This window comes from Arvicola amphibius, chromosome 4 (genome assembly GCF_903992535.2).
Source record: "Arvicola amphibius chromosome 4, mArvAmp1.2, whole genome shotgun sequence".
Lineage (NCBI taxonomy): Eukaryota > Metazoa > Chordata > Mammalia > Rodentia > Cricetidae > Arvicola > Arvicola amphibius.
In genome coordinates, this window is record NC_052050.1 from 55,419,398 (window position 1) to 55,563,576 (window position 144,179).

Genomic DNA, 144,179 nt, shown 5'->3' on the forward strand with positions numbered 1-144,179 from the left:
ATCTGGGTTCCCTGGTCATGTACACTCAAATTTGGCTTCAGGGTAAATAAACTCTCTCATATCCCCTTTGGGTAGAGAGCTTTGTTTTTGTGTTGGCATCTGTACGGAGCACTCCTGGAGGAGGGCTGCGTTATTCCTTTAGCTTTTCTTTCTCATTTACTTACTGGATGAGAGGATGGTTCACATCATTGATCTGTGACGTCACTGTGATAGCTCTGCACTGCTCCTTAGAAAGCGCTCCACTGCTGATAACGTTTTTGTTCTGTACAGAGCAGGCGGGACTGGGACAGGGTGGCCACGGCACGTGTCCTCATCATCCTCTGATACACTCTGATACACTTGTCCAGGTTCATTTCTCTGCTAGTGACAGAATTAGAAGGCATGGAAATCACTAGGGTGATAGGTAACATCAGAGAAATTTCAGACACAGCCAATAGCAGCCGACAGAAGGAACAGTTGAAGGAAGGATTTGGTTAGGGGTGGGAAACAGGCTCAGGAAGCAGACACGCAGAGAAAAAACTCCACAAAGCAGAGGAGGGGACACTGGAAATCAAAAACTTCCGTCTCTTTTCCATGGCTGGGGTTTTCAAGTCTTTGAAGGGTCTTCCTCCTCACATTTAGGGTTGGTCAATCTTATGAAAGACAGGATGTCTGATCGGTCTGCAGGTGCTGTGTAAACATGTCCTGATATGAGCTTGGTGAGCCAGTCCATCAGTCCTGCTGGTGGGAGAAAAAAACCTACAAGGCCTTTGATTTTAAGCTACCAGAGCTTTTGTCTCAGGTCAAAGGGTGAAGAAGAAGCTGGCCATCCTGGAAGTTTGCCGCTTCTATTACCTAGTCATGACACTTCTCCCTATCCTTCTGCCTACCAGGGAGTGGGTCTAACTCCTTTCCTCTCACCTCTCTGGTGCTGGGCACAGGATAGCATTCTTTCCCAGTTACTGGTACCAGTCACTTCATCCTTCACTCTCTACATGCACGCTGGGCTCTCTAGTAAGCTGTTAGAGATTTCTAACTCTTAAATCCTCTCTATGGGGAAAAGAGACTGGCCATACAATTCTCCCAAATTGGGTGTTGAGGAATAACCTCCATAGAGACGGTTAAGTACCCCCATTCCAGTATGCAGCTTGTTGGAGGTAAAGTAAGAAAAAGACCCCAAATCTTTTCAGTAGATGACATAGATTTCTAGAGGGCCAGGGGATGTTAACCATAGTACAGGAATTATTTACATTCATAATTTTTCCTCCTATAGCGGTATTTAAACTCATTCCTTAAAAATGTCAAAACATGTCTGTTTGAAAGAAAATGCTGCCAGCCAGGGCAGAGTGATACACACCTATAATGCCAACATTCCCAGGATCATGAAGTTTGAGACCATTCTGGTCTACACAATGAGGTCCATCCAGGGTTATACAGTGCCTCTGTCTCAAAACAAAACCACAAGGTCGGAAATGCTAATTCAATATAATTAAGTAGACATCAGTCTCATTTGCCCTAAGTGCAGAGTCACCTCCATATAGGTGCCACAGTTATAAAACCTGCCATGAAATGCCAAGGCACAAAAGGGCAAAGGCTCATGAGGAACCCAGAGTCAGTGTGTCCAAAGCCACGGGAAGTGGAGACCAAAATGAACTGAGCTTGTATTGTGACACACCTGGTGTGTGTTCCCAGTGTGTATCTTAGCTACAGATAGAATTTGCAGGGACCAAACTACTTTACTGAGTCAACATGACAAAGTTCCACTGGCCACTGACCCTGTCTGTGTCTCAGAGCCACCTCCAGATCAAAATGGCACCGTGAGTCTGGGTCACAGTAGCCTGGGCTCTAGAGAAATCCTCCCTATTAAACCGGAGTAAGCGACTTTAGAGTTTGACTTTAGAGACAAAGCAAGGAACAGATTTGACCAACTGATCAAGAAGAGCATGAAGAAGGGGACACACACAAAGCCAACCTTTAATGGGTTTCTAGGAATGCGATACATATGGCATGAACCGAGCACCCAAGCTGACAGGCTGGCAAGACCGCAGTGGGGAATCTGGTCTATGTCACATTTTCAGGGGGAGATGTCAGGACACTTATGTGGCTCTTCTTAAATTTTTTTAATTAATTGACATCAGATCACAAAGCAAATGAACTCCAGATTGATGCAAGAGTCTAATGTAAAACGAAATCACAAGAGATACATCGCTGTGTGAAAGAATCTGCAAAGATGTGTTCCAGGCACGTGGGGGGGGGGCTTGCTCTCACTTACAGGGAGCCAGTGCAGGGAGTCTGTAACCAAGCAGTCCCAAGGACCTCCATTCGGCTTCATGTAGCCTCTTAAGACTGACACCTTGATCACCTTACAATGGTTTGCATGTGTCTTGTTTTGGAAACTTAATATTTTGACTCAGGACTGGAAGTATTTTGAGGTAGGTAGGTTAAGATGAGATAAGTTGATATGGCGTCTTCACCACAGCTTCAGGGGCTTGTGTCCCACGTGACGTCCTTCTGCAGGCTGTAGTGCAGCTGGAGGGCTCTCGCGGGATGCCAAGGAGGCACTGGCACCGTGTCTTCCTCAGCCCTCGGAACCAAGAGCCCGATAAACTTTCGTTATTTTTTCCAAATAATTTTTATCTATTCTTCGGCAGCTTCACGTATGTATGTAACATATTTTGATGACACTCACCTTCTATTCCCCTCCTTATCCCTCCCTTCCCCCCAACAGCCGGTACTCACTATGGGACCCTTCAGTTTATTCTTCTTAAACCACCCAGTCTTTGGGTTGCTATAGCAACATCACGTGGACTAAGACAGCCACGCACTTTTATTTTGCCACTGGAGGCTGAAACTGTACAGCAGGCCCTGCCTCCTTACAAAGAAGGAGGCTGTAATCCAAAACCGTCATTCAAATTAAGTACTTTCGGGCTGGGAGATGGCTCAGTGGGTAAAGGTTCTAGGCAGGCCAGCCTGATAACCAGAGTTCAATTTCCAGAAATCACATGAAAAGAGGGCTGACAGATGTGAGAAGGAACTTCTCGTGTTGCACACAACTGACCCTTGCCCTCTGCGGTTATCACCTCCCCACTCCCTCGCCCTGGTCCCGCCCCGCCCCGCCCCGCCCCGCCCTTTAATCCTCCAGTTCACTATCCTTCCCCCTGATTTGCTTCTGACCAGAGATGCTATAAAAGGGAAACTTTATGTTGGAACTTGAGACGGAGATATCTGAGACCTAGGCGTCTTTAAGGCTCAGCGCCCTCTGAGCTGGAGCGAGGGTGTGCTCCACGACTGTTAGCTTCTCGTGGGTTAGCTTCTCATTCCTTGCTGGGTGAATGAATGCCCATCTCCACTCTTCCTCCTCATCCCTGCATCTTTTCTCTTCAGCTTTCCTCAGTCTGACATGTCCAAATTTCCCCCCATTTTTTTTTTATAATGTCTCTAGTTAACTAGATTAGTACCACCCTGGCCACTTCATTGTTACTTCATTACCTTGTTAAAGACCTTATCTTCAAGTAAGATCATATTCTTCTGTACTTGGGGTGAAGGCTGCAATATATCATTTGAGGGGGCACCATTCAACCCCAAACAAGGCCCAACTTGGGTTTCCTTGCCTGTGGCTAATGTCCTTGCAGTGAAGTTTCCTGACACGAGAGCTGTTTCCTACTCATCCAGAGGCAGGAGCAAAGGCCATATGTTTTATAGAGAGGGCTCTCCTGTTGATTTCGGACACTGCTTGAATGCCCCATCCGGTTCACCATCCCCTCAAGGAGTCCTCTTTGGCTGTCTGGAATCTGACTTGTTCTTCCAGGAGCTTCCAGGCAGCCTCTTGATCACCATAGTTCAGATCATGATAGCTTGGAATCTCTGAAAGTCCTTCTGAGAAGCTGAAAGTCTGCAGAATCTTTTAACTCAGAAACAGGGACTAGGGTGATAGGAAGCCTCGGAGCCTGGAACAGGGTTCAACCATCTGCTCTCAACCCAGAACCTCCAATATTGCTAATACTCCTTTCCCGTCTGAATAGCATGTCCTACAGCTGTGGTCCTGACCTTTATACGACTGAGGGAACCGTGCAAAAAAAAAAAAAGTAAAAAAAAAAATGGGTAAATGTAGGATGTGTGTGGCACCAAAAACCAAAACAAAACACTCCCTCTCAGGGCTCATGTGAATTCTAATTGCAGGAGATTGCAGGTGTCATCCAGGGGGCCATGGTCAGGGTGGAGGGAGTAGGGTGGGGAATATACCATGGTGAATCAAGGGGTACACATATTTCACGTGAATCAAAGCAGAGGGGAGGTGGGGCTAGGGGTGTGTACGCCAGGGGATGCAGTCAGGGTGGAGCGAAATACACCGTGGCTGAAGCTAGGAGAGTACACATTTGATGTGAATCAAAGCAGAAAGGATGTGAGGGATGCTTGAAAGAAGAAAGATCACATGACTCAGCAGTCTCTTCCCCCGTCTCTCTGCTCATGTGCAGTCATGGCTGGGCCTCCTCATCACCCACCCCTTTCTTTCTTCCTTGTGGAAAGGAGTCAGATCTCTTTCTCTCTAGTTCACTATCACCAATGACAAGATGACGCCCCACATTGGTATAGTGTCTTTTATTTGCACAGTCTTGTTCTACAAGTAGATGAGGTGATTGGTTTTACAAGTGGATCTTTAAGGATAAACTGGGGCTTGAGGAAGAGACACCTGAAATTACCCAAACCATAAACTGGGGTTGGGAGGTGGAGCTCAGGGGTGGAGCACTCACCTAGCATGTGCAAAGTGCAGGGTCCATCCCAACACTACACACACACACACACACACACACTCCTATGCACACACTCCTATGCACACACACACGCACACACGCATGCATGCACACATGCACACGCATGCACACATGCACTCCCATGCACACACACACACTCACACACACACATGCACACGCAAGCACGCACATCCTCACAGCAGAAGAAACAACAGCTTTCTTCTGTGGGACAAGACGTCTTCACCACAGAGAAACTGAGAGGCACTAGTGTCAGCTGCTGTGTGAGTCCTTCCAAGTCCTCCCCCTATTAACTCACTTAGGCTCTTTTGGAGGCCAGTGGCTGGAAGGAAGTCACCTAGACAGCTCTCAAGTGTTGGTAATGGTGTTACAGTCTAAGAAATATGCCGCTAGATGGTTTTGTCACTGGGAGACCATCACAGAACAATACACACACACACACACACACACACACACACACACACACTGAGCTCGCTGAGATGTGGGGCCACCTTTTGGGGGCACGGGAGAACAGACTATAGTGGCGAGCCACAAAAAGAAGCAAGATGCAGATTCTTCAGGGACTAGGAAGGAATGGAGAAGATCTACCCTCCCAACAACTACCACAATCAAGGTGTCTCTGGGACTTGGGAAAAAGATGTGGTCCCAAGACAGACATGGCCACTGGACACTTGTGGTTTGATGCCCAACCAAATGGCAAGGCAGGAAGCAGCTGACCTGGAAAAACAATTATTTGAATTTACTTTCGTTATTTATAACTGTATGTGTGGCTAAGACCCTCAGTCTATTTTTAGGTCCTTTCTTCTATTCTTGGGCAGAGGGGCCATCTTTTCCTCTGTATTATTTGGGTTTCCAAGTCAACTGGCTTCAGGTCAGGATCTGGGTTGAGAGTCTTTAACTGGAGAATAAGGGTTCAGGAAGAAGGGAAAGTGTGGGGGAGCTGCAGTGTCTAGTTCGTTTGCATCACTACCATGAAGGATTTGAGACAGGACACTTTGGAAAGAAGAGAGTTTCTAACCCAAGGTGAAATGGCTATATATGGTATTATGGCTAAAATGAGCTGTTTGCTGACTGAATTTCAAAGTGGCCCCAGATCCCATGTTGAGAGATAAAGAACACATGTCTGTCATCTGTCTGTCTGCTTTCTCTCTTTTTTTTATAGAGCTATCTGTATCCAATTATGGTATCCACCCTGATGACCCTGTTTAATTCTAGTTACCTCTCGAGGGTCTGACGCCTAAATATTAAATATCAGATTTGTGTCAGGGTCCCGTCCTCTGAGCACTTTACAGTGGGACTTTAAATGTCTGCTCATGAGAGACCTTGGGGAACTTACTCGAATGTTATTTACACCTCAGTCCCTGCTTGGGCCTTTCTTCCTTGCTTCTGGATGCTTCCTCACAGCTCCGGCCACTTTCAAGGCTCCAGCTGCCCTCAGATCAGCCATCCTTTCTGAGGTATTGTGGGGGGCCTGGGCCTGGGGCTCTGACTCTGCCTCTTCTGTGGGCACACACATGAATTAGCCATCACAAAGTGTAGTAGTGTGAGAATTCCTTTAGCTCTGAACCCTTCCTGTGCTGCAGCTTCCCTTCCAACACTGCCCAGTCTGTGGTCTACAGCTACACCCAACCCCAGCTCCCTTGGCTCCCCATGCAATGCCGTCTGTTCATTCACCTTCATCTTCCTTCTTCCTCCAGCCCTAGGGCTCCCCTGTCTCTGTTCTGCTGTGTCCTGAGGAAACATATTAGGGATTTTTAAACTCTTTTTATTCTTCAAATAATGAACCCCTTCCAAAAAAATATCTAGGAGAATTGAGAAATGGCTCTCTTTTGCTAATCTTTGGGTTACTTCTTTGTTCTCTTTGGCCTCTCCCTTATCTGTCTCTTGGGGAGACATGTCTCTGTCTGATGCTATAGCCTCTCTAAAGGGTCAAATGCTTCTGCTTCCTGATCAGATGCTAATAGATAAACCCTCCCCAAGCAGGAAGAGGCAGAATTCTAGTGCACAGCTTCCAGAGGCTCTTTGGTCTGCACGTCCCTACTCAAGTGCTGCCCCCACCAGAGGACGAGGGCCCCTAGCTCATGTAAGCCTTTTCTTGGAAGGCAGGGTTAGAAAACTGGGCTCTGTGATTTGCTGGACACATGTTTACATGGAGGGCCTTGCAGTCCTACAGATTTCATGACTCCGAGACATCCACCGACTTCCAAGTTTTATGTATTTGAATGTTTAAAAAATAAATTTGGCTGAGAGATGAAAGGACTGGGAATAATTTCCACGTCCTCGTTTGTGTTGCTTCAGATACTGCTACTGACATTTTATAAATATTTTTAGCCTTTCTTCACCTTCTATATGTCAAGTTCTTTGTTTTTGTTTTGTTGTTTTAAAAGACACTGTAGATAAGACTGAGGTTGTGGTTGGAGTCTTTTCTTGATGGAGAACTGGTGACTCTCAAGGACACATGCAGCAAACCTCTCTGCAGCAAACCTCTCTGCAGCAAACCTCTATGCAGCAAACCTCTCTGCAGCAAACCTCTATGCAGCAAACCTCTATGCAGCAAACCTCTCTGCAGCAAACCTCTATGCAGCAAACCTCTATGCAGCAAACCTCTCTGCAGCAAACCTCTCTGCAGCAAACCTCTATGCAGCAAACCTCTATGCAGCAAACCTCTATGCAGCAAACCTCTATGCAGCAAACCTCTATGCAGCAAACCTCTATGCAGCAAACCTCTATGCAGCAAACCTCTATGCAGCAAACCTCTATGCAGCAAACCTCTATGCAGCAAACCTCTATGCAGCAAACCTTCATGCAGCAAACCTTCATGCAGCAGTCCTTCATTCAGGAAACCTTCATGCAGCAAACCTTCATGCAGCAACCCTTTCCAGAGCTTGTGGGGGCAGAGGGGCACACACGTTAGTTAGTTAGTGGTCACAGGATGTGATCTTGTGAGAACTCCTTTAGCTCTGAACCCTTCCTGGGTTGCATCTCTCCTTCCAACATTGCCCAGTCTGTGGTCTACAGCTACACCCAACCACAGCTCCCTTGCCTCCCCACACAATGCTGTCTCTTCATTCACCTTCACTAGCTCTAGGGCTCCTCCTCCCTTTTTGTTCTATGGTGTCCTGTGCAAACACATTAGGGATTTTTAAACTTTTTCCCTTTCAAATAATGAGCCCCTTCCAAAAATATCCAACAAAGTTGAGAGACTTCCATGGGCATCAAGACATTAGCCACAACACCAACAATTCTACTAATGGCCATCTATGGAACTCTGCCCGAGAGACCCTGCTGTAGCCTGGGGCTTTATCCCTTGGCCTTAAGTGAATTCCCTTGTCTTTGTGGTACCCACCTCTTGCTATGCAACACTCTTAGAGAAACCCTGAATTCAATTCTGATCAATTCCTTTTCATGCCTAGCTTAATTGCACCGTGGCTGAGAATACTGTAGGATTTCAATCCTTTTCTGTTTATTGATGTTAGTTTTGGGCCTTAGCATGGTAGGTCCTGCACAGAGCTCTACATGCTGCTGTTGACACTGTATACTCTGCAGCGGATGGGTGGAGGGCTCTACCAGTGCATGGTGCTAAATTCTTCGGCATCTTTGTCAATCTCTTGTCTCCTTGTCTTATTTATTCTTGAGAATGGGTCATTGAAACACTGCCTCACCCAGTGCAGCATGCAGCAAGCAGCAGGGCCAGTTCTCCTGCTCTCAAGCCCCCTGACCCACACTTTCACCACCTGAGCCAGCTCTGCTATTTCACCCAGGCCAGATACAGCTCCCACTCCCCCAGTTGCTGCAGTTGGTGAGGGGCAGCATCAGCTCTTGGATTCTCATGCCCTGAGGCCTCCTGGCAGGCTCACCTGCATTCCCACCAACAGGGTCAGCTCTACTGTGCAGGGCCTGTTCTTCTGAGTGCGCCAGCACTGAGGGGCAGTGCCCCTCAACTCTCAACTCTCCCAACCACCACAGATGGCAAGGGGAAGGTGGGGGAAGGTCAGGAGAGTGAGAAAAACGTGTAGGTGAATATCAAAAGAGTGTATGAAGGAGAATGTGCTCAACATATAGCATATATTTGTACAAAAGCTTAAAAGTAGACAAAATAAAAGAAGTGAATGTAAATCCATAATGTCTATGGTTTGGAAAAGATGCTCCCAAAGCTCCACCTGTTGAAAACTTGCTCCTTAATATGATGCGATTGGGACACAGGGGGGCGGTCTTGGTCATAGAGGATGCTTGTGTTGGAGGTTGTGGGATTCTGTTTCCTCTTTTGCTCCCCGGTCCATGGTGAAGGGAGTGCTGCGGATCCATTGCATGCCCTCTCCATGATAGAGTGAATTGTCTTAGACCCAACTGATCATGGATCAACATCTCCCAGACTGTGAACCAAAATTACCCTTCTGCTTTCTAGGTTAATTATCTTAATATTTTCATACATACATGGAAAGGTAACACAACAACCAACGAGACTATCATAATTTGGTGTCTACAGTGCTTGGTCCAGGGATGGGTACAACCAAATTAGAGATGGTGAGACACAGTAGATTTACTGGTTGAGGAAAAGACAGTGGCTTTTAGAGTGGAGGCTTCCAAGACCCCTCAGGTGAGATCAGCAGAGTCAAGAGGGGAGAAAAACATTGAGTTTGTATCATTGTTTAATATTCTTGATCAAACTATACCTGAAGATATAGGAACTTTGGTTCTTATGTACAGATAGATAGGCATGTCTGTATATAATATAAGAACAATCCGTTCACGTTTTCTCCTTTTCTTTGGTTTTGCCTTGGTTAGCTAGCTAGTTGATCTGGATATATAACTGTCACTAAGAGAATTTCAATGTTCTTACAGCAGGACATTTTGAAAGATGACAAAAGCAAAAAATCTGGATGAATTAGTACTCTTTTAATTCTCACATGAAAGACAAACCTCAAAAACCTGGTTCCTTCAGAGAAATGGACTCGGAGGTTCACAGACAGACATACAGGGCAGCACGAAGCAGCTTGTAGCACTAGTGATACAATTGCTAGAACACACGAGAAAAGTTTAGCTTCAGTGCAGAGAGAAGTGCAAATTAACTCACAAGGACGTGATCCAACAGGATAATTCTTGACATTGTTACTGGGATACCTAGATTGTTAATGATGCTACTGTCTGTTACCACAGCCTTCCTGGAGGCTTTAGATGTACACTGAAAGTCAGGGCTATCTTAGCTAGGATTTCTACTGCCGTGACAAAATACCATGACCCCAAAGCAAGTCCAGGGGGGAAGAAAAGGTTAATTTTAAACATACTTCCAGGTATAGTCCATCCATGAGGGAAGTCAGGGCAAGAACTCAAGCAGGGCTAGAACCTGAGGCAAGAGCTGACATGGAGTCCTTAGAGGACTGTTGCTTACTGGCTTGCTCAGACTGCTTTCTTATAGAACTCAGGACCACCCACAATGAGCTGGGCCCGCTCACATCAATCACTAATTAAGAAAATGCACTACAGGTTTGCCCTCAGCTTGATCTTATGGAGACATTTTCTTAAGTGTTCCCTCTTCTCAGATGATTCTAGCTTGTGTCAAGTCTAAATCTAGTCAGCACAAAGGATATTGGGCAAATCCTCCAATCTGAGTAGTTCTTTGATACGAGTAATTTGGGATGCTCACAGTAATAAAACCACACGGCTGTTCTTTGCAGCAATGACTACAAAATAATTGTTTTGGTTTTTTTTATTTCTTTTTTGAGACAGAATCTCACCATGTAATGTTTGCTGGCCTGAAACTTGCTATGTATATCAGGCTGGTCTTGAACTTTTAAAGAACAAAAATGTCCAACTTATAGAAGATTTTGCCTAGAAATTAGCATGATTTTTTGATTAAGATAGATCATCACTGAATGAAATAGAGAGTTGCCAAAGATGAAAATTTTAAAGGTTTTTTTTTATTGTTTTGTTTGTTTTTTTACTCAAACTCTTTTCTTGCCCTCTGGAAGGGGAGGGGTACTCTATCAGAAACAAAAGTTACATAGTACAATTACCGGTCTTCACAAACTTCCCATCCAGTGAAGGAAAACAGCTTCCAATGATAGACATGGAAGTGTTAAATGTCATTGTTGTTGATGAAGACTAGAAAAACCACAAGAGAGACTGAGACCCTTTTGAACAGGTGGGTCCTGGAAGGCTGTATGGAGAAAGTAACATTTGAAGCTAATTTTGTAGGTGGGGCTGGACAAGGCCCCAGGAGACCTTGGGTTGGTGGTCTGTACATGCCTGCTTGCATGTTATAGTAAAAATTCAAAGAGGACATAGGGTAGAAAGTGCCTAACCCTTGCTGAGGCCACTCTGGGTCTGGCTAGCTGCCACTACCCTGGGAGCTCCTTTCTCTCCAGAGAAGGCTGGCCTGGAAACCCTGCCTGAGGTCCTCAGGGTGGTTGGCTCTGTGCTGTCATTCCTGGGAGTTCAGCTTGTGGTCTAAGTGTGTTTTCCATCAGCTTTATCTCTGCACAGAGTCAGGGATTGGGGACTTGGGGGGCGGAATAGAAAACTAGGAAATTCTCTTGAAGTGCCTTCAGAAGAGAGCTCGGTGAGATCTCCAGGAAGATTATGTAGAAGCCATGAGTTCGGCAACAGGCCCGATGTGTGAACTGCCCTGCTCTGTGGGAAAAGCTGTGGCAGTATTAGCGAGCTTCTCCTCCCACAAGGCCGTCTCCTTTTGGATTAAGACCCACTCTCAGATCACCGCGTCGTGGAGCACGGAAGCTCAACTGGTGTCTTGCAAGGACCTGCATAAGAGCCCAGTGACTTAGCAAGACTGGCGAGGCAAGAGGTGTGAATGGAAATTCCCATCCAAAGAGGAATCCTGAGACAGGCACAGGGTTCACACTTGCTTGCAAGTGAGGCTTGGAAATATGGGATCACTGTTTTGTTATTACACTTGGTGGTCACAACCTTTGTCCCAAGTGGTGTCCTATTATGGTGGCCCTATGCTGCATGTCTGCTGTGTAAGACAATGAGTCACTGCATTATGGCCTGAAATACTTTGCATTGGTCTGGTCATCATGGGCTTTCATCGTATGCAGAACTCAGGGCAAATAATTTGTAGGTGGTGAGTTTTATGTGTGAGAGCAGTTACTTGAGGGTTTAAGGCAAAGCTCAAACAGGATGCAAATGTCTGTCTTTGTCATTATTTCCTGCTTGATTCATCAACTGAGTCCACTCTTGAGTTATGATCTGGGGACTGTGGTCACCTCTGATTTGGCAAGGTGTTTGCAGCTGCTGTACTTGTTATTGTAGTTGGTCCCTCTGACTGATGATCATGGAAACCTTGCCCAGTGTAAGTCAAGCCTAAAGTTAGCAATGAGAAGGTTCTCTGCCACCGTTGGCAACGACACTATTTATCTTCAGTGTTCTGATCTGTTATGGAAGATTGGGCAGTTATCATGACCCATATTTTATATAAAAAAAAAACTCCCCAGAAATGTGACTTGCTCAGTTCACACAAGAAACCTTTCAGGCCCCCACTTTTCACCTGTACCCTCACCCGCTTCTCTGCTGGTTCCTTAACCAGAACATAGAATTTGCTTCCGTCACTTTCCGTCTCTTTGAAATAAAGAGAAACAAACACCTTTTATTCTGCATGCTCCTTGTTTTCTGTTCTTGTCTGCTTTTTTATTTCTGAGATAAAGTTTTGCGCTGGAACTCACTATATAGCTATGCAGACCTTGAACTCGGATCCTCTCACCTCAATTTCTGGAGTGTTGGGATTACAAGTGTATGCTCTAGTCCTCTTCTTGCCTGTCCTTGTTCCTGTTTCTTAACCATGTCTCCCTTCACCTCCCATCTGCACCTCGGCTCATGACGATCGGCCTTCTACTGCCACCACTGCTGTGACCCTCTTGTCCTTCCCAGTTGCTCTGTGCTTCCCCTTGACTGTCGCTGCTCTATCCTTCCCCAGTCTTTTAGAAACACGGGGATTCTGACTAATGATTCTTGACCCCTTTCCCATAAGCCAGGTAGGAAATATATGGTGCATTGGCATACTTCTGACAGGAGTGGACTTCGTGGTAGACGAGGAGCACAGGGTTAACGATTCTCGTCTTAAAGTTTTCTACACATGGATGCTGACTGACATGTCACATAGACATTTCAAACTGTACTTCCCTCCACTACTTACTTCTGGTGTCAAGTGCGGCAGGGAAATTATGTTTCCTGATACGATCTCTGCTCATACATCTTCCTGTTAGGGTTGCAGTAGGTGGATGGCAGGCAGCTGGTAGAGTCAGAAAGCCACTCCCATGCCAGGATGGTGAGCAATAACCTCACTAGACATGGGAGTGACTGTGGACCATATGTCCGCTAAATAAAAACTATCGTATCCCTAATAGCTTTCTTTTAACCTGATCCTTAAAATGCCACCCAAAGCTAGGGGCTGACAGTAGGGAATCCAGAGTGCAGCTGATTGAGTGGGTAGGTTTGTGAATTGGACAACTGCATATACGCATTGCTAAGCCTCCTGCAGCCCCGTGCGCAGTGCCTGTCGGTGATGTTCCCACGGAGTGAGTTTGTGGAGCTACTTGGTGAATGGACTCTGGATTCTGGTTCCCACGTTACGAGGAATTAATGGAAGGAGCAGAACCGGCTCCTGACTTAACTGCACCAAGCAGAATGGGCTGAGTTGATTTAGTATCTAGCAGATTCCTTTACTAAAGTATTAAAAGCCCCAAACACAAAACAGTCTTTTGTTGCTAAGGTCTGGTGCCAGTACAGGGCCTGTCTGCCCTTGGACCCATTCCTATTTCCCACTCCTTAGCCTCCTCCACTGCCCATCAGTGGCTGGCTGCTCAGACTGTGTCTCCCCTGGCTTTCCCTTGTACCGGATAGAACTCTCGTGGCTTGGCTTGCACAGGCCCCAACTTCCAGTTCCCACGTTGCCACCTTCTCCAATGTGTCTCCCAGATAGGGTCAGCCCTAGTCTCCTGCTACCCGTCCTCTGTTGCTCCCTCTGACACCTTGCAGGTGATTCATTGTGGCAAATGTCCCCTGCTGAGCTCCTTGACTTGAAGAGATCTCATTTCCCAAGATAGCTGCAAACTATTGGCTTTGAGATGCAGGCAGACTGCTCTGAGATGAATGGTGATGGCAAAGCAACTATTAAAACTCACGAAGAATAAGAAAGAAACTTGGGTGCCCAGCCTCAGAGACTCTGCTTAGGAGGCTAGAAGATTCTGTGAAGATACAAACGTGGGTTAGTCTGGTCTCCATCACTGACAAAGAGACTTTTGGAGTTTTCCCTTCACGGCTGCTTGGTGGCATTGCCTTTAAGCCCATGCTGAGGGTGTTCACCATGGCAACGATGTTTGATGGAGGAAGGTGTTTCAGGAAGCGAAGTCTGAGGTAGCATCTCTTCTAATAGCTCTTCAATGGCGTGTTCCCCATGACTAATTTACTTCCATTAGGTTCATTTCTCAAAAGTCCTAAGACCTCCAGCAGTCTCACGGGCTGGGAACCAATCCTTTAGAACAGGGCCTTCGAGACATTCCATATCCAGAGCATGCAAAATTTTTATATTATTTGGAGAGACACTCCTGGAGAAAAATCAGTGTGGGATAATAAAATACTTATATAATATTGTTTAGTTGGTCTTATAAAAGTATATGATTATATTTTATTGTGGTCGCTTTATGTCAGTTTGCCACAAATTAAAATCACCTGAATAGGAAGGCTCAATTGAAAAACTATACTAGATGGTTTTTGCCAACTTGATACAAACTAGAGTCATCTGGGAAGACCGAATCCCCATTAAGATAACGTTTCCATCAGATGGGCCTGTAGGCAAGTCTGTTGGGCATTTTCTTGCTTACTAACTGATGGATGATGCCCTCTGGGCTGTTGGCCCTAGGTAGTCATAACTGAGTCAACCATAGGGAACAAGCCAGTAAGTAGTCTTCCTCTGTGACCTCTGCATCAGTTCCTGCCTCCAGGTTCCTGCTCTACTTGAGTTCTTGTCCCAACACCCTACGTGAGGGAATGTGATATGGACTTGAAGCTGAAAGAAGCCATTCCTTCCCAAGTTGCTTTTGGTCATGGTGTTTTATCTCAGCAATAGAAACCCTGATTAGACTAGAAATTGGTACCAGGTTCTGGAGCATTGCTGCAACAGATTTGACTGTATTGTCTGAGAGAAGATTATGGAAGGAGTCTGGAACTTGGGGCTAGAAAACCCCTGAGTGCTCCGAACTCATGAGCTGTTCTGTGGGAATATGGAAGGACTGAAGGGATCATGGAGAGATACTGAGGCTTGGCACCTTGTGGCAGGGTCAGAGTCCTTGAAGAGAGCCCAGCAGAGTCTACTGGTGAAGGTGCAGACCAATTGTCATGGAGACCCCAGCATTTTGGAGATGCCAGTACCATTGGATTACACCAAGGACAGCAGCAGCTATAGAGAGGAGCCACCAGAGCCTAGGAAATGAGTTGTGTGTGCTTTACATGGCAGAGCCAGTGAGATAAAGTGACTCAAGGAGCCCAGAAGATTGAGAGTCCCAGATGTCTGAATCTGGGCTTGACACTGTTGGACTCTGGTTTTGCTTTGATTTGGGTGTAACTGCGTCCTGGTCCTTCTCTCTTAGAAAAAGCAAGTATTTAACTCTTTTTTTTATAATTGTACAGAACACAGTTATGAGATCTTGAATATTTTGCAAACTTTGAAAGACACTTTAGATCTTTTAAAGAGACTGAACTTTCGAAGTGTTTGAATCTTTAAAGATTACAGGACTTTTAAAAGTTGAAATCTGTTTTTATATTGATATTAATATGGGATCTTGGGGCTAAAAAATAAAGGAAGGGTTATGAATAAGTATATCAAATTGACAAGGGCTCAGTAGTCCTGGGTGACTTTTTACAACTTGATAAAAGTTAGAGTCACTGGGAAGTGGGGACATCATCTGAGAAAAATGCTTCCATCTGATTGACCTGTAGGCAAATCTGCTGGGGCATTTTCCTAGTTACTGATTGATGTAAAGGGCTCAGCCCACTGTGGGTGGTCACTCCCCTGGGCAGATTGTCCTGAGTTGGATAAAAATGCAGGCTGAACAAGTCATGAGAAGCAAGCCAGTAAGCAACACTCTACCACGGTATCTGCTCCGGTTCCTGTCTCCAGGTCCCTTGAGCTCCTGTCCTGTCTTCCCTTCATGCTGGACCACAACTGAAAGCTGACACCAACCCTTTCCTCCCCAAGTCGCTTTTCGTCATGGTGTTTTCTCATAGCCATATAAAAATAACTACGGCACATGTCTTATAAATATATAGGAGAATATATTTAAAAACATATGCTGCTAATCAATGTACTTACACATATGCTTGTAGTACTGCAAGGAAAGAAAGAATAAATACTCCATTTATTCTCTTAGAAACCTGGACAGGAAGCACAGTCTTCCAATAAATGTAACTAATAATACATTTTCCTCATTATAGGTACAAAGAAACGCTGATCTGGATAAGAAGCCAGGCAAGGGCCAGGGCAGTGGAAGACAGAGAGATGAGGAAAGGCCAGCATATAGGATCATGACAGCAGAATGAACTTCAGTTTGGGAAATAGAAATACCCTGTGCTTACAAGGCAAGAGGGCCTGAAGACCTCTATTGACAGAAAGGAGTGCACCCGAGTGAACCCTGCCCGTCATCTCCTCACTCAGTAAACTCAGGCAGGCGGACTATGACTTCTAGGCTAGCCCAGGATACCCAGTGATTTTTTGGGAGGTGGGTAGAAAGAAAAAAGAGAGGGGAGGGAGAGAGAAAAGAAAAGACAGAGAGAAAAAAAACATCTGTCTAAAAGGAAGCATGTAGAAAATACTAGAAAGACATACACACAATATTTAAGCATGCACCCTGACATAAGCTTAGTGCTCCATCTCACAGTCCCCAAGCTGAAAGTGGACATACCTGACTAAGGCCCATATGCAAATTCAGGACACAGTCAAAAGGCATTGTCAAGAAGGTGCTCCTGTGTCCCAGGAGCAAAACTTCATATTAGCATCACGACTCTGAGGCTTCTCAAACAGGAATTGTTTTCAACAAAACCAAACCCCAGCAACAAAGCTGGAAACAAGTGCAGCATCTGGCACCCTTCCTAAGCATACTCCCCAGCATGGCCCCACTCCCCTAAACATAGCCCCACCCCCAGCATAGCCCCACTCCCCTAAACATAGCCCCACCCTCCCAGCATAGCCCACTCCCTAAACATAGCCCCACCCTCCCAAGCATAGTCCCACTCCCCTAAACATAGCCCCACTCCCAAGCATAGCTCCACTACCCTCTCAAGAACAGCACCCAGCATCCCCCCAAGCACAACACCCAGCACCCTCCCCAAGAACAGCATCCAGCATCCCCCAAACACAACACCCAGCACCCTCCCAAGTACAGTCTCACTCCCATCTCCAAGCACAGCACCCGAAACCCTCCTCACTTATAACTTGTTTGAAACCAGAATAAAATAAGAACAATGAAAATGTGAAAGACAAAGCAAGGGGGAGGGAAAACGATAAGAGAAGCATATTAAATATTAAAAAGGTATTAAATTGTTGTGGCTTTGCAGTTTGACCCGATTTACAGAACATTCAAGCAAATCAATGAAGAACAATTATATTAGTTAGAAGAACCCAGTAAAATAGTCAGTTAGAGAATAACCTATGAAAACCAATGGCTTTCCTGTATGTCAAACAGCCGAGGATAGGCGGCGATTCCGGTCCTAGCAGTGAAAGAAATACAACAGATCTAGGATTGAATTTAAGGAGCACGTCTTCAGGATCCATAACAAATTTTGAGCACACATTTTTAAGCAGCAGAAAGGATCTCACAGGCATGAGGGTAATGCTAGGTTGGTGTGTTCAATGTTAAGCCCAAGGACACTTCTCACAATGCTTTTTAAAGTTTGAAACAACAACCAAAAATATTTACAAATAAAATACTGCATTCGTTAGCATACATTAAAAAGACTGTAGAACTACAGGTAACATACAACAGAAAGAAAACAGCATGAGGTTAGCTGGGGGAGAATACAGCTCGGGATGCACCTGGCACCAGCTCCAAGCGTTAGCTAATAAGGGCAGTAGAGAAACTCCGAGAAACACCTTATTAAAACTTCACAGATCAGAGCACAGTGAATTTCATGAACATTACGATGTCAGCATCAAGAATTCTAAAGACCTAACTCAAGGGGAAATCAGGAATGCAGAGTAACATCTACCAGTAAGAATGGTCTGACCTTTTGTAATGTTTATTTCTGTAACTTTGTAGTTTTCGCAGTTGTGAAGAGTTGGAACCAAATGCCTTTAGGGTATATATAGATTAAGACACCATCGACAGTCAGCAGGATGAAATACAGTGCAGCCACTAACATACGTAAGTGGGGGATTTCATTTTATTTTTCTAAAGAACAAAACCAAGCAAACATAAGACTCCACCGTATGTGCACCATGTGCCATTTAGGAATACACCTGACCCAGAGGCAGAGGCACAAGGCCCTTCCTTATTCCCAGTGTTTAGGACCTCAGGAGGACTCAGGAAGACTGCATTTGATGCCAGCCTGGGCTAAGTAGTGGCTTTGAAGGCAGCTTAGGAACACAGAGGACCCTGTCTACAAAACAGAAGCCCTGTAGCACAATGCTGATACACTTCCTTTTTCCCTCCCTTGTCTGTCCCAGCTCAGCTCCCCGTCCCTTTCTTTCTCTGTGGCCCAGAGTTCCAGCTAGTTCACATACAGGGGGAAAGCCATGACTGCTGAGACATTGAATTTGTCACTCTGCATTTTTAAGTGGAATTAACTTCCACACACAGAGGCAGGACCTAAGCTATTTACAGGAAGGTTTTTTAGACTGTGAACATCTAGAACAGAGTTCAATTTCGGTAGACTCCATCCTGTGATGGAAGAGTTGGCCTTGTCTTACTGTTACCATTTGGATTAAAGGATGCGATTTGGATCGTGGTCCACCTTCTGTCTACTGAGTGTGTAGAGAAACACCTGGGATGTGAGGTCTAGGGCCTGACCTGGCAGTCTGCAATCCTCACACGCTACAGTGATGTTGGTCAGTCTGGAGCCCTGAGGATGAAGCTGATTTTAATTTCTCCATTCAGTTTGGTTCTAAATGGTGTTCATGCCCTTACCCTCCACCATCCCACAGGGAAAAAAAATCGTCTCTCTGTGCTTGTTTTTTTTTCTTTTGTGGTCTGACCTGTCTGTGTCACATTCGTAAGACTGACTGGGTTTCTACCTGGGATTTGAGTCAAATGTGGAGTTATTGCTTCATGGACACCAAGAGCAAGTAGAGAATAAAAAAATGCATGGAAAAAAAAGGGAGATTTTTTTTTATCCTCGGCAAATACTTCAGTCAGATAAAACAGAAAATATCTTTATGAAACTATTAATAAATCCCCAAGACATCTCAAATTAAACAATGGCAAGAAATGTTATGTTTGTAGAATACATAAAATTCATCTGAGGTCAGGCCGTTTCATGGTGTCAGCCAATAAAGCAGATGGGAGATTCCACTCTTTTGAATGGGCCTGGGATGAAGCTGTCAGGACTTGGAAGCAGGACACTGGGATTACTACTCTGATTCAGGTGACAGAGGGGCCATTGTGGAAGTCAGCGCAGTGGCTCTTCTAAGCGGCGAGCTCTTAGGACTGGGACTTAGGGCTGGGAGAAGCCTACTGTGATGTATTCCAGATGGCAGAAGGGCTATGTGACAGGCCTGGAGAACCGTGATTTGAGTGTTTGAGAACTGGACTTTCCAGATCCAAGGCTGAGGATGGTTTTATTCATTAGGGCGACGCGAGGGGTTTAACAAATGCATTGTTAACATTGTTCAACAGCCCAGAGACTCCAGAAGCTCAGGTTTACTCTCAAGGCAATGGCAGTGGTGGGTCCCCGTTGGCAGAAGGCATTTCTCCACGTGATGGTTCAGGGATTCAGGGTCATGGCCACGATACCCTCTCTACCCAGTTTTCACAAAAGGAAGAAGAACGAAAGAAGACAAATCTATGTCTTACATACTTTTCCTCTAGGTCCAGTCAGTCGAGTGTGACTTTGCAATAAGAGTCCAGTTACAGATTCATCAGCAACCTGAGGGGTGTCCTTAGTCAGGGGCTACACTCTACATCACAGTCTATCGCGGAAGGAAATCAGGGCAGGAACCTGGAGGCAGAAGCTAATACAGAAGCTGTGGAGGAGCTGCTTACTGACTTGCTCTTCCTGTTTTATTACAGGCCTTGGGACCACTGCCCAGGGGTGGTACCGCTCACAGTCATCTGGGCCCTTTTACAGCAATCATCGATCTAGAAAATGCATCACAGGCTTGCCCACAGGCTAATCTGGAAGGGACATTTTCTTAACTGAGGTTCCGTCTTCCCAAATAACTCTAGTTTATGTCAAGTTTATATAAAACTACCCAGCACAAGGGTCCTCTGGGTAGTGACCATATACCATGCGCCACAGAGGACAATGGCCGATGAACGTCTTAATAGAGTGGATACTTACAAGACAGACAAGGATGGCCTGGGCCCTCAACCAAAAACTCAGGACTTGAAACAGAGTAGTTTAGATACAGGGTCACAAATTGAAAGAGCCCAACAATACTCAAGTTTGTCTTGGTGGACACTGTTATATATACCAACTTGGGGAGGATGTTATTAAAATTATAAAAATATTAGGGGAAATATGGTTTTAGGTTGGCTAGGGCTAATTCATTTTCTCTTTCTTCCTTCCTTCCTTCCTTCCTTTCTTTCTTTCTTTCTTTCTTCTTTTTTTTTTTTTGGTTTTTCAAGACAGAGTTTCACTGTAGTTCTAGAGCCTGTCCTGGAACTAGCTCTTGTAGACCAGGCTGGCCTCGAACTCACAGAGATCCGCCTGCCTCTGCCTCCCTAGTGCTGGGTTTAAAGGTGTGCGCTACCATTGCCCGGCCCATTTTCTCACAGATACTTTGCCTACAGTTAAGAGAATCTGCTTAGGTGGTAATGGGGTGGCTTCTGACATCAAGATACTGTAAGTATTTCTTTAAAAAAAAAACTGACCACAGGAATTAAAGGCAAGGGAGCCACCATGTTGTACACACACACTCTCCAGACAGCGTGGTCGGTGGGTCAGTGCTGTGTCACAGCGCACTATCAGATGTCTGCAGAGAGACATTGTCAATCTTGAGGACTGGTTGGGCAGTGTGTCTGCAGATCCTAGGATGGTCGCCTGTGTCTCTGGATGATTCCTTTGATCTAGACTAGACTTTTATCATACTGCTATCCCATGCATGTCTCGACACAGAAACGGCGCTTCTATATGGAAAGATGTACAGAATTCTGAAAAACCGCATCACATTCTGGTTATGATTGGCTTAATATGACATCATTCATCCCATTCTCTGGCTTCAACTTCTCTCACTGAGATGAGATTTAGTGTGTACTTGCTGTATGCCGCAGATGGTTCTGGGCACTGCCTGCTGATTCTGAACCATCGCTGTCCTGTTGGCATGCAGCTTTTAGCACTGTTTGGATTTTATCCATATATTAGCCTGTGTATGTTTCTGAGCTATGGGTTTATTTTTCCCTTACACTGACAAGCCAAAATGGATGTTGACTGGCATTTAATTAAGCGATGCAGTTCCTGAGAATTATCAGTGGTTTTTATTTTTTCTTCTTCCTTGAGGTCTACGAATAGGATACAGAAGATGGCTTGCTGCACTGGAAAAAAAAGACAAGACAATGACACTTAGGGTTTTTTTTTTTCAATCAAAGAGAAGACTTTTCCAAAACAAAACAAAGCGAGAACTTTCATCTCTCGACAGGTAGTCCCCAAGAAAATGAAGCCACAGCTGCCAGGATTTTACATTAAACACTAGTTTTCTGTTTAATGTTTCCCTTATCAAATTCTAATACTCATCCGACACACTGGGCTTCAGTAGGAGTCGCTCAGAACTGATTTCTTAGGGCTGGCCTCCCTTCTATGAACCAGAGATGTTTAAACAACATTTAAACACAACAAAGGAAAGCACCAAAAAACTTAACAAGGATTTCTAAACAGAAGATTTATAGTGGTTTCAATCAACAAGCTTCATTTCTCCCAGCTCTCTCTGCCCTGTTGGCCAGCTGGGGTTGCCAAAGCCCAGCAGTTTGCTGTTTTAGGCCTCTCAGCTCCTCTCCGGTCTACAAGTCAGGTCATCAGAGTAGCTCCAGCAAGGGCAACACAGAGCAGTCCAGAGTCCTCTCTGCTCCTATAGCCATAAACACAGAGGCAGAATGATATTTAGAGCATGCATTTCATTGAGTAGAAGCACACTGCTGCTGTTTCTGTTATCTACCTCTCCTTCTTCCCCAGACACTTTTGGAGAAACTGGCTTTGGGGAAACTCCTCGCTGCACCTCACCTTCCAGCACCCAAGGATTCAGGAGTTACTTTTGCAAAGATGGCGAATGTTTGCTAACGAGGTGCCAAACCATTGCGTTTTAAGTAAGAGGAAGGTTTTCAGGTCCAAAACTAACTGACAGGGTATGGTTACTTGTTTTATTAGCTCAGGCTAATTATGTGGATATAATGTGCTCCATCTTGAAGTCAGCCTCGGACCAACCACTTCGCTTCCTTTAACAACTGGCCCGGGAGTGGCTGAGATCTGTCTTTCTGGACCACAAATCCACCGTCTGTTCCAGGGTCTCAACTGTCTCTTGTTGGTAGTCTAAATATTGACATAATGTTTCTCTTCCCTCTTGCCTAGCCCTTCTTTATCAAGTCTTTCTCTTTCCAGCTCTTGCTGAGGAGCTGGGCACATTTTCCTCATGTCTGCTCCATTTCCCAAGGGTTTTGCTTTTGACCTTTGAATGCTATTCTGTTTGGTGTCTGGGCGCCCTGCTGTTCTCTTTGTCTGGCATCACAGGGCCCTTTAAGGATTTACTGTCAAATTGCCTCAAATTCCTCCTCTGTGCTTTGCCCTCCGCTGGATAAGGCCTGCTGCCTCTCTATCAAATAAGCAATAAATGATATTATTTTTCATGACTCACACACCAAAACTGACTACAGTTGAGAAAATTGCAGACTACGTTAAAACAAAACAAAACAAAAAACAAAACAAAAACCTCACTGAAACCCAAAATCAATGCCATGCAAAGTAGTTAGGAAAAACCTACTTAGGAGAAGGGTTTTAGCACAGCCTACAACAATGTTGTCTTCTCTTCATTGGGTGGCTGGTTCTTTCGCAAAACGTAACTCAGTAGATTTTGAAGTGGGTTTAATAACAGATCCAGTTCCATTATTTCTTTTGCAGTAAGCAGTGTGCAAGCTTAGAAAAACTGAACAAATTAAGGCTGTTCAATACGACCCCTTTAGGGATGACCTCAAAGATGACGTTTTCAGGGCGTTTACCTGAGGATCCAGTGCCGGAAAGAATCAAAAGCCTGATCCTGGGCTCCACAGCACAGGTACCTGGAGAACGCATTTGCTGCACTGTCTGCCTTGGAGAGTTCAGAAGCTGAGCAGAAGAGAAAGGCCTGGAAGGTGTTCTACTAGCGTCTTCAAGAGATGGCAGCCCCACAGGATGCCCTTAGCTAATGTAACTGATGTGAGCAGGCACCACCGTTGACTTCCTGAGGAGGGGGTGGTACTGGAGCCGGACTACAAAGGCAGTGAGGGGAACAGCGACATTTTACCAGCGACCATCAGGTCTTAGAGGTCCAAGGAGAGCCCGAATTTGCAGGGGAGGCAGTGAGAGCCTGGCTTCGATGGAGGACAGCAGCTGGGGACTTAGGGGAGAGATGAGAACTTGGGTCTGCATAGCCACATGAAGACCTCTGCTAGCTGGCACGGTCTGTCGTTTGGGTTTCAGGCTTCCCAGATGATCCCAGTGCTCTTGTTTCAGGAAGAGCAGCTAAGAGGGAGACAGTCTCACACTCTAGCACTTCACCTCAGTGAAGCACTGCCAAGCTTTGCTCTCACCAAAACACACGTGCTAAGGCCTAATTTCTCAAAGCAGGAGGGTTTGATGGTGGGGCCTTGTGGGAGGTGTTTTCTTGATGCGGACAGAGTCCTCTTATTGCAGGACTAGGTCTTCCAAGGCCAAGCAGCTCTCACCTTCTGTGTGTGCCCACTGACCTGCTCTGGATTGGGCAGGACTTCACCAGACACAGCCCAGTGATGTTGGTCTTCCAACCTCCAGAGCCTTGGGCCAGGTCTCTTTTAGTTTTCATCTTTGCCCTTCCCTTCCCTTCCTTTCCCTTCCCTTCCCTTCCCTTCCCTTCCCTTCCCTTCCCTTCCCTTCCCTTTTCCAAAGTAAATATTTCACCTCTAGTTCAGGAACATCTCTTTAGTGCTGTCTACAGCCAAGCAAAACACTAGCCACAGCTTAGCCCCTCTTTTTGAGTATGCATGGTTAACTCATGGAAAAGGTTATCATAAGGGTAGCAGCAATAAATGCATAATTGAAGAATCAAGAGACGCTTTGAATTCCAGAATTACCCATCTGCTGGGTCATGTAGTCTACACATACGGATGATTCAGGAAATGGTCCTTGAAAATAGCCCATATCGAGACAAGGGAATGTTCTGGAACAGACATGATGCCAAGCCTGGCTCTGAGGACCACCCACAAAGATTTCTGTGGAAAGAATAGAAGACCCTGGAGAGGGATTGAAAGAGTCTAAGGAGGAAGAGGCTGGACAGATGATGGAGACCACAAGGTGACCCAACTCGGGGGAGAAGGAAGAGAAGAAAGCGCTGTAGGTCTCGGCAGCAACAAGTTTACATGAGTCGGTTTATATTGTTGAGTAATGCTGGTTTGGCTGGGGGAAAATAGTATGAATGAGATGAATATAAGCCATCTGGCTGGTATTCGATTGCACAACGGAGAAACTATATAGCTAATTAGGAGAAAGTTGAAAGGAGTAAGAAGTGTGTTTTAGCTTCTTAAGAGCCAGTGTGGGTGTGTCCATTATAACCCTTGGGAAGCAGACCGACACCGGTACTGTAGTGACCTCACACACAGGGAAGAAGCATTCTGACACATCTCCAACTCCTTTCCATCATGCAATGTTCTCTGAGGCTCCTCAAAGTAGGAGCCTTTTGACAACCACTTCCAGGACAGCCAACTGTGAGGACTGAGGATGTTCCAAGTTTTGTGTTGCCATCAATTAAAATTTTACAACAGAGTTAATCTAGCTGCATTTACCATATTTAACAATATGGATAATGTTATTGTGTTGGGAAGCTTTCACGAGTGGAATGTGACCAGATCCCACAAAGGCCCTCAATTTGTGTTTTCTTTGCACAGTTCAGCTGAGCTTTTGCAGATTTTCCTCCTCTTTGTGAGGGCTCCAATGCCTCAGAAGCGAGCCAATGTTAACAGCTTTCTGTGACACCAAATTTAACCCTCTAAACACACACACTGGCACATACATACTCACACACACAAACGCACGCAACGCACACACACAAACACGCACGCACGCACATACACACACACCTTCATAGAAAAAGGCCTTGGGTTGGTTCATCCTCAATGAGTCTCAAGTCTTGCTGTTCATCTTCCTATCTTCTCTCCTTCTGCATTATCTTTTGCTTTCATTCCTCATCCATAGGAAAGGCCCTCAAGCAACTGCACCTCGCCTTTCAATCTCATCAAGAAGTCAGAGGGCTTCTTGTAGTAGTCAGGAATGTTTCATACCCTTAGAGTTCTTGGTCCTTTTTTTGAAAGGGTACAGAGTGTGTGTGGTGGGGGGACTTATGCAGCAGGGTTGTATGTATCCTAAGCCTTTTGGGGGAAACATAAGCTTGCTCCTTTGACTTGATTGGTTCTTGAACAGTTCTTTGAAAGGAAGATATTACATCATCAATATGTGACTTTGAAGTTGTCTTGAGTCCAAAGTATGCCTGTTCTTTCATTTCACATAGTGAGAAACCGGAGTTGCCATTTTTCCTTCTGTGCAGTGGATTCTGAATTGATGACAAAGCTGTGTTACCAAAGAAGAACATAACTAGCCTCTCTGCAGAATCAATTGTAAGACCTATTGGCCAGGTCTTACTTAAGGATAGTTGAGAAAGCACAAGCTGGTCTTAGAAAGAAAAGACACATGGTGTGTAGCAGTTAGCTACTGCTGTGTAACATTCTACTTTAATGGTCAGTGTCTTGAACAAACTACTGTTCATGCTTGCCTCACATGACAGGTGGTCTATTAGGAGTTATTGCTCTAAACTATATCTAGATTGTTTCACCTGACCTGGCTTCTTGTGCAGGTTATGTTTAGGTCTTCTCACACATATTTTCAGGCCCTACACTAAGGGACAGCAGCTACTCGGAGGGAGGAGGAAACTCTCTACCGAGAAATAGCAGAGATATAAGTGCTCAAACATCGGCATATGAACATGCGCGAGACTCTATTTGGATCAGAAGTCTCAGTGCCTTAAGCAAGTTACATGGCTGATCCCAAAGACAAAAACAGAAAAGGCTTTCATACTGACAAAGCCACTTCCAGTTTCTAAGGACATTCTAGGTCTTAGGAAGTCACTGAGAGTCACTCTGAAAAACTTACCAGCTTCAAGCAAGCTTGGAGGGCTGGTACCCAGGAAAAGTGTGTCCTGACTTCAGTAGGAGAATTTTAAGGTAACAGATAGAGTCATGAGACCATGAACTGAAATTAAGGTAAAGAATTGGGATCAAAGCCGGGCGGTGGTGGCGCACGCCTTTAATCCCAGCACTCGGGAGGCAGAGGCAGGCGGATCTCTGTGAGTTCGAGGCCAGCCTGGTCTACAATAGCTAGTTCCAGGACAGGCTCTAAAAAAGCTGCAGAGAAACCCTGTCTCGAAAAACCAAAAAAAGAAAAAAGAAAAAAAAAAGAATTGGGATCAATCACTCAGTTAACCACAGGGAGCACATATCACCCCCAAACCAGGAATTCTATATTTATCTGTTGAAGATTGCTTCACATCCTACTTGGCTATGTGGTAGACCTACCTAACATTTATTTGTATAGCGCTTCATATGACCAAAGTGTCCTCTTACATCCATGTGATTCCTTGGAGGATGTGTGTGTGGGGGAAGGTATTCAGGCAAGCTCAGTTCCTATAGGAGGTAACTGCAGGTCTGGATCCTACTATCTTGCTGTGTTGGAGAAATCCTTCTAACAGCTGTCAGTAAACACTGGACACTCATGTCGCCTCAGGGGTTTCTGTCTCTGAAGCCCAAACCCAACCACATGAAGAATTTTTTTTAAATTTAATTAAGTTTTGAGACTCACTGGATGATAATAGTGACCCAAATGCCATATTCTGGCCTCCACTACCAGCTACACTTGCAGAGAAAGATGCTCATCTCTTCATGCTTGAGCAGCGGGGAAGAGAAACATGGGTTACTGGCACGGCGTCAAGAGGTACACTCTGGTCCCAGAGTGGCAGAGAACAGCAAAGTCTTTCCTTTATGTCTGAGACTCTTAAGAGAGTTCTGTGAGGAAGTAGCAGTAAAGGGTTGTATAGAAAAGGAATCTTGTTTGTAAGAAAAATCTATGAATTCTGAGTGAACCCAGGAACACAGTTGACCCTGCTTCTGTCTTTCCTACCCAGGAATACCTAAAGAATCCCTTTTTTTCCTTGTAAATGTGGTGCCCGTGCCTTGGCGTGCTCTGTGATCTTCCTGTAACTCAGGCGACAGCAAAGCATTGAGAGACTGCAGCCCTTCTACCTAGTGCATCCAGCATCTGAGTCAACATTTCGAGGAAGTCAAAGGCAGCCGTTAGTGGTTATTTATACCGACTGATGGAACTTGCTCCTTACAAATCATTTATTACTGTTTAACTGAAAGTGATGAGCTCATGCCTGAAAAAGAAGGCTTTAATGAAATGATGGCATTTGGGACTGCTTTTTCTGGGGCCAGTTTGTTCTGGACGGGGAAAGAGAGGCAGGGAGCTTCAGAGCCCCCTTCCAGCAAGTTTACCACAGCCTTCGAAAACAGGGGAATAGACCACGTTTCCAGTAAACTGGGTGACTTTATTTACGTGGCAAAGATTTATGAAACAAGTCACCATTCAGTGACTGTGACACCGAGTCTCTTTGACCTCACAATATTCTCTCTGGTGTTAAATTATTTTTTCCATGCTAGGAGTCTGGATTTTTTTTTTTTTAAGAGAACAGTTCCTATTTAAGGATGGTTTGTGTCTATGTAGTTTGAGTCTAATGCAAAGTGAGTTGCGTGCAGCTGGAAGCTTACATATTCATGATTCGTCATAAGTATCTGAGACCCAGAAATAATTTTGGCATTTGTCAATCAAGAAAATGACCTGTCAATTTCAGTGTACTTACGGATCACCTCAGCTCACATAATTAGTGTATGGGTTTCAGATGATCAAAATCTAAAGAATTTAATAGGGACTCTTTACCTTACACACACACACAGAGAGAGAGAGAGAGAGAGAGAGAGAGAGAGAGAGAGAGAGAGAGAGAGAGAGAGAGAGAGAGAGAGAGAGAAAGAGAGAGAGAGAAAGACAGAGACAGAGACAGAGAGAGACAGAGATAGAGAGACAGAGAGAGGTAGAGACAGAGAGAGACAGAGAGGGAAGTTTCCTGGAGCAAATAGGAAACAGAGGCTTTCTCTCAAAAGTTCTTATCTAGGAAACTGAGAATTTAAAAACCTGCCACAAAGCACAGACATAACTTGAACAACCGAGAGAGATGAGACAAGCGGGACAATGCTGTTAAAAAGGAGCCATCTATAGAAATGGGCAGGGTACAGTACCGGATGGACATTCATGGCAAAGCAGGTAAATTATGGTGCCAATGAGAGAGTAAAGATCTGCTTAGCTGCTGGATCCCACACAGCTGGTACCCATCAGCGTCATCTGCAGAAGACTGGAAGTCATTCCCTGGAAATCTCCAGCTAGATGTTCTTTTGAATTTTCTCAGACCAGTCTTTGCTTCTGAACACAGAACAAGGTAGGTGTTGGTCAAGGACTATGGACTTTTAGTTACAAGATAAATAAATTCTCGGGGGGCTGCTGCATACACAAGAGCTGAGATCCTGTCACTGTGCCGTTTACACGACTGTTGATGAGAGAGAGAGAGAGGTTGTTGTGTCCTTCATCCCCCTTACATAAGAATGGTAACTGCGGTAGTGACTTATGTTGAATACACAATATGCACATGTCAAATCTCAGATGGTGTGCTTCCACTACATATGATTTTCTTTGAAATTAAATATTTGAAAAGAAAGCCAAATTTTGAAATGAATGTAATTACATGTGTGCCTGTGTGTTATGTATGTATCTATGCGTGGGTATGTGTATTTGTACAAGTGCGTCATATACTTTATGTATCACTGACTGAAAACACGAAATTCAATGGTTTTAACCTAGGCCCAGAGTTATGCACCTGCTGAACCTTAGCCAATCACCTTGTTTGTGGGGTGTGTTCCCCTGAGGCTAAGATTTACTTATAAAACTTGCAGGTGTGTGGCCCACCCTCTGTTTGTTTCCTGTGCTTTGCTGGAACTCTGGCTTTGTAAATTTTCCCCTTTTCCTCCTTTTATTAAAGCTGAATATTTTATTTTAAGCTAGCCTGGTTAATTCTGTTTGTCGTTCGTTTACGGCCGCTTCAACCCGCCACTGGAACTGGTTTTAGAACAAGTTCAGTACCTCCAACACGCAGACTGACTTGATGTGTTTTTAGGAGGTTGTTGCCCTTTTTCTTATTGGCTCTGAAGTCCTCTTCTACGATGTGTTTCTCAAATTATTTTTGGAACTTTTTTTTCTACTGATACTATATTAATACGAAAAAAAATCTAAATTTAGGTCTAGAAAATATCCTGCTTACAAGTTGGAAAAACGTGGTCACTCCACTGCCCACACCATAGTCACTTTCTATAAAGGTAAAAGTTGTCCTGCGCCACGCTGCGTCTCTAGAAGACATTGCTTCCACCGTCCTCTCTGCCCTTTGCTTTTGTGTATTTTATCCTTCTGTAAAACACCTCTCTGTTTAGTTTCTTTTTTAATGCTTAGGAGTGGTTTATTCAAGCCACAGGCTTGAATACGTACGTATCTCACTCCCACCTCCAAAGGGGTCACAACTACCTCACTCTGCAGATGGCCTCATAGGGACACTCATCCTCATCCTTTCTCTGTCAACCAAAACTAGCACCTTATTGTGGCTCTTCTCTTTGAACATGGATAAATTTTATAAAGGTTATTTTTACGCTCTCTCTCTCTCTCTCTCTCTCTCTCTCTCTGTGTGTGTGTGTGTGTGTGTGTGTGTGTGTGTGCAATCTCATAAAATAGGACCTTGAATTTTATTATGAAAGTTATCTGCGTATCAGAATGTCAACTTTCTGGGGAAATTTTTGTGCCTATTTTTATGCAGTAGGTAATGTTTTACGGTCTCCAAGACATTTGCAAATACAACATTCATGTTTCTACTTTATTCCTACTTCTAGTATATTCCATCTGCTTGATTTCCAGTTTTATTAGGAAGCCATAGTTAACTTAGAAATTTGGAACATGATGAGTTTTCTAGGTTGATTCTGATGCCAGCCTAAAGGTTGAACCCCTTTTATTTATGTTTCCAATTTCAATTGCCATGAGAATTGTTTACAAAAGCTTCTCAACACGGACAAACACACAATATCAAGAAACTGGGCACAATGCAAGCCATATTTTATTTTTCTAAGCCAGTTATATTTATTTCCAAAGGGTTTAGTACTAGAAAAATCCAAGGAAACTATGTGTAATACAGCCATGGAGAGCCAAGTGGCTTTTATTTATCTAAAAATGGTCTGCCGCAGAACAACTTTGCAATATAGTTCCTATTCCTGTAAGCTGACATTTTCTGTTAATATCCTAAGGTTATCCTGACAAACCTGGTCACTTGATCCCTGGAAGGACAGTGCTCAGAGCACAGTTGAAGGTACCAGAAGCTTAGTACTCTTCCTTGGAAAGCCATGAGTACGTTATCAGAATGTGAAATGTGTTCCTTTTCTCTTTTTCTTTTGTTTATATTGAAGTATACGTTTTTCTCTACTCCCCCCTTCCTCCCCTCTCCCCCTTTACCCTCTCCTGTGATTCCCATGCTCCAAATTTTCAGGAGATCTTGTCTTTTTCTCCTTCCTATGTAGATTAGATCCATGTATGTTTCTCTTAGAGTCTTCCCTGTTGTCTAGTTTCTCTGGGGTTGTGGCCTATAGGCTGGTTTTCTTTGCTTTCTGTCTAAAAGCCATTTATGAGTGAATGCATATTATATTTGTCTTTCTGGATCTGGGTTACCTCACTCAATATGATCCTTTCTAGATCCATCTATTTGCCTTCAAATTCAAGACGCCATTATTATTATTATTATTATTATTATTATTTTTACCACTGTGTAGCACTCCATTGTATAAATGTACCACATTTTCTTTATCCATTCTTCAGTTGAGGGTCAACAAGGTTGTTTTCAGGTTCTGGCTATTACAAATACTGCTGCTATAAACATGACTGAACACATGTCTTTGTGGTATGACTGAACACATTTTGGGTATATACCAAACAGTGGTATTACTGGGTCTTGAGGTAGATTGTTTCCTAATTTTCTGAGAAATTGCCATACTGATTTCCAAAGCAACTGTACAAGTTTGCACTCCCACCAGCAATGGAGGAGTGTTCCCCTTACCCCACATCCTCTCCAGCATAAACTGTCATCAGTGTTTTTGATCTTGGCCATTCTGACAGGTGTAAAATGGAATCTCAGAGTTGGCCAGAAGATGATATCAAATCTCCCTGAACTGGAGTTACAGAGGATGGTGAGCTACCATGTAAGTGCTGGTAGCTGAACTCAAGTCCTCAAACAAAAAACAGCCAGTGTTCTTAACTACTGAGCCATCTTTCTCACTGCTTTTTAAACACAAGTTCTTGGGATTGAATTTGAGTCCTTATACTTGCATAGTAGGCACATTGTCCATTGAGCATCTCCCTGGCACCTTTATAAATATTTTGTTGACTTAAAAGCAAAAAGCTTATATGTTACATTGTTCTATAGCGTCTTTCTTCCCACAATAATGAGTTTATTCTTACAGTGTCTTGAAAAGCTTGGTTTTTTGTCCCTCTTAGCTCTGTCACGGGGGGGGGGGGGAGAAGCCTTTGGGGGCCAGCTCAATCCCTTTCCCCCTCCAGAGCTTTGTGGGGTTTCTGAAGGAAACTATAAAGCGACTTTATTTTTATTTTTTAGTTAATCTAGAAATCTCATGGCTCCATTGGAGTGTAGTGCTCACTTTGCTCTGTGCCCGCAGTCTAACTTCGAGGTCTCAGATTTTGCCTTTATCTTAATTAGATTTACCCAGAGCTTGCCTGTCATTCTTTCTCTTTATTCCAGGAAAACTTATTGATTTACTTGCCATTTTTTCATATTTACATTTTTCAACGAATCAGTTCTAACTTTTTATCCTGGATGAGAAGAATGTGTGGCATTACCAGTTTTCTGTCTACTGCTCCCTATTGGCTTCTTCCTATGCATCTTTTATCTGACATACCTGCTGCTCACACTCCTGATTTGCTCTCTCTTCCACATATCAGGTTTGGAGAGCATCTCTTGCCTTTCAAAGAACAAATGCTCTTTCTATCTTGCTTTTTATTTTTCCACTTCTAATTTTATGCTCACAGATGTAGCTCAAAATACTGCTTCCCATTTGTGGCGCTTACTTGGCGGCAAACTGTTCATCCAGTAAAGGATCCTGACCATAAAGAGAACAGATGTGTCTTTGTGCATTGTTCGACTTTTGTGTTAAAAAAATTATTTTAATATCCAGAGTTGTCTCCCTCTGAAGGAAGCATGCCAGTTTTAGAATGAAGGCATCTCTGAATGTCTAATAATTAATATCGCACACTGAGGTGCCGTGCCGCTACAGGACATGCAGGTTTATGGCCAGTGCTTCTCTGCCATAAACTGTCTTTTATTATTCCACAGTGTTCCTCTTTGTTTGGTGCCTCTAACCTTAAGTTCTAGCCCATGTGACATTAATATTGTTATTTCTGCTTTCCTTTTGTTTGGGATCTCCTGACATCTCTTTGTCCGCCCCTCTGTTTGCAATGTTTCTTTTCTATTTTTCAGAGTGTTCCTTATAAACAAGGTATATCTGGTTTTTGTTTTTATTTTTTAACTCAGAGTAACAATCTCCATTATTTAATGGGATAATCCATCCTGCTCACATTAAAGAAGAAAGGGACCAAGAAGGGTAGAAAGAGAAAAGGAGGAAGGGATAGAGGGGCAGAGGAAAAGAAGGAAGGGAAGGAAGGAGGAAAGAGGGAAGAGAAAAAAAGAGAACTTTCTATTTCCCCTAAAGAATCATGAGGAAAGTAAATTTGGGTAGAGCAAACTATAGGGACTCCATAGAACTCATAGTCAGAGGCTTACACACAGTGAAAGGTGTTTGTTCTTGTAACCACTGGCTGCAGCATGCTTGGTCTGTGGACAGCTCCCCTCAAAGCCCTCCTTCTGGCTGTCTGGCTCTTGCTCTTAGGACTTGGTCTCTCCCACTTCTTAACACACTATCCAGCTGCTGCAAAGGAGACGACAGCATGGGGATGGGATTCTGCTTCTGCTTCTTGGCTTGAGAGCGACACTTGTCATTCAACCTTAGCCAGGAGTGTTGCGAGGGAAGCTGGGATGTGTGTGTAGTTCCCAAATGGCCTTCATGGCTGAACCTAGTCTGCGGAGCAGCAGAGAATGGGGACATGGTGCAGTTAACAGCAAGCTGTCTTTGTGTCACCAGCAGACATGCAGGAAGAGACATGACAGGCGTGGCTGCATTTTGAATAAGCTTTTAAGTTCGTGTGCACCATATATTCAGAAAAGGAAATCATCAAAGTGAAGAAAATACCCCTCCCCACACACACAAACAGCACACAGATTAAGAAATAGAATATTGACAGGGCCTGAGGAACCATCTTGTCTTTCCAATAACTATTCCAAACTATTCCAGAAATTCCGTTCAAAGAGAACCACTATTCCCCTGCACTAGTTACTTTTCTGTGGCTCTGATAAGCTCCATAGCCAAGAACAATGCACAGAAGGAAAAGTTTCGCTTGGCTTGTGGTTCCAGAGGGCTAAGAGTCCATCGTGGTATGGCAGCATGGTAGCAAGCGGACGCCATGGTGACAGGTGCCCAAAGAAGGTTGATCACGTCTCATGACATGTGAAGCTGAGAAACTGACCTGGAAGTGAGGAGAGCCTATAAACCACCCACAAATAATGTGTTTCCTCCAGCAAGGCTGCACCTCCATAGGGTTCCATATCCAGCTCCCCAAAGTACCACCGACTGGGCACTGAGTGTTCAAGCTTGTGAGTTTACATGGGGTTTCTCATTTAAACCATCGCGTCTCACTTAAAACATCAGAGATTGGTTTTTGTTTGTGTTTGAAGTTCATATAAATATCATACCACTAAGATTCTTTCTGCCTGGCTTCTTTCGCTCAAAGTTTTCCAAATAAAATTGCCTTAGCGGAGCATAGAACAGGAGAAAACAAATGTCCTGGATCAAGAAGTCATCCACCAATTCAAAAATAATATTTTCCAATACTTTCTCCAGCATGCCCAGAAATAACATTCAGCCAGAAAGCCAGGGATCCTGTGGCTCAATTGAGTTACTACATAGAAGGAGTGGTCTTAGCAAAGGTATGTTGCTCTTCAAGGTCACAATGGGGTTGAGTAATCCTATGCCCAGCGAACTCTTAGCCACCATAACATTGTAATGCAATGAATTGCTTAGGTAATGATGGTGGTGCTGGGAGGAACTAGAGAACACATAATTAGGAAGAATATATGACACTTGGCAATGAAGGACCCAATCACCAGATGAAGTGACAGACTACACACAAAATGGGAAAACATTCTTTGTTGGGAGCAGTGAGACCCCAGATCCTGAATTTCTTGTAATCCCTTGCTCTGAGTGCCTACAGCTGCTCTGAGCACGAGACCTTCAGGAGTTCCTGATGACAGGAGAGTGGTTTCTGGTGGGTTTTTCTGGGGCGTGGCTATCTCTATATAATCTGCCCCTGAACACAATAAAGGGGGCATTCTTGGGGAATTCAAGGATGACCCATGTCGTCGTCTCTCTGTCTGTGTGTGTCTGTGTATTTTAACCTCCTGCCCCTTGCCCGAAGCTTGGTAACAGGGTTCAAGCGTACTGAACGCAGACACTGGGGCGTGGTGCGCAGCAATTCTTTGGTCATGTCTCTGTTTATATATGTATGTATGTATGTATGTATGTATGTATGTATATGTATGTATGTATCTGTCTGTCTCTCTCTTTATCTCTCTATAAAACAAAGGATTTAGAGTCTATTTAAAAGCTAAAATTAAATTAAACACCAAGAAAAACAAAACAGTCAATGGCAAATACATTGGGCAGTTCTCAACAGAAAAAACACAAACAGTTAATAAATACAGGAAAAAAAGGTCACTCTCCTTAGCCACCAGTGTTATGCGAATTAAAAGGGTTCGAGAATCCACCTCACTCTAGTCATGATGTCTATCACTAAGAACACAAATGACAACTGATACTGCCAAGGGATGCTGTGGGGAAAGAGGAACCCGTTCACACTGCTGGTAGGAGTGCACACTGGTAGCCACGGTAGAAATCAGTGTGGAGATTTCACAGAAAGCTAAAAGGAAAACTGCCACATGACCCAGCTAGCCCATAGGAATTGAAGTTAGCACGTTACAGAGGTATTCAAGCAGCCACGTTTATTGCTGTGTTGTTCATAATCAGATCCATGGGTAAAGGAAATGTGGTACCCATGCCCAGTGGTATTCTACTCAGCCGTAAAGAAGAGTGAGATAAAGCAAACCAAGTATTGCTTGTTTTCTCATATATAGAGAATTTATATTTAATGAAACTATAAGCAGGTTATTAATGGGGAAGAAAAGAAAGGGGGAAGACGAATTACCACATCACATTTTGTTTGCCATGCAGGGTCTCTGTTTTACACACATACACGAGAGAGAGAGAGAGAGAGAGAGAGAGAGAGAGAGAGAGAGAGAGAGAGAGAGAGAGAGAGAGAGAGAGAGAGAGAGAGAGAGAGAGAGAGAGAGAGAGAGATTATTTATGGGGCGGGGAGGAAGGAGATTGAGTAGAGGGAGATGATGCTGGAGGGGCAGATGAGGGCAGTAAATGGCAGAGCAAGATGAAATGCTTTATTTGTACAACATGTCATAACGAAGCCCATTATTTTGTGTGCTAACTAAAAAATAGAATAAGAAAAAAAGAAAAACAAAGTCCAAAAGGTTTGTTTAAGAATGAATTGAGAGATTAATATGACAAAGGATAAAATCAGAAGGCACTTTGGGCAGACTGTGCACGTCTGATTTTTATCTCTCAGGTTTTCAGTAAGCCATAAAGCAGACGCAGGGGATGTGCCAGCTGTGCTTAAGAAAATTTCTCCTGCTTTCCCTTCTTGACAATTAATTTGTTATTTGTCCTCCACATTTATCTTTTGGAAGCAAAATAATTTAAGACGAGCCTCCATGGTCAGTGCTGTGCTCTGTGCTCCTCTCGTTGGCACACACCTCATATTAATTATCAACTGGTAAATGACGGTATCACACAGATTTGTCGGCTTAACACAACAAGCATTTATCGTCTCTGACTCGGAAGTAAAGACTACCTCCAAGCTCTCTGTAGGTTCTGGAAGGCTCATCTGGGTTCCTTGTCATTTGTGAGGTTTTAAACACAGTTCCTCTGCCTTCTTAATGCTAAGGTGGGGGGAGAAATCATGGTTCACATCTGCAATCCCTGTACATGTAAGGCTGAAGCAGAAGGCTTGTCACAAGTTCCAGAGGCATAAAAAATAAAAATAAAAAAAATTAAAGTCTGATGAAATAGCAGGTGGGGTCCTTGTGGCCAAGTGTGATACCTGAGTTCAGTACCTGGAGCCCAGCTGTTGAAAGGAGAGTACTGAACCCTGAAAGTCGTCCTTTGACCTCCACATATAACATGTGGAAAGACATAAACGCATGTATGCACAATGAATAATGTTTTATAGCTTCTCATGGGTTTTAAAAAGTTTATCAATTGATATTTGATTGCTGGAATTATTTTACGCGACTGTAAACACTGCTATTTAAATTTTATTTTCTAATTATTTGGTACCAGTGTAAGGAAATACATTTAATTTTTATATATTACCCTTGTACCTATCAACTTTGAAGCATTCCGTTCTTAATTCTGGTTAGTACCTGTGAACATCTGTAGATTCTTCTGGATTTTCAAGAACAGTATCACGAGCGGTTTCTTTTTCCTAATGCTTGTGTCTTTTTCCTCTCTATCTTACTCTTGAAAGAACAGCTCAGTAGCTCGTTGACAAAGTGCTTGTCTTATTTTGGATTCCGGATGTCAGTTTTCAGTGTTTTACCTGGAGAGGGACACTTACTTTTGGGTTTGATGGACAGTCTGTTAAGTTAAGAAAATTCTTCTCTGTCAGATTTGCTGAGTGTTCTTTTTCTAAACCAAGAAGGAATGTTGGATTTTGTAAAAGAATTTCCGCATCAGTTGAGATTATCCTGTAATCTTTATTATGCTAATAATGTGATTTACACGGATCATTTTCTAATGTTAAGCCAGCTTTGCATTTCTGAAATGTACTCAACTTGGTTGTGTATCATCATTCTGTTATTTGTTTACTTATTTCCCCCCAATGTTTTTTCTAAGCTACTGTGTCTGTTCCTGGGAGTTTTGGGGTGGGGGGAAGCTCCAGTTTGAGGAATCCCTGTAAACTAGGCTGAACCACTGTCTCACTGTGACAATTAAAGAGACAGGAAGGAAAAAGCAGAGAAAGGAGATTGAGCTAATGGGACACACTGGGAAGAGGAACCCCAAAAGGAGTTCAGTGACCTGGGCTATAGATCCAAACAGAGGAAGAATTGGGGTCATTGTGTGTCTGGTTGACCACTGTCTCCATTCTGGCTCTGTCAAGCCCTTTAGAGATGTTGCCATCTTTGTCACCATCTGGCTTCCATGAGGTGGCCACTCCTCCTTCAGGGGGCAGGTGATTGCCTTCATCGACTCAGGGGTCTGTCCTGGGAGGCTTGCCATTGTGTCAGGGTGGTTTCGGTCTCTTGCCACAGAGATGTTTGCTGATCAGTGCTGTCCCTGCTGGAACCCACCGTAACTTCAGGCGAATGACGCAGGTGGAGGAAAAGCTACGCGGCAGAAAGCAACAAAAAAGCAGAATTATCGAGGCTAGTGACTGACGCCACTTCTGTGTCTGTGTTCGCAAAAGGTGCCACTCTGGAGTCTTTCTAACATTGGTTTCATTTGCAGCGTTATGGTGGCTTTACAGAATAAGCAAGGAAATCTCCATTTTCCGGAGGGACTTGTGAAGTTGGTTCAGTTTCGTTTTCTTATATCTGAAAACATTACATGCTAACCCTATCTAGGCCCGGAGGCTTCTGTGCTGGAAGATGAGAGACTTGATGTCAGCGAAAGGCCTGCAACTCTTTAGACACTGAGCATGTTTTAAGATTGGGTAGTACGGGGTCCCCTTTGTCTTGATTCTCACATGTCTTGGCTTACAGGTTTTAGAGTCTCTTTTCTATGTGTGCTTTGACACTCGTCTCAAACGCTGTCTGTATCTGAACTGCCTCCAGTCCTCGTCTTCTTTGTGGTTGGTTTGTTGTTCTAGCTCCAGATTAGGAGGTGGAGAGAGAATTAGATTCCTCCCTTCATTCTTTTCTAATGTATGTGTTCAGAGCTGATACAGTGGGCTGTGGGCAGGCTCCGCACGTTGGATGCTCCCTTTAGCGGTTTGCATCTTTCTGGGTTTTGTTCTCAATTAAGTCTGATTGGTCCTTAGTATGATCAAATCAAACAAAGAATGATGATTATAGAGTCAAGAATTTTATCGTTTCCAGATAACAGTCAAGGGCCTTAATATTTTTTCCACTTGAAGCAGCCAGATTCTGTATATTTTTGAAAGATTTCTTTATCAGCTTATGGTAATTCTGCATAATAATGGATCTCATTATGACCTCCTGTGTTCTGTAGTACAGGGATGTTTCAGTCAAGGATGGATGGCATGTTCCTTGGGGTCCCCTAGAGATTATATTGCCTAGTGATAATGCAGCCATACCCCGTGGAAACACGCTACAGTGTCTACACAATGATTAAATCACATGACACCACTCTCGGAATGCATCCCTGCTGTAAGCAGCACAGAAGTTTGGTCTCCTTTGCAGGCTAACAGATATGCTGAGCTCCAGAGGCACTACTCTTGTAAAGTGTGCTGTGTGTAACTTGGATTGCTTCTCTATGAGACAGCAGTGGCAACTGGGATAGTAACCAGGTGTTGTGGGAACTCCTTCAGCTAATAGCCTTTGAGATAGCGGCCCACTTTAGGCCTTCCTTCCTTCCTTTCTTCCTTCTTTTCTTTCTTTCTTTTTTGCTTTGGGGCGTGCCCTGGAACTTGCTCTGTAGACCAGGCTGGAAAGAAAAGGGGACCACACTTAAAGTGGGCCGGTATCTTAAAGGCTGGAGGAGTTCCCACAACAGCCAGGATTGAGGGGCATCAAATAAGGGCAGAATTGATTCGAGGACAGCTGGAAGAGATCTAAGGCCCAGTGTGGTGCCACACACTTGTCATCTCGGCACCTAGAAGTTGGGCAGAGCAATCTCAAGTGCAAGTAGTTGGACAGTGACTTCCTGAATATAAAACCGAACATCAAAACCCACTGATCAAACAAGAAGCTCAACCAAACACCTCACCACCAAAAGGGGGTTAGTAAATAGTAGCATTTTATTTAGCCCCTAAAGTTTTCTGCTAGGTGGTGATGATTTACAGCATATTGTGGCTGGTGCTGTTGGTAGCATGAACAGGAAACGGGAAGAACCACGGTCACATTTCACAGGACCCGCTTGCTTTCTCAACTCCTGTTGCTAGAAATGAGAAGCATCTTGTTGGAGATGTTCTAAAACAGCGTCATCAGCATATGGGCGTCTCCTGAGAGACTTTATTTATGTCTTCGTTTTTTGTCACTTCATGCATCGGCTATGTAAACCAAGGCACATGCCATATTTTTTAAATTCTTTGATGATTCCATAAATGTGTACTGTTTACTACCCATGACCCCTTTACACTCTCCTCCTATTCCTATTGGATCACTCCCTAGCATGCCCCTCCTCCTTTCTTATCTAGTTCTGTGTAGGACTCACTGGATTAAATTAGGGTTGCTTGTATAAACATCTCTCCTCCTCCTCCTTCTCTTCTTTCTTTTTTTTTTTTTTTTTTTTTTTTGGTTTTTCGAGACAGGGTTTCTCTGTAGCTTTGGAGCCTGTCCTGGAACTAGCTCTTGTAGACCAGGCTGGTCTCGAACTCACAGAGATCTGCCTGCCTCTGCCTCCCGAGTGCTGGGATTAAAGGCGTGCGCCACCGCCGCCTGGCCTTCTCTTCTTTCTTTTCCTCCTCCTCCTCCTCCTCCTCCTCCTCCTCCTCCTCCTCCTCCTCCTCCTCCTCTTCCTTCTCATCCTCCTCTTCTTCCTCTTCCTTTTCCCTTTCCCCTTCCCCTTCCTCTTCTCCTTCTCCTCCTGTCTTCCCCTTCTTTTAACGAAGCATGAGTAATTTGCCAGAAGCTACACCACTGAAGAAAATGACTAATCTCCCCCCTCGCGCCCCAATCATTATTACCAATTTCTCATCTGCTAGCGGTTGGGCCTCACAAACTCTTCTCCCATTCATGATAGAGTCTTATATATAGATCTCGTGCAGGTAAACATAGTTGCTCTAAGTTTTGGGGTGTGATGGCTATGTCATGCTCAGAAGACCGCCTTTCACAGCACACACAATCCATTTCCCACTCTTTTACATTCTTTTTGCCCCCGTGTTCTGCAGAGTTTCCTGAACCTTGAGCAAGGGGTGGGGAGAGTGACAAATATGTCATGGTAATGGCTAATCACTCACTAGTCATCTATACCTAATACATTAATCAGTTATGAGTCTCTCTAGAAAAACTGTTATCAACTATATACAAAGAGAAGCTGCCTCTGACCAAGGCTGAGAGCAGCATTAATACATGTCTATAAACATAAATACTTAGAAGGCAGTTTTATGTCATTAACAGTTAGCAAACCAACAGGAATAGGTCTCTTCCTAGGCTATGATCTCCCTAACTGTGAGCTTTTAATCAGGTTTACAGTAGCAAACATTAGTTCCTCCTGTGGAGCAGACCTCCAATCCAATCAGAGAGAGGTTGGTTATCTCTCTAATATCCAAGCCAGTATTTCACCAGCAGACACATCGTTCTCAGCTGGTCATTGGTACTATGGGGTTCTCAGCAAGGTAAGACTGGTGATGACTTTTCTTCTCTGGCAGCTGGATCAATGCCTTCCCAGGACGGTGAAAACTCACCGGTGGGGAGGAGGCTTCCAGCTCACTTCTTGCTTGATTTCTCTGTTCTGCAACCAGAGCTGGTGTCTTCAGTGATAGGGTCTTTTAAAAATATTTTGTTTATGTTCATGTGTATGTGTATGCTTCCGTTTGAATGTATGTCACATGTGTGCAGATGCCTACAGAGGTCAGAAGGGTCCACTGGGTCCAGTGATTGGGAGCTGCCCAGCATGGATGGTGAGAACCGAAATCAGGTCTTCTGGAAAAGCAGCAGATGCTCTTAACAATTGAGCTGTCTCTCCAGCCCCAGTAGGATTTTACTGTCTCATGTCGGTGGTCAAAGAAGAGCAATAGCAATAGCCTGCGCTGTTTGGGGGGCCTTTAGGGCTCCCCTGATCAACAACTCATATGGAGGTCTCTCACACCCAGCACTGGGATTTCTACTTAATAACCTACAATATCTGGGAGCAAGTATCTTTGTGAAAACTTATTTTTTTAATTATTTATTTTAATTCACTTATAAAACAAAAGTTTTCCACGTGACTTTTTCATACATTTTTAGTTTTAGCTTGCCCCTCTTAAACTCCTTCTCTCCTTTCCCCTTATCCTCCCATAAGTCTTTTCTGCCCCTGGTTTCTCCCTGTATCATATGTTCTACTACCCCACCCCCTGCCACCACGTCTACCATCCTGTAGGACTTCTCTCTACCCTGTGACCCTTATATAGCTTCATGGCCAACTGAGGCAAGCTATTAAAAACCTTTATTGTGTAATCTTCCTTATGTTTTGAATTACAGTTTTGGGGAAAATAAATAAATAAATAAATAAATAAATAAATGAATGAATAATCTGTGCGCCTTGTTTACCACATGACTGGCAAAGCCACATCAGATCTAGCAGTAGGTTGTGTGTGTGTGTGCGCCTTTCCCTGGCAAGCCTTTATATCTCCTCTCCATTTTCCCCAACTCCCCTTTATAACTTATTAAAACATAAAACTAGTGATTTTCTGCTAGTGTTTCAAGAAAATTCACTGAGGAGGCGCATTTTTTTTCTTTTTTAAAAAATTTTTTTATTTATTAAAAATTTCCACCTCCTCCCCTCCTGCCATTTTCTTCCCTCTCCCTCCTCCCTCTCCCTCTCCAGTCCTAAGAGAAGTCAGGGTGCCCTGCCCTGTGGGAAATCCAAGGCCCTCCCTCCTCCATCCAGGTCTAGGAAGGTGTACATCCAAACAGACTAGGCTCCCAAAAAGCCAGTACATGCAGTAGAATCAAAACCCAGTACCATTATCATTGGCTTCTCAGATAGCCCTCATTGTCAGCCACATTCAGAAAGACTGGTTTGATAATATTCTCATTCAGTCCCTGTCCAGCTGGCCTTGGTGAGCTCCCATTAGATCAGTCACACCAGCTCAATGGATAGGGGAGGCGCATTTTCTGTTCTTGATGTTTTGAGCTAACTAAAAAGAAATCCGAGGCTGGAGAGATGGCTCAGATGAGATGTGGCTGCCCTTGCAGAAGATTGGGTTCAGTTCCCAGCACCATATGGCAGCTCATAATCCTCTGTAACTTCAGGTCTAGATGCAATGTTCCCTGCTTGTCTCTGCAGGTACTAAACATATGTGATACACATAAACTCATGCAAGTGTGCGCACACACACACACACACACACACCAGAAAAAAATAAATTGAAAAATAAAATAATAAAATTTTATGGAGGAGACAAGGCGTTTGTTTCTAAACCATGATGGTATTTTTAAAAATAAATATTAAAAAGCCTTGCAAATACATAAAAACATCACACACCCAAACTAACCAGACTCAAAGTCTATACAACTTAATGAATTTATATACAGTCATAATTGGCATCTAAGATGGAAAACTATGACATTTCATATTAAATTTTACCCTTCAGTGTTGAGAACACAGTCTGTACTGCCCATCACAAACCCAAAATTCCATGATATAGAACTACACAAACAATTAGCTGTGAATCCTCTTCCAGAGTTAGTGCCCACCCCCTACACTCAGTCTTTCTGCATCCCCTGGTGTTTGTCCTTTCTTGTTCCCTTTTCTACATGTCACATTGTGCCCACATGTGCATTTATTTATACACACATGTTTTGTTATCTAGAGTCTGCACATAAGTAAGAACGTGCAGTTTATCTTTTGATAAAAGGTGTGACATCACTTAATAATGTACCTTCTGAGTCCAGACTCTTATATACAATTTACTGGTAATAAATCTGTCTATATGTTAATTTCCTCCAGAATTGGTGAAGCAGAGAACAAAATTAAAATACATTTTAAACATATGTCTCCCCAAATACTTATTGGTTATGATCTTATATGTTCATATCCAAAGATTTTCTTCTCTATAAATAAGGGTTCCAAGATAAATTTCAGATTCCTGAGGATGAAACAAAGTAATAAAAAACTTTTAAAACAGCACAGTAGATTGTAGGCATAACATCACATTTACTGAGAAGACTCAAAACTCAACTTTAAATCTACATGAAAAATGATAACAAACCCTTCACTTTATTATTCTTTGCTATTTCATAACTGCTATGAGAGGCACCAGACACAGTCTGTGATGAGACTTGGGGGGGGGGAGGGTGTCTTTTTTTCCTATCCACTTCTTTTGCATTTTAACATTTTCCCAAGAGCAGATGAAACCCTGTAAATTTGGATATCTCTTGAAGATACTGATATAGTATTAACTATCTAATAAACACTGTTAAATGACAACTTTCAAAAATGTGTTGGTTTAAATGAGAATGGCTCTCATGGGCTCAAATATGCAAATGCTTGGTCTTTGGTGGAACTGTTTGGGAAGGATTAGGAGGTGTGGCCTTGTTGGAGGAGGTGTGTCACTGGGGGTGAGCTTTGTGGTTTTAGAACCAATGTCATTCCCAGTTAGTGATTTCCTCTCTCTCTCTGCTTGTGGTTGTTATCTCAAGATATAAACCTTCATTCAGCTCCTGCTCCAGCACCTGCCTGCCTGGTATCTTGCTTCTTATCATAATGATCATGGACTAGCCCTCTGAAACTATGAACTCCCCCAAAACTCTTTTTTTCTTTTTTACAGTTGCCTTCATGATGATGTCTCTTCACAGCAATAGAAAGGTAACTTAAGATAAAGAATAATGCAGTGCTTTAGGAACCTTAATTTTCCCAGGGAGAAGAGGGTGCATTGTGATTAACAGAAGGGAAACACTGAGGAAATGTGCTATATCCTGAGGTGTCATGTCTGTCAGGCTGTGTCCTTGCTCTCCCATGCATATGGCAGATATAATTTCCATTGTATTTGTGTGCATGCATGTGTGTGCAGAGATGCACCAACACTCACACTCATTGAGCTGGAGATGATGAAAGGTCTGGTTTGGCAGGTGCGGGGAGCTGTCCTGTGGAGTCATGAGCAGCCGTGCTGAGCTCCTGCTGGAGTCTGTTCAGTCCACCAGCGTATTCAGTCAGCGGATCTCTGCGCATCACTCAACACTTCCACTAAGGAACGTCGACTGAAGAGACGAGCTTATCATCAGTCATCACGCTCTTCCCTAGCTGTCAAAGACTGCTGCAGCCATCAATCCAGAGGGCTTCGGCGAGAACGGTTGTGAGTGTGTGTGCATGTGTTTGCGTCCATCCAAATGTTTCCTCTGTGAACGGTCCAGTCAACTCTCAAAACCCAAATTCAAGCAAGGAATCCAGGAATATCCCAGTAGAACGCCAACATTAGGGGAAGAAAAACAGATTTTAAAAAATGTAATGTGGCCAGTTTGTGGTCTCCTTTTATTACCCAAAGATTTATCACATTCACTGTATAATTAAATCTCTACATCTGTGGGGCACAAATGTTTTATGTTTCCAACATTTATGGTTTGACATCGGAAACATCTGTGCAGGCCCAGTATACAACATCTGGAAGGCATTTCTGAGCTTTTATGACATGCAGAGTGATCTTTGTTTTGGAACAAGTGTGTGGTTTTCTCCAGTAGCTCTTCCTGTGGGTTGTGTCCTAATTGGCATCTCACTGGAGGACTGAAAGAAGCCTGGCTTCCTGACCTCCCCTGGGCACAAGGGCAGGCTTTGGCAGAATCTTCCCTGGTTTGAGAATTAGAGGGAGAAGATGCTGAGTCATGGGGTTAGCTGGTTTACACCAGGATTTGTTGATCTCAGGAATTAGGTTGAGAGAAAAGAAAGGCCTGGAATCCAGCCAGAGCCTTCCTGGCTGTTTTCCAGTTTAAGTCATTGGTAGCAGAGTGAACATCGTTGTCCCCATTTAACGGGGAGCAAATAGAGTCTTAGAGAAGTTAATTCCCTCCAGGTTACCCAGCTAATCAATGGAAGGTTTAAATTTTTGAATTTTAAACTGAATTATTGAATATTTTATCAAAATATAATACCTTGGTCCTAAAGTGTGCAGAAGGTTGTTTAGCTTTCAATAAATATTGGCTCAGCACCTACTCAGTGTTGTAAAGAGTTCTAGGTGCTGAGGTGGATGAAGTAAACTCTCTGTCCTTGTGAGCTTGCATTACTGTGATGGTTTATGTAATACAGCAGTGTGGCAAACACATGCAGTAGACTCACACGTTCGGCTTCTCTGGTACAATGGAATACATGTTGTATGATAGACAGGAGCTTGGCAGAAGAGCTGGGTGTGGGCTCAAGAATGCCCAGGAAGGATTTATTTTAGTTTGGGATTCCCTAAACTGAGCCTGAAAGCAGGACTTGGAATGGCCGCTTTATTTAGCAAGGGATCCAAGGATGCAGAATCTGAGGGTGGAGAGAGTGACCCACGGTGAAGAAAAGGCCCTTAAAGAGCTGTTTGGGGCTGGGTGTCTGGCTCAATGGCAGAGCACTCAGCAAATAGATCAGATACCTTCCTCATTGCTGAGACAAAATGTCTGACCACAGGCAACTTTAAGGAGGGAGGGCTTTACTTTGGTCTGTGGTTTAAGGAGAGATGCAGTTTGGCACGGAAGACGGTGGCGGAAACGTGTATGAGAGGAACGTTAGCACTCATCTCACTTCTCCCTTCCTATTCAGTCCACTGTCCCATCCCTCAGAATAAGGTCATCTGTTTTTGAGGTGGGGCTTCCTTCCTCAGCCAAACCTCATGGACACCAGAGGTGTGTTACTTAGGTGTTTCTACATCCAGCTATGTTAAGAGAAGATCAACTATCACAGTGAGCAAGCTCAAGGCCCCGAGTGCCAGCTCTCACAGCATAAATAGGCAGAATTATCCTTTGGAACAATGAGGAAGTTAGGACTTTACCTCTGGGTACATGTTCCTCCTGAGGATTCTCCACTCCTCTTGACATTCTGGTTTGATGGTGTGAACGATAGGTGTTCCATGACTCGAAGACAGATACCAAAGGGGCATGCATGGCAGGAGATGCTACCAATGTTACCAAAGCAAGCTGAACTCCATCAACCTACAGGCACTTTGTGGTATACCTCAAACTGCATCCAGTGGGCTACAGGTACCATCTGGTACACTACAAGTTTAGCATAACCTGCCAGAAGGTTAAAGGCATTGGTGTAGAGTATCCAAGAATTTGTTGAGATTTAAACTAGAAAGGTTATTGCAGGCATTACTATGTTACTGCCATTTAAACAAACATAAAAGAGATTGAGAGTGTGCCCAGCAGCTATCTGGGTTTAAAAAAAAGTCCCTTAGGGAGAGGTAGAGACACTTCAGAAGCCCCTGAATGACTACAGTAAAATGAACTGGGTGACAGATGAGGCCAAGATGTTGCAGGGGACCAGATGACATAACCATGGTGGATTTCTATAGTGCACTATGACTTCTGTCATGAGATAAAAGGGGTAATTTGAGTAGAAGAGGGATATAACTAGACTTACGTTGAAACATTGTTCTGGCTGCCATGTCGAGAATCGATGCTTATGGGGATGGTGAGGGTAGCTGAGCCCAAGGTGGCAGCAGGAGAAGCTGGGGGAAGTAGGTGGATCTAGCCCTGGCTTTGAAGGGAGAGCCAACAGGATTTCCTGTAGTCTGACTGTGATGTGTGAGATGGCTCGAAGGGGGACTTGCCCTGGCAAGTAGGATAGTAGAATAATACAGAAAATATGGAGTAAGATGGGAAACACCATAAAAGGAACAGGAGAAAACATGGGGAGATTATGGCCCATGAAGAAGGATGCTGGATCGGTCAGGGTTCTACATGAACAGAACAAAGTGGACACGAAGGCAGAATACTGGGCATTGAGAGTACAGAGTCGCAAGAGAGCCATGGAGAGATGGAAAGAATGAGATGCGCTGTTGCCGGAAAATGAGAAGGGCCCATTTGAAGTCCTAATTCTTTTCTTTTTTCCAGACAGGGTTTCTCTGTGTTATAGTCCTGGCTGTCCTGAAACTCACTTTGTAGACCAAGCTGGCCTTGAACTCACAGAGAGATCTGCCTGTCTCTGCCTCCCGAGTGCTGGGATTAAAGGTGCTCGCCACCATGCCCGGCTTGCCATTTGAAGGTCATAAGCATAGAGTCCTCCCAACAGCAAGGTAGCCCCCAACTCAGTCACTGCAGAACGGCAGAAAAGGGTAGAGTCAATGTTGCTGGTAGGGTAAGTTAGTATCCCTTATCCCCATACATGTTCTCTGGGCATCGTTCTATCTGGATACCACCCTGCCACTCACAGAGTTTATAAAACAAAAAAGGATACTTTCTTACAGTGAAAATTGATGGAGCCTTCTCAGCAGTGTTTTGATCAGGTTGAATTAAAAAAATTAAAAATCTGCTTCTTTCTATCCTTTAATGTTTATAATATAATGTTAATATTTCAATGCATAGCTCAAAATACCCGGCCCCACCTCAGGACCTGTCACCTGTGCAGACTCTCGGCTCTTAGTCTCTCCTCAGGTGGGAGCAGCCACATGTACTGATGCCACCCTGCCTCCATTTGGGGTCATTCTGAGAGGTCATAGAGTTCTAGGGCTCCCTGTGGGCCTGCAGAGGCTGCATCGGAGCTCAGGGACAACCTCTGTCAGGTTTTGCTTCCTTCTTTCTGCGACCATTTGGGGTCATTCTGAGAGGTCATAGAGTTCTAGGGCTCCCTGTGGGCCTGCAGAGGCTGCATCGGAGCTCAGGGACAACCTCTATCAGGTTTTGCTTCCTTCTTTCTGCGACGTCTTGCAGATACGCTTTCGACTGCCGACAACCTTCCAATGATCACCTGACTTTCTTCTGTTTCCCACAGAACCTGACTACAATTCTAATTCAGAAGAATTCTATGGCCAGGAATCAATCAAGAAAAAATAGAGACATAATGATTTTATCTACACATTATTGATGATAGCACAAAATTGAAAAAGCAGGATGTATTAAAAGCTATTTGTGTGTACCCACCCTCTACAGAGTTGTCAATGTTTTATGTGCACGTACTTAAAGACATGGATTTTACAGAGTGAAAAGTGCCTGTTACAGTGTACAAAGTTTCCTGGGGCTATATTAGAATGATCAATATGAATATATCTGTTTGAAAGATATGAATACTAAGGGACCTTAAGAAGGAATCACCCACCAGGCAGTGGTGGTGAGCTTGAATCCAGCCTGGTCTACAGAGAGAGTTCCATTGACTTGGAAAAAAGGAGGAGGAGGAGAAGGAGGAGGAGAAGGAGGGGGAGGAGGAAGAGGAAGGAGAAGGAGAAGGAGGAGAAGGAGAGGGAGAGGGAGAGGGAGAGGGAGAGGGAGAGGGAGAAGGAGAAGGAGAAGGAGAAGGAGAAGGAGAAGGAGAAGGAGAAGAAGAAGAAGAAGAAGAAGAAGAAGAAGAAGAAGAAGAAGAAGAAGAAGAAGAAGAAGAAATGATCAAGCATCAAGGTCTTTCGTGTGGTTAGCTGGTGTTGGAATCATGGTGGTTTGTGGTTTAACGTTTTTTTTTCTCATATTGGTTGTCTAATTTTTTATGCTAACCATAAATTACATTTGTAACATGACAATGAAAATAATTATTTTAAGTTGAAGGACAAATTCTCTTCATATTCTAAGAGGAACAGATGTTGAAAACCCCCAGCATGGGAATGGCAGCCTCAGTCACATGCACAGCTGATAACTCCTGAATTCTAGACCTCCGAGGAAACGTTTTGTGGTTTCATATGGATGAAGCTGTTCTTTCCAAACTCAGGATGCACGCTCTTCTAGAGGGTGTGCATGCTGGTTGGTGCACCCGTCTAGAGATGGTCTTAGAAGGCCAGTTTGGTTGCCGAAATGTCTAAGCTCATAAAACAGTTTACTAGTATCTGGAAACGATCAGCCGAATATTTGAAATGAAGACATTAAAAAAAAATCTGACTTGACCAATCACCATAGATATGGATATTTCCATTCTTAGATTTTTCTGTTTGTTTGTTTGTTTGGTTGGTTGGTTGGTTTTGGTGACAAGATTTCTCTGTGTAACTGCCCTGACTTGTCCTGGAACTCACTCTATAGACCAGGCTGGCCTGGAACTCAGAGATCTGCCTGCCTCTGCCCAGGTGCTGGGATTAAAGACCTCCACTAACTCTGCCCACTTAGAAATGTTCTTTTGTTGTTTTTTTTTTTTTTTTTTTGGTTAGACATTTCTGTTCTTATCATAGCTGACATGTGATCTGGAGATGCTCACACTGTGCTGGCCCTTTTGACACATGTCCCTTCAGTGATTCCCCTCGTCTGCAGGAGCCCTTTATGACTGCATGCATGCATTGCTTACACATTGCTTCTCCTCAACTAGACTCTTCATAGAGTCACAAGAAGCTCCCTAACCCAATCCTAAGTAATAACATTCAAGATAAATCTGACTTAAATTACAAATCATAACTTTTAGGTACACATTAAAATCAGTACGTATCTATCCAATATAAAATGTTTACCCACGAACTTCTGGAAAATCATCTCTCTCACATTTGTACCGAGCGCTGGGAACACACTGCGCTGGGCTGTCAGCTTCTGAAGGGACGGGCATTTTGGGGCACTTCTGCAGGCCCACTGAGCTGGATGGACAGGAGGAAAGAGCTTGAAAACATTAAGCCTGGCCTGCTCTCAGCCCAGGCAAAGGCAAAAACCCTGACCTCTGTCCAGGATTTATTTGCAAGTCAGTCTTGTGGAGCAAGAACATATAATATGTTAAATGGGTTTTTTATGAGCTGGTGGGAGAAGGTGACCAACACATAGAAAGTCCATTTTTATGGGCCTTCTCCGAGGATGCTAGGTGCCACCATGGACATGATTTGTGTATTTATTTTGGCCAAGGATGATCCACCCGTGCCTGACACCTGGGAGTTTAGGGGGAGATAGTTCTTGAATTTAAATGAGCCAAACTCATTTGGAACGTTTTCTTTCATTATCTCGGAAATTTCAGAAAAGAGGACGGTTCTCATTCAAAACTGAAAAGGAATTCAGAAGTCACATTGGGACAGAGGCCAGAAAATGAGAGAAAATTCAAGGGAGGCAAAGGAGGCTATCTCTGTTGGAGGGATCATCTCCCCTACCTTAAAACAACAACAACAACAACAACAACAACAACAACTTAACAGTATTTAACATGGATATCCACACTGTAACACGCAGCCAGAGGATCGAATTGTGTGGCTCAGTGTCTTCCTGTGGATTCTCCGCCTTTTGAACAAAACCTAACATTAAAATTGACTTAAAATGCTTCATTTGGGACATCTTCATTTTCTGAGCCGTTATTGATTGCTTTTCCTGCTTCCTGGAACTTAAAGCACACAGTGAAAAAGTTTAGTTCCTACTATTTTCGAAGAATTTTCATTGTGGTACAAAGTGCCACCCCCAACACACTTAACAGTTTACTCTGGGAAAGTACTGTACAAGAGTTCACATCAGTGTGTCATATACAAACGGTCTTAGGAGCTTTCAAAGATGAGTCAAGTCCGTGGAAAATATTTACAAATAGTTTGTCTATGCGCTGGGTATTTACGTGTGGACATAGGACGTGGGACTGGTGGGGGCTGGATCCAGTAAGACAGCACTTGTAAGTCACCGTACTTCCATAAAGATAGAAGGATTCGTGACTATTCCTGTTGAGCTCTCCAGTAGGCCCCTCCTCCTGTCTGTCAGTCACTTATTAACTAATTTTCTACTGCTACCTGTTTAAAGTTTTAAACTCTGATGGCAATGGGCTCCCAGCACCCGTGTTCCAGGGTACCCTCTCCCTGTGAATGAGGGTCATCCTGTGGCCTGCTTTAGACACTAGGCTGAGGAAGAAGTGATACTAATCTGGTCTTCATCTGTGTCTTCAGAAAGCCTGCTATCTTTCACACTGTGTCTAAATAAGGCTTCGTACCATCTAAGAAATCCTGCCTGATCATCACACTTTGAGGAGCCTACGCCAGCTGCGTAGAGGTCGTGTGGACAAAGACAGAGGCCCCCAGTCAACAGATCTGGGTATTCATAGTTGCCAGCCAGCACTAGCTCTGGCTGGGAGTGGGGTCCTCTTAAAAGTGGATCCTATCGCCTCGCTCACGCCTTCTCTTCATCAGGTGCCACTGGAAGCTGATAAAAAGTGGATGTTGGATTGTTAGTGTGCCAAACTACAGAGGCACAAAGTAAGGAGACTCGCATTTATTCTCTCATATAGAGCCTGGATGTCTGAAATCAAGGTCTTGTGTGTCGGTGCCAGGATCTCTTTGAAGGCTCTAGCCTCTTCCAATTCCTCATAGCCCCAGCTACTCCCTTGGCTTGGGGTAGCAAGCTCCAATCTCTGTCTCCATCTTTACGTGCCTCTTTTTCTTCTAGCTGTGGCCCAGTTTTCTCCCTACAAAGATGCTGGTCACTGGACAGGGGCCCACCATAATGACTTCATCAGAACATTATTACATCTACAAAGACCTTATTTCCAAATAAAGTCACACTTACCAATCCTGAGAGTTAGGATTTCAACATTCCCCTTTTGGGGGTGGGTGGGAGGGTGGAGGAGACACAATTCAATCTGTAACAAACGGGCCACATTGAGCTCTGCTGCAATTGAAGAACTGTGCAGTAATAAATAGTCTGATGTTTTTAGGAACCGAGTTTTGGGTTACTGTGTTGTACAGCAGGGAGAAGCAGGACAGTAACTCACAGCCTTCACTGCTCTCCTCTGCAGAAGTGCCTCACCCCCGAACTGCATATCCTTCTGTCCTCGTCCCCTTCCCCCTCCCCGTATAGAGCACTGTTCTTTCTAACCACCTCTACCTTCCCCAATCCCAAGAAGATGGCATAGGGCTCAGGCCATTTCTTATGTTCCCAGTATAATTATTCACTATAATTTCCAGGTCCTGATTTCTATATTCTCAGGATTTTTTGTGGGTTTGTTTTGTGTGTTTTTTTCTTCTCTCTCTCTCTCTCTCTCTCTCTCTCTCTCTCTCTCTCTCTCTCTCTCTCTCTCTCTCAAGATCTCTGCTGGATGGCTGACCCTGTAATGCAGTAGTTCTCAACCTATGGGTCATGACCCTTTCCCAGGGGTCACCTAAGACTATCAGAAAACACAGAAATTTATATTACAATTCATAAAATAGGCAAAATTACAATTATGAATTAGCAATGAAAGTAATTTTATGGTTGGCAGTCACCACAACATGAGGAACCATTTTAAAGGTAACAGCATTAGGAAGCTTGCGAGCCGCTGGTCTAGAGCTACAGACTTCTGAGAGGCTCTCCTTTCTCTCCTATTCTATGCTGTCTCTGTCTGAACAGAGGCTTCACACTGGGCACACTCCTATCCCACAGACCTAACTCTCTGGCTGCTGAAGGATTTTGTTATCTCACTCGCATTCCCTGTGGTTTGAGTGTGGTCTGGGCCCCTTCATAAGGAAAGAGGATTTCGGTCTTAACAATTGTGCAGCCAGCATCATTTTTAATGGATACTTCCTTGCCTGTGGGGGAGATGGATCAGAATGAGATCAGAGGGGGAGAAAAATCTCTATGAGGACCCTAGTAAAATCTATTTTCTGTTCCAGTCTTCATTAGTTCTGCTTTTGTGTTGTGTGACCAAAATATCTTCAAGAGTAACTTATGTGGGGGAAGATTCATCGTGACTCATGGTTTCAGAGGTGTTGATCTACTAGGGCAGAGAAGATGGGGCAGAATGGGGCAGTTTATGATGAACAGGAAGCAGTGAGCTCAGTAATAAAGGAGCGGGGATAATGTATCCCCAAGTATCTCTCCCTCAGTGGCCTACTACTTTCAGCAAGGGTAGCATGATTAATAAAAACCCAGAGAGAGAGATATTGGGGTTCAACCTAAAGGTAAGAAAAACAAAACATCCAGCCACTGGCTCTTACCTCTACCTCGGTCTGAAATGATGACCCTGCCTCCAGGAATCTCAGAATGAGACTGTGTCTGAGAGCTGTGGCTTCCCATTTTATCATCGTCTGTAGGGCTGGGATTAAAGACGTGCCCCACTACTGCCTGGTTTCTATGGCAAACTAGTGTGGCTATATGGATTAAACGTGTGTGTCACCACTGCCTGGTCTGTAAGGTTGACCAGTAGGGCTGTTTTACTCTCTGATCTTCAGGCTAGCTTTATTTATTAAAATACAAATGAAATATCACTACAAGCAAGGGCCCACCTCCCACGGTGTCTACAGTCTTGCAAAACAGCACTAGCAGCTGGGGAGGTTCCTACAGAGACCATGAGACTGTAGAGGCACTTCACATCTGTGTGAGCATTTTCTACCCAGGAGGAGGAGTGGGTGACAAGGAAATATTTACTTCCCAACCTTCTAATGAGACAAACGACAAACCCAAGCTTAATTCCATCAACGCTGACCCTAGAAACCAATGTGATTCTTAGACTTGAAAACAGCACAGCTGAGCAGGAGCGTGGGTGACCCTAAAGCAGTGGCACTTGAAAGTCAGCCAGCATGGGTGGTAGGTAGCTTTCCTGTGGCTGTTAGTGGAGCCCCCTTGCCTGCTCTCCCCCTCCTGAGGCCCTAAGGCTATGTGTTCTTGGGGTAGAATAGCATACAACTGATTGCTGAGAAGCAGAGTCTACTCGGGTGAAGGTGCAGGGACCTTCCCCATCCTTTTTTCTGTGAGGGAACATCAGCATTCAACAAGCCCAGCCGTGGCGGTCTCCTGACAGCTTCGGAAACAGCCAGTCTTATGAAGATGGCAACGGTTTTGTTCAGGGGCTACTGTGGGACGATATTCAAACCCTAACAAAACTCAACTTCTGTACATCCAAATTATGGCATAGATCTTCATTAATTCTGAATATTTTGTCCCTCCTCTCACATCCCAACTGATCTTTTCCTTCAAGACCTTTGCTAATAAGGGTCATCTTTTTAACCCTGCTCTTCAACGCTTTTAAGCTCCCTTCCCCCTGTACTGTTTATGTCCTTGCTTGATCTCCAGGCTGCACAGAAGCGCACACGGATAGGCTCTGAGGCCCCCACAGCTCATCTGACTCAGTGGGACAACAGCTTTCTTGTTTTACGACATTAAGAGTTGGTGGTAGAGAAGAGTCGTGAGATTATCAGGGACCTAGAGTGTTCACTGGAGAAGGCGTTAGAGAAGGGTCTACGTTTCAAGAGTTTCAGAGTGGATAGTTCCCTCATGGAAATAAAGAATTTTTAGACTTTGCAGCATTTGATCAATGACCTAAAAAAGAACAAACAAGGATATAAGTGTTTTTTTTAAAGTATTATTTATTTACAACTTAGAAGAAAAGCAAATCTCTTCAATTGTGTGTACATTGTTATAAACACCAATGTTTGAGGTCAGGGGACACTATTTTCAGGTGATCTGAGATAGGGATACTTGAAGTGTTTAAGTTTTAGACAGAGTCTTTAGCCTAGTATTGACCTCCTCAAGTAGATAAGAATGACCTTGAATTTCTTAGTTTGTCTCTACCTTCAGAGTCCTGGGATTACAGGCATTTGCCACCATGCCAGACTTCTGCAGTGCTGGGGATCTAAGCTAGGCCTCCCGAATGCCATGGAAGCCCTCTGCATACCACGCTGCTGCATGCTGCATGCTGCAACCTTGGCCCCTGAGATTGAGTTATAAGGAAACACGGCAGCTCGCCAATTTGGTCAGTTCTATAGTGGAAATACACTGCCCTGGAACTCTGCAGGCTCTCATTGTTGCATCAAGAGTTGATGTCCGAAGTTTGTTTCTGAGAAACATGAGTTCAGACCTCTGTGCAAATTTTTAATTCAGAAAGTTCTCTTAAGTTGTCATAGAAAAGGAGTGGAGCCTGGGATTTTCTGAGGCGCTCACTGACAGACTGCCAGTCCCCACACCCAGAAGTTTCTTTTGTGTTTTGAACAGGCGAGGGGAAGATAGACAATCAATAAGCTTCGACCAAAACTCTAATTAGCTCTCATTCTTTAAAGGCTTTGAAATAATTAAGAAATATAATACATGATTTATGCAAATGCCCAGGGAGGACCTTTTAAGGTAAGATGGCGAAATTAAAGCATAACATTGGGCATTTCTGCCTCTGGGCTATTCCCAGATGTGGAAGTCAATGCAACAGCCCCCTCTAGACAATAGAGTGCCAACCAGAGCTGAGCAAAAATGTCAATAGGGCTCATATTTAATTTAGCACTCTGCTTGTAATTATTTATGTAAGAGAAATTTGCCTGTAGTAAGAAAAAAAAAATCACTTGTCCCTGAAACAACCCATGTTCCTACCAAAATAAGGATTAATGGAACAACACAAAATTCCAGTTTAAGAGCAGGGCATCTTATTGTCCAGCGTGGGTACCAACTGGCTGACTTCTCTAATGTAACCCCGTGCTTGCCCCTGGCCGTGTGTGACAGTTTCTGCTAAGAGACATTAGCTGGAGACCCAATGCACAGTAGGGAGATGGTTCCGAGCTCAACACAACAAGACATTTGAATTGTTGGGGAAAGGAATTCTGCATCTCATCCATCATTCATCTGTTCATGCAACAATGTCTACTCGGCTTCATGTTGCTCTTGGGAGCTCTACCATGAGAAGAACAGTAATTTTCCTTCTTGGAGTACACACACACACACACACACACACACACACATGCGCGTTTACACACACACACACATATACACAGACACACACACATATATATTCATATATATATATGTCAGAGGATGGGTAAAGATGATACATAAAACAAGTGAACATAATTATGTTTCAAGTGACAATGATGTACCAGCAAGATAAGTCGGTAGGAAAAGAGGTTACATTCTTGTCTAGTCAAGTGATGTGTCAAACATATGTGGCCTTTGAGGAGAGCACTGAAGACTAATATTAAGTGTGTGTGTGTGTGTGTGTGTATGTGTGTGTGTGTGTATGTGTGTACGTGTGTGTGTTTGTATGCCACGTCTGTACAGGTACCTGGGGAGGCCAAGGATGCCAGATGATCTGGAATTGAAGTTGTAGGAGGTTGTGAGTTACCTGGTGTGAGTGCTAGGAACAAAACTCAGGTTCCCTAAAGGAGCAGGATGTCCCTTCTCCATTGGAGAAGAGCTGTATGTGCCATGGGAAAGTGTGTGGGCGCGTGCGTGAGCGTGCATGTGTGTGGTGTGCATGAACATGCTTGAAGAGTAGCTCATAGTGGCGTGCGTGAGCGTGCATGTGTGTGGTGTGCATGAGCATGCTTGAAGAGTAGCTCATAGTGGCCGGAGGGAATCCAACAAGGATGAGCGAGAAGGTGGCACGGTAGCGGGTGAAGATTTACAGAACAATCATTCTTAATCTTTGTTGAACATTAAAAACAACTGAAGCTGCAGGCTCAACTACATCATTCCAGATCAGATACTCTGTGGACCCAGGATCTGCAACTTTCAGGCCTTCTAGGTGATTCGAGTTTGGACCTTGATCCAGAGCCAGGAAGAAGGAGCCCACAGGTTAGCGGTAAGGGGTTCAATGGTTAACGATATGTACCCATGTGGCAAGGTTAACGGCATCTAGATATATACACCAACATTATTCTGGATGTTTCTAGGAAATGAACATTGATATCTATGGACTCTGAGTCTATACTGTAAGTTTCTCTAGTCAGTTATAGGCCCGAAGGGAATGAGACTAACCTCCCCCAGAGAAAGAGAATGCTGCTAGTTAATGCCTTGAACTCTTGAACCACAACATTTGCAATTCCCTGGGTCTCAAGCTGCACAGCTCACCCTATCCAGCTTTGACTCACCAGCTTCCTACATTACAGGGTCAACATTTTTAAAAGAGATTTTCTGAAAGGATTGGCAGTTTCTTTAGACACTTGCTGTATCTAGGAGGGTCTCATATGGCTGGGTTTAGGCCTTCCAGTCAATCTCTTGTTTCTGTCCTGAACTTTTGATACAGGAAAGTTAAGGGTCAACGTAGAAACTGTTTGAGGAGACACCTTAATAATTCGGGCATGGGTTAGCAGAGTCAACACCCAGCTAGCAACAGGGGGGCCATGAGGAACTGTATGCTCCTGCTGTCTTTGCAGGTCGAGCCACCTGAATCTGCGGCTGGAGACAGAGATCTGGGGCTTCATCAAATCAAATGTGAAGCTGGTGAATTATTTTCTCCGGAGCAGGAGCGGAGAAAGCGTGGCAAGTGTTAACAGGCACAGGCGCAAAATGAAAGGCCCGATCCCCGGAGAATTCTGGCCCCAACCAAAAATTCAGACACTTTCAAACATGCTGGAATAAGCAAGAAACAAAACACACTTTGATAGAAAATTTATTTTCAAACTATATGTATCTTAAGTGTAACTGAATCCAGCTGTTTCTCCTCCTTCGCTCTCCCTCCCTCCCGGGCTTTGATGAGGCCCCGACAGAGGCAGAACACGTCAAGTGCAGAGCTCCCCCAGCGGGACAAAATGTTTTGTTATGCGCAAGGACTCTGACCTCAGGAGGGCTGAGTTTTCATCTATAAGTCATCACCCAGACATCCAAGGGCTGCTGTGTTTGGCAGGGACCCGCTGCCCGACCGCATCAAGGCCAAAGTCGGGGCGTGCACAGGGAAAACTAAGACCCAAGGTGGAAGTCTTAGCCCCGTGCTGCCCCTGCGCTGTCTGTCTTTCAGCCTCAGACAAGCAGCTTTAGGAAATGCCCGCTGCTATTCACCCCAGGGCCCTACCTGGCGGCCATATCCCCCAGAGCTTAATCCACTAGGCTCAAGCCCTCAGTGTTTCCTGTGAGCTTTGCAAATGGTGAGGTGGGGGTGGTTTGTGTTTTCTTGAAACATAAAGTGAGAACCATGTCTGTCTTCCTTTCTCCTTGGTCCTTTAGAAAGTGCTGTGGTCTGGATGTTCACCCTACCCTCACTTCATCTGTTGAAATCTTCACCACCCCAAGGTGATGGTGCTAGAAAGTGGGGCCTTTGGGGTGCAGTGAAGTCATGGTGATGGATCAGGGAAGGGGTGGTGGGATCGGGTTGGCGTCCTTATAAAACAGAATTCTCAGGCATGAGTAAAACATTACCAAGAGAACTCTTAAGTTTCCTGTATGTGAGGTCAGAGAAGGAAGCCATCAAAGGGAGGCAGGTTCTTACCAGACATCCATCTGTTGGGCCCTAGATCTACCTTTATCTAGCCCCCAGAATCATGGGAGATGCATTCCTATGGTTCCTCTCTAAGGCCCCCAACCTGCAGCCGGCTCTAGGACAGCTACTGTCAAGGCCTGTTTTATTCAACAGCCAGTACCTTTGTAAGCATCTTGTAACTCCAGTTTTACCTCAAAGCTCCAAACGCTGGAATGTAAGAACAGGCCCACAGCTACCTGAATTCCTTTTGTATATCTGAATGTCAGTATAGGCCCTTACTCTGTTAATGTTTATTTTTAAATTGCTGCCTGTCAGGCTCTGAGTAGTTGATGTTCAGTAAGGACTGTGTACCGTGAGGGGTGACATTCAAAGGCATACAAATAACTTTGCCATCACGGTCATAAAAACAGATCTTATCCCCCAAACTTCTCACAGAAGCCACCATTCCATTCCTAGTTCTCCAAGTTAGCAGCTCTGCTTCTCCAGTTTATCAGTTCAGCAATCAAGTCCTGCAGGTTAGGCCTTTCAAGTAGTCCCATGTTCATCTCTTCTTCACTGCTTCCGGTACTACGAGGTATTTTTCATGTGTGAAGCAGCAACTTGGTTCTTCCTTTTTGCCCAGAGGTAAGTATTGGAAGCCCGGCGCTCAGATCCAGTCTGTGGTTGTACGCCTTCATGCTATAATTATACAGCTTGTTAACTTTCCATATGTACACACATATGATATATACATACACACACTCATACTATATATGTACACATGTAGGCATGTGTGCTGGGTAGTTTTATGCCAATTTAACACAAGCTGAAGTCATCTGAGAGGAGGGAATCTCAATTAAGTAAATGCCTCCATAAGACGGACCCTAAGCAAGCCTGTAGAGCGTTTTCTTAATTAGTGATTGATGGGAGAGAGCTCAGCTCACTGTGGGCGGGGCTACCTCTGGGCTGGTGGTCCCGGGATCTATACGAAAGCAGGTTGAGCAAGCCATGAGGAGCAATCCTGTGTACAGAACTCCATGGCCTCTGCATCTGCTCCTGCCTCCAGGTTCCTGCCATAAGTGAGTTCCTGCTTTCATTGCTTTTGATGGGGAACTGAGAGTGTAATAAACCTTTTTCTCCCCAAGTTGCTTTTTGGTTGTGGTGTCTCATCACAGCAATAGTAACCCTACCTAAGGTAGCATTGTGATTTTAAACACAAAATTACATAGTCTCTCTCTCTCTCTCTCTCTCTCACACACACACACACACACACACACACACACACACACACACACGGCATTGCTATAGCTTCCAGGCAGGTGTTCAGTCCTTTTGCCTCAGGCTTGCAAGTGTGGCTATTATAGGCAGTGCCACCATGCCTGGTTTGCTTTCATTTTCTCTTCTTTTTCCCAGGTTGTCAAAAATAACAAAAAAAGATAAAAAAAAAACCCCACATTTCTTTAGGGTAGGGAGGCAGAGACTGGGTGGGCAGAATTCAAATTTAGGGCTCATTAAGGTGGCAAAACTCACAGAAAACCTTTCACTCTAGAGTCGTATTATTATAGAGAAGGCAGTGGAAGTCGACTTACGGCTAGCCGTTACACCCCCAGACTGCAGGCCCACGGATTTACCCCACAGAGCCACATCACCCCGGTGGTGAGTTTTGTATATGATGTTGCTGGACTGGAGGTTTTCGAAATGCTTGGTAGGACTGAGGAACAAATGAGAAGCAATTATTAACTCCTGGAAAAGTGAAGTTGCATAAAATGTGTTCAGTGGAAAACAGTGTTTACCATTTAACATAATGAATACACTGAATGTGGGTTTCACAAAAAATGAGATTCTATTATCTTGGGAGAGAACAGAGGGGAAAGGACAAGAAAAGGGTATTGAATAATAGTGAGCTAATGGGTAAGAAGTTAAGTAGTTAAACAAAAAATATTCTGTGATTCAGAATCTTAAATTAACAATAATAGCTAAAGTTGAAGCCCTTTGAAGGAATTGCTTTTTTGGAACGTTAAGGGCCAACAGTAAACTTGAGGAAAGGGTTTTTTTTTCCTTTTACTAGAAGCTTTTAACACTATTAGACATTTTAAGTTATTAAAATAACATATAATCTTTTGTTTAAAATAAACTCCAAGCATTAAAGATCATAAATAATTACAAATCATCCAAATCCAAATGAAGGAGAGCATGGGATGCAACTTAAAAGTAGAGTTCAAGGCGAAACACACAAAGATGTCTACATAAGACTTACATTCCACAAGAAAAACATAAAGCCACGAACATCTGTATCACCAAATACCATTCAATAGATAAATCAAAAAACGAGTATAAAGTCGTAGGAATAGTTGCCAGAATAAAGCAAAGCTTGAAATATTACATGTCCCTCCCAGTCACTGTTAATAGGAGGAGTGAGACAGACAGAAAATATAAATAATGCAACCATTTAGAATAGATTTACTAGATGACCTGGCTATTAAGCAGAAATTATAGGATCCAGGGATTCGTACTATAAATCAGTAAAAAAATAAAGAACTGTAATATCACAATGGAACAACCCCAGCCAACTGGACATATTAGTGAATTACCCTAAATTATCTCTTGGAAAACATTGAATCATCATTCCTTTAACACAACTCTATTTCAGAAGTCACGGTAATGTGAACACTGTAGGTTGAGGCTTCTGAGAAAGCCACCATGGTCATGCTTCCAGTAAAATACACAATAGTAATCACCTTAGTTCACAGCCTGATATGAAAACAAACCAGTAGGTCAAGAGCTAAAACAAACAAGCAAACAATTCATATCCAAAAACCAAAAAGGAGGATTAGAAAATGGAACAAACAAAGAATACGACAATAGTAATTAGTAGATTAGAATTTGCAAGCAGGGACTGGAGAGGTGGCTCAGTGGTTAAGAGCACTGACTGCTCTTCCAGAGGACCCAGGTTCAATTCCCAGCACCCACATGGCAGCTCACAAACTGTCTATAACTCACATTCCAGAGAGATCTGATCCTCGTATAGACATATACGCAGGCAAAACACCAACGCATAGCTAAATAAATAAATGATAAATCAATCAATCAACCAATCATTAAAAAAAACCAGCAAGCAATAGAATAATAAAATACTAAAGAACTTAGCTTGTATGCTAAAAAAATAAAATTAAGGACTGCTCAGAAACAACCTTAGGTGCTGGAAAATATAGAGAGCGCTACAAAATGTTCATTGAAATGCAGCAAAGTAGGAAATCTGAAATAATAAACATTTGACCAAGGAGGAAGCTGAAGAAGTCAAGATACTGACAGCTATGCATGCATTCCTTCTAGACCTGCTTCTGGGAGATTCCAGATGTTTTCAATGGCCGGACAGCTACCACCACGTGAAGGTTGTTCCCTTCCCTATCAGTTTTCTAAATCTTTGAAGATCATTAAGTCTCTCTGAAACTCACGTTTCTAATCATTAAAACACAGAAATAACGAAATACTTGGCTGTAAAAATAAAAGGAACCAGAGATATATTTAACGTGCTGGGGTTGATAGGCACCTATGGTCACGGTCAGTTAAAAAAAAAAATCAGTGTATAAACATCTCAGCATTGTGACTACAAGACAATTATGGTTTGAAAACACAACAGGAAAGAGATCCCATCTCACGAGTAGGCCCAAGAAAGCACAATAAAAGTGGTACGAGATGCACCATTTCCCAAGAAACACAAAAGAACACTTATGTAAATAAAGACAGGCTTGGGACCAGGGAAAGGTCGACATAATTATGATTATGGAAAATATGATGCTGTGGGCAGTGTGGTGCTTAATTTACAATTTTTCTGTGGAGTTTACTCTTTTGCAACCTGAGTAAATTCTGCTCAAGCTTTGATCAAGATATTTTCAGTACATGGAGATAACTTATTCTCCAGTGATTCTCTAGCTTTGATGAAATTTCCTATAAAACATGAATGAAAAGATCCATTTTTTTCTATGTTCAGTTAATATTATTAGTGGTTCTGCTTCTATATTCTGGAGAGATCTCTCTCTTTTTTTGCCTAGTGGTGAGTCACATAAATTAAATACACGAGATCTTGGGGACTAATGATTAGGTCACCAAGGAGGCATGAGGGACCTCCCAAGAGGCCAGAGCAAACAAGCATCTTCACAATGAGTCTGGCACTTGGGCAGGGAGAAGAGGACATGCAATTAGACATAACATGTCTCCAAGAAAGTCGAGGGTGCATCTCCCTTCTCGGGGAGCTGGGTTTCTAAAAGCACCCATGATGTCAGCCATTGCCAGACTGCAGCTGCCTCCCAGAAGTCTCTCCCAGCTGCTGTCTATCAGCCAGCAGTGATGGGAAAGACTCCTCCCTCCTGGAATTTGGTCCAACAGCAGGGTCAACAATGTGAATTACAACAGTAAGGATCTTAGAAGTTTGGATATGCTCCTGACTGTCCAGAACAAGCCATGCTGCCAGCCAATGGCTAAAATGAATTTTGCAAATGCAAACACACACACACACACACACCCATACATATACATGTATGTATTCACCATCTGTGCATCTCTCTGAGCTTTCATCTGAATTCCTTTGCATTTTGTTTTAAAGGTAGTTATTAATTAATACCCATGCTGCTGAGTGAAATCCTATGTACTCTTCTCTAGGGCCCTCAACAGTCCTTTCCCCCTGGTCACAAAAGGACACATATTGAGAACCTTTCCTGGCTGGCAACTTGAGTTCAGAAAACTCTAAGACAGTTTCTTCTAAGGAGTGGTTGACAATTTTCATTCAATACTGATTTGGAGACAATACTTGAGTAAAATGTTGAAGGCAAGCACCTCATATGAGAGCCATGATAAAGCTAGTAGGGGGCTGCTCACTGGGGTCCATGAAATAGGGAGGGAGTAAGCAGGTACAAGGGACTTAGTGGCTGGATTGGACACCTGTGTCATACATTGCTTACCAGTGGCTGGAAAACAAACAAAACCCCCCATAAAACCTCCAGACTCTATCCACACCCCCACTCACCTATCTCTACAGATGAATACACAGCTCAACTCTGCCCAGAACTGTGCTCTTATTCTTCAATATGAGATGCTCTGATCAGACTCTTGTGACAGATCCTGGAAGGGGGAACTGGAAGGGGAAAGGAGAGTAACCTTGTTAGAGGGCACAGACACTTAAATCTCAGCAATGAACCTCCTAACCAGCAACCTGTGGCTCCAAATGTCAGAGTTCTGACCGCTTTGCTCTCTCTCTACAAAGAGACAGAGAAACATCTAGACGGTTCCCGTCTCCTCTCTGTGTTAAATAACTCAGGTTTGAAAGTAAGTTGTCTCTACCTACAAGTGGTTGGAGGACAGTCCCTCCTACATTGATACCCAAATTCTTAGATGCTTACGTCTTTTATGTTAAATAGCACAGTGTTTGCGTATGCCTGGTACCCATGCTCCTGGCGACTTTAAACGATCTCCAGATGACTTGAAATACCTAATAATATTCAAATGCTATGCACATAGTTGTTGTACTTGAGGGGTTAGGGAATAACAGGAACAAAAGTTGAACATGGTCAGTATAGACATAATTTTTGTTACTAACTACTTACAGTCCACTATTGGGGTAACCTGGGGATATAGGACCTGTAATACTGTGTATAGCATGCTCTAACCCTGAGTGTCCAGCTGCCTTAAATTTAAGAGCAGGAGGTCTATTACCCGGCAGATAATCTGCTGTGGATTTATGTTACATAAAGCACGAGGCAGTGATATTTTATGGTGAGAAGGACTTTTCCCAACCTCTAATAAAGCAATAGTCTCTGTCCAATATTCCTCAGACTGTAGAGACCTATGGGTGGTGGTACACCTTCATCTGCCCATCTCACCTTCGTTCAACGCCAGTGACTATACTAGCATCACCAAAGATGCTTCTAGCCTCTGTGGACTTTACTGCTCCCTTAGCTCTCGTGATGGTTTTACATCATTTGAGAAATATAATGCACCAATAAACTGGAGATGGATTCCTTTTGCTATTATGTGGGTCCCTTCTCTATTATCGGTGGCAGAGTGATAGGATATAGTGATTATTCAACTTCACCCAGGGTGGGCTCAGGTCACCGTATGGTTAAATTGTTTGAGGTATATCTTAATGGGTTAGGTTGAGTTCTTCCTATACTTAGAATTAGCCAAGAGGCTAGGTCTAGAAAGGGAGAGTTTTGTGAACAACTGCTTGGAGAAAGAAACGATGTGGCTTGTTAGTGTAGTGAAACAACTGGAGTCCAACCTGGGAATCAGTGAGCTTATTGGAGTTACTCATAAAGGACCATGGGTGACTCAAAGGCAGTTGCATTGCTGAAAGCTTACCCCAGCAAGGGGAAGGACTCAAGGAAGTTGAAACCCTGGAGATATCTGCAGGACTCCCAAGCAGCTAGGCAGGTGGGAGGGTCTCTTCCCATCAGTCCTTTCTGCTTATATAACCTTAGGAATAGAGGATGCTTATGTGTCTGGTCTGCTTCAGGGATTTCCTGTGACTTTTAAGTTGTTTACTTCTTGAGTCTAAAGAATTTAAATCTTTCTGATTCTTGAGGAACTTCACTCCAGGATAGATTGTTTCCATTTGGAAGAATTTTTTCCATAGCCTTAGTTCAGGAACCTCTCAGAAAAAAAGAGACCATGAAAGGGAGATTGGAAAACTAGCTTCCCTCTGAAGCTGAGGAAGCCCTGAAGGTGACTGACTATACAATAGATACATTGAACTGTCTTGATCTGTCCATTCTCTCTTGAGTCTTGCTACAGTTTAGACCTGGTAAAATACCCCATAACTAAGGTATTTGTGCAGAATCTCAGGGTTCACCCCAAATTTTCCAAAACAGAGTTTATTTTAATAAGAATCCAGGTGACTTGTGTACACATTAAAGCTTGCAAGCGTAGAGAAGAAGCTAAGGGTCCCTGTAAGTCTCAAGCGGGAAAAGATGACTTGGAATCACAGCTAACAACTGGGTTCTGGCTCATTACCCTGAACTTCATTTTGCCAGCATTGTTCCTAAAGCCAGCAGATCAGAAAGAGGGAAGGTCTCAAGCTTCAGCGAGCACAAGAGCAGCCTTGAAGGCTCAAACCCCAGTCCATGGAGAGACTCGGGCTGATTGTCCACAGTGTGGAGTGTTGGGTTTGAAGGACCACTTACTATCACCAAGAAGAGGATTCTGGACAAAATAGCAAGTTTGAAATATGAATATTTCCCACATCAAAAACATTTGGATTTGCTGTATTGGTCTCTAAAGAGCCCCAGTCCTGCTTCAACGGGACATTTATCATAGTTGAAGCAGAAATAATACCATTAGCTTTCCAAGCAGTGATAAAATTAGCAGTGTAAACAAAGTAAGCGAACGACCTTCATCAGATCCCTGTTGTTGCTGACCCAACACCCACTAAGATGATTAGTCAGGGCACATGGGAACAGGGCAAAGGGAACCCCGGGAACCAGAGTCTCCTTGTTTATTTTCTGGGAGTCTTCAGGCACAGGCTGGTTCCTAAAATGCCCGCAGACAATTAGGCTCTGCAAATTCGGTTCTGTGCCAAACTCTGTCATGGTTATTTTTCTCCAGGAGGGAAAGTTCCTTCCAACTTACAGTGTTTTTAAATTTTTTATTTATTTCTTTTTTCTGCTGTTGATCCTCTGGCTCCTGAGAAGGGAGCACTCTCCCTGGAACTCCAGGGAGGCGCCTACGGCGTGGGAGACTGGCCACCTCTGCAGCTCCTGGCCTTTCCTAGCATGGGCTCTGTGTTGGGCAGCGTGTGTGCCTGCTGGTATGAGACAGACGGTGGCATAAGCCCCACTTCTGTCATATGCCTCTGGACTGGCCACGTCCTAAGTGAGTGGCCCTTCTGCTTGTCTATGGTATGGGCTTGAACCCTTGTGCTCTGCTTTCTGTTAGACCTTTTCCTCTCTGGGATATTAATTTCTCAAGGCAGAGGTACTGAATTATATTTCTTCTTAGTAGAAAAGCAATCGTGGATGCGGAACAGACAGTATGGTGTGTGCTGTCTCGGTTTTACCACAGTGGGGCCGGTAACACTCCTTCGGTTCTCTATTCAGCATTGGGCTCCAAGAGATCACAAACTTAACCAGTGGTAACTGGCAGATGCTAGGGGTCCTGGTGACAAATGAGTACACATTAAGCTGTAGGTTTATAATGGAAGTGAGTCCTGGGTTCATGTGCACAAGTGAATGTGTGTGCCCATGTGAACATAGGTGTGTATACTTGTGCCTATGTAAGATGCATGCATGTGTGATCCTGTGTGCATAGACACTCTTATGTATGTATGAATGTATCATTTTATATATTTGTGTACATGTAAGCTTATGGATATGTAAGTGTACATGTGTGATCATATGCATGCATGCACATGTATATTTCCTGCTATTTCCTCCTCCTGTTTGCATACATATGTACATATGCATTTCCCTAGTTGGCCTTTTGACCAACATCTCGCTATTTTCTTCTTATTCCTACCTCCGGCAACCTTGTTTTAGCTGTATCTCTGTACAGTCATCCTTCAGTGTCCATGGGGCTTCATTGCAGGAACTTAGTGGATCTGACTCTCCAGGTTTGAGTAGTGAGCTCAGAGCCTGGAGCCACAGGAACCCATGTCCCTGCATTCTGATCACCCTCTGGTTAGGCCAGGGCTCCCTGGAGACTAGTCTAAGCTAGCCCTCTTTATCCACAACAGATTAAGCAGGCAGGTGCCTGGCCCTAGATCTCTGGCTCCCCTCCACCCCCTTGTGAGGTGTCCCAAGCATCATGCTCTGGTGATAAGAACTTGGACCAGGAAATAAGCTCCCAGGTCTGCTTGCCTTTGCTTTGCACTTCTTGCTTGGGGTGTCGCCCGAGGTCTTACACCATCCATCAGCCCCGGAATCTCAATTGTGCCTGGGGACCTCTGTTCTTTTCTGATGCCCATGTCCTACCAAATTGCATAAGCTCTTGGAAGCACGGCCCTTCTACTCTATAGAAATTGTTGCCATGGAGATCATGTGGCTTGATATAAGTGAAGTGACAAAGGCAAACACTTAGAAAACTTGGAAATCACATTCCAAAGGGAAACTCTCCTGACTTTCTCCTTGGGCTTGTTAGGGTATCTTCAGGAAGCAGATAATAAGTCTTTATAGAAGATTTATCGGTCTGAGCCAGCTGCCACAATTTCTTACCTATAAAGTAAGGAGAGTCAATCAATGCACCTGCTGAGAAGTGATGTTGCTTGTCTGTTCTGGGAAACGGTCTCACTCTGTCTCCCAGGCTGAACTGAAACTCATACAATCCTCCCGCCTCTGCCTCCCAAGTGCTGAAATTACAAACTAACATACATGATGGTTTAGGGTTTTTAAAAGAGGTGCAGTGGGGTGCATCTCTTCTGGTGGGGTGTATGTAGCAATCCTCAGCTGGGCCTGAGGATACGTGGTAGGTCCCCGTCATCTAAGAAGTCAGCCTGCTGACCTATGGGTTCTTTGGGTGGCTCTGTTAATTAAACCAGAATGGCTTGGCTGACTCCTCACAGTGCTCTAAACACGTGTCAGTTGACTTTCATGTTGTGCATGTTTACAGAGAACTTGACCTCAGGAACATATTCTTACTGTGGAGCAAATGGATAAACCTTAGAAGGAAAGTCAGCTTCTCTGTCTTATCTTTTGAGTCTTCTGTATGCCATGGTAGAAAACCAGACACTCACAATGAAGACAACCCCTTGATAAAAAAAAGACCTCAGGGAGCCAGCCGACCTCACTGTCTGGTGTCACTACACTGTGGAGCAGGCAGCTCATTCCAATCTCAGTGCACTCAAGTGGCTACAAAATGAGGTCGGACCAGCACATATCTTGAGACAGGTCCCTCGCACACCTTGATTCAACATTGTAAGATATAAAAACCAGTGACCTCAAGGTATGTGTCTGTGTACCTCTCTCTCTCTCTCTCTCTCTCTCTCTCTCTCTCTCTCTCTCTCTCTCTCTCTCTCTCTTTCTCTCTCTCTCTCTCTCTGTGTGTGTGTGTGTGTGTCTCGTCTGAAGACTTACTGATTCTTAGCAACAATTAATCCTCCCTTAGCCTTGCCAATGCCTAGAGACAGTACAGAACCTACCTGCCCTACAGCATCCTTTTCCTATACAAAACCCAACCACTTTATCCCTAAAGATCCCACAGTCAGGGCCAGCATCTTCCATCTTCATCGACCTGAGACTGGGAAGCAGCCAATCAGAGGCAGTGCCCCAGAGCCTATCACAATGAGTCCTACTCTATTTACTTTGCCTTGTCTTGCCTCTCTCCATGGACATCACAATGTAGGCTCTCCTCCATATCTGCATTCTCCTGATGCCTCCCAGTACATCCTGCGGCTTCCTTATCTGGTCCTGCCCAGATGTTGGTCTTTTTTTCTAGGGATTTACATGTAGAGACTATTTCTTTCTTCTGTGAGTCATTTCTGTCTCACAGGCAAGCAGTGACGGCCAGCGAGTACACAGTAATGCTTTTCCTGGGGCTTCTTTATAGCTGGGCTGCTGCTGGGAGGTGTCCTTTACTCTGGTAAAGCGTTTTCCACCCTCAATTGTTCCTTCCTGGAAATACCCTCATGAACCTGCTCAAAGACACGTCTTTTACTTGAGTCCAGACTCAATTAAGTTGGCAGCCAAGATCGATCATTGAAAACATCTTCCCTACCATTGTAATAACTTTAGTGTATGTCCTCCCTGGGCTGGAACATGGGAAGAGGAGAGAAGCACATTATTGGAGGGCTGGAAAGATAAATCCATGGTTAAAAGTGATTACTTCTCTTCCAGAAGATCCCAGTTACTTGCCCAGGACTGACACATTGGGTGGCTCACAGCCACCTGTAACTCAAAATGCCAGAGTTCTGACTCCCTCTTCCTGCCTTTGAGGGTGTCTATACCCAAGTGCCCATACCTATCTGCATACATGTGATTAAAAATAAAACAATCCATTTTAAAAAGAAAAGATTACTGAAATATCTCCCTTCACTCATGGAGCAACAAGATGGCCCAGCTCCTTCTAGTCCAGATGATGAGCAATGTTGCCTGGTGTTTTGTGGCTCTCTGTAGGCAGAGGTACTGGGACCTCTTTTCTTCTTTTTGGGGTGCTATGCTGCCAAGAGCTATTAGAATACTGGCTGTCCACTCTAAAGAATGTTCTCTGTGGGAGTCCATTGCTCTTTTAGGCAGCCCCTTTAGACAAGATTCAACACAGCTCTAGGCTGCTTTATCCTTTCTGCCATGAAACAATACAGCAGAAAGGCATTGTCTCAAGATGGGCAGACAGGGTTTCCCCAGATAGGGTACCCACCAGCACCTTAATCTCGAACCTAGAGAAAACAGTTCCTGTTGTTTACAGGTTATACAATAGCTATGCCACAGCATCCCTCACCCCCCAGAGCAACACTGTCCCTCCCACATGGAGATTACTGCCACTTCTCAGACGAAGGCTCCCAGTCTGCCAACAAAAGTGTTTTCCCTCCTCCACGTCACCAAGATTGAGGACTGCTGCAGTCCCCCACATAGGAACTTCGTTGAGTCCCTGCAGGGGTTGCGTTTCAGCCCCTCTCACCAGACTTGGAAACCCTGCTTCCCCTTGCCTCCTTGAAGAGTCACTAAACTTCAACATGGCAGCATGTCTCTCCTGGAGTCCTCCCCCTTGTCCCTGGAGCAGACCTCTGGACGGGGTGTCTCGCGCTGTTCTCCAAGACCTTCCTCTCCTCTCCAAGGCTCGCAATCAAAGCTTTCTCTTGAAGATCATCTTACCCAGCTTGAAGAGTTAGAGGAAATTGAGAAGAATTCTTTAGTGACTTTCATATAGCTGTTTGTCGTGATCTTCGCTTTGATAAGGACACTACATGTTTTTAAAATTATACAGGCAAGATAGGCATTGGGGATCATGTTTCTCCTCACAGATCTATTGTGACGAAAAAAAACAGACGATATTTTCAAACACTTAGTTTTCTGTGCCTGTGCAAAGTCTCTCTGTTTGGACAAGGCGGTGATCTGTATTAGTGATTCTCAAGCTTGGCAGTACATCAATAAAACCTGAAGAACTTATTTAAAATTCACATGTCGGACTTTCTTCCAGATCCACTAAATCAGTCCCGGCCAGCAGCATTTTTTTTAAAAATCAAGCTTCACCTGTGAGTCTCCTGCACAGCTAGCTCTTCCTGATGGTGTCTAGTCAGAGACAGAAATGGCGGCAGGGGCATGAATGATGGGGAAACCTCTGATGGAGACTTAGAGAACTTCAGCCGCCCCGGTAGGTCCACTGGGAGTCAATGCCAGCAACAGCTTGTTTTTATTTATTTGTTACCACAGCTTTGTCCCTCCCTTAGTTTTCTCTGCCCCTCCGTAATGGCCAGTTAGCTCCACGCCCAGGTTGGCCAGTTAGTTCCCTGTCCAATCTGTCACCATGGAATGACTCTGTTTAACAGAGTTGCTAAGAGAGCCTGCCTCGACATTCAACCCCACAGTGACGGAGTCCCAGTGTTAAGTCCTTGCTAACCAGTTTATCCACATGCTCTTCACTGGTCTTGACTACTCCGGGCTCCACTGCCAATTCTCTTGTTTTGTGTCTTGGTAGCCTTGGGGATTTTAAACATTTCACCCCTTTTCTAGTCCTCCTTAATCAGAGGACTGAGTTCTCCATGGTTCTCATCAGTAACCGCTGGGTATGAAAAATTATATCAAAAGTTCATGACCCTTCAAATGTTTTCCTGATCTGCTGTTTTGATTTGTCCTCTCTCCCTTGGTAAAGGTCTCCCCCCTCTTTTTTTTCCTTGCATCCTCAGCTCTGGCAGCGGATGGAGATGAGGAGGATCTTGGGTGCTAGTAAGAACTTAAGTCTTCTCTTTTCATGGCTCATGAAGTAAGGCAACTGGAAAAATTCTAACTCTGTCCTCTGGGCCCAACCTTCCTCGTGCTCATCTTCTTTTTACAGCACCAGAGTTATTCTTGTAAACTGTAGAATTACCCATAAAACCCTTCCCTCTAGTTCCCTTTTAGCTTCCTGTGGTCCACAGACTCAAACTTCCGGAACAGCGTGACGTTAAAATGCATTTTAGCTCTGAGTTCCATTTCGTCTTGCAATACTCCTAAATTATCCGAATTTCTCATGATCTCCCAAACACATTGTCTTAATTCATTTGGGTTTCCATAACAAAAATGCCCCAGACTAGGTGACTTAAATAAACATTCTCACAGTGTAGAAGGCTGTGATCCCATGATCAAGGCAGAGACCCTTGGTCTGTCTGGCAAGGACCCACTTTTGGTCCATAGGTGGCCCTATTTTTGCTGTATCCCTATGTGGTGGAAGAGACCAAGGAGCTCCCTGGGGCCAGCTCCCATAAGAACATTAATCCCAATTGTGAGGGAGGAGTCTATTAACTCCCTAAGTCTCAACTTCCAAATGACATCAGGTCTTATAGCAGCCTCTGAAATTGTTACATCTTGTCCTAATTCTATAAATAACAAAGCAGGCTTTTAAAGTAATCTTATCTAAAATGACATCATTCAGTTCTTAGAATCTATCTACAGTGAACCTGATCTATCCAAGACCTATCCACATTAGAGCCTCCTACTCACCTACATTACCCTAGAACCAGTTCTTCCTAGTTGAGTGCCTGAATCCCACTCTTTATGAAGACCTGATTAGTTTTCTCCCAGCCATTGTTCTCATTCTGCAGTTCAGAAAAGGGCCTTCCTGAAGATGTCATTCTTGATAGACGCTGTGAACAGCTCAGAATATACCCTTGTTCTATGAGGCATGCATGCTCAGGGATTAACATGTGTGGTGTGGGAGGTCCTTTTGTCTGTGGGTTGCTTTTATTGGTTAATGAATAAAGGAATCTTCTTGACCTGTGATAGGGCAAAAGAACAGAGATAGGTGGGGAAAACTAAAGTGAATGCTGGGAGAAAGAAGGGCAGAGTAGGGAAGAAGCCATGGAGCTGCTGCCAGAGACAGACACACTGAAACTTTGCTGGTAAACCATGATCTTGTGGCGATGCACAGATTAATGGAAATGGGTTGAATTAAGATGTAAGAGTTGGCCAATATGAAGTTAGAGCTAATGGGCTAAGCAGTGATTTAAATAATATAGTTTCTGTGTGATTATTTCAGAGCTATTGAGCAGCTGGGAACCAACAAGCGGTCTTCCTTCAACACATGTGGCTTTGAGAAGGACAGGTACGGAAGCACCATGAATGTGATAAACCTTCACAGCAGGTGATGGATCTACCCAGGATACAGAAAATTATCTAACACCTTTTTTTGAGACAGAATGCTAGCATACAGCTCAGACTGACCTTGAACTCAAGATTTTCCTCTATTTACCTTTCTGAAAGTAGAAGTCACAGCTAAGAGCCACCACACCCAGCTCAGAGATGAAGAATTTGGAAGTCTTATGTATGAAGGTGAGGTGATATTTAAGTTGGGACTTGGAAAATAAGAAAGAATCAAGTAGAGAAAAATATTTTGCTTAGAAAATGTGTATCTGTATGGTTTTACTGTAATAGCTTGGGTGTCTTGTAATAGCTAGTTTTGGTGTCCAAGACATGCGAGCTTCCTAGAAAGCATTCATTTCATTTCCCTGGAAATCATCCAGACTTGGACTCCTGATTGCTCTGTCAGTCTTAGCCTGAAAAACTTGAGGACCTGGAAGAGCTTGCTTCCCAGAATCCATGTAAAAATATCAGGTGTGGTGGTAGTCCTACTTGTAATCCCAGTACTGGGCAAGTAGAGACTAGAGGGTCCTGGGAATCACTGGCCAACAGGTCTAACTGAAGCGTCAATGCAGGGTAATGAGAAAACCTTGTCAAACAAGGTGGATGATAACACCTGAGTACACACATGCATATACCTGCACAAAGTACATATGTGCATGTGCACGTGTGCGCACGCGCACACACACACACAGATTTGTTCAAACTGATTTAATTTCTTATTAATATTTGGGACATTTCACTTGGCTTGGGGCTGACAGTTCCCGTAGCAGGAGGTTTTACAAAGTCTGCTTTCAGTTTCCCAAGGTCGCCAAGGCGTGATGGATTCAGGCTATCTACTTTTTTCTTGGTTGCCTATTGACCGTGTGACTTCTGAGGACTCTGCCCTCTTCTTCTAAGCGATAAAAGTTATTCACCCATAACAGTCCCTTGTCACCCTTTTCTTGCCCGTGTGTGTTTCATCATGCCTCATTTGTGGTGCCCCACATGTGCTGTCTCTTATTCCCCCGTGTTCATTTGCGGAATCCCTCACCACCTCCATGAGGAGTCCGGCTAGAGTCACCACAAATTCATTGATGTTTTCACATTACCAGTTTTTTTTTGATGCCATTAACCTACTCTACTAAAGCTTTTGCTGTTTGTATAACTGGGATTCACTCTACTCTTAATGTTTCCTTGTTCTGCTGCTTTGAGCTTAGCGTGTTCTTTTCTCGCTTTGCATTTTCTCACAGGAGTCGTCTCAGGCCACTCACTGATGCTAGTTCAGGCTTGGGATTTTCACTCCAGCTGACGGGAAGACGAGCTTTGCCTAGCTCCGTGTCAGCTCTGATCCTTTCAGGTCAGGGTTAGAGACCCAAAAAACGGAGTCATCAGCTAAACGGGCTCAGAGATTCAAGACTGGAGGGCATCGCTAGGGAAGAAGATGGAAGAAGATAAGGACCCTGACTGTGTCTGGACAGTCTTCAGCATCTGAGGTTAGGAAGGAGGAGGAGCTGGAAGACAGCTCCAATAGAGGCCATCTCTTCCTCCCAAGAAGATGGGCTGAGTCTGTCCTCCCAGAAAAATGAACTGTCTCCTTTCTCCCAGGAAGATGGACTGTCAGCGCCTGTAACCTAGAGAGACTTATGAATGAATGAATGAATGAATGAATGAATGAAAACCAATGAGATGAGATGATTGTTGAGAGGTGAAAAGGATAGACTCACAGAAGACAGCTCTAAGAAAATGGATTGGACAGACCGCGTCTGTTCTCTTGGGTACTGATCTTGTGAAGTCCTGGAGAAGAAACCTTTGCCATCACTTCCCTGAACACTGCGAATGCAGACTGGAACTCTCTGGCCTTCTTCTGCTACAGAACCAGTGAGGAGACAAAACAATGTATTCATGTTCAACTTCCCGGATCGACTTTCTATTCCTTTGGTCTCTTGTCTGTTTTCAGGCAGATCAAAGACTGCTTGTGAAATGTTTTGGCCCTGAAATAGAATTTAAGATTCACCAAGGGCTAGAGCAGACATTAATAAATAATTAAAAAAAAAACCATTTGGACCCTTTGGAACTGGGGGACCACTATATGGGTCAAAGAGTCAGGGTGTATCCCTGCCAGCCCCCAGAGACATAAAGATGTTGTTCCAAGGAACCGGGCTAGTGGCAGGCTCCATGGCTACCCCCTGCTGCGTCGGAGCGCCAAGCCTCCCCTCTTGACTCACAAGACTGGCAGAGACAGTGACAGGCGCCTGGCCCAGGAGCCTGGCTGACATCCGGGCTGACCGAAAGCCCAGCAAAAGAGCTCCAGAGAGCAGCAGAGAAAGGCACCCTTCCGAGGTTAACCGCGATATTTACAGTTTCATAATTTCTTCGGAGAGCTGTGGTCTCGTGTTTTATACATTCAGCAAGTTGAACAGACCCTGGAAGGTTTAACTGTCCAGTTGAACCTATAATAAAGTTTATTTTGATTAAAACCTGCAATGAGCCTGAGTTTGGAGTTTGCAGCCTGGTGGCTTTACATAAACAGTTTACTTAATATCGTTTTTGGCTCTTGTTCAATAAACCACCATGATAATCCCATTCACAGACAAAACAGATCGCAGATTAGCAGACACGACACGCTGCTGTGAAACAGCTGGGTACCTGCGTTTTGCAGGAAGGAAAGGCTCTGTTTGGAATAGGGTGCTTGTCGGTCTTCGGAGCAGAAAGAACACGCTCTTTGGATCCCTAAGGAAGCAAAGGACTATTCCATTGCTCTGCTTCTTTTTATACCACAAAAATAGATTTTAATTAAGCACATAAAGTGAGCCCGGCTTGGAGCTGTTATTTTCCAGAGAAGGCAAGCTGTCTTTATTCAGATTGGAAGAGACCCCAGGCGAAAGCCAAAATCACCTATGCTTACATTTCATTTTAATGTGCTCAAGTTCAATAAAAGTTTATCATCTCCATTAAACCAGTACCTATTGGAACTGATTTAATCTTCTTAGTGCACAGAACCACATGAAAGAAAGCAAGACCCCAGAACAAGATTGTGTCCATGGGGGGGCAGGATTACATAAGCGGAGCGAGGCAGCCATGGATCACCGTCTCTCTCACCTGGTCTGTGTGAGCACTTGTGTATGCATGTGGTTGGAACTCCAGCCCTGAAGTACCCTGGCCGCCAGCCACAGCGAAGCACGCCAGGGAGTCTGCCAAGCTTGGGAGTCCTCAGCTGCTCAGTGTCACAGCACCACCACGATCCCACACAGAACATGAATTGTGTGACATTTGAACAAACAGATGTCACGCGTAGGGGTGCGAGTCAAGCGTCTACTGGCAGCGGTGCAATGAGGACATAGATCTTAATTCCAACCCTGGAGAGCTGAGGTGCATGCACACACACACACACACACACACACACACACACTCATAGACATGCTTTTATCTGCGAGGGACAGAGTTACCTTTCTCATCTTCCGTGTAACTTTCCCCACAAACAATAAGTCAGATAAAATCTTCTGTAGTTCATGGCTAGGTATGAACAGAGTTCTAGCTGTGTTAGGCCACTGATTCAAGCTATGGTGTGACCTTGTGGCATGGCCATAGAAGACGTGAATGACGGTAGAGATGAATGAATGGCTACAGGTGTCTGCTCACTTGGGACAAGTCTTGGGCTGTTTATGAGTTCAGTAGAGATAGAGATAGGACACCAGAGGGAAGTCGTAGGACCCATTTCCTTAGAAAACACAGTGAGCACCAGGGTAGGAGAAGCATTTCTTAGGAGTCCAGGCAGGAAGTGCCCTCATGGAGGAAATGTTTTCCCCTAGCTCTGTACATCTGATTTGGGGGGAGCGGCGGAGACCATAGCTCTGTGGGCGTCTTAAGCGTTTTTAGTTTGGGGACCAGACCTTGACTATTGCCCTCAGATTTCCTGGATGTCTTAACTATGAGAATAACATCAAAAGCCACAGGAGCCTAGGGTGGCCACACTGGCACAGGACCTTTTAGACTACTGCAAGATGATCAAGATTGCTGACAAGCCTTGGTTAAACTTCGAGAGCAGACCTAGAGGCCCTCCTTGCGCAGGCTTAGATGAGCCACCGAAGGCTGAGGGAAAGTGGGAAACCTGCTTCCTGTGTCACTATTCCACTGCAGGACTGTTAGCAGCTCCTCTGCTGAGGGGAGGTCAGTAGACCGTCAGTCAGCTTGGATTACTTTCCCATACTACCACAGGCTCTGGTTGGGAGGTGGCGAGTTGAGCTCCAGACAAAAATCGATTTCCCAGCACTGTGGAAGCTGCAGAGATGGAGCTCGAAAGATGGGAAGGACTTTGACAGGTGACCACGTCTGGCAAGGAGGAAAGGCTACCCGCCCCTTTCCTTCAACTGCTGCGCATCTGTGTCTCCATCACTGGAAATGCTGCCAACTCGGTGATCCTTGCAGATCTTGATAATGGGAAATGCGGGCTGTGCAAGTAAAAAGCAGTAATTCTTATCATTTCAGTGTTATCCTTTCCTGAAAAGAGTGATTCTGGGAAGCACCAACCTGCCCTTTCGGTCCACAGTTGCTCTGTGTTGTTGATGCTCTTCACACGGATGAGAGAAAAATGAGAGGTGGTGTGGGAACAGTGAAACAATACTTCCATCGTGGAATTAGTTCAGGTGCCCATCAACGAATGAAAAAATAAAGAGAATGTGATACATGCACATGTACACACATGTGTGTCCATATATGAATGCATCCACAAACACATGCATGTACATTCACACGCGCGCGCGCGCACACACACACACACACAACACACATGATGGAACTTTATGCAGCCATAGAAAAGAATGAAATTAGGCCATTTATAGGAAACTGGATGAAACTAGAGATTATGTTAAGCAAAATCAGCCAAACTCAGAAAGACCAATATCCCATGTTTTGTTTCATACTCACAATCTAAATTCAAGTGTGTGTATGTGTGTGTGTGTGTGTGTGTGTGTGTGTGTGAAACTAGAAAGGAGACTGTTTGAGGAGAGAAAGAGGACCTTCAGGAAGGGAAGCAAGAGAAAGCAACGAGGGTTAAAATGATCAAAGTTGATGGAGGAGAGTTATCTATGTTTCTTTCATTGGTTAATTAATATGTGATACGTATTGTGAAACCATGACCTTGTGTAGTGTATACAATAAAAAAGAAGAAAGGAAACAAAGGGGAGGAGGCCAGGGAGCACTATTTCCTTAGGTGCTATAGTTCTGAACGCTGAAGCCTGGGTCCTAAGGGCGCTGTCTCTCTGTGTGAGAGCTGTGCTGGGCAAAGTCCATTCAGCAAGCATGTATTGACAAACAAAACGGGCACCAGGTTTGTGTTTGAAGCGGCTTCATCCACTCAAGTCAATGAGACCTGCTTCCATATACAGACAACGGATCTAATAGCATAAAAGGGTTTGCAGGACTGGCTAAAGAGGAGTCTAACAAAAGCCATGCCTCGTAATGTTCTTAATCAACAGATTCTGTATAAGCCCGAAGCTCAAGACAGTCTGAGTTAGGGCTGTCCATGACTCAGGACAATACTGAAGGAAAATTGCTCTTTCCAGAAGCGGGCCGAACACGAGTGATATCTCTTCTCCATGAGATTCAGACTGTGGTGCTCCAGGGCTCAGAGTGCTCCCTTTCCAGGCCCAGGCTCCTGAGGTCTTGTTGGTGGGTTAGACTTGGTCTACCTCTCTTCCTGTAGGGACAACATAAATTCAAGCTCAAAAACCAGACAGCAGCTAAGAGGGAGCTGACTTTGAAGTTTAGGGCCTTAGGTTGAAGGGAATTCTCTTGGCTGAGTTACAAAGGGAATAAGATGCCGTGGTAAGGGGAGCAGATTTAGATTTTCACTTTATCTTCAAACTAGAAGATTAGGGACACAATTCTGCTTGAGACGGCTAAGCGGGTGTTTGCATAATTGAATTTCATGCTCATTATTTTCTTCTGAAGTGGTGTACACAAGCGGTCATTGGAAAGCAAGGTTAAAAAGCACCCTGGCCACGGCTTTGCTGAACTTTACGACTTCCTTAAGTTCCCGGGTTCTTGCTGTCTTTGTGTCAACTGCCGTGCAGTATGAGAAGGTCAGCGATAATGCTGGACCAGGCCAGGGGAAGCAAGTGCTCAGAAGGTATGTTTCTCTGCCATCAGCACACTCGGTTGAACAGTTTGCACTTTGCACAAGATCAAACATTGTCCGAAGGATACTTCCAGCTGTGTTGGAAGGGCTAAACTGTGGAGTGTTAGCATCTCACAACTGAACCGTGTCAGAATCTGAGGAAGGCTGTACCACAGGTTTCCACGGTTCTGGAAATACGTGTCACAGCTCACCTGGCCAAGCCCACAGAACCTACACCACAAGGACTGAATCCTAACACTCGGCTGGGGGCTTTGAACAACAAGGGTACTTTAATGTAGGCTGAGAGGCAAGAAGCCACCTATACCGTGCTATGTTTGCCATGGATTTGGAGACAATAGTCGCATGCCCAATTGACTTTTTTTTCTGTGCAACATTGGTAGGCCTCATTTGAATTTTCTGTTGTAGCAAGGCAGGTTTCCTAAGATCTCAAGTAGTGACTGCAGATTTGGGGTCTTTTGTGAGCAGGAGACTGACTCAGAATGACATTTGCTGAGCGCCTGGGGACACTGGCATTCCTGCAGTGCTTCCTGTGCCTTCCTTGAGCAGGACAGAGACTATCATCCTTCCCTGAGAGTCTTGAGCTTTCTTCAGCAAGCGGTCAGATGTCTTCCTCTTCGTTGTTTCCAGAGCCAGTACCCTGTTCTGTGAGGGGAGTTTATGGAGTTTAGGAGAGTTTAGCAGCTGTAACACAGCCCTACAGTTTCCAACACTTCCTCTCAGGTCTCATGCCTCCATCAGTGTGACCCTGAGATGCTCAGGTCATGCTATCTGGGTGACAGAGAGATGCACAGTGCACCCAGAGAAGGTGACCCAAGGTCTCATCATAGGTGAGACACAGGCATCTGCTCCAGGGGACAGTGCTCAGGCACCTGTGCATTATGGGTAGAAACTATAAAAGTACCGTTTTTACAGCTCTCCCCAAACTAGTGGGTTTCAAATGAAAGGGAAGAGTGCTCCTCACTTTCCTAAACCCCCTCTGTAGATTCTATTCCCAGAAATCCAGTCCCTTTCCCTCACCCAGGGCATCAGAATCTTGGTGACATTTTCTTCCCATTCTTTCCATGTTGCCAATGCCCCTTGCTCGCCCCTTCGCGACAACAATCTCTGTCCCGAGCAAGAATTTCAGGGTGTGGGGAGAGCATCAGAACAATGAAACAAATTACAGTGTCCAAAGGACTCTCAGGAATCCAGACAGAGCAAAATTATTATGTTTAATGTAGAAACTGAACTTAAAATAATTCTGCTCCGTGTTTAATAACAACAGGTATGGCTGAGCTCAGCCAAGTCCTCTTGGTCCTCCCAGCCAGGCAGCCTGGCTTCTCTTAACAAGAAGATAAAGCAAACGAGAGCTCTTGAAAGCTGATAGAATCTATCACCTCTGAAAGAATGCAAACTCTACAAATACTAGGGTTTTAAAATAAAACCCTTCAAAGCCTAGCCTCGTACAATGAGGTCGGCATGGTCTGGCAGGGCCCGTTGGCTCGTCTCTCAGTTGTGCGGTGCTGTGTCTTGTGACCAGAACATCCGTGACATATAGACACAGCCTTTGCCTCTGCACTGTATAGTGAACCTGGGAAGGCAGAACCCCCATAGCTCAAGTTTACAGAACTACGTGACAGTGTTTGAAGTAGCTTAGCTGAGACTCAAACAGTCTGACATCACAGCCTATGGGAGGATGATGGAAATTTCTTAATTTCTTTGGAAAATCAGAAAAACAAATTCTTTTCAGGTACTGCGTTGGCCACCCAAGTGGCCAACCCAAGGGCTGCTGTACTTGCTTTGGAAAAGGCACACAGGAATGCACTCTATGGAGAGTACCATCAGTTCCGAACAGCCTGTACATTGGCATATGGCCCATGCTTTGGCATATGGCCTGTGTTTGGGCAGCAGTGTGTGTAGTTACATGTGCCCGTCTGTATCTAGTGCTTGCTGCTTGGTCCCTGAACTCAGTCTCTTTTCTCTTCTGCCTTCTGTGCCTTTGGAGGCTGACCACACGAAAAGACCAGACTTCCCTCTGAGTTCTATCTAGACTTGAGCAAGGAAAGGCATCTCTAGGAAACAGGAGAGCAGGAAACAAACAAACAAATAAGCAAAAAAAAAGGTCAGGTATTTTGTGCCATAGGGGATCTCTCTGCCAAACCTCCATCTCAACCCAAGGCTTCTAGACATATTTGCACTGGTTTTCCACTTTGGCCAAGGCATGGTAGCAGCTGCTCCCTTGAAGGGCCACCTCTGTTTTTTTTTTTTTTTTTTTTTTTTTTTGTTGTTGTTTTTTTTTCTTTCAATGGAACCGTCTACTGGGTATCAGGGCCCAGCATCCTCTCCAGACTTGCCCTGAAGTTGAAGTGCCTGGTCATAGCACATGTCTTTCTTTGTTTTAATTTGAATGTGCTAATGTTATATCAGTCCCGCTGAGGACAAATGAGAAAAGTTGATGTGAAGAACAAAATAAATAATTCTTCTCAATCTTTTAATCATCCCCCCCTTTTAGTTTGCTATGGTTTAGATACGGCTTTAGACACGCATCTCATGAAAAATTCCATGTATTGGAAACTTGGTACCTGTAGGGCACATGGGCAGCTAAGACGGCGCCAAACGAAAGTCAGACTGCTGGACCCTGAGTTGTTTACACCAAGACCTGATTGGACACCAGAACCAGGCAAGATGATGTCGGCACGTGAACAACTTGTGGACAAGGGAGTAAATGTAGGGTTCCTGAGAGTGTGATAGGGTGACATTTAAAATGATTGGCTGGCTCCTTTTCCATCCCCCATGGCCCTGAGGTTGTTTGCTTTAAAAGATGTTTACTGCACAAAAATAAATGAGTTCCTGATAGACTCTACTCCCCGCTGTGTCTGAGTGTCTCTGGATCAAGGGTGTTGTGATCTAGCTGCCCTCACTCCCCCTGACCAACAGAGGAACTTCCTTATGGTCTTTAATTGACAAGGATGTTTGTGTTCTTTCTGGCTGATGGTTTTCCACAGAAGCAGCAGAGGTATAAAAGGCTTCAGCTGGGCAAAATAAAGGTTGCTGTTCTTCCACTTGAAAAGAAGCCTTCGTGTCTCAATCCCGACACCACCCGCCAGTCTTGGCATCCAGGCTGTGCTGGCACGGCAGAGGGAGGCTGGGAAATGGCAAAGCAGGTAAGCGCACTTACCTTTACTGGGATGCAGCTCATCCTCATCCGGGTGGACTAAGACCCAGCAAGTACCCAGTTGAGTGGGGAGTGGGATGGCCTAGAGGAAGGTGGTTAGGTCTTTGGAAGCCCCGCCTGTTGTAGAATACTATTTTAACTAGGTAAAGATATGTTACATTTGTTTATACTGCATTTGTTTAATATGTAAGGATGTATGTCTAGTTATGTAAAGATGTGTTGCATTTGTTTCACCTTGCCTGCCTAAGGCACCTGATTGGTCTAATAAAGAGCTGAATGGCCAATAGCTAGGCAGGAGAATGGATAGGCAGGGCTATCAGGCAGAGTGAATAAGCAGGAGAAATCTAAGCTTGAGAAAAAGGAAACAAGAGAAGGAAGAGGAGAAAATGAGAGGTACGCACAGGGCAAGAAACTGGGCAGACACCAGCCAGCCAGACATAGAGAAGCAATGAAAGTAGGATGTGCAGAAGTAAGAAAGGTAATAATCCCCGAGGCAAAAAGTAGATAAAGGGAAACAGGATAATTTAAGTTAAAAGAGCTGTCCAGAAATGAGCTAAGCTTAGGCCAAGCATTCAAGATTAAATAAGTCTCTGTGTCATGATTTGGGAGCTAGTCAGTTGTCTAAAAGAAAAAGCCTGGTCACCCACCCTTGGAAGGCATTAATGATGGTCTTGCAGAGTGATGTAGTTCCCAGGAGAGCAAGCCTGGTCCTTGAATCCTTGCTTCCTATTAATCTGGCCACGATACCACCAGCTATATTTTGATGTGTTCAGAGCCTGGCTGCTGATTCTGGACTTTCAGAGATTTGTTTGTGAGTTAAATAAAACTTTTGTTCTTAATACATTTCCCAGACTTTTATATTTTTTGTTTCTTCTTGTACCCTAGTGACTTTAAAAACCACTGTCCAGAAGCATATCAGCTCTTTCTGAACCAAAGTTGCCTCGTGACACATTGCCCCCATCTGTGTTTCACATGTTTAGCCTACAGATCATTTTGGAACTTTCTTTAAGTACTAAACGTGCCATTCCATTGTTTGTTTATTTGAGTAGCGAATCCATTGTCGCACTTCCTATCAAATATAAATGGTAAAAAAAAATATTATTTCCTTCTTTTTTGGGGTGAAGCGTTGAGTTGAGACAGGCTCTCATTATGTAGCCCAGCAGAGCTTCAAATTCACCATGGAGGGCCTTGGTTTCCCAATCATCCACTTGGTCTCCTCAGTGCTAGGGTACCACACCTGGATGTTCTGCTTCTTTTTTATGTTTCGGGAATACATTGCCTTCAGTCATTATTAATTTTCCTTGAGTGTTATTATTTGGATATAGTTTGTTACTTAAGGTTCATTTTTGGAGCTTGGTCCCCTGTAGGCTGGCATTGGAGGGGGGATGCTGGGAAAATCTAGGGAGTAGCACCTAGTAAGAGGTATTTATATCAGTTAGAGGGTGTATCATTGGAAGGTTTGGAAACATGTTTAATGGAAACCTTACTAGTTAACAGATGTTACTTATGAATATGGTCTCAGACTTTCCCTCCCTATGAATTCTAGGTACTACATGATCTATTCCTCCACTTAGACCATCAGATGACAGCCGAGGGATGATGCTTTCATGCTTATTGACTTTCAACATTCAGAACCATGTGTTCAATCAACCTCTTAGTAATTAGGTAACTGCCTCCAGTATTATATTGGGGCAATCAAGAATAGACTAACATGTTTAGCACGGTCAAACACATGTGAAGGATTCTTCATATACTGTCATTCTATGTGTGGGCACCCACAACTAATTCTTGAGTTTCTACTGCTCTCTGTTTTGCTGCAGGAGTCAGGTAGCCTCTTTTGATTGACAACAGGCTCTCTTAGGGAGAGGGCATCCTTCAGCACTTTCCTGCCTCCTCAGCATAATGACCATGGTGGTTTGAGGCTTTGAATTAGGAAAGTAGTTGAATGCTTTATGTGTGATTTCACGGGCCAGAATAGTAGGAGCATGGAAGACAGTGGTGCTGAGGGTGATTTGAGCCGTGGGGGCTTTAGAGGTTTTAGAGGAGAAGAATATTAGTGAGAGGCATCGAGACTGTTCCTGTGATATGTTAGCAAAGAATGTGGTTGCTTTTGGCCCTTCTCTGAAAAGTGTGCCTGAGATTAAACTGAAGAGTTTTAGAATAACAGTGCTGGCAGAGGAGATTTCTAAACAGCCTGGTACTAACTGTATTGTTTGATCACGATTGGTTATTCGTATGCAAACCTATAATAAAAAGGAGCAAGCCAAGGAAGGAAAAAAAATATGAATTGTACAGTTTGAGAAAAGGAGGACCAGGAAGTGTAATGGAGCTAAGTCCAGTGCTCAAGGATGGAATGCTAAATGGAAGGAAGACAAGGCAAGACCCCGCCCAGCTAAACTTCCACCTGTGAAAAGGAATTCAAGAAAACTCAGGGCCTTGTAGGCATAGTGGCGCAGGCCTTTAATCACTGCACTTGGGAGGCAGAGCCAGGTGGAGCTCTGAGTTGAAGGCCAGCCTGGTCCCTAGAGCAAGTCAAGTTCCAGGGCAGTCAAATTTTAGCAGTGAGGAAACCACTGAAAACAGAAAGCTGATGCATACGTCATCGAATGAGACAGCTGTGCTTCAGCCCCCAGCAAGCAGCAGAACTTGGCAGCTTCAGCCATGTGGTGTTTACTTTAGAGTCAAGGAGAGAAGCAAGAGGAGATGCCAAAGTTGTGGGATACCTGCTAAGGAGAGCCACTAACAGGGAGTGGGACCCACTCAAGAGAGAGAAGGTGTGTTGCTGTCAGCAAAGGTGAAAGGAATTGGAGACCTGCAGGGCACTTTGACATCAGACATGGCAATGCAGAGTTTGGAGTTTTCCCAGCTGCCTTTTGATCTTTCTTTGGTTCAGTATATCCTCGCCATACTATCTTTCCTCCCTTTTTAGAATGGTAATATATATTCTATACTATTATATGTGATCGGCCCTTTCATTTTGATTTTATGGGGGTTACAGTTAAGAGATTGCTATGAGTCTCAGGAGAGACTTTGAACTTTGGACTTTTAAATAGTTTTTCATCTACAATAGACTATGAATGGGGGCTTTTAAAGTTGACAGAATGCAGTTCTCCATTATGAGCTGTGTGCAAGCCTATGGTGGTCAGGAGGTGGAATGTGGCCGTTTAAATGAAAATGGCCCCCATAGGCTCCTAGGGAACGGCGCTATCAGGAGATGTGGCCTTGTTGGAAGGAGTGTATCCCTGCAGGTAGACTTTGGGATTTCAAGAGCCCAAGCCAGGCACGGTGTCTCTCTTTTCCTGCTTCTGCCTGCAGATCCAGATGTCGAACCTTCAGCTCCTTCTCCAGCACCATGTCTGCCCGCTTGCCACCATGCCTCTTGCCATGATGACAATAGACCAAACCTCTGAAACTTAAACCAGCCTTTAAATCTTTCCTTTATCAGAGTTGCCACGGTCATGTTGTCTTTTCTCAGCGATAGAATACTGGCTAAGACAGAAGTATCTTCAATTTGGATCTTTGAGGCAGTCAGCTCTGGATCCATAACAGTCCCTGGGCCCACAGGGGTCCATGATCTGGATGAATGGTCTAGTCTCTGGGTATTTATGACACAGGTTCAGTCCCCTGTCATACTCTGGAGAATCTTTCTTCTACCTTCTGCTCATATCTTGGTCCTCAGAGCTGTCTGTGCTCTTGCTGTATTCTGTTTTGGACAGTCTTCTAATCTACTGGCCTAGTTTCCCCTTGGGATCTGAGGCAGATCAGTATCCTCCACAAAGGCCATGTTAGTCATAATCTCTTGTTGCCATAACAAAACCGTCCCCAGAACTATCTGGAGGGAGAAATACATACTTTGGTCACAATTCCAGAAGCTCCAGTCCATCCTGACGGGGAGATGCAACAGAGCAAATCAAGAAAGACAGAGAGTGAGCAGGGTGGAACATTAGTGGGAAGGGATCAGGGCAATATGCAGCACTTGAGAACACACTCTTAGTAATCCTGCCCTCCAGCCAGGACTCACTTGCCCTAGTTCCATTCCCTCCTAACAGTCTACTTAGATTTTGGTCTGTCACAGGATAAAAACCATCCATATGTCAGAGCCTCCCTGATCTAGTTTGTTCTGGAAACTTCCTGAAAAACACATTGAGAGGTAAAGCTTAACCACCTCTCAGTCCAGTCAAATTGGCCACAAAGAAGCCAAAATCCATGGATGCTCAAACATTTTATACAACCTCCTCACATCTTCCTGAAGATGTTGATTATCTCCAGGACAGGCATAATACTGAACACAATACAAATGTCAGGTGGCCATTGCTCTTCATTGTCTAGAAAGCAAGGAAAGGAACAAAAGGTCTGCTCGTGTTTGCTGCATGAAAATGTCTCCCACTTCTGCTCCACAGCTCTCAGAACCTGTGCATGTGGACACGGGCACAGGGGACCAACTATTCTCAGTCCTTAGTTTTCTAATTCCTGTTAAAGCTTTGATGAGGATTTGAATTCTAAGGACAGCAATGAATCAAATGCCCAGTTACCCATTTCTCTTCCTCTTTTTTAAAATCTTCCTTATCTCATCATGAATTATAGCAAGTGTTGCCTTTTGAATCCCTAGACTAACAATATCATGAAAAGATTGGTAATCCTGTCTTTTCTTGATAAAGACTGCCTTCAAGTTCCCAGTTCTCAAGGAACCAGAACTTAGGGCTGGATATCACCTAATTTTCTTTGTTCTTTCCTGATCCTTCCACCCTCCCCTCCCCTCTTTCTTTCCTTCAAAGAGAAATTTAGAAATGCTGATCAGTTTCTCCTGTGTCTATCTCATCGGGTATAGGAAATGGGAATCCATTGCTGAACTTTGAAAGTGGAGACTTGGACTCAGTTGCCCCTCAGTGCTAGGGGAAGGGAGGTGTCTTACTTATTTTACATGTCCTTACAAAATACCCAACCAAACCAATTTAAAGGAGGTTTTATTTCCACTCACGATTCAAAGGTTCAGTCCAGAATGTGCAGGAAGGTGCAGAAGCAGGATCTTGCAAGAGCTGGTTTCATTGTATCCGCGGTCAAGAAGGGCAAAGAGATGAAGCCTTCTGTTCCACTCTCTCCTTTTTCAGGCTACCCAGGATCCTAGCCCAGTGAATGGTCCCTCCCACATTTAGGGTAGCGTTTCCTAAATTAATTAACCTATGTGCCCAGAGGCTATTTTCATAAGTTATTCTAGATTCTGTCAGGCTGACACTCAATACTAAGTATCACCCAGGCGACTCATTACAGGATCAGAATACATAGACTGCGTAGATGATAAAGTGTCTTATCTGAAGTAGCATATTGCATAGAACTTTCTGCACATTCTTCTGCAGACTACAAATCCCCTCTAGACTACAGTACCTAATTCAATATAAATGTCATAAGTGAAAGTAATAATGTACCATTTAGGGGAATAATGATCAGAGTCTATACATAACATCTTTTTCAGGGAGGGGGGATAGTTTTGATTGTTGATTGGTCGAATCTACAAATTTGGAAGTCATAATAGGGAAGACCAACTATACTAGATCCAAACCAGACCAGCAAACCAAAACTAATGGCAGGCTATCTGGTAGACAGCTTTTTCTTTTCATAATAGCCAGATTGTGTCTTTAGTCCAACCATAGCTTATGGTCACTGGGCCAGGGTTACTTACACCCCTGCATTAGGATTTGATTGCTATGGTTGTTCATTAGAAAGAAAAACCTTAACTGTCCATTTTAAGTGGATCCTATGAACATTTCCATCACATTATGGATGCAGAGAATCTGAAAACATGCTAAGAGAAGGGGCGTTTATCATAAGCACGCCTCTGTGGGGCTCTGTGAACACAGGTTATGATGACACACTGGCAGGCCATTGTTGGGGAAGGACAGCACTGCCAGTTACTTTGAAGGCAAACTCATAGCATTTGTCCCTTGTCGTACTCCTGTAGTCACTGCTGGGTTGCTGACCCTCAACCCTTTACTTTTTAATGTACAGGTAAGGTCACCAAGACACATAGAGGTAAATCACCCAAAGTCACACAGCTACAAAATGCCTTGAACTAAATCAGAGAATGTTGTAGATAGGGAAGGAGTTGTAGGTGGGGATCAGAACAGGGATGTCAAAAGAGGTGCTGTTGGGACGGCGAAGAGAACAGAGTCTAGCAGGTGTTCAGGAGTTAGTTCTGTAGCATTGGGTGTGTTGAAGATGGGGCATGTGAATCAGGCATTAGCACAGGTTTGTGCCAATGACTAGATGGTAGAAACATTCAGGTTAAATGATCAAAGACGTCTGGGTCACATAGCTCATAGAAGAAAGCAGAGGAGTCCAATCTGGGTGCTCCTTCTTTGGGTCCTCATACCTTTATCATAGCTACACATCAAATCATACACACACACACACACACACACACACACACACACACACATTTCATGAGAACATGGGACAGCACACCTTACAGAAAACAGCTCAAAGTCATTATAAATGTTTCTTTTATCCCAAAATGTTCTTGAATGTTGAGCTGTCAATTACCTCTCCCCAGATTTTTCCACCCACAGAACAATGACCAAAGCTCTCCTATCATTCGTCCTCAAAATGTCTTTGGATTTGTCCCCGATACTCCGCAGGAACTGTTTTAGTTCTTGCCTGCTCTCTTCGTTGTTTTCTCTGTATTCTCACATCCTCTACGTGGTTCCATGGGAATAGGGATGAGGATAGATGAGAATTAGCATAAGGAGGAAGATGGGGATGATGATGGAGCTAGAGGATTGGTGGGCATGGAGGGAGATGAGGATAGAAACGGGGTGATGATGAGGATGGGGTGGATACCGGGATGGAGGTGATGGGGGCAGAGATGTAGGTAATGATGGAAGTTATGGAGATGGAAAGTGTTATGTCTTAGACAGAAACCTGGTCCCCTGTATGTTATACAAAGTCCTGGCGTTATTATTTCTGTTGTGGCAATGTTAACATTTGTTTCTACTCTGGCTGTGTTGATTTCTTTACTATCCAGCCCCTCCCTTGTTCTATTTTCCAAGAATTATGTTAACATCTGTTCCCAGTACTCCCATGCCTCCCCCCATATTGTTTTAGGACTTCTCATTTTATGAGGATTGTTTGTAAACTAATTCATGTTGGTTGTCAACAGTCTAAATGCCCGAGGGAGGTCTGACATTGTGGCTACGGTTTAATCTAAATTCTTAAGCTGCTCTAAGTGCCTCGAATCTCTCTGGACTCAAGGGATCCAGAGGAATGATATCGGGCATTTCTCCCTGAATTCACAGTTAATGCAGGTATAAAGACGTGATTCTGATTTGTCCATTTAGTCCTGGGGCAAGTGTCTCCCCCTGTGACTTGAAATTCATTCATTTATTGATCCAACAAATGAAATCAAGGCAACTTCCTTGTAGTACAACTAGTGTATGAAGACACTGCACAAAAATATCCCAGGCCGGGCGGCAGTGGCGCACGCCTTTAATCCCAGCACTCGGGAGGCAGAGGCAGGCGGATCTCTGTGAGTTCGAGACCAGCCTGGTCTACAATAGCTAGTTCTAGGACAGGCTCTAAAACTACAGGGAAACCCTGTCTCGAAAAACCAAAAAAAAAAAAAAATATCCTGGTAAAAATGCAGTACGTTACAATTAGTTCTGTTTATTTTATGCTTTTGGTTTTTCAAATTCTAATTAGAAGAGAATAATTAGCTGACATCTACTAGATTCCTCCCACCCCAATTAAGGTAGTTAAGATAATCTCCCACAGGCATACCCAAAGGTCCATGTCCCAGGTGATTCTAGATTTTTGTCAAATTGACAACAGTAACCACCCAACACCTCATGAGCCAGTAAAATTTAATTCAGGAGGATGACTAAAGTCTTATGAAACCTTGGAAAGTATCACCTGGAAACAGAACAACGGGCCAGTAAAGGAATTAAAATACGACATCTACACATAACCAGATTTTAGCACTCACATTTTAACTACATCAAAAACCACACAGAAGGTGGACGACAAAATGGGAAATTGGAGAAAAATAACATTGCTCTGCTTGAAGCCAGGCCACAGCATTAAGGAAAGAGAAGAGGCAACACAGATGAAAAACAAAAACAGACAGATAACTAAGCCCTGAGACAAGAAGAACACAGTCTCTTCAGACAGAAGTCCTTGACCATCAAGCCGAAATTGCCAGTTGGCAAAAGTTGAAAGTCAGAATAAACAGAATCAACCCGCTGCTGTCTTGACTGGATGGAAGATGGGCATCTACATCCTCCAGCAGCAGGTATCTCTAACACTGCAGTGAGATTCGCTAGGCTGGAGAGATGAAAGAAGGAGTTCAAGAAGCGTAGAGAAAGTTCTGCATGATGGGAAAGAAATACCACTGAGTCCCTTGCCGGTTAACTTGTTATTACTATTGGAAGCCATTGCTGGGCCACTTATGACCTCCTTTCTGTCCTCCAGCAGAAGAGGAAAGGAAGTGGGAGGGGATAAGCTTAGACTTCTGTCAAAGTTAACCCATCCCTGTGATATTTTCTATACCTGGACCAAACCTTCAGGCATCAGCATAGCACTTAGGGTTGTGGCTATTTCCTCAGCTGGACCAGAGAAACACAAGCATCGAGTGTTTAAGTACAAAATAGGACTGGAGATGTCCCAGTAGTCAAGAGGGCTTGCTGCTCCTGTGGAGGACTTAGGTTCAGGTCCCAGCACTCTTGTGGTGGTGCACAACTCTCTGTAACTCAAGTTCCAGAGAATTCTACGCCCTCTGCTGGCCTCTTCGGGAAATGCATACATGTGGTACACTTACATACTGGCAAGCAAAACACTTATACACACAGAAAAAAGCCAACACATCTTAAAACAAGGAAGCAAGTAAGAAATAAGAGCGTCAAAGTCACCCATTGTTACTGTTGATGTTACAAGCGAATCCTTCCCTGCTCCGCTTAACCACCAAACCCTGCCATCGAATGAGAACTTTACACTTCCACACTAGAGATTCCATACACAGCTTCCGCTAAGGAAGAGGGACGAGAAATCACAGTGGCAGCCACACAGACATGCTGTGTGTGCTTCCCAGCTCTTACGCCCACATGCATAAGAAGCATGGCAGCAGAAGGCTGAGAGGGTATCCGGGCCAACTATGAACCAAGAAACGGGAGTAAGAACTAACGGTCAAGTCTTTTCTAAAAGGATTCAAATTTGCAAAAACAAACAAACAAAGAGACAAACAAATAAAAAACCCTACAGAAAAGCAAAACATGGAGCAGGGGATACAGGATGTGAACAAACTACTGAGCGAGGCAGGGAGGGCTGAAACCAAAGGAGATGCAAGGGCGGAGAGCAAAGAGTGGGGACGGCATCAGGAAACAATAGACCCAGTTTAAACAGAGAAAGATTAGATGCAGCCCAAATTTAACAGTAAGCAAGAAAAGGCTTGAGATAACAACATGAAACAAGAAGAAAAGAATACTGCATCCTTTCCTGTAGAATTTAAGAAGGCCTTTCTCATAGAGGAGAATAAAATGAGGACCTGGGAGAAGAGGGAGAGGAGCTAGGTTCTCAACCTGTGGGCCATAACCCCCCACTCCCCCCAGCCCATCAGAAAACATAGATATTTACATTATGTTTCGTAGCAGAGGTGAAATTGCAGTTATGAAGGAGCAAGGAAAATAATTGCGTGGTTGGGGGTCACCACAACCTGAGGAACTGTACTAAAGGGTCCCAGCGGTGGGAAGGCTGGGAACCACTGCTCCAGAGGGATATTGGCAGACGGGTACACAAACACAGTTAGACAGATACATGCTGCTGTTCTACAGCGAGCCCAGCAGGTGACTGTGGCTCAAAACAATTTGTTCCATATTTTACAAGGAGCTAGAAGAGATGAGTTTGAAGAAGAGAGAGAGAGAGAGAGAGAGAGAGAGAGAGAGAGAGAGAGAGAGAGAGAGAGAGAGAGAGAGGGAGAGATAAACATTGCTCGCCCTCCTGTGATCATTACACATGGTATGTTTGTCTGGAATTATCATAGTACATCCCTGCCCCAAACATGCAGATTTATTATGCACCAATGAAACATTCTTTAAAAAGCAAAAGTTCTAAAGCAACTAGACAGTAGATAATAAGTATGCAGGGCAAACTACGGCAGCAGCACAGAGAGTAGAAAGTGCAATAACAATATATCTGTAGAAAGACTGCGACGAAAACAGTTGAGTCTGCAAAGGAGAGGGCATATTGTGTTCTAAGAAAATACAGAACAAACAATTTGTCGTGAAACAGAGCCTAAGAATTCCGAGCTTCAGGGATAAAGAATTCTTTAGGCACCCAGCCAAAGAAAGCCATCTGCTTCTGGTGGGGGTGGGTAGGGAGCTAGGGATTTTCTGAGTCTCAAGAAAACAGTCACTGTTGAGGGGCAGGGGACCACATCTACAGGAGTCTAAATGCTTGGATAAAGTAAGCCAGGAAGTTTCTGTTTAAATTTTTTAATGTATATGTATGTGTGTACATCTATATGTATGTATGAATGTGGGGAACCCACAGAGGCCGGAGAGGCACTGGGAGTCACGGAGGCTGGCAGCTGCCCAATGTGGGTGCTAGGAACTGAACTCATGCCCTCTGGAAGAGCAAGTGCTCTTGACCATGGAGCCATTTCTCTAGTCCCAAGAATTTTCAATACTCACCAATCTGTCATCCAGCTATAGAACACAGTGGTCTGGATATCACAAAACTTGGGGCTTAGTATGATCCACACAAGGTAAACTTTCCAGACAAAATATAATACAACCGTTAAGCCTGAACTTCAGGTAAATAGTAACAGTTACCACACTACTGGTGATAACGATAGAGCTAGAGTATTGAACATGCTTGAAAAGAATCCTTTAAAAGTGTTTGATTTTTATCTAAGTTTCAAATTTCATTAGATTTGTATTTGTTTTTGCTAACACTGGCAAGCAGAATGTAAGACATTTTGGGGGATCAATTTATTTAAGGAAATTTATCTACGAAAGAGCTAATTTGTGACAAAAGAGGAAATTTTGAAATGAGTTTGGAACTGCTAGTATACGAACCCAATATTTTAACATAGAGCTAAGGAGGAAAAGAAAGATGGCATGCGGTTGGGGGCAAAATTCATAAATACATATCACTAGCCTAAAATCAGCAGTTCTCCACCTGTGGGTTGCAAACCCATGAGGGTCAAATGTCCCTTTCATAGGAGTTATGCAGATAATGTCATTACAATGCCTAACAGTAGCAAAATTACAGTTATGGATTAGCAACAAAAGTAATTTTAGGGTTGGGGAGGTCACTATAACATCAGGAACTGAAAGGGTCACAGCATCAGGAAGGTTGAGAATCACTGAAAAGAACAAAACCACACATTATCAATGTGCAGATATGCATATAAAAGTTACAGATGCTTAAATTCTGAGCAAGACCAACAAAAAAAAATAATAAACCAAGGAAGAAGAATGGAGCTGTAAGAGAGTGCAGGTGAGGCTGAAATCTGGATGATTTCTATCCAGCATCGGACAGGCATAGCCACCCTCAGATGTTTCATAGCCGCCCCTCAGATGTTTCGCAAAGACTTAGAACTGGAGTTAGCAGGAACCCGTATTTGTGGCTGGGTTGGGCTCTCAGGCCGGCACAGATGAAGTCATGATTCATGTAGCACTGTCATCCAACCAATAAGGCAAATCTAAATCAACTCTAACAGTAAGCGAGAGAGCCCCTGAGTCACTGGACTACCAAGAACACGTGAGTCATCATGGTGGACTGGAAGCACGGCACAGCCTTACTCTCAAGGACTGGGTTTCTCTCTGATTTGTCTTTCCTGGTTTGTAAATCAGGAAAAGGACCTGGCTGCAAGGTGCCTTCCTGTTTGTCACCTTATCCAAGGATCTACACTGGCCATCTTCCTTCGGCTCTGTCAAAAGTAGGGAAGAGCTGCCCCCTGCACACCCCAGGGGTTCTGCTCAAAGCCCTTCATCTTTGGCACAGACTGGGTTATGCACCAGTCTTGTACGTATTTCTCTTGTGATGGAGATGACCACTGATCAACTCAAGGGTGAGTCAGCCTCCCTCCTTAGAACTGGGAGTAGAGACAATTCTGAACATTCCAGAACCATGCTGATGTAGAACAGATTCACACAAGAAAACGAAGCTCATCACAGAAAGAATAAGAATTGAACTTGGACACAGCCGCAATGCCCAGGGCGGCCTCTCCGATCTAGGTGGCTTCAAACAGCTGGAGGAGAGTGATTTACCAGACACCAGGATCTTGTTTCTCCGTACATTCATCTCAGCAATTGTTCTCCCACCGTCCTGAAATGTGAAGCCTGGGGTGGGCTGGCTAACGATATTAAGTCACACGTACAGCGGAGAGGTGCTCTGAGCTATTTGCACAGCAAGGGACCATAGGTAATGATGACACACTGTTTATTTTTTTTAAAGCTATAAGAAAGGGTTTCCAATGTTTTTATTGTAAAGATATGATGGTTAGGTTTTTTTTTTTTTTTCTGGCTTCAACATTACACAAAGCATACATACATCAAAACATCACATTGCACTTCATAATATTTATAATTTTCATATGTCAGTTAAGATTAAAAGTATATACAGAGGACTTTTTCTTTCTTAAGCTCCAGATAGGGTTGTTGGCTTTCTTTAAAGGGCCGTGTAATATAAAAAGTGTGTATTCAGTCTAGGTGTGATGGCACCAACCACCTAATCCCAGTACTTGAGAGGCCAAGGCAGACAGCATGAATTCAAGGATAGTATGCGGTACATAGGGCTAGTCTGTAGAATAAAATAAAAATCATGGTCTCAAATCCAGTCTGATGGGAATAGAGACTGCTGTCCATTATTCTTCACCCTCCTTCTACAGTTGAGGATAGTAAAAGTTACCGTCCTCAGCAGGGTGTGGTGGTGCACGCCTTTCATCCCAGAACTAGGGAGGCAGAGGTAGATGGATCTCTGAGTTCAAGGACAGCCTGTTCTACAGAGCAAGTTCCAGGTCAGCCAAAGCTACATGGAGGAACACTGTCTTGGGGGAAAAAAAAGTTACACTTCCCATTTAAATGACTATCCATCTGTTCCTCTTTTGGGTAGCACACCAGAAGACTCAACAGACCATGGAACTGAAACAAAACAATCTATCTATACATATATCTATTTATCTATATAGCTATATCTCACATAAATGATAAGAGAGGGGAAAAATGCTTTTTATTACAAAAAAAGAACAGTGTCAATGGTTCAGTCAGATCCTCAGAGTCCACAGGGGATGTTGGGTAATCCTTTAATTCTTTAAACACTGGGGGTTAGGGTGGCAATTAGAGATAAGAGTACCCCAAAGCTTGCTGCCAGCCAATGTAGACAGAGAGCTCTTACAAAATGAGGAGAGTAAAGGAGGAGAATACATGATATTTTCAACATGCACATATGCACGCATGCACATATGCACATATGCATTTGCACATGCATGCGTGTGTGCACACACACAGATACACACACACACACACACACACACACACACACACACACACTGGAGTGGGTGGAGAAAAACCAGAGAGCAAAAGATACTAATGACAGGATGGGGGTGGGGAGACATGTTAAAATCACAACTGAATTAAGAGTGAGAAAATGAGAACCAGCAGAGACTGTTCCCGGTCACAAAATGCATGTGGACATAAACTGAAGACTGGAGGAAGGGGCAGAGCAGGGGGATGGGCACACCTGACTTCCCATCCTCTTCCCCGGACAGAGTCTGCACTCAGGAGCCCTGATAACACACTGCTAATCAACAAATGTTGAAAAAAACCCAGATGCCAAAGAGACCGCCACAGACATTGTACCAGCATCATTATATTAGACTATTAAAGCTCAATGAATTACGACAAGTAAACAGTAATACAAATATACTTTTGTAACTATGTAGTAATAAAACACAAAATAGTGAAAACAGAAGCAAATAAACAAAAATCCCAAGTACTTGGTAACTAAAAAGAAAAGAAAAACATCTTAAGTTACTTTTAGGTAAGGACAATATTCAAACTAGAACATTTCATTTTTTTTTTCAATCAGAAAACACCTCTGAAACCTTATGAAGAGAGAATATTATTGCTAAAGAAGAGAACTTCAGACTCTCTATCATGTCATAAAATATAATAATAAATAAGGCATTTAAACTAGAGCCGAGAACTTCCTTAGCTTAATGAGTGAACCCATTTGTGGATGGCAGTTGAAAACAAAGCAGATTAATCTAAAGGCAGGCGAAAGCTGAGGACAGAGACAGGCACGCTCCACAGCAGAGCAAGTCAGACCTGGTCAAATGTAAAAGCATGTATTGTTAAACGCCAGGAAGAATTTGGAAATGTTCTGTAAATGAAAAATCCTTCCTGGGGAAACTTAAATAACCAAAATTGAGATTTCCCCCACCAAGACAACCTAAGCAGAGCAGTAATCATGTGCAAAATGGAAACATTTCAATTCTGAAAGAATAGAAAGAAGCGATGATTTCTGGGTACCCGGGCACACACCTATAATCCCAGTAGTTGGGACAGGGAAGCCAGAGGAAAAAGAGGTCAGGATCATCCTTGTCAGCCTGGGCTACCTGAGACCCTGTATCAGAGGAAGAAGTTGGGGGAAAAGGAGGCACTGATACTATTATTACTTCAGAAAGGAGAGAAGACAGAAAAATTACTTTTCAAATTCAGTAGAGTATGCTAAACACAGAACCCTCGACACACCTCTAGAGTTAGAGGTTAGTTTCATTGACAGTGAGGCCAAAATCCTACTGTCACGCTAATGAAAATAAGTTGACAAATGAATTCATAAAACAATACATCACAACCAAACACATTTTACCTAAGCAAAGAAGGATGGATCCATTTTAGCTAATTCCCACTATTAACAAACATTATAACTAGTAAAAAGAGGAAAAACATATTTTCAGAGGAATTGATGCCTAAATGTTTGGTAAAAATATATATTATGTGTATGTGTATACCAGAGGATAACCTCAAGTGTTGTTCTTCAAATAACATCTTTTTAAAAAATTATTATTATTATTATTTGAGATAGGGCCTTTCATTGACCTAGAATTTTCCAAACATTCCATGTTGGCCGTCAGCATATCCCAGAGGTATTTCTATGTCTTCCTTCTCAGTGTGGGATTACAATCATTGATCACCATGCATTCTATGTTTATGAGTGTTTTGCCTGTATGTCTATGGACCATGTATGTTCAGGGATCATGGATACCACGAGAGGGTGTCAGAATTCCTGACACTGGAGTTACAGGGTTATGAGCCATAATGCGGGTGCCAGGAACTGAACCCAGGTCCTCTGAAAGAGCAACCAGTGCTCTAAACCGCTGAGCCATGTCTCCAGTTTCCCATGCTTGGCATTTTTCTGACATGGTCTCTGGTGATGGAATCCGTGTCCTGGTGTTTTCCAGGCAAGGTCTTTACTGATTGAGCTAGCTCCCCAGCACCTTAACACAGAATAGCAGTCGAAGGATACTTTCTTGACACTCTCTTACTCATAGGCTCCCTGAAATGTAGCGAGATGAGCAACAGACAAACACCAATGTGTGCCTTGATGGAGGTGCAGGTAAGGAGCTTGAGACATCCACCTCCACCGCACGGCTTTATTCTGTCCCAGAGATGCCCGGAGACAGAGTTGGTTAAGAAAATGAAATGACCAGACAGTGGTGGCAGTGGTGGCAGTGGTGGCAGTGGTGGCGCACCCCTTTAATCCCAGCACTCAGGAGGCAGAAACAGGTGGATCTCTGTGAATCTGAGGTCAGCCTGGCCTACAGAGCGAGTTCCAGGACAGCTAGGAATGTTACACTGAGAAACCCACAAAAACAAAACAAAACAAAATTAAAAACAAAAACAAAAACAAAGCAAAGAAAAAAGAAAGAAGAAGGTGAGAAAAAAAGCCATGCTGACTGAGCACTGGTTCCCAGAGCCTATTCGAGCCCTGTGAAAAGTAGTGAGGGATCTGCATATGGCAAAGTCAGTCTTTTCCCTTTTTTGAGACAGGGTCGCGTGTAGGCTAGGCTGGCCTCAGACTTAACTATGAAGCAGAGGATGGCCCTGAACTTCTGATCTTCTTGCCTCCACTTCCTTAGTGTTGGGATTCTAGGCATGTATCACTACACCTATATTTTATTTTGTTTTAATTTTTATCTTCTTATTATTTTATTTTTACTATTGTGCTAAGGATGGCAAAGCTAAGGCTTGGCAAAAACTGGGCAAGCCCCTTGCCAGCTGAGGCTCCAGTCTCAGCCCCAAATTAACGTCTCTCCCAGTAATAAAGTTCTTCAGAAGACGCACACATTAATCATAAAATTAGCTACTAACCTGTGTAACGTGGCTCCTGGGTAGCAGCACTTTTCAAAATCCTTCCAGGCCTCAGTCAGCCTAACCAGCCTCACCATGAACAAAACCACCTTACATTGGAAGGAGAAATCAACAACTTTGAAACAGAAATGTAAACTTTTCTAGAAAGCAGAAACACAGAGAGCCTGGTTTCTGTGTTATTTAGGTTCGCTGTGCCTCAGTTACCAACCACACCTGTAAACTGGGTTTGTCAGTAGGTTTTTTTTTTTTTTTTTTTTTTTTTAATGGTCTTGCTGTAAAACACGAGTTAATAGCCACGAAGTGCTTAGAAAATATGAGTGTTTGCTGTCATTGTTAGTAGGGAGACCTACACTACACCTTGTCTCAGCGACTAGGAGGCTGAGGGAGATGGGTCACTCAGCCGGTCTTCGGGGGAGATAGGGAAGGAGGGGGAGGATCCGAAACAAAGCATGACATAAGTGCAGATGCCATAATAGATCCTCTACTCTGTACAATAACACATTAATAATAAATAGATTAAAACTTAAAACCAACAATAACAGCCCCTCCCCCAGCGCCCCAAATGGACATGGTTTATAAAGAAATAGGAAACTTTAGCAGTTTACCAAGACATGTAAAACATTTTCTCCTCTTCAACACGCATGCTAAGTCTTTGTCCCCAGCCCATGCTATCGGGAAATAGTGCAGCCTTTAAGACACGAGGCATGGCAGGACGGCGTTGGGGGAGGGAAGGGGCAGGTTTCCAGCTGTGTGATGTGTGCCCTTGAAGGGGCCTGTGGGACCACAGGGTCTTCTCCTTCCTTACTTTTGCTCCAGTGCTGATGGAGAGAGGCTTCCCTCTGCCTCGTCCTAGTCACTGTGAATATGCTGCCTCCCCAGAACAGTAAATCACCGCAAACCTTTCTCTTTTCATGCCGAGTGACTGAGGTATTTGTTACAGTAATGGAAAAGCCGACTAAAGACACATTCCTATTTACTAATGTAATTTAATCTCCACAGGTTCCTGGGAGACTATGAAGGATGGAGAGTCAAGTGACTCACAGTGACTCAGGGCCTGTAGAAGAGGAAGGAAGCGAGGTGGCCTGCCATAAGGCTAAGGCATTCTCCACAGCAAGCAATTGGGGGGGGGGGAGGCTGTAGTTCCTGGAAGAGGAGAGGTTCTATAGGGAGCTGGGTGCTAATTAACCTCTTCACAGTGTGAAGCCACACATCCCCCCCTCCCCCCTGAAAGTCTTTCCTTCTCTATTCTTTTAGGGCCTCAGCAGCTGTAGTCTATTTTGTTATTATCCCCATTACCCTAAGAGGCCAGCCTAAGTCAGGGCTTCTGTTGTTGGGAGGAAACACCATGACCAAAAGCGAGCTGGGGAGGAAAGGGTTTATTCGGCTTACACTTCCACATGCTAGTCCATCACTGAAGGAAGTCAGGACAGGAACTCAAACAGAGCAAGAACCTGGAGGCAGGAACTGATGCAGAGGTCACAGAGGGGTGCTACTTACCTGCTTGTTCCCCATGGCTTGCTCAGCCTGCTTTCTTATAGAACTAGGACCACCAGCCCAGGGATGGCCACACCCACCATGGTCTGGGCCCTCCCCATCAATCACTAACTAGGAAATTGCCTTACATTTGGCTCCAGCTTGCCTACAGCTGGATCTTATGGAGTTGTTTTGCCAGTTGAGGTTCCTTCCTTTCAGATGCTCCTAGTCTGTATCAAATTGACACAAAGCTATCCAGCACAAGGGCAGTCTCATTTTTCACTACAGGAGCTTTTGAAAACTATTTTTTTTTTTTTTGAGACTAAAGAAAAAACTTTCCGTGTAGCCCTTCACTGTCCTGGAACTCTCTTTATAGACTGAGCTAGTCCAAATTCAGAGATCAGCCTGCCTCTGCCTCCCAAGTGCTGGGATTAAAGGCATGTGTCACCATAACCAGCTTAATACTTATATCTTAAAGTAACAAACTTTTTTTTAGAGCAGTTTTTGGCTCTGAAAAAAAATTAAGCAGAGAAACATGCCACTGAAATTCTGATAGAAATCACATTGGATCTATAAATGCCTCTGGGCAAAGTAGACTTTCTAATATTGCATGTCCCAGCCTCTGGTCAAGGAAGGTCTATCTACCCTCTGGCTTGTTTAATTTATTTCATCAGTATTTTGGAGCTTTCGGTATATAAATATTTTATGTCCTTTGTGTGTATGATATTATAAACTAGTAAGAAATTTATTTTTTTTTCGAGACAGTGTTTCCCTGTAGTTTCTAGAGCCTGTCCTGGAACTAGCTCTTGTAGACCAGGCTGGCCTCGAACTCAGAGATCCGCCTGCCTCTGCCTCCCGAGTGCTGGGATTAAAGGTGTGTGCCACCACTGCCCGGCTAGAAATGTATATTTTTGTCTTAGTCTTTTGGTAGAACTTTAAACCTTTGGGATTCTTGAGTGACAGGGCATAGGAAGGATCTCTCACCATTCAGAGAGAGTTTCTTGCCTCCTTGCTGGGCTTCTGCCTGTGGAGTGGGTCTTGAGGGATGAGCACTGGTCTCAAGAAAAGCACTGGTCTTAAGAAAAGTAATTAGAGCAAGTCCTGGTGTCTGTAGGAGCGGGAGATCCAATCACTCCTAGCTAGTGATTTAATTAATCTCTACACGATAGAGCCTCATGAGTTCATACATGTTTGAGACTTAATTTCTCCCATGGTATATGTACATACATGGATGCTTTCTGTGTCTATCTCCAGCCAGGTCGAGAGCCACATGGTCTCCTTCTGCAGGCTTTGTTTATCTTTGATGTTGGGATAATTTGGCCTCATCAAATGCGCTTCAGCATATTCTTACCTCTATAATTTCTTTGAACAGTTTGAGAAAGATTGACATTAATTTTTTCTATTGAAAATTATGGGAGTTTTTTGGTAAATGTGTCATTTTTCCCCACTGCTTTAAATTTCCCTTTGTCTTTGATTTTGACAATTTGTCTTAATATATCTCCATATGGAATTCTCTGGGTTTGTTTTATTTGAGGTACTTAGGGTTTTCTGCATCTTAAGTTCACTTGCTTCTTCTTTGAGAAATTTATAGCCATTATTTCTTGTAATAAACCTTCTCTTGTTTTCTCTCTTCCTTTTTGACTTCTACAAAGAAAATACTGGTTAGCTTGATGGTCTCATAAGCCTGTTAGTCACTTTCCCTTGGTGTGATAAGTACCTGAGATAATAAACCCCTTATAAGTGTTGGGTACCTTTGGAGGGTCCAGTGTGTGTGTTGAGATGGCACATCCCAGCCAGGAGCCTGGGAGGCAGAGCCAAAATGCCCACCCCAAGACTGGAAAAGATGGAAAAAACGGAATGAGGTTTCTCTAATTCCCTTCAAAGACTTGTTTTGAATGGCTGCCAGCCTCCAACCAGTCTCACCCTTCAGATTTCCACTAGTTCCAACAGCAAGCCTTTATGTAAACTCACGGGCATTGGGATTACTTTAGTCCCTTCGTCTTTTCTCTCTCTATTTTCTTCCTCTATCCCCCTCCTCCTTTCAATCTCTTTCTCCTGTTCCCAACTTCTTCCACTCCTCCTCCTTGTCCCCTTCTTCCCATCCCTCTCTTCCCCTTCTTTTTTCTCTTCTTGTCTTCCTCCACCTCACTCCTTGTTTTACTCCTCTCTCCTCCTTCCTTCCTCTTTTACCTCTTCCCACTCCTTCCTCTCATTCCCATCCAGCTTCTCTCCTCTCCCCTGCTTTTCTAAGGAATTCCCAATTATTTGCCTTGATTGGCTGGCTCCTTCGGCTTGATCCTGTCTCCTGATGAATTCTTCCAGTGAATTTTCCAATTTAGTTATTATATTCTCCTGCCCCACACTTTCTGTTTTTCTATTTTAAAGTGCTTTGTATTTCTTTGTTGGGTTTCTCATTATTTTGTTACTTTTCTGACTTTTGTGTATGTCTTTATGATGGCTCTTTTGAATTCTTCATCAGCTTAATCATACATATCCATTTCATTGGGGTCAGTGTATGGAAGCCTGCTCCTTTGTCTAGCAAAGGACCCATGGTTTTTCATGCTCCTTAACTCTCTGTGTTGGGGGTGTGTGTAGTAGACGAAACAGCCTCCTTTCCCAGTCTTCAAAGGCTGAAGATTCTCAGAAGTCAGCCTGACCAGAGTTTCTGAAAGTTTCTCGAACCTTTGTGTTTGAGCAGTATGCTCTCTTAGTTCTTCCTGACATCCAGATGTCTATGTATTCAGCCTCCCTTCAGTGCTCTAAGACATGTGGAATGGAAAAGTGTATCAGTCAGAGCCCAGAGAAGCTGGGCACCGGGGAGTATGGGCACATCTCTTTCCCTCCTCATGTAAAAGCCAGAGCTGAGATTGAATCTAATTGCTGCGCTGAGCTGGAAGAAATTGCCACGGCAAATGCCATACAGAACCTGTGCTGCCATAGACAGTGGTGCACAAGGGCCTCCCTGACGTGGTGAACTCTTAAAAGTAGGCAGGGTAAATGGAGAGATGGAAGACAGGAGGCCAGTTCTTTGTGGATATGAAGAACAATTTTCCAAACATGAAACATCTCAGAGTGGCGGATTAGAGGAAAGAATATTTCTCTTTGTTTTATTTCATTTTTAAAGGTCTCACTATTGATCCCAGCCTGACCTCTGACCTCCCAATTCTCCTGCCTCAACCTCCCTAGCGCTGGGATTACAGATACACGCTGTTATACCCGTGACTTTTATGATGATAATTCTTGGATATGGCTTCCATAGAAGAGCTTAAAGCTAGAAAATGTAAGAGTCCAGGAGCATATGCGAATACTTTGGGGCAAGTGTTAGAAAACGGAAATCAGTCAGCAGTAATCTGTTGTGTGGATGGAGAAAAGTAGATACAATTCATTGTAAAATTATTCAGATGAAGAAAAAGGTAAAATGTGATAATCCATTAGAAAAGTAATTTAGAAAAATTTAAAAGTAATGAAATAGGAACACGAAGCTGAAGTCATGTAAAGACATTTTACTCAAAGCAAAGTGTGGAAGAACATTTTTAAACACTTTTTTTAAATACAAAAGTCAGAGATAAAATATTTAGGGCCTTTACAATTAGGCTCCCCTGACTGGAAGCAGACTGGTAAGTAGCCCGTGAAGGAACTTTGAAGAACAGGTGAGCCTTGTTGCTCTGATCTCAGTGATGGCCACTCAGAGGGTCTCACCCGGACGGCCACTCAGAGGGGCTCACCCGGACGGCCACTCAGAGGGGCTCATACCCTGAAGGCCACTCAGAGGGGCTCACACCACAGATCAGGTGGCGTTTAGAAAGCCTTTTAGACTTGCGAGCAAATGTCTTTGGGGCACTGAGTTAGTGTCACAGGCTCAAAAATGATATTGTATAGTGTTCTTGGCATGAAGAATATAGTGTAATGCCACAGGGGACCCTGGAATTGGGGAGCTGCTGGACTTTATGACACCCACTTCCCTCCAGGAAGCAGAGGGAACAAAAAAATGGGCAAGAACCACAGTTGTGAACTTGATTTAAGAAGTATTTTCTCTTGGAGTGTGTGTATATAATCCTGACATACTGAGTTGGTGTGTTTGTTGATGTTTTATTGTGACTGCTTTTCTAGATGTAGTTATTATATCATTCACTGTGTGACTAAAAACGGAATCCCTCCAAGATAAGGAAAGTGGAGGATTCTAATATTTTAACCTGTAGTTTATGTGATGAAGTAGGAATGTTGAAATAGAAAGTGACTTGGTCAAAGGTTCCCTAATGGTCTACTCTCCAAGGACTCCAGCTATAGTGAACCTGCATTTGCCGGTCCCTTTAAACGGCCTTGGTGTGGGGCAGCATGGTAGAGGAAGCAGAGACCAGCAGAGAGGCAGGGATCAAAAACACAAAGGAAGCAAGGAACCCGAGACTCCTGGCTTCATAAACTTTGCATTCCTGACCATCCTATTATAATTCTGTCTCAAGAGAGTCCATTCGGAGGAAGTCATTTTGGTGACTTGGATGAGATCCATGAGATGTGCGCCTCACCATCTAACTGGCGGGGTTGTTAGAAGGAGTTGCCATTAAGATTCCCACAGAGCCTTTGGAATGTGGGGAGGGAGGATGTGTTTATTTCATAGTTCCACACTTAACGCTGCTGATGTCTAGAGACTTCGTTCATTCATTCATTCATTCATTCACTCATTCACACATTCATCACTCAGTTACTCCAGCACATTGGATGAATGCCCACATCCGCTTTATGTAACACATTCGTACAGGTTTTACATTTAAAGTTAAATAACTCAAGAATTAAACTAAACCATTAGGGAAATGAGCTCTTCACGGGGCAGTAAGCAAGCTCCCCCTCTAAAACGAACATATAAACTAAAGGCAGAACACTGATGAATAAAAAGAATTAGTGCCTACAAATTTAGTGTCGATTTAGTTATTGAAAAAGAATTTTAATGATTCACTTTGTAAGAATTTATCAAAAGGTACACTTGAATACATCCTAAAGGTATGTATACGGGATTATGTTTTATGGCTGGTTGTCATAAAAAGATTAAATGTAATTTAAACAAATTTGTCCCCTGTCTTAGTAGGGGTTTCTATTGCTATGATGAAATACCAGGAGCAAAAGCAACTTGAGAGAAAAGGGGCTTATAGCTCTCCATCACAGTCCAGCCCCGAGGGAGTCAGGGCAGGAACCTGGAGATAGGGACGGATGGCTCAGTGCTGGGACTCTATGGAAGAGTGATGCTTAGCTTACTAGCTTGCTCCGCGTGGCTTGTTGAACTTGCTGTCTTCTAGAAAATGGTCCACCAGCCCCCGGGAGACACTGCCCACAGTACGCCGGGCCCTCCCACATCAATCGCTAATTAAGAAAATGTCCCACAGGCTTTTTCTATAGGCCAATTTAATGGAGACATTTTCTCAAGTGAGGTTTCCTCTTCCAAAATGACTGCAGTGTCTGTGAAGTTGACATAAATGAGTCACTACAGACTCCTATATCCATAGAGTCCACGTTCACTGGGTCTTTGTCTGGGAATTTAATCACCTGAAATTGGACCGTATTTGGGAAAGCTTGAGTGGTACATATCGACTTTTTATCTTGGAATTATTCCCTCAATGGTATATTCTATTCGCATAACATTTATATTGTATTTGGTATTTGTGTTATAAAGAGCTGGTAAAGAATAATGATGCTAGCAGTTTATTTGCAAATGCCATGCTGTTTGATATAAGTAAGTTATTTGAGTTCCCACTGATTATAACATCTGTGGGATGCCCAGAACAAACCCATTACGGATATTAAAGGCTACCTGTATTTAGAAGGCTTGATTAAATAATGGCACAGTCACACAGAGGAAAACATATAGGTGGGTGCTACCTTGACTTATAAAATTCCCCTAGGTCCTGTCCAGTTTTCTTCAATGTTGCCTAGATTATTGTTATGAAAAAGGTGGTAAAAATAATCATTTCCAAAGGAGAATCTAGCTGACTTTATTATTTTGTACCACAGATTTTTCCCCTCTGACCACATAATACATAAAGATCCCAGGTCCGTTATTTTGACTGCTTTGATTTAAAATGTGATCACTGACTGTCCTCTCCAGCTGGCTCCCGTATGCTCCGCATGTCATTCCTGGTCTTTCTGACATGTGGTAGATGCTCCAGAACCGTTTGTATGTTCTTTGCTGTTGACCTGAAAACAGGCATTTCCCCAACATTTCCTGAATCTTCTCAGTGGATGAGACATTCAGAATAAAGATTGCATTCAGAAGAAATGCATTGCTCCCTGACCTTGGAGTGTCTAATTCTGGGGTGCCCTTAAGTTCTATTGTGCCCTTACATACTACAAAAATCTAATTTCTTTTAATAGTCTTCATTTTAATCCTGATGCAAGATATCTCTTGCTTTCCTCAGTTTCTGCTCTCTCCTCTCATATTACAACCCCAGTCTCTTGACTGCAGGCAGTTTTAAATTTTTCTCTTTTTCTAAACATATCCCAAATAGTTTCTTAATACCCACTATCCATCATTCCCACCAACACAAACGAAATGAAACTCTGATTTCTTCCCAATTCTTTTCACCCTTCAATCATATCCTGCTGAAAGTGTAAGGTCAGAAAATATTGGTTTCAAAAGTTGCTTGAATTAATTCAGTTTTATCTTCTTCATATTTACATCATACTGGTGGAGAGGATTCATTCCATTGGCTTTCATGTGCATTTCATTTTAAGATTCAATCTTTTTGTTGTTTGTGTTTTGATTTCTCCATACAGGGTTTCCCTGCCTCGTCCTAGCTGTCCTGGAATTTACTCTGCAGACCAGGCTGGCCTCGAACCCACAGGGATCCATACTTACCTCTGTCTCCAAAGTGTTGGGATCAAAGGCATGTGCCACTACTGCCCAGCTTAAGATGCAATCTTAAGCTATGCTTTAGGTTTAAAAAAACAAGGTGCAAACTAGCTGGGTTACAAGTGATTATTTGAGTTAGGAGGGAAGACAGTTGTAAGAAATATTTATTTGTTTGTCTTTGCATGAAGATGTAGATAGAAGAATTCACCAGCAATTTATCATTGGCTCTAGAATGACTGGAGGAGGCGGTGGGAGGATTTCCATCATGAGAGACTTTTGATGATATATATTGCTTTGTACTTTTAAATTTGAAATTTAAATGTATTAAAAAGTTAAAGGAAGCAACACATGCCCATTCCCTTCATCCGTCTATCCTTCCTGGCTTTACCCAAACACCTCAGTATAGGCACAGCTTGCAGGCCTTTATCTGATCCCCAGAGACTCCCAATTATGGTTACCTTGACTTCCTGCTGTCTCCCCATTGGTGAGTCATGCAGACGGGAAGGGTGCTTTTTCAAGCCCTTGCACCCGCTCTGGATGTTTCCCTCAGCCATCCGCGCACATGAGCGCATAGCTGAGCAGCACCGAGATGTGCTTGTGAAGTTTCTTAGGAATCTTTTACATGATTCAGTGCATTCTCTTCTGAGCTCTGTGTTGTCACTTTGAACATTCAGCAGATGTGCTTGGCTCGTGTGCAGCTTTTGATTCTCAGAGATGAGGAATTTTTCATTCTTGCTGTTCAGCCTAGTGCTAGAAGTATTTTAAGTCAAATGCAACCCTCCAACCCCCCTCCTGTTCCTTGCTGTCTTGTGTTTAATTCCCCCCCCCCCCTTCTTCTGAGTTCTCAGGTGAATTACAGAGGCCACATGCATTTCCTTAGCACAATAACATCTCGGAAAACATTGTGTCACGGCAAAAGCGTGAGCTTTTGGAGAATAAAGCAGGAGAGCAGTCTATGGCCTCAGCAGCCATGTTGGCGATGATCACGTTACCCACTGTCAAGCTGACATCACCCAGGAAGAGAGGTGTGTCTAGATCAGGTTGGCCTGTAGGCAGACCTGTGTGGAAATTTCCTAATGAGGTGGGCAGACCCACTGGGAATGGGGGGGGGGGGTGTCCTAATGGCTGGGTCCTGAACTGCGAAATAGTGAGACAAACAAACAAACACAAACTCAGCAGTAGGCATGCATGCATGCATGCATGCATGCATTCCTCCTCTCTGCTCTTGAATGTGATACAAGTAGGGGCTTTGAATAGTTGCCTTGACTTTCCTGCAGTGATGAACAATCACCTAGAACTGAATACCAAACAAACCCTTTCTCTCTGAAGAAGCTTGTCATGGGGGTACTTTATCACAGCCACGGAAATGACGTCAGGGCACGACTGCACTGTGTTCCCTGGAAGCAGGTGTTTGTCTGAACTATGAAAATCATTCGTCTCCCCATGACCCTGCGCTAATGCGGACTGAACTGTGGATCCTTGGGGTCTGGTTGGTTTGTTCGTTTTATACAATAGTCATGGCTTGCTAACTATTGTTCTAGAACTCAGAAATCCAGTTTATTTTTGTAAGTATGGCAGGAAGACACAGAAACTTTCTTGGGACACAAAATAGTACCGGGCACACGGTGGGAACAAATAATTAACAGCATTACCCAATTAGGAAAAGGGGGAGCTAAGAAAGCCAGGTTGCAAATACAGGTGGCTGACTCTAGATGCAAGGTGCTTTCTGTTTATTGAGGAGTGAGAAATCTGTGTATACTTTACATAAAATTCCTTCATCAGCCATGTATTTTGGAAATAATTTTCCCGACTCCATGCTTTGTCTATTCGTTTGAAAGTATATTTACCAAGAGCACAGACTTTTATTTATCTATGTGTTCATATATGTAATGAGGGTAATAAAGGTCAGAGGTGTCTTCTCCAATTGCTCTTCACCTTATTTTTTTAATTTTTAAGAGGTGTGTGTGTGTATGTGTATAACTGTATGTGTGCCTATGTACATATTTTTGTGTGTAAGAGTGTTAGCCTACCCATGTCACAGCATGTGTGTGGAGGTTAGCTAGCTGTTGGTATTTTTCTTTTTTCTTGTTTCAGACAAGGTCTTTGTTTGCTGTTGTATATACAGGCTAGATGGCCTGCAAGACCCAGTGATGTGGCATTCCCCTCTGTATGCTGTGAATGTGCTTTGTTACCATTGATTAATAAAGAAGCTGATTTGGGCCTATAGCAGGGCAGAATAGAGCAAGGCAGGAATTCCAAGCAGATAGAAGAAGAAAGAAGGCAGACACCATATAGCTGTCGAAGGAAAAAGATACCCACTGGAGTGTGTTGGAACCTTGCCGGAGGGCCACGATCTCGTGGTGATGCACAGATTATTAGAGGTGGATTGATTTAAGGTGTTAAGAGTTAGCTAAAAATATGCATAAGCTAATACGCTGAACAGTGTTTTAATTAATACAGTTTCTGTGTAATTATTTCGGGCCTGGGTAGCTGGGAATGAAAAAGCAGCCTCCGCCTACAGAATGGCACCTGATAAACATTTGGGGCTGATGCCCATCACTTCAGGTCCGGGTGCTTGTGTGCCCACTCGGGGTCAGGAGGAAAGTTGCTGAGATCATGCCCATGACTCAGCACTCCCTGCATCCCAGGATTCTCCTTCCTCCACCTCCCATCTCACTGTAGGGATGCTGGGGTTACAAACACGTGCTACCATGCTCAGCTTTGGATGAGATCTAAGGATCTGAACTTAGGTCCTCGGCTTTCAAGGTAAGTGTTTTGCCTGCTGTGCCGTGTCTCCAGCCTTCTGCCTGACTTTTTAAACAGGTTTTCCGACTGAATCTGGAGCTGGCCCATTGGATAGACTGGCTGGCCAGTAAACCCCATGAATCCTCCTGTCTCCAACCCTCCCAGCTAGTATTACAGACATGGGTTGCCATATTTGGCTTTCTACATAGATACTAGAGATGCAAAGTCAGGTCATAACACATTTGTTCAGCCATTTTACCAAGTGTGTCATCTCCCCTGTTCCCCACAACAGGAAATTTTAAGCTCAGTCATCTAGGATTTGGAATTGTTTGTTCTTCAGTATCAACCAGACTAGACTGCTACAAAGAATTGTAGTCATTGATCACTCCGAAGCACATTGAATGCTATTAAGTGGAAGGAAAGCCATTGAGCTGACAAGTCGAGGGAGCTTGGGGGCCACATTGTCAAGACAAAGACTATCACCCTCTGCAGTGTCTTGCTTGGGGAGAAGGGGAAGGAAAATGAATGGCACCAGGATCCTTCAGGCCACTGGCTTGGGTGCTAAGATCTGTACTTGAATGAGTTGTCTAAGTACACCGATGATATTGGTTGCCATGGATCCTTTTGAGCAAGTTCTTTAGTGCAGGGCACAGTATGACCAATGGGAGCTGGAGGAGAGCTGGTTAACTCTTGCTTCCCCCTCCAAACACAGAAAGGTTTCATCTACGATAAGTCCTCTCAGTTCTAGGGAAGTGAAAGGGAAGAGTGTGTCTGGAGACGATCGTTCTGTGTCTCTCATCCGGTGAAGTTCCCTGGAAGGCAGGTGTGCTTCAGAGAATAATGGAGAGTGTATTTATTCTACACTTTTTATGTGGTGGGTACCGCAGCAGGCTTTTATGTGTTGTCTTTCAAGTGCTGACGTCAAGTTCTCCTTCCTAGGAAATCAAGACTCACCGCGGGTCTTTTTTTTTTTTTTTTTTTTTTTTTTTTTGTAAATGGTAAGGCCGAATTCAAATCCAAGTCTAGGGATGAATTCCTGGGCCTTTTAGAGACCCATTTTTCTTTCCCCATGAGTGTTTTCTTGGACCTAAGGTATAAGAGGCTGAAGGAGAAATTGCTGAAAGTTTTACTAATATTCAACTTTACAGAGCATTCAAAATACTCTAGGTGTTGCTTTTCTGCGTCTAAGAAGGTGACTTAAGATCGGACCTTTTGCGTGGTCCAGAGCAGGGCTTGGCGAATCTGTCGTGTGATAGAGAGGGTGACATATATGTGCTGGAACACGCTGGCTTTGGCAATGTGTGAGGTTATGTTCTATGACTCCTTTGGATCCATGGTTGATGAACAACCAAGCAAGGTAATACCAGTGCCCCTATTTGTTGGGGAGAGGGGGGAACGGCTGTGGACGATGGTGTTATTCAACAAAGGAGAGACTAGACTAAACTGTGCTCACACATCTCGATAGTCAGACTTCTGCTAAACTCCCTGGGTAACGTGCCAGCAAGCATTCTTCAGGGGCAGGTTTGTTCAACAAAGAGTTGCCTGATTTTTTTTTTTCTTTTAAGAATGACAATAAAAGCAAGAGGGGAGAAAGGTTCTGCGGGTAGTAAATCCATTTGTTAGGCTAATAACAAACTCATTAAAAGGAAATAACACAAACAGCAAGGCAGACTCATCAGGCCAGAGGCCCGGAGTGGCTCCTAAGTGCTCGGTAATTGTATAAATCCTCCTCCGGTAAGCAGAGGGCCCAGAGATAGAAGCTAACAACTGTGAGCAGGGACCTCTTGGAAGAGCTGAAGGGTTTAGCAATGGCACACTTCCAACTTTCCATCTTTTATTTAACTTCTTTGAACTCCTGCTAATTTCCAGCCAACACTTTGGAATTCCATTTTTAGCTTTGCCTTTTGAATTATTATTTTTCCCCCTTCGTGTACAAAGCTGTGGATGGAGATGGCCTCTCTTTTCATTAAATTTTTTTTTTTTTTGATTGTTGGAGAAGGTTTCTTGCCAGGACGATTTAAAAATAGGGACTAATTTGAAGGAGAAGATGAGCGTGAGCTGCAACCCCACCATTCAGAGAGAATGGCCGCTAAGGTTTTGGTGTGTCTCCAGCTGGGATGTTTGCTAAGTGTACATAGGCTTTTCAGAAGGGGGAAAGGGTGGGCTGGTAGAACATAGCTCAGGGAGTGTCCTGTAAAGAAGACTGTCAAAAACAGTGGTTTTCCATGAGGTGGCCCTCATTCATTTCCCGGCTCGGTCATCCAGTGACTTGTTGGGGACAGGACACACAGCATAAGATCTGCCTCCTTACGACAGGTGCTGGTTGGGGATAGATGTTTTGAAAGGTGGATGATAAAGAGATTTAAAACCTGAAGAAAGGTGGTTGATACTAACTTTATCTATAGGTAACACTCACTTAGCGTTACCCACAGAGCTGGCAAGAAGGCTCATCTTTTTTTGAGCCCTGGAACCCAGCTGGGTGAAAGAGAGGATCACGTTGTCCTCTGACCTCCAAATGGGTGCTGTAGCGTGCATGTGTCCACACATATACTATAAAATAATCATTTTTATTAAAATACTAGCTGTTATCATTGATTCATTTTTTTCTATTCCAGCATAAATATTTTCCACAAAATTACTTTTAGAGTCATAGCTTTTAATAGACATTTTATTCTGTGTTACTCAGATTTTTGTCACTGCAACAAAATATCTGAGAAAAGCAACTCAAGAGAGAAAAGAGGTATTTGGGATGTGGAGTCATTGGATGGTCCCCTAGTTCCATAGCTTCACACCTGTGGCCGGGCTCGACGTCATAGCAGAAGACAGTGGGAGAAGCAAGCTGCTCACCTCATGGCTGGGAAGCATCCGAGGAGTGGGACAGAACTGGCCTGGAACAAGACACACCCTCCAAAGGTAGCCCTCACTGCCAAATACAATCACGTTAGCAGTTACGCTCCTGTCTGTTAAGAATGTGGAGGGACACATTCAGGTAGTGGCCATTGCTATTGAGCTCATTAATTTCCTCTGTTTCTCAGACTCCATCTTAAACCACTGTTTTGCCGACTGTCTCATCCTATAATCCCTAAGTACTTTTCATAAATGAAAGACAACTGGACTTAGTATGTGATTTGTAGGTTTTAAAAATAGTCATCAAAAATGGTTTGTCTTCAAGATGCAAAATCACCTTATAAAAACAAAAACTGTAGAAACAGTTTCTTTCCTCCAACAGAAGCTACCAGAATCCACTGAAACCTAGAGAATTGGTCACTGGGAAAGGATTCTGCAGAGACTGGGATGTTCTAGAGACTGCAGTCAGTGGAGTCCCCGGCCTCTTGAAGCTATGGTGCTTGCAATGTGCCTAGTGCAGCAGGAGAAATGAGTTCTGATTTTAAAGTTTAATCCATTTAATTGTGGCCAGTGGTTTCCGTGCTGAGCAGCTTAATTCTAGAGCTCAGGAATGGAAAGCAAGCTACTTTATTGCCGTGAATATCTCATAGTACCTTTGCAGAGCTTGCTTTCCTCGTCTGTGAGATTCCTCAACTTTTTCTGAGCTTACTAGCTAGCAGTAAGTCTTCGGCCAGTGGCGTGAGCACCCCTCAGCTCTGAATGGACTGCGTCACGGCATGGTATGGTTATCTATTTCCTCTTTGAGTTACGAAGTTAAAGACGGTAGGCATAATTAGATTAGGACCATTTTCTTGATTTCCCAATCTTCTAAGCTGAGATCTGTGGGTTACCTGACTGCCCTATTCTTGAGCCAGGGAGATGGCTTTAAAGGAGCTGGCCACCACGTCTGATGACTTGCGTTCAGTCCCTGGAGCGCACGCGCAGGGAAGAGAACCAACCCCGGAAGTGGTCCTTTGTCGTACACAGGCATCTCATGGCCCACGTGTACCATCTCTCCAAAGTAAATACATGACATAAAAATTGAAAGAAATTCTCTACTTTTTGTTATTATTTTTCATAGGAATTTTTTGCTTATTTTGATGTAATTTCATGCGCGTGGACAAAGCGTCTTGATTATAGCCATCTCCTACACCCCCCTTCATGCTCCTCTTCTCAGGCAGCCACACGCCTTCCACTCTTCGTCTCTCTCTCCCCAGCCCCTGCCCATTTAGTCTAAGGAAAGCTGCCTGAGAGAATGTTGACGAATCTTGGTTTGGTTTTGGTATGCTCTTGTGTGGGTCAGCGTGTTGGGAGTTTGTGAATGCAATGGCCAAGTCATGGCCGGAGCCCAGCACTTCACAGCCCTTCTTGCCCTCACCGGCTGGGCTCTTCCATTCTGTCAGCCTCACCGCCTTCTGTGATCTTGCCTGAGCCTTAAGGGAAGGAGTTGGCACAGATGCCCCATTTAGGTCAGAGTTCTCTGCGGTCTCTCGTTCTCAGCCTTTGGATCAGTTCTGTGTTCCTGAACTGTGTCGCCCACTTCACAGAATGGCTTCTCTGATCGTATTGACTGCAGCACTATTCTACATGAATAAGTGCAGGTATTTAGAAGGCAGTTTGACGACATGTTTATTTGCAAGACAGCCATAGTAGGTTCCACCCTAGGGTCTATGACCTCTAGAGCAATGGCTTTTGATCAAGTTTAGAGTACCAGGCCTGAATTCCCTCCTGTGGAGCAGACCTCAGATCTGATGCAAAAGGTGTTCTTTACACCAAAACCCTTGTACCACTATTATACGAGTGAGCACCTCTTGCCCAGCAGATCACTGACTTATTGTAGCATGCAGGGCTCACCCCTGGGTAATACCATTGATATCTTTTCTTCCAATGTGGCCCACTTATTATATTCCATCACTCTTAAAAATGATCCATGTTTAAGCGTTCTTTCCTTCCTGTCTCTTGAAATCATGGTCGGCATTTACTTAACCAAACATCTCCTGACCCAGGAGAATGGTCAGCTCCATTGAGATAGGGTCTGTCTTCACTGATGGATTCTCCTTGTCTAGAGAGGCTTTGGAGCATGGTAGGAGCTCATAACATCCATACTAAGGGGGATGCATGAAAATCTCATCAAATTCAGTTGGGAGAAGTTAATAACTGTGTGTGTTGGGGGAGCACTCTGTCCCATTAGAGTTCTCCGTTTGCTGTTGAATTTCCATTTGAGAGCTTTTTATTTTTTGCATTGAGCTTGATTCTGGTGGAGTTGAGTAGACAGGTTGCCATGCTGATTTATTTTCTTCCCAACCCAGTTTTCAGTCCCAGAAGTCAGCTGCACCTTCAACACTACTGTTTCCTTTCCACAGGGCCAACCTGGAGAGGGAGCACTCTGTTCTTTTAATGGGGGGAGCTAGGATGACCTTCATGGTTCCCTGTGAGACTCTTCTGAGTGAAGCAGGGCTGCCTGCATCCTAGCATGGACAGGCACGGACAGGCAGAACCAATGAGACCATTCACCAAAAGTCCATGGCAATGCCCACCGATAGACTTTGTCCTCTCCCTCGTGCTCATGCTAATCCTGAAGGTGATGCTCAGTACGTGGAGGACCAGTCAAATCCAGACTCCAGTCTTAAAATCCTATATGTTCATTGGATAAAGCCAGGCTTGTTCCCCAGCCTGCCTGCTCATCTCCATTCCATGTAACCAGTTTTGGGGGATGGAAGGAGGCAGACACTTCTGATGTTGATGCGGAGGGACCATTCCAAGTCCCGTCTCCCCAGCCCTGTCTGGTTTGCATGGTTACATATGGGATCAGCTCTCCCGACGAGGCAGGCTTTGGTCAGTCTGACCCAGAACCTTGTCTTGTCTAGCTACGTATCTACAGCGAGAGTCTGTAAATGCCGAGGAGCCCTTACAATGAAACCTTTCACAATGGAGTGCCTGGATTTTATTGAGAAAAGCCAATCCCCTCCCATCTGTCATGTGGCACTTAGCACTGTAGTTACTCTAGATGAGTGAACACTTGTGTTATATTTTCCAATAGCAAAACTGGGGTCACCAGGGTGCCTGCTGTTTTAGCCGAATCCAGATGGGGTTTTCCTATAAACAAGTGCACATGGAATATTTATGCCGCCCGTGGCACCTGACGCCTTAATACTTAGGACTTCTATGTAGTAGCCACTCTTCCTATAAGTCACTTTAGCACGCTAAGTAAATATTTTAATATAGCCATGTCACTGTTTATTATAGAATGGCTTGGGCCCAGATCTTGCCTAATGCTTGGTTAAAAAGTCAGTTTATACCATCCTTTAAAGCGAACCAAAGAATGCATAAACGCCACTCTTTTGTTACTCAGAACTCTGTTTACTTTACTTTTCTGTAAACCTTGTGAAATGCTTGCTTACAAAAAGCTGACACATGCCAGATTCGCTCATTAGCTGGAGGTGTGCTCCACATCAGGAAGGTGAGGTGAGACTGTGGGAGGTGAGGTGGCTTCTCCACTGCCACCTCCTGACGCCCAGTGCCCGAGGAGCACAACCACAGCCACCATGTGATCGGATTAAGAGATACCGAATAATGGTTTCTAGGTCCGGTTTGTCCTGTGTCCTGGAATGGTGGAGACCGCTTAGGCAGCCTGAGACTTTGAATGGTTTTGAAAGACTCGAAGTGCCGCCATCAGGCAAGTGAGAATGTTTGTGTTAGTTATTTCTTCATCACAGAGAGCAAACACCTGACAGAAACTACTTGAAGCAGGAAAGATTTCAGTTCACGGTTTCAGTCCTTCTAATGGGGAAGCAGCATGGTGTCCGGAGCGCATCCACAATCTATTACATTAGAAAATGGAGGCAGACAGAAGCCAGTATCTGGTGTAACCTTCAAAGGCCCACCTCAAATGATCTACTTCCACCAGCTAGGCCCCACCTCTTAATGGTCCTGTAGACTCCCAAGATAGCACTGCCGGCTGGAGGTTAAGCATTTGAGGCATAAGCCTGTGGGGAAACCATCTCAGATTCAAATCCCAACGGTCCTGGCTTAATGACTTTGTGACATTTGCCAGGCCTTAGTAGCCTTTCATAGCTAAGCCTCACCCTGAAGACTACGACAGTTTTTATTGACTAGTAATTAAAATCTCGGTGTGGACTTCCCAGTGCCTGACGGATGCAGTGTTTCTGTTCTCAGGGTAGAGAAGAAGATGTGGTGATACAAGAAATAAAACCAATCATCCTTTGTATTATTACGGATCAGCTAACAACTCTGTCTATGAAGCAAAGAGAAATACAGCCTATAACCAGGCTTAAAGGCTAAGTTCTTCTAGAATAAACCGGACTCTTTCCCTGATGCCTTACTATACATTTTCCTGAGTTATATCTGGGCATGGTGTCTGCCAGGAGCAACTTTCAGAGTGGGCCAGTGGGCTTTTCTAGGCAAGTAAATAGGAGAAAAGTTACATTCTGCACAGAATTTCAATTGGTTTTTTTCCCCCCTCCACACATGAAGTCCCTTTTGATTTCTTAAACTTTCTTCCTGTGTGCTTGAGGCAAACCTTTAGGAGGCTCCCGCACATAAAAATGATGTATGGCTTGCCCATTGTAAGAAGCAGAGCGATGCCCTTCTCCGGCCTACCGCTCCAAATGTCCGCAAGCTTGGTGAAGCTTGGTGTCTGAACGTGTTTCATCACAATGACCGAGGGGACTCGAAGTTCAGACTCAGTCATGTTTATCAGTCAGCTGACCTTCGAATAGGGAGATTGTCTGGTAGGCCCAGAGCAACTGCAAGCTTCCTCAACAGTGTGAAAGAGGTGGGAGCATAGGCACACCATGGTGTGCATGTAGGTTACAGGTCAGCTCTGTGGAGTTGATCCTCTCCTTCTAATTTTTTTTTGCATTGGTTCCGGGTCTAGAAGTCAGGTAGCCAAGCTTTTGTGGAAAATATCTTTATCTGCTGAGCATCTTGCCAAAGATATAGGACATATATCTTAGAGAACATTAAGATAACAATGTGTTAACTGCCACATTTGGGATACTGTTACAGTAACAATAGAAACAAAACCATTTATGAGAGAATGATAATAATTTATGCAACAAATGAAGCACAATTAATAAAAACTCAGGGACAGGAATTGGGGTTCAACCTGATGATCTGAAAAGCAAAACAGCCATCCACTGGCTCCTACCTTGACCTCAGTCTGAAAATGGTGATCCTGCCTCCAGGAATCTCAGAAGGAGACTGTCTGTTGAGAGCTGTTTCCTCCCATTTTATATTCCTCTCTAGGGCTGGGATGAAAGGCGTGCACCGCCCGATTTCTACGGCAACTAGTGTGGCTACTGGGATTAAAGGTGTGTGTTACCATAACCTGGTCTGTAAGGCTGACCAGTGGGACTGTTTTACTCTCAGATCTTCAGGCAGTCTTTATTTATTAAAATGCAATTGAAATGCCACTACAAAGAAACAAATGCAGAAAATAGCAAAGTGCATAGTAAAATAAATGTTGCAGTATCTGACTGCAGAAAGAGACATCATGAATGTGCTCATTTTATTTTTACTTTGCCCATGTTTTGTATCAACAATAACATTGTTGCCTAATCTTCCCTTATCATAAAGCATTGTTTTGTATTTTCTCCCACCGTCAGGAAAGACAGGTATTTATGAATGATTAACAATGTGCCCGCTCAATCGCCTAACTTTGGTTTCCGTTTCAAACATATTTATATGTGGCTGGTGGTTTTCTTACTGAAACTTTTTTTTAAAATTACTGAGTCCAAAGAAAAGGACCAAGTGTTGGTCTTTAACAATGTGTTTCACTGCGTGATCCTTGGGAAGGAGTGGGATGCTCTCCTGCTCCCAGGCAATCTCGGACTCCACCTCCCCTCGTCATTGACAAACACCAGACATTGCCGTTTTTCAAATTGCCATGCGGGAAGGTGAAAAGACCATTTAATCGCTGCAATCTGTATTTCTTCGAGACAGACGCGTCTACTCTTTACTGTATAGTTCAGCATCTGTGTTGCTGTGAATGGCCTGTTCCTGTCATTTTGCTTTATAGGGTGTATTCACATACAATTTTAGATATTGGGGATAGGAACCAACTGTCTATCCTATAGGTACAATTATTTCCTATTAACTTATATTACTTGACCATATATTATTTAATGTTGGTATGGCTATGCTTAAATAAATGTATGTATTATTTACATATAATTTCATAACAATACCACTGAAAATCTAAAGTCTGTAATGCTAAGGGGAAAAATCTACTGCTACCATTTTTATCTCTGTTTGTACAGATTGTTTTCCCATAGAGTTGTATGAATTTATGTCCAAACTGAGCCATATGTACCTTTCTGAGGTGTGCTTTTAACATGACATTCTGAATAAATCCTGATCATTATTTCTGGTGATTATATTGTATCCTAGATTCTGAACTTACTTTGTGTAACGTTTGACAACTCATGTGTTAATAACTGCTTGTTCTATTTTTGATTTCTTAATTTGAGGTAGGGTATCACCTACCCCAGACTGACCTGATCTCAAACTCTTTCTATTGACTTTGTTCAATTGAGTTAATACTCCCAAGACTCATCCATGTGGCTGCACATGGAAGTTGTTAATGGTTTAAATCAGAAATGTCCCCTCGAAGGCCAAGCATTGCCAGCTTGGTCACCAGCCTGTGGTTCTCATGGGAGGCGGTGGAATCTTTAGGAAGCAAAGCACAACAGAAGGAAGGTCATTCACTGGGTTCATGCCCTTGAAAGACAGAGTGTGATTTTGGCCCCTCCCCTCTCTCTCTGTCCTCTTCCCAGCCACTACGAGATGAGTAGCTCTGCCATATTCTATGCCCACCAACACACTTCTGCTTCGTGACGGTGCCCAAAGAACCATGACTGAAACTTTGAACATGTGAACCAAACAAACCTTTCTTTCTTTTACGCTGACATTCTCAACTACTTACTCACAGTGACGGAAAGCTGACTAATACAGAGTGGGTTTCCTTTTGCCAATATTCTGGTATATAGCACACGTCACAATGTCTTTATCAATGCACTTCACTGGATGTCTAGGTAGTTGCCATGCCCCAGCTGTGGTAAATCAAGCTGTGCACACGTATCTCCATGCAGTTCTGCTTTCATTGGTCTTCAGTGTATACCCAGGCGAGGAATTACTGCACTCCATGGTGCTTTCTGGTTTTGAACATTTTGAGAAACCAAAGGAACCAGACTGGGATGGTGGTTCATCCAGGTTGAGAAAGGTTAGAGAAAGAGGAGACGCTGGTTAAAAGGTAAAATACAGTCAACAGATGAGTCAGCTCAGGGACTCTGATACATGACTGAGCAAATACAGTTAGTAATACTGGACACTACAGTCTTCCTTCTGTATGTATAGGCTCCACATACATGGACTGAATTGACTGAACATGTTTAGAGAAGATTGTTCTGTTGCCAGGACGGGTGGTATACACCTATGTTTCCAGTACCCATGTAGTAGAAACGTAAGAATTATAAGTTTGAGGCCAACCTGGACTACATAAATAAGACTCCCCTCTCTCCAAAGCAGGAAATTTTATATCTGTGCAGAGCACATTTAACTTTTCTCTTGCCATTCTCCAGCTGATACTGGCATGACAACCATTCATTGATATTATACCAGGTGTTCTGTGAAATATGCTGGAGTCTGTGCACAGGCTACATGCAAATACTACACCACTTTATAGAAACACTGAGGGATGGCTGCGTGCCAAGTATACTCAAATATTCCAATCACAAAGCAAAGCAGAACAAACAGATACCAGCTGGGTAAGGTTTGACTGACTTGATTCTGATGATCATTTATGTATGTAAAATCGTATTATAGACCTCTAAGCCATAGGGTTTTACTTGTCAACAAAAACTCAATAAATCTGGAAAACTAAGCAAAAATATTATGAGTAAAAAAAAATCAGTCAAAACATGCACACACACACATACATCCATGTGCACACATACACATACACTGTCACGCCCTCATATATGTACAACAACAAACAAGCAAATAAACAAAGAACCCCAGGACTACCTGATGCCCCCACATTATGTCGTTTCTTGCTCTGGGTTCTTATATCAAGAAGCCTCACCTATCAGGAAAATGAATTAAAATGGTGCCTTTATATGCATGCTGCACTGTGGGAAAGGTGAGGGCTGGCATACGCCACTTGAAACACTAGCCCAAGAGGCTTGCTAGACTGTCTGGAGGAAGCAGGTAAGTAACTTAGGAGACAGCCGGTGTTGGCCAAGGCAAAACCGCCTGAAACCCATCTCTTCAAGTGTCTTGATATTTCATTTGAAGTCAGAGGGAGAACTGAGAAGAGTGGACAAGGCCTGGAGAGGATGGGGCATGAGGACAACAGGTTTGCTTCTGGTGAGGTCTAGAGACTTGTAAGACCCGTGCTTCCTTAAATGCCTGCTCCTGTGATGGCTGCAGACCATAAAGGTCACCATCAAGCCCCGTTACACAGTTACCTCTAAACCCTCTGTGAATTCCTGCAATTGCTCGCAGGGGTTCTAGTTAAGAACAGGAAGGGGCGAGCCGACACAGTGGATTTCAGTTCTGTCCTTGCTGTCCCCTTTGGTCTCAGCCCCATAGGCTCACTCACCATCTGAGGTTATGGTTTCTCTCCAGCTGACGGTGACGATGCCCTTAAGAGGTGGTTAGTCTTGTTGCATGGCAACCTGTTTCCTTGAACTCTTTTGAGGCAAGGAGTTGTGGCGAGCAGAGAAGTCGGGATCCTCTCTGCTTCAACAGTTCACCGTCTTGAGGCCACAACACTGACTACCCAGTACTCCAGCTGCAAGAAAAAAGTTAACTCCCCAGCCCCCCCCCCCCGAGCTGCCATATTCTTATGAGAATTTTTATATTTAGGAGGGGTGAGAGTTGCTATGGGAAGGCAGTTGGTGGAGATTTACAGCCTGGATGATTTCTCTGATAATTTGAGTTATTGCTGTCATCCCAAACTGTCCAGTCCTTCCTACATGGCTAGTGGCTTCATTTCCTATTAACCTGATAAGGAATGGGAGCTGGGAGGGAATTGATCCTTACCCCATAGTAGATATTTAATGCATCCAATGTGTACCTCAGAGGTAGAAGTGAATTCTAGTTAGATAGTCCTGGGCCAGATGGAAGAAGAACAGAAATGCTGAGGGGTTTTGATGGTTTTAAGTTTATGAGAGTTCCTACTTGCCAAATCCCAAGTCCTAAAAACCCTAGGAAAGAGGACATGGCCCAAGCTGGGCGAAGGATCCTGGATAACATCATTTTCCTCCCAGAGAGCTGCTCTTCCGTCTTTACTGGAGCGCTCAGTAGCTCCTTGGGGCAGAGGCTCTGTCCTTCATTGGGCAGCCTTCCTTGCTGAGAGCCTGCCATTGTGGTGATCTTATTTTTTCCTAATATGTCAGCCAGGGTCAAGAACAAGTAGCATGGAGAATTCCCCACCCCAGTCACCTCCAGGGCCAAGCAGCTGATATGTCCCAGATGCGCCCTTGGCTGCCCCGCAGGCAACCATCACCTCCAGCGCACTCCCTCCAAGTCATGAGGCATTCATGATCTCTTCCCTTCTCTTTCATAAATGCGACAGGAGTTTATATGTCATACTGACTTGTTTCCATACAGACCCAGGGACCTTCCAGCAACAATTCCTCAAAGTTCTTGGCATGTACTGAAATGTTCCTGGTTCCCAGAGCTTACTAACTCATTCATTCACTCATCTGTTTGGTAAGATTTTATTGAGCAACTACTCAGTGCCAGACTCCCTTCTAGACGTGGGATGTAGCCGTGGATTCGCGGGATAAAGGCAATGCCTGCACACGCAGCGTGCACACCAGTGGAATGGAAACACAACGAGTAAACAACAGTATGGAGCTCAGAAGCTGCGCTCTCCACCCTGGAGCAGGGGCTGAGAGGACGCAGTCCCAAGCTCTCTATGTGCTTAGGACTCTTCCCAGCTGCAGTCCACACCATTAAGTTCACTCTAGAAGCTGGGCACTGTGAACACTGACATTTGGATCAGGAAGATCCCTCAGAGCCCCGAGTATTAAAGGCACTTGGGGGAGAGAGCAGAGTTTTAAGAAGTAGGATCTTCTGGAAGGTGGTCTTTGGTCCTTGGGGATGTGTCCTTGAAGGGGATTGTGGGGCCCAGCTCCTTTTTTTTTTTTTTTTAACTTTCTTCTTGGTTCTGACCATGAATCCAGCAGCATTTTTTCTACCACATGTTCATGATGCTATGTTGCCTTGTCACCTGCCCTAAAGGGATGGGACCAAGTGGTCGTAGACTGGAATCTCTAAAACCGTGAGCCAAAATGTTTTACATTTAATTAGCTCAGGGTTTTTTTTTTGAAAGGGGGGATTACTGTTATTATTGTTATCATAACAGAAGGTTTCCTGGCAGTAAAAGATTAACAATAATAGCAATATTAATACTAATATCAGTGGTAACAATGTGTTTAATGCAAGTGCGGTGAATGTGCTCTCTCTCTCCTTCAACCCCACTCTCTGTGTGTACTTCATGTAATGTTTTCAGGCGACAGTTGACGACATGTAACTGAATCTGTAGAAAGTGAACCAAAGACAAGGGGGGTTACTGTGCCTGTGTTTGTTCAGCCCCGTCGTGAGTCTGACACAGGGAAGTGTTTTACATCCCACAACTACTGGCAGACAAGCAAGCCTCTCTGCATGCGTGTTTGCAAATCTGGACAAAACTATTGTTTTGCTATCAATTGAGCTGAATTACCAGTTGCTGGTACTAAACATGTGGAATTCATTTACCTTCTAAAACCTCATGAAGGGGATTGTACTAGGCCTGGATTTTGAAACAAAGGGTTATTGTGAGTTCCTCAGAGCACAGCCATCGAGCACGGACATGATGTTAGGAAGCAAATGCTCACTGTTGGAGGGATGATGGGATCCCATCTTTCCTTGGCATCAACGGCCCAGAGGAAAACTCACGCTAATAAATAGATATTACAAGTGGTTGCTGGAGGCATGGCCCAGATCCTATAGCAGAGGGGCTTCAGGCAGCGGGCTCTCGCTATCCTACCTGCTCTCACCAAGGCACCAAATGATCTTTATGGCTAATTAGTGTGGCTAACTCTGCACTCTGATCTTCAGGCAAGCTTTATTTGTTACAGCACAAACAAAATATCACCACATGTGCATGATGTGTATGTATATTGTATGTGTGTCTATGTGTGGCATGTGTATATGTGGTGTGGAGTGTGTGTGTTTGTGCTTGTGTGAGTGTGTGTGTGGATAGTGCATGTGGTATGTATGTTTGTGTGTGGTATGTGTGTGGTTAACTGTACATGGTTGTCTGTGTGTATGTGGTATGTAGGTATCTCTGTGTGTGTGGTATGTCTGTATGTGCTGTGTGCTGTTTGTGGCGGTGTGTATAGTGTACATGTGTTATGTATATGTGTAGCGTGTGGTGTATGTGTGTTCTATGTGTTTGTGTGTAGTGTGAGTGGTGTGTGTATGTTGTGTGTGTGTGTGTAGATTGTATGCATGCACACATACTAGTCACTTTCTTCTTTCTTTTACCCCAGCTATAAGATTTACTTATGAGAATCATTTATTTTTATGGCACATAATATGACATATTTTAACAATATTTTATTGATTCTTTGAGAATTCCGTACATTCTATTATGTTGATATTTTGTTTGTGCTCTAAGAAATAAAGCTTGTCTGGAGATCAGAGTGTGGAGTTAGCCACTAGTTAACCATAGAGACCAGGCAGTGGTGGTGCACACCTTTAATCCCAGTACCTGGGAAGAGGAAACAGGAAATGCTATGGCTGAATGGAGAGAGGAAGTGATGAGACAGCACCGGTGGAGACAGGAGCTTGCCCCTTTTGTCTGAGAAGTTATCGAGGTGAGAGGTGGCTGTGGTTTGCTTCATTGTCTTTCTTTTCTTTCAGCATTTACCTGGCTATCTGTCTCTAGGTTTTTATTATGAAGACCAATTGCAATTCACACTACATTATATTTTGATTTTACTCACCCTCTACACCAATTCTTCACAGTTCCACCCAATTCCACTCACCCAATTTTGAGTTTTTCCTTCCTTCTTCTCTTCTTCCTCTGCCTCTTTCTCCTCTTCTTCATCTTCCTCCTCTTCTTTTAACCTATTGAGTCCAATTTGTGTTACCCAACTATTCTTGGAAGTGGACCCAGGGGTCATAGCATTAAAGAAAACTGCCCTCCCCCCAGCCCCAGCTGTTATCAATGCCAATAACTCCTCAGCTGGTGATGGGACTTCCCCTAATGCTGGGACTTTTGTCTGACCAATGGGATATTTTGGCATGTGTATATAGTTGAAATGTTGTTGTAACCAAGCTAGTTAGCTTAGCCATGGTTTCACGAAGTCATCTATGTGTAGTAAAACTATAAAAATTCTGCTCTAGTCACAAACTGCCGACATGCAAAATGGCATTGTTAGCCACAGCCATCCATGCTGTGCAGTACAGCTCTTGTGTCCACACATCTGGCCTGACTGACGTGCTGAATCCTTTGACCAGCTTCTCAGGTACCTACACGTTCCATATATCTGCTTCTTCCTTGCCTTTCTCCAAATCTCATAAGTCAGAGCTCTGTGTCTACCTTGACTATGCCCCACCAGTTTTCAGGGACCCAGACTTTGGGCCTAGATCTAATTATGTCGTCCCCTGCTCAGAATTCTAAAAATGACAGAATAAAATGCACAACCCTTATTTTGACCCCACCACCCCCCCCCCCCTCCCTCTCTCTCTCTCTCTCTCTCTCTCTCTCTCTCTCTCTCTCTCTCTCTGCCCACTGGCTTCTCCACTTGGCACTTTTCCTTCCAGCAGCTCGTGAAGGTCACTGCATCTAAGATGCCAGGACACCGCTAATTTACATATCTCTAATAAATACTTTTTGGATTTATTTAATTTTATGTGTTTGACTGTTTGGTCTTCAAATATGTGTGCACCACATGTGTGCCTGGTGCTGCCAGAGGCCAGAAAAGGGGGTTGGCTCCCCCTACATCTGGAGCTCCAGATGCTTGTGTGCTACCATGTGGGGCTTGTGAAACTGAATACAGTTCTTCTGCAAGAGCAGCCAGAGCTCTTAAACACTGGGGCTCAAACTCATCTTTTCTTGTTCATAGGGCAAGCACTTTACTGACTGAGCCATCTTGGTCCTTGAACATCCTTTCTTTTAGATAAAGCTTACTGAGGCATCCAGAACAATTGTATACCTATGAGGTGCTTTCCTCACAGGTCCCTATGATGAAACTCCAGCACAATTTCCAAGTTACTAGTGTCCTCCTGAAATGCTGGGTTTTTAAGAACTGACTCCTGATTATTAAAACTCTAACACAATAGAAAGAAAGTTGTGTTTTAAAATGTACTAAGAGAGCTTGATATAGCCAGTCATCCCTGTCAGACCAGCATGGAGGAGGCAGAGGCAGGAGGATTACCACAAGTTCAAGGCTCATCTGGATTACCTAGCTTGACCAAGTCTCTTGGGACTCATGGCTGAGGACATAATTCCATGACCGAGTGGTTGCTGAGTGTGCCACAAGCCCTGGGTTTGTTACACCATAAGTAAGTAAATAAATAAATAAATGATGAAAGACATTGAGCTACAGAATGTCCCATCTGCCCATTTCCCCACGTTCATCTGCCATATTGTTATTTTGTTTTGTTTTGTTTTTTTTAAATACACTTCCCCTAATTGATTTATATTTATTCTCCTCATCTTCCTGTTTTTTTTAATTATTTTTTTTCTGGAAAAAAGAAACTAGAGTGGGTTTATGTGTGAAAGAGAGTGAAGCGTGGTGATGTAACTCCTAGTTGATACTTTTACACACACACACACACACACACACACACACACCACGGAGAGACATACTTGTGTGCTTGGTGTTATCTTTTCTTTCAGTGAAGGTTTAATGCAAGGTCAGTTTGTGTTTGCATGATTTGAGAGAGTGATTGAAAGGAAGTTTACAATGGTTAGTCGTGTTACACACACGTGACTGCTCTTTCTCACTTCCCTTCCAATGCCTTGACCCATGGCTAAGAGTTTCCAGGGAGTTTGGTTATGACCCTGCCTGCACCTTACTTACCACACCATTGTATGATGATGACCCCCCCCCCCCCTTTAGCCGACAGAATGTGTTACTTGGCATAAGACAGACTCCTCTTCCAGCTGAACCAGCCTCTGAATGTGCTGCCAGACATCACTGGGCTCTTTCAGCACTCTTGGGGGCCTAGAGAGATGCGCTTGAGCTCAGAGCGCCAGGGACAGGCAGGCTTCATTACAACCCAGTGAGCAGTGGAGGGGCAGGGCCAGAAGTCACCTGCTTGCCTTTTCTGCCTCACTCCCCTCGCCACTCTCTCTGGTCTTCTCTGCCCTTCGGAGACCTTTGCTCTTCTCCTTGCCTCCCCTCCCCCGTCTCTCAGCAGGGTCTGTTCTGTGCTGAAGGACCTGTCACTCATGTACAGAAACACTCCCTGACCTGTGCGCCTCCCCCACTTCCCATCGCAGCTCCCACGTCCTGGGTTTCATCTCCTCCTGCCAAGTATCTTTGCTAAGAGATAAGTGTACTCCAAGCTGATACGAGGTTGTCTGTTAAGAGTTCCCAGGATGTCCTCTCTGGGGTGAGATAGTTGCATTCTCATTGGGCTTTCAGTAGAAAATCAGCAGAAACAAACTGACACCTTAATTTCTCTGAGAAATTCAACACCATTAAACACATGGCTCAGGAACCAAGCATTGTGGGTCGTTTTAACTGCTCCACCCCTTGCTGACTGTGTGAGCCTGGCAACTTCAGTTACTCACTTGTTCATGTCTCAAAGAGATCTTTCCTCGCCACTGGGGATGTAGAGGTGCAAAGTCAAGTTCCTTCTTTGATAGATCTTACACTCTCTAAGCGAGGTAGACAATTTTTAAGACCCTCATGAAAATCTCAAGATATGGCTGCGGACGGTATGATACCCAGCGCTCCACCGGCATCTGTAAAACATTGTTTCTGTGGGGGCTTTTTATGAGTAATAACATTTTCTTCCTGGTGGCACTGTAGACATCAAATAAAGCAGCAGGTTGTACTATGCAACTTTTCAGTTGAGTTCTTTAGACAAACAGACAATTCTTAAACGCAATAGCCACCATATTTCTAGGTGAGCTTCTGCAAAAAGACCTTGAAGTGCTCATGGCAGCTATAGCTTTGTGTGTCCAGCAAGCTTTCCTGTAGGTTGGGTCCCCTTCTTCCATGACACACTTTCTCCCCAGCTCTGCTCCATGCCCTGGTCCAGTATTCCATCCTTGAACCACGTTCGGTTTGCGACTTGAACGCTGTTAGCATTCAGGCATTTACACCAGCCTGCTCTCGGGGACCTAGGAAGACCTGTCACCAGCAGCAGCCAAGAGGTGACACTGTAGCTACCTCAGACACCAAGCAGAGCTCTCTTCCCATGCACATACTTCATATCCCCTGCCTCATAAAAGGCAAGCCCTTCTCGCCCCTCCCTCTGGCTTCCTTCTGTCCTTGCTCTGGGGCCACCTGTGCACTTCCCCCAGTAACTTTGTGACTTCATGCTGTCCCTTGGTTGATGTTGGGACCAATTGGAGTCCTGGCCTTCAGCTGTTCTTCCCTGCTAGAGCATTTAATTGGGCCATTTGCATACAATTTTCCCGATATTCCCCTCACCATAGGAGATAATCTCCCCTAGATAAGACAGCACTACATAATTGCTGCCAATCACTTGGTGTTAAATTCAGAGTGGAGAAAGACTCTACCATGGCCAATGTGAAGGGTGCTTGAGCCCCATATGCAGCAACAGCTTCCTTCAATTGTTGAAGTGAACACAAACTTTTTGTGTAAATAATGATATTAGACATATTACAGGTATTCCATATAACCCTACTGGACAGCTATAGTAGAAAGAATGCATATGGTTATAAAACAATATTTCACAAAAATAAATAGGGAGGAGTATATTCTCTTTCCCAATACACAATTGGCTTCTATTTTATTTATTCTAAATTTTTTAACTGTGGATTGTGAGGGTCGCTCTGTCATGGAAAGACATTGGAATAAAGGTTCTCAGTCCTTAGGATGGGTTCAATGGAAAGACCTTCTTACAGGACGGTGGAAGGAGCCCACGCCCCTGTTGGCTAGGGTGAGAGAAGCTGTTTGTGTTTTTCCTCCAGGAATGGACAAGCCCATTTGGGTACCAGAGCGATATGTTGGGGCTGTGGAAAATGATGGAAAAGGATCTGTGATGAGCCTGAGAATGACACCGTCATTCTCTTGATGAGTCTCCTGGCGAGTCCCAATCAAGTGGAAAGCTCTGTGTGAAGCCTGGTAAGAAACCCCCTTGTATTGATCAGTGAGCCAAGTTAGTTCTTTGTATTCATCTTTTTATTCCTCAAACTATACTGCTGGAACTGCTTTAAGCAATGTGGCGATAGAACAGGCTTCTATTAATCAAACGTTTTCCTTTGTGAATGCTTTATGCTTTGTTACATTTTTGAGGCTATGAATATTACTTTAAAGGAATCCTATACAAGTGAGTGTAGTTCCTATCTTTCTTTTTTGGACTATATTTCTGAGAGCCCAGGCACTATTAAATCCCATGTTTGTTTTAGTTTTCTTTCTTTTTTCTTTCCCTTTTTGTAGTAAGGAATAGCACCTTTGGGGGAAAAGATATTCTTGGTTGTTCTTTCAGAAACTGTGGCCTGAATGACTGCTGGGATGAGCACTCCAGTGCTGCCTTGTTGGTTTGGGTACCAGCCATCATACCACTGCCAATTACCAAAAAGACTAAGCAGACTGAGATGACCCTGTGTCGAGAGAAACGAGATTCTGGGGAGACAGCTGCAGTGATTGCTGTCATCGCGGTGTCTGCTGCTGCAGCCATGGGCGCAGGACTGGCAATGGCACAAACATTGTTGGTGTCGGACACCTTGGATAAACTGGCGAGACAAGTCAGCGATGCTCTCCAGACTCAGAATGCCCTGAATGTCCACATTAAATTTGGACTTTCAAATTTAAATCAACAGACTGCCCTATTGTAGGAGCAGGTGGACTTATGGCTAGTACAACAAATGTCTTGTTCACACTTTTATCATTCCATTTGTGTGACATCTGTTAATATTGCTAATGCCTCTTATGTGGTGAAACAACCCAATGGTTACTTGAATAACTGTTGAAATGTTTCAATTAGCTCACCAGATTGTAACTGTTTTAGCCAAAGGGTTGGTAGAATACCATAGCCCAAATGGGAGGCTGGGTCCAGTGGTGACTGGGGACCCTACTGCTGGCAATCTTAACGCCTGTTGCCATGGGCATTCGTCTCTGAATCCTGTGTAAGATCAGACAACCCATGAGAATACAGCATATGGTCACTTAGCAAGCCCTTCTGATCCTGTTGGCCAGTAACTCGAACCTACCCCAGGTTTGGTTGCAAATACTGCATAAACAATGAAGACTCCTCTGTAGATGGGCAACTTCTACCTAAGAGGGTCCGCCTAAAGACAGGGAAGGGGCCTCCCAAAGATGGGTAAGGGTTTACTCTTCTCTGATGACCTAAGTCAGAAGGGTCTTCTGTTTTATAAGAAATTTAGGGGGGAGATGTTGGGACCAATTGGAGTCCTGGCCTTCAGCTGCTTTTCCCTGCTAGAGTCTTCTGATTAGAGTTACTAAAAGCTGTGCCTTGCCTAGAGATTCAGAGGATGGGATTTTCACCTGTTGGCCATTGACTGCTGGGTATTTAAGCCTCCATGGTGCTATTAAAGAAGGGCTTTTGTACCAGGGATTGGAAGTCCATGTGTCTGCCTGTCTCTGAGTATGTATTTCAACCTCCAGCCCCTTGCCTGAAGCTTGTGAACTGTATTGTAGCAAATAGAGCACAGACAGGGGCACAGTGTGCTGCAGGTTCCAACCTGCCAAGGTCACCTTCAGCTGCTAAACTACTGCCAAGGGCACAGCAATCTAGTCTGGGATCTGTTCTTAGACCTCTGTGGGAGTTGTGAGCGGAAGGCCCTCCATTCTGCAATGCTAAGGCGAGGCTCCTTGGAATCCTGCCTCGTGAAAGCCTCTCTGCAGGGACAAATGAGGGTCACATCTTCCATCCTCTCTAAAATGTCCCGTCTCTGCTGCTCCACCATTTTCTGTTTGAAAACTGAGAGTTGAAAATCAATGTGCTTTAACTTACATAACTGCTTTTATTTTTCTAACAGAGCCAGTATTTAATTTAAATTAATTAATAAATTTAACCTAATTATTTAATTTATAATGCATCTAGAACTACCCCCTGAATTGAATTTCATTTGAACTGGCATGATTTATTTCATGACCTAGGACACAGTAGAGAACACCCAAGTCCTGAAAATCCTTGAAGGATTCTGTGATATTGATGATTACGTTGCCCCGATACCATTTCTGTAACCTTGTTTAAAATTTTGCATGGCATTTTTTGAATGATGCGTTACCTACGTGATTATGTTTTCAACCTAGTCCTCATTAAGGTTCCATTTGAACCTGGGAAAGGGACTCACATCCATTGATGAGAATTTTTCATAAAGCTTCTTGCCTGCATCATCCAAGAACTCCAGTACCAAGGGCTCACTTCCATCTCCAGGTAAGAGGCTGCGGTGGTTAATTTCAGTATTGATCTTCCCAGATAAAGGCACGCCTTGATGGCTGGAGAAGTGTGGCACCCCAGTGTATCTGTGAAGGTGTTCACAGAGCAACCCCACATGTGGCTTGAGGGACTTAGCAGAAATGGCATACCTGAGTTCCTGGCTGAAAAACCCAGAGGCAGAGGGGGTACTTCCCCACAGCTGGGGACTGAGGGTCCTCTTGTCCCTGCACATCCCCACTCTGGGTCCTTCGATCCTGAGCTTTGGGCCAGAGGTAGCAGGCTCTTGGTCTTTCTTCTTTGACTGGTATGGCACCATCAGTTTTTGAGGCTTCCAAGCGTGAACTGAACTGTACTGCCACCTCCTATGGCCCTGACTGCAGCTGGCTTCAAGATGCAGAGAGTCAGGTTCTTCTATCATGCCTCTCTCAAGGATCCTGCCGAGCCCATTTCTGCGGGGAATCCTGCCTGAAGGAAAAAGGGAACACCAGGGCTGCTGGTGGTTGGAGTGTTTCCTCTAGTCCCAATGTTCGTCACTGGAAATCAGCTCCACAAAGTCTGAAACGTCTCTGCCCTCTTTGGTATGACAACTGTCTGGTTTGTGTAACTCTGCCAGCTGAAATGGTTTTTCCATGTGTAAGTGCCCAGGGTTATGGTTTCCTTTAATTTATTGTGTATAATCCAGCCCCTGCTCCTATGTTCTGATGTCATTGCCAAGGCAGCTGGCTCTAAGGAGGCCTAGCGAAAGCTAGTTTTAGACCAGACATCTTTGCACAACCACCAGACTCTAGGTGCCGTTCACTGGAAAGAGCTCAATACAGGGAGTCTGCATACATGGAGCTCTATGGCTAGGTTTCACCTGTTCTCTGACTTTCTGGAAGATCTGAAGAGCAGATGGCGTTGTGTGCTTCTGTGTAAAGAAGGAAAGACAGCGGCGGTGGACTGGGCACTGTCAGGAGAGAGCTGTGCTAACCTCTTCAAGGAGGACGAGAAGGGTCTGAGTTGCGTGGTCATCAACACCATCAGCACCTGCCAGCCTTGTCACCTGCTTTGTGGTTGCAGAGTTCAGATTTCAGATGTGAATGGAAAATGCCCTGTTTAGAAGGAAACTGAAGGCTGTTTCTCACCGTGTTAGACTTATAAAGAGGAAAACAAGTTTTCACGCAGACAGAAAGTATTGCTGCTGGCTGGGACTTGCTTCTCAATGTCTGAGGTTTAGGAAAGATCTGAAATGGGCCAAGCAGGAGTCTCTACTGAGCTTCATGAGGTTTCAGAATATGAGACATTCAAACAGAGGAAGAACCCTAAGATACTAAGTTGGTGTCAGGCTGGAGCCCTAGGGGAAGCCCTGTGGCATAGAATTTGTTGAGCATCTAGGACATCCTGAGTTTGACCCTGGCCTCACAAAACCACACAAAAAACAAACAAACACAAACAGGTTTCTTGAAGGGACTTGAGCGTGAAGGCTGCACCCACATCTGCACATGCGTGTGAATAGCATTTGGAAATTTATCAGAGGCTTCTTCTGTGGGCCCCAGCTAGCTATCTATAGAAGGCAATACCAACAAGAGGGTTAGGGGGACGCAGTGAATTCCAGTAGCGTGCCCACCTCCATTATCTGATATGTGGGAAACACTGAATCCTGAAGTTTAGTTTCTTGAAGAGTGGCCCTTGGCTCACTTAGAATCATCTGGAAACTTCGTTAGAAGTGAACATCATTCAGCCGACGCCAGACTTAATGCCTGTGCTGCAACAAGACCATGAACGATTTCGCTGCACGCCGCATTTTGACAGCATCCTTCTGTGCTGCAATACAGGTCCTGCTTGATTTGACAGGGGATGGGACACATGTAGTAAACAACTTAATGCACTGTTTCTTGCAGACATTCAAAACCATCACAGAATGCAACAATTAACTATAAGACAGAGTTCTAGGACCCGGCAAACCAAAAGTATGATTTGTGAAGACAAATTAGTAAATTGGATTTCATCAGGATTTAAAACATTTGCTGAGAGAAAAGTCTTGCCAAGAGAGTGAGAAAATGATATACAGATAAAAAAGAACATTTTCAAAATTTCAACAAAGGACACATATCTCAAATATATAAAGAACCCACAAAAGTCAACATAAATCAAGCAAGAAATATTATTCTTAGTATCCGTGAGGTGGAAAGAACAGGAATGTTTTCCCTTAAGAACATGGCTAAGGAAAAGCCCCCACATTCTTATGATGTCACACTGCATTAGAAAGAGAGGGATGGAGCCAAAGAGGTGGCTCCACATTTAAGATCACAGGTTACTCTTGCTTGGAACCTGAATTTGGTTCTCACCATCCACATCAAGTGGCCCATGAATGTCTCTAACTCCAGCTGAAGGCTTGGGATGCTTTCTAAGGCACTCATGTGCAAAATTCACACACACACATAAAAAAAAAAACCACATACGTATGCATCATTTAAAAAATATTAAGTTTTTAATAAAAGGAACAATAGACACATAAAACAACTTAGATGGCACTCAAGGGCATCAGCTGGGCAAAAAGAGCTGGTCTCGAAGGTTTCACGCAAAGTGATTCCTTTATATCTGAAGGATTAAAGGTAAACACAATCAGATTTATAGATCCATGGGACAGAAACAAGGGTCGAGGTGATTGTGATGTAAATGGAGAGGAGGGATCTTCTGTGTCGAATGAGTAACTCTGTAATATTTTTGATTAAGGTACGCACAAACCTGTACAAAGGAGCAGGTGGCAGAGACAGGTGGAGCAGCCCGGTGAGTTCAAGGTCGTCTGGGTCTGCAGAGAGTTTCAAGGCAGCCAGAGCTATAGACTAAGACCGTCTTAAACAAACTAAACAACCACAAAGAAACAAACAAACTCACCCGAGAGGCCATGCAGGGCAGTAGTTTCCCTCATTCCTTCAAAGTGATGTTTTTATCTGAATGGTAGTGCCTGCAATCGATAAACATCAGCATCATACACACACACACACACACACACACACACACTAAGATTACATATAAAGTAATAAAACCTGCATAAGCTCTGCAGTACAGGAGCAGTCTGCGCCTATGGACGGGTGTCAGTTCCCTAACCTGGCTACTGTGCTGCAGTCACCGTCTAAGAAGTCGCTATGAGAGAAGCGGAGCCAAGGTCTTAAGGGCAGCTCTAGACACATGCACCTCTCCGTGATATAGAGGACTTGTGACTGACTCTATGGCCCTGGACATGCTAAGAAAGCATTCTACCACTGAGCTGTGGTCCCAGCCTTCTAGCAGCTTCCTTGAGACTCCAATAATTTCAGAATAGTTTTTAAAGACATGAAAATGGAAGGTTGCACCCGTGTCCTCCTGTGACTTCTTCAACCATTTGCCCAGGTTTCTCCAGAAGCACTGTGAACAGCAAAAGCTTGCACTGGCAACCCCGCCTGAAGAGCTTGTAAACTCTAGATTAGTGCCAGGCACTGGTAAAAGAAAGCTACGAAGAAGAAGAACAGACCTAAGCTTCACAAGTAAGCGATCCATCCAAGAAAAGAGTGAAGCTGACCTACCCTCGCTGCTCTAGCTGGCGTTGGAGGGCTGTATGCTGGAAGAAGCAGCTCTTACTCTGGAATAGCCACGTTGTGGCGTGAGATTTGGAACATTAAAAAAGAGGAAAAAAAGGAAGGATGCTTTTCTATATCCCCCAATTCACTTATTAGAAAATACAACCATACAGTGCAGAAAGGGAAATACCAGAGGGCTCAGCAGACCATGCCGTGCCACACCATTTTCTGAGGGATCCGGCCTGGGTGAAGGACAGACTTTGACATTTATGATTGTAATGCAAAATCTCACATGGTGCTGGTCAGCATGCCATGTGGCACTACCACTTCCGAAAGTAGTCTGGCCTGTCGAAAATTTTATCTCGACCTTAGTATAGATCCCGCCGATCACATTCTTTGGTGAGTCGATGAAAATAGCAGAGAAAAGGTTTTGTATAGGGGAAAAAAGTGGGCGAGTGGAAGCTGAACAGCTCTGAGCAGAAGTCTGTTTATTCTTGATTGCAATTATCCATTGACAACCACAGATATAATGTGCAAAAACTTTAGACAGAAAACTATCATGAAAGGGCATGTTTGTGCAACTTTTATTAAGCTATAATGTTATATTTTTACTGCCAGTTATTACTGGCAAATGCCATACTGTGTCTAATTTATGTATCATGAATGTATGAATTTTACCACAGGGAACTAGACAGGAACACAGCATGCATACGGTTCAATACTATCTAAAGATTTAGACAGCCAGGGGAGTTCTTAGAATGTACCCGGTGTAGATGGACAGTTTCTGAAACTTCCGAAACCATCAGATGGCAGTTAAAGCTGTCCCCAGTTACAGCAAGAAGGTCAGGCAACTCAATTTCCCCCGTTGAGAGTAGTCTGGGACGCAACATGACATGAACACTCTGGGGAAAAGCTTATCTCTAAAGAAATCGCTTTCGTTACATTTGTACGTGTAGATTAGCTACCTAAGTGTGCCCCACAGACCAGCCGCAGTGACAAAGGGTCCTGGGATTCCGTCTTATGGGTAACTATGTCTCTCTTTGGGAGAACTTGAAACTGCTGTAATAACACTGGGGACTCTGTGCTTCGACATAAACACCACAATACATCATCTCCGTGTTTCAGCATCTTCAGATGAAGGCTGGCTCAGGGGAGACTATTCACACTTTAGTCTAAAGCTTGAGTCCAGGCCTTTGGCATCTTCAGAGGCCACAGTTCCCTTAGGGCCAGCACAAACTGACTTGATTCACACAGCTTCCTCATAATGCCCTTGAGACCTCACATGCTGCATTCTAATGATGTGAAACCTGATGGAAATCCTCAGCGTGGGGTTCTGGCTGCAGGCTCCCTCGCAGCGCTCTCTGCAGATGGCTGCTTGCTTTGTGTTCTGTTGTTCAGAGCTCCTGTTTATTGGAGACTGGCTTCTGGACCTGCTCACTCGGATGCCACCACCGGCCTGGCATATCTCACCAGGTGGAAGTGAGTGGATTTTCCATAGTGCAAAACCTTGTCACTGCGTGCCAGCTCAGGAATCTCATTGTTTAACCAATACCTAATGTCAGAACCTTTTGCAAGGTAAATATTTAATCTTTTGGCTCTGTATTCCAAACTATGAAGGGCCCCCAGTCTTCTTAAAAATAGATGCGTCGTATATTGGTAGAACTGGGCAGATATCAAGTAGTGAGCGAGCTTCTCCCTGCTGTAGTTTAAACATCTGAAAAAGACCAGGTCGTAGAACCGGGAACTTCAATGGAGGCTTTGGACTCTTTCCTCTGGCTGGGTTTCAGAAAGAGCATAGGGCAGAGCAAGTACCTGTCACAATTGTGGGCTCCACAGCAAGGTCTGCTTGCTGCCACCACCCTCGCTCTGTGGCTAATAGTTCCTGATTCTGGGTCATCAATGCGGAAGGTCTGGATTTGTTTGTGTGCTTAATCATGTTTGTCCATCCTGAAAGCAAAGTGAGCCAACCTAGCCCTTCTCTTTCCTTCTCATTCCAGTCTCTTTCCTTCCTCTCCTTCCCTCTCTGGTTGAAAAAGAAAAGTTGAATATTCCATATGGGATTTTGCTTTCTTTTATTCCTAGGGCAGAAAAAGGAATTGCAAACTATAGTTTCAGCCTTGTTTTCTATACTGCAGGGTTTGCAACCTTTTTTTTTAAACTTTGAAAATAAAATTCCCACAACATAAAAGTTCATCACTGACCTTTGAGGCATTTATAGCTTTGCGTGACCACCACCTCTACCAGGTTCTAGGACATTCCACCTTTCCCAAATGAAATCAGTTCCTCTTGACATCCCTTCCCTACAGTCCTTGGCAACCATTGATAGACCTTTGCCTATGTGCTTTTAGCTGTTCTGACTGGTTCCTATACATCAGTGGTTCTCAACTTTCTTATGCTGAGACCCTTTAATGTGGTTCCTCATGTTGTGGTGTCCCCAACCATAAGATTATTTTCATTGCTACTTCATAACTATAATTTTGCTACTGTTATGAATTATAATGTAAATATCTGTGTTTTCTCATGGTCTTAGGCAACCCCTGTGAAAGGGTCATTTGACCCAAAGAGGTCATGATCCGTTGGTTGAGAACCACTCACACTCACACACACACACACACACACACATGTATACACACACACACACACACACACACACACACACACGAACATGTGACTTTTCTATTCAGCTGTTTTCACTTAGCAAAATGTCTCCAAGCTTTCTTTATATTATAAGTTCCTAAGTACCATGCTCTTTGGAAACATACTAACCTTCTTGTAGGTATTTATATATTTTATTTTTATATACACATTTACCAGTTCATAGACTTTGACTATTTTCCTTCGGGTAACTTATAAATAGTGCTCAGACAGATGCATGCAGGTATATATTTTCAATCGTTTTGGATTTATTTTATTTTACTTGCTTGAATGCATGTGCATCATGCATTGATCATGCATGTCTGTGCTACAGTTGCCAAAAGAAGACACCAGATCCCCTAGAACTGGAGGTACAGACAATTGTTAGCAGCCGTGTGGGTGCCAGGAGTTGAACCTGGGCCTTCAACAGGAGCAACAAGTGCCCTAAGTTGCTGAGCAATCTCCAGCCTCACACAGATACAGTTTTGAAGATCGTTTCCAATTCTTTTTGATAGAATATGAAGAGTGGCTTTGCTGAGCCACTGGCACTAAATTCCATGTTTAACTTTTGAAAACCCTACCTAACTTTTCTCCCCACAGTGGCTACACAATACAAGAGGAACTGATTAAAACAGATTGCTTAAAAACAAATTCTGGCCCACAGTGAGAGGATGCGTGCTTAGACGAAGAAGAAAGTGTGTGTGGGGGGTAGTAAATAATTAAAACAGCAACAAAAAGAAAATTCCAGTAAGAAAAAGAATCCACAGGCTCTGACTAGGAGGAGTGATCGAATGACAAACATGAAAGAGAACTCCAGAGTCTGGAGAGACAGCTCAGCAGCTAAGAGTACCCAGGTGCAGTACCTGCAGAGAGCCCAGGTTCAGTTCCCAGCACCTGCATCAGACGGTTCACACCTGCCTGTAACTCCAGCTCCAGGAGATCCAGTGCCCTCTCCTGACCGCCACAGGCATTACACTCGATCACGTACATACAAACACAGAAGCAAAAATAAAACTTCTTATATTCTAATTCGGGAAGTTTTTTTTTTTTTCAAGTCAGTTGCCCCTGGGTGTCTGTCTTTTGTTACTGAGATGTAAGTTTTTAAAATGCGTTTTGGATATTATGTTACTTCCCAGTAGATGGTATGCAAATACTTTCAAGTATTTTTCAGTGTTCTTTAGATTTTCATTGTTTCTTCATAAATAATGTTCTTTTTGAGAAAGTATTTTTAATTCGGGTAAACTTTAATAAACAAATTTATCTATTTTCTTTGTTGCTGTGTTTTATTGAGTCAACTATGAGAATCCATTGCCAACTCCAAGAAAAAGTAGCCTTAATATTTTCTTGTGGTTTTTTTTAAAGAATATTTTGGCTATTACATTAGTCCATTGTTCCACTTTGGGTGGGTTTTTGTAATTCTAAAGACCAGCTTTAACTTTATGCTTTTTGGCTGTCTCACAAACGTCCTTGACCCTCCTTACGTGGTCTTGGCATCTTTACTGATGATCAATTGACTACAATCAGATAGTTCCATCCGTCTGTAAAGAAGCAGGCAGTAAGGCCCTCTTTGGAGGAGTTTGTGATTATTAATATGTGCTAACTTGTTTTCGGTTGATTGATGGTTTCTAATTCTTAAGTCAGTTTTGTTAACTTATATTTTCTAGCAGTCTGTGTATTTCACCTAGATTATCTGGTTTGTCAGCCCCTTATTTTTATAATATTCCTTCATAATGTTTTTAATTTCTGGAAGGTCTGTAGTAATGCCCCATTTTTATATATAATTTTCATCCTCTCTTTCCTTCTCTCTTTCCATTTCTGCATCTTCTTTCCTTCTCCTTCTCCCTTTGACTCCCCCAGTCAACCACAGGCTTATTTTTTTTTTATCTTTTCAAGGGATGAAAGCTAACCAAGCAAATAATGTTTCATCATGTTCCTCTGTTCTCTGTTTGATTTTGAATGCTAATCCATGTTTTTCTCATTTTTCTAGCTCCTCACAGAGTGAGCATAGGTTATTGAGGTAGTTGATGATTTACAGTTTAGGTGTTTATGTAAATTTCTTTCTGTCAGTTTCTTTCAGTAAATGACATGAATGTTATGCTGTTTTGCGTCTATTTGTTTGAAGGTATTTTTTTCTGTCCTCCTGATTTCTTCTCACATACAATCGTGAATTTTCTAGCTTTTACTTGGATGTGCTAAGAATGTCCTAGTTTCATCTTTACTTTTGAAAGAATATTTTTCTAGATCAGGCATTTTGGTTGGCAGTGAGGTTTCTTTGTTTCTTTGAGTGTCTTAAATGATTCTCTTTATTGTATATAATCTCTAAAGATTTCTGAATGTCACATTTTTATAAATATTTGATTCATTTTTCTCAAATATAAACTTTAAAAACTTTATTATACTAGAAATCAACATTTGTGTTCCTTATTTGTTACTTGATAAACTTTCCAGCTAAAGTCTGTGTCTTATTTTATCTTAATTATTTGAAATTTCTTTTCTTCTTTTGTTTTATTTACCTCCCCCTTCCTTTTTTAACAAACATTTACCAACTTACTATGGGCCAGAATTCCATTTGTTGTCATAGAGTTCTCGTTGCTGCGATGAACACTGTGACCAAGATCAACACAGAGAGAAGAGAGTTTAGTGTTCTTCTATTTTTTTACACTTCTACATTTTAGTCCCTCATTGATGGAAGTCAGGGCAGGGACTCAACCAAGGAACCTGTAGGCCGGAACTGACAGAGAGGTTATGGAGGAGTGCTGCTTACTGACTTGTCCCCCGGGGTTTGTTCAGCCAGCTTTCTTATAACACCTGGGACTACCAATTGAGAAAATGTACCACAGGTTTGCCCAGTAGACAATCTGGTAGAAGCATTTGTCTCAGTAGAGGGTTCCGCTTCAAAAATGACACTAGCTTTTGTCAAGTTCACATACAACTAGCCTGCACAGTTGAATTGATTCATCTTAAGTTTACAGCAACCCACTGAGGCAGACATTTTTACCACCTTCTTATGAAGTCAGAGAGATCCTGGTCACGCTGGGAGGGGGTCACTGTAAGGTTGCACAGAGCTGTAAGTCCATTTAGGCATTCAGACCTTGAGCTCAATGTACTGTCAGATGTTTTAGTCACGGTGAGGACGTCAGAGAGAACTCACATGAACAGTGACTATGATGTCACTAAACAACAGGATCTGATGGTCTCATTGTATACACACACAATCCACTATTGACCAGAGCACTGGTCTATGTCACATAACTATCTTCTTGCCTGCCCTGGAATTAAAAGAACCTACTTAAAGTCTTCATGTTTATTATTTATTCATGTTCATGTCCTCTCTCATTTGCTACATTTGGAGCTACTCTGTCATGAAGCTGAAGATCCTTGTATCTGTAATATCTATAGTTAATGGTTTCCTGTTGGTGACTGTGCTGACTGTTGGCCACAGTGTTTCTAGAGAATCTACTCAAAGAAAAGACAGGGTGTATATGATTATATTTCATTGTATGTTGTATGAAGTTAGATGTATCTGGAATGCCAATCTCAAACACAGAGTCCACATCTAGAATCTGTATTAAATTGTAATTATAATCTTTTACTGGGTGTGTATATGGCATGGTATGTGTGGGTGTCACGGTGTGGGAGTATGTCCTGGGGATTGAGCTCAGGATGTTAGGCTTGGCAGGAAGTGACTGCGCCTGCTAAGTCATTTCACCAGCCCTGGAATATATATTTAATCACTCAAAGCTAACTAAAAAAGAGTACATCACTGCAAATACTTTATTTTCCTATAAAATCTTGTCATTTTAGCTTCTAGTTACCTTTGAGTTAATTTTCATATGTTGAAAGTAAGATCTGAAATTCTCCCAGTGTTTCAATAGAATATCTTTTATCTGATAATGCATTGAAGGTTCAGTAGGTGGCACTCAGATGTTGATGACAACCAATAGTTGCCTAAATGAACTTGAGGCCCACTTGACAGGAGGGAAATCAGGCCTAGCACTGGGGTCCTAGGCAGTTTCCCATGGTAAATGAGAAAAGACTCTGTTACCACCACTTTGCTGGCTCAGTGTAATTCCTTGCCACAATCTCAATTTTGTCCTTAAACTCACAGATGAACATAGCTACCACTCCTCATCAAAGAAGCCTGACTTTTCAGCAGATTCAGATCATCCCAGAAAGCCATAACTGGATGCAATGCAGAGATTAACAGATTGTGGGGATCCCAGCCCCAATGGATATTTCCATTCCACAGCGCCTGCATCAATGGCTCAGGGAACATAGCAGAGGAGGGTTTGGAAGGACAGGGAGCCAAAACACCAGGAAGTGTGCTGTGAAGCAGTCTCTCCTAGACATGGCTGCATAAACAACACTGGGACAGTGGCAACATCAATGGCCGTGTTGATGTGTAAGGAGGAAAATTCCAGAGTCCCACCACTGAACAAGGAATGGCAGGCAACTAATAATTCTTGGGAGAAGGAGAATTAGCCTTTTCCAGGAATGAGTCTCTTACTGGCTGTCCAGTGCAGAACGGTCACTCCTGAAGCTTTATAAACACAAAGGACAAAGCGAATGGTCTTTATATACAAGTATATAGAATGTATGTAACATAATAATCAAAGAAAAAGAGGTTCTTAATTTGAAAGAGGTAAGGTAGGTTGGAGGGGCTATAATAAGGAAGAGAAAGATTGGTGTAGTTTTTTTAGTTTATTAATTAAATATACTCATTTATTTTACATTCCTACTGTTGTTTCCCCTCCCTTCTTCCCTCCACCCCTCAACTGATGTAATTCTATTTCAATTAAAAACATTTTAAAAAAATCCTTTTTCTTTGATGCTTTCATATTTAAGGGATAGGTCATATACATTCATATGTTTTCATTCATATATATTATATATATCATATATATTATAAGTATCCAAATTCTCATTTTACTCTCTCCAGGTACCCTCAATATGTCCCCTTCCCACATCATATCTTTTCATTATAATTATGATTATGATTATTAGGGCTATAAATAATTGGGTCACTGTGAGAGTCTCCTGTTCAGAGTCCTCAGGACTAGAAAGAGAGGTCAACTCTCGGCACACACCTTCTTCTGCTTATACCTATCCTGTGTCTTCCTGATCATCTTCAGTTCACATGTCAGAGACTGCCCAGCCCACCATGATGAGCACCGTCTGGATGGGGTATGAAGGCTCTGTGAACATGATTTCTGCCATTTCTGGGAACGTGGCAAACATGGAATGTGCTGTAGAAATGTTCTGGGTCCACCTTTCAACTCTCTTCCCCTCTTTCTTTCCTACTTGTCCTTATTTCTGGGCGCCTGAAGCATTTCCTTCCTTGGCAGGTTCCATAGCGCCTGACCATTATCCTATAGCTTCCTTCCAGACTTGCTCGCTACCCTCCTCTACTTCTCCATCCAGGCCAGATAATGTTTCCTTAATATTTTCAACATCCCCTTTCGTTCTTCTTTCAATTCCTCCTCTCTGGCCAGCAAAACGCAGCGTAAGTTAACCAGGATTTGCTGGTGTGCTCTCAAAGAGAGAAAGCAGAATACTGGCCAACAAGGTGCTTCATGGGAGAGCCCGTTGCCTCCCGCGCTTTGGATCCTTATCACTATTTACACCAGCAAACCTTTGTGGGCTGTGGCACGGTTGGGATTTCTGTTGGTTCTAAAGAAGTTTGATTCAAACGCCCAGTCCTCCTGTGTGTCCCACACGAACGAACCTTCTGGTTTCCTGGCTAGCCTTAGTGGGATTCACCCATGCCCATCCTTATGCGTTCTTGTTTTCTCCGAAGTATTTAAGAGACGTACCGGAACAGAATTCATACTGCAAACATTTTTTTCAGCAGAAAGCGGTTTCCGAGCACAGCCAGCCTGGCGGGCCTGCTTAGGCTCCATCAGTACTAACACTGGAAGCTCTAGAGTGCTCTCATGTTTCTCACAGCTTCTTTCCACGCAGAAACACAAAACGGTTTTGCAGGTTTTTAAGTTTCCCTTTGGCCTCCTCTCGCGCATGTGAGATCTTGGCAATTAAGACTTCAGATAAAATGAGGCTTAACAGGATAAATAATTCCTATCGCTTTTTCTCAACTGTTGCTGTTTTTTTCCAGGGCCATAAAAGTGAAGAATACGCGATCAGATGAGCGAGGTGATAGCTTCGCATCAGATCGTAACAGCTCCTATTCCTAGGACATGTTTTCTCTACGTCTTGCTCCCAAGGGTTCCAAGTTCCCGGTCTTTTGTTGAATCTCTGATCCTTTTGGAGCTGACTTTTGTGCCAAGTAAGAGACAAGAGTCTATTCTTGCTTTTCTATATGTGAGAGTTCTGTTGCTCCAGCCCTGTTTGTGAAAGAGAATGCCTTTTCTCCAATTAGTACTTTTTGCATTTTGCTCAAAATCCAGATGCCTGAGCTGTGTGCATTTGTGTCTGAGTCTGGTGTTCTGTTCTATTAAATCTACATTTCTCTGTGCCGTTGCCATGATGATTTTATTACTACTTATTACCATTACTATTTATTACTGGGATATAACTTCAAATCAGGTCCGATAATACTTCCAACAGTATTTTTTTAAAAAAATGTTTTCTTTTCCTTTTTTCTGTTTTCTTTTTAATATTTTATGAATATGGTATTTTTTTCTGTCTACATAGATGTCTGTGCCCTACATGTTTCTTCCTGCGTGCTGAAGCCAGAAAATAGTATACGATCCCCTGGAACTGGAGTTACAGATGGCTGCAAATGGCCACGTAGGTGCTGGGAATAGAATTCAGGTCCTCTGGAAGAGCAGCCAGTGTTCTTAACAGCTGATCCATCTCTCCAGCCTCCATCCCTGCACTATTTTTATGCTCAGTGTTGCTATAGGAGGTCCTTCATACTTCCCAAATAAAATTATAAAATCTTTCCTCTATTTCTGTGAAGAATGTTACTGATATTTTGATGAAGATTATTTTGGCAAGACAGAAATTTTTACATTATTAATTCTTCAAGTTCATGAGTATGTTTTTGTTTGTCTGTTTGTTTTTTTTCTATCTTCCAGCATTTTCTTCAGTTTTG